Here is a 144,179-nt window from a genome sequence, read left to right on the forward strand (position 1 = left end):
AGTTAGGCAAAACGGTACTTGAATATCACGCTCCACCAGTCATGGAAGGAATCGCAGAAAGAACTCCATTTAGATGTTTTGGTGCCTGTAAAACAGTTTAAATGCACATTACATGAACTTTTTATTATAAACTGTGATTGCTTTTTGTAATGTGTGTTTTTCTTATAGAAGTTTATTTCTTTTAATAGCTTTAATCTCCATCTTGTACTTTTTATATTATTTTGTTTGGTTTTAAATTCTTATTGATTACTGTGTTGTTTTTATAGTTGTATCACAGGGCACAACTGTAAAAGAGACTGTCTCAGCTTGTTCCCCTGTTTAAATAAAGGTTTTTTTTGATTTATTAAGGATTCTAGCTACCCTTGGCATCAATGAATACACGCCCCGGTTGTCATACTGTCTTAGATATGATGGTAGGAGATTTGAATTTAAAATTGAACTTCAATCAATCCCATACTCTGTAATGAGTATGTCAGATTATTAGTGTAGAGTGTACCTACTTGTAGAAAGCACAGTAATAAAGAAAAATATCATCCTGATATTCATCATAATTTCACTGAACCCACACTAACTGTAGTCCACAAGGTTTCTCGCTAAAGTATGATGGACCCCCGTACAGGCATTACATTGCCAACATTACTATTTCTGTAAAACGAAACTCCACCGAGGTCAACTTCCATTGTAGGTGTTTTAGGCTGCCTGCCGCCACATACCAAAACAGCACAACCGTTGATCTCTGTGTTGCAACTTTTCTCTTCTCAGACTTTATAGTTAAGACGAATAGAAAGGTAAGATTATAAATTACATGTATCTGTAAAGCTAGTTGCCAATTGCTAAAAACATATACCATCTTCAACTAACAGCACATTGCGGTTAAAACAGTCTCTTCGGTTGGTTTCAGTCTAGTCAATATTTTATTGTAGACGTTCATTACGATGATGGATCTTGTACTAACATGACTTATTTGGCTATTTGATTTAATCGAATGAGGTGTGTTTATACTTTCCCCACTAATAAGAAACCAGAACTACTCTGAATTAGAGAAACTTGAATGGTTAATTAGAAAATAAGTCTTCATGGTTGCAAATCGTATTTCAAAAGCATGGCAGATTCGACAGGATACGCGATATAATTGAAATAGCAGGTTTTGTTTTGTTTCCAATAGTCTTTCGTTTTCGTGAAAATTGATGTATACCGTATATGTAAACGTCAAAATATAATGATTTCCCTTCGCTATTGCAAATACAGTGTCTTGTAACCCGATGTGGCCTGGGCATCCTGAAGATTCAAGAAACTATAATAATTAAATCAATCAAAAGTAAGGTTCAATTAATATATCTGTCAGAAAGCAATGAGTATTTTGCATAGCCTATCGTTTCGTATAATTTTTTATGTGCATGTGGTGGGTCAGTTATCGTATCTAGCAAGGTGACTGAACGGTATTGACTGTAAAATGTGGTATAATAAGGAAGGGAAGTATGATTTTATGTCATAGAAAAGTTGGTACTGCAGTCACATCAGAAAATCATCCTACAGATAGAGCAATCATGATGATTTTAAAAGTGAATCTTTGATATTATTCAATATTAATCTTCAACATTATTTGATACAGGCACAGGTCAATGTTTGCAGCAACAACAAAACATTTTGGAAATGTTACAACATGTATACTGAATAGAAAAAGTGTTGGTCCCATGTTTCATGAACTGAAATAAAAGATCGCCGAAATGTTTCATATGTACAAAAAGCGTATTTCTCTCAAATGTTGCACAAATTTGTTTACATCCCTGTTAGTGAGTATTTCTCCATTGCCAAGATAATCCATCCACCTGACTGGTGTGGCATATCAAGAAGCTGATTAAACATCACGATCATTACACAGGTGCACCTTGTGCTGGGGACAATTAAAAGCCACTAAAAAAAAGGTGCAGTTTTATCACACAGCACAATGCCACAGTTGTCTTAAGTTTTGAGGGAGCGTACAATTGGCATGCTGACTGCAGGAATGTCCACCAGAGCTGTTGCCAGATAAATGAACATGAAATTCTCTACCATATGCCGTCATTATAGAGAATTTGGCAGTACGTCCAACAAGCCTCACAACCGCAGACCACGTGTAACCATGGCAGCCTAGGACCTCCACATCCGGCTTCTTCACCTGCGGGATTGTCTGAAACCATCCACCCAGACAGCTGATGAAAATGTGGGTTTGCACAACTGAAGAATTCCTGCACAAACGTCTCAGGGAAGCTCATATGCATGCTCTTCGTCCTGACCAGGATCTTGACCTGACTGCAGTTTGGCGTCGTAACCAACTTCAGTATGTAAATGCTCACTGCCATGCTGGTGAAGTCTGCTCTTCACGGATGAACGTCGGTTTCAACTGTATCAGGCAGATGGCAGACCGCCTGCATGGCGACATGTGGGCGAACGGTTTGCTGACGTCAACGTTGTGAACAGAGTGCCCCAGGGTGGGGGTGGAGTTATGGTATGGTCAGGAATAAGACAAGTATCGATGTGTACGACAGCGTGTTCCAGTTCCCGCTAATATCCAGTAACTTCGCACAGCCTCTGAAGAGAAGTGGGGCAACATTCCACAGGCCACAATCAACAGCCTGATCAACTCTATGCGAAGGAGATATGTCTTGTGACACGAGGCAAATAGTGGTCACACCAGATACGGACTGTTTTTTCCCCCCACGCCCTTACCTTTTTCAAATCTGTATTCACAGTCATGTGAAATCCATAGATTAAGGCCTAATTCATTTATTTCAATTAAACTGATTTCCTTATTTGAACTGTAACTCAGTAAAATCTTAGAAATTGTTTCGTGTTGTGTTTATATTTTTGTTCCGTGTAACTACTTCCTTTCATGGATTTAAAACCTCTTATCAGACCGATGCATTTCTCTCCCCACTAAATGTAATTCCTTCTCTTCCTCCCCCCTTTCTTCCTCCCTTTCTCCCTACCTCCTTCTTTCTCCTTGGGTGTGGTGTAGCCATGGCTGTCCACCAGCAGCAGATCACCACTGTAACAACCACCCAGAGGTCGGGGGAATGGAGCACAGGACTGTGTGACTGCTGCTCTGACATGGGCACCTGTAAGTCATCATAGAGTCACTTACCTAATATGCTCATCTCAAAACCCAGAACCAAATATAGATTTATGTTTTTATTTTGTAATGTGTATATATATTTTTTTGTAATTTTTTTCCTCGGCTCTTCTTTCCGAGTATATATTCGTTATATATTTAAATTAAAATCAGTCTGTCGTGACTAGAGACTAGTTTGAAGCATCTTGCACTTCATATACTTGAACTTAAAATCTCTGATTTACTGAGAGAATACTGTACCAAGAACCAGACATTTACCTGATACCCCCTGGACCCAGGGAACCGACCTCCCAGGGAAATCAGCTAACTTCCTGTATTTGAAACACATTTAGCCATGGTGCAGAGAGAAACTGTAGTTTTATAATGCTATTCTACACTTATTGTCCTGAGGCTAAGAGAAAATGTTGCAGTATTAAAGCTACATTTCCTGCAAATCTATACTTGTTGCCGTGTGTGGGGGGGGGGGCAGTTTTATAGCTCATCTCATACTTTGCAAATCTTACATTTACCGGAAATATGTCACACTGAATTTTAGGGGATGGGAGGGTCTAGGAAACGACCTCACTGGATAATGAAAAACAGAAAGCTGGAACCAAATGTGTGACGTCACATTCCAGTAACACAGTGGGGGCTGTTACTGGAATGTCAATAAACTGGTGAAATCAGATCCTTAAACGTTAGAGTTGGTTTTATCAGGACATTTTACGCTAACATCCACAGTGAACAGGAGAGAAAGCTGAATTATTTTGAGGCCATCCCTGCCCATCCATTATCGTATACTTATTAGTCGGTTACCTTAAAAATAAAGAGTTCATCTTTGGTTGTTGAGAGCTCTCTAGAGACAGAAGGAGAGGGGCAGAGGGAGGAAGTTAGGAGAAATTCTCGACGGAGAGAAGGAAGAAAGATCGGAGAGGAGAAATATGTGTTGAAAATGAGTTAATTTACATACATTTGTTTATAGTTTTACCCCTACTTTCACTCTATGATCAAACATTGTTTCATGACATTATAATCTGTTGTATATGAACTATCAAGTGTTACATACTACAGTCGTGGCCAAAAGTTTTGAGAATGACACAAATATTATTTTCACAAAGTCTGCTGCCTCAGTTTGTATGATGGCATTTTGCATATTCTCCAGAATGTTATGGAGAGTGATCAGATGAATTGCAATTGCAAAAAAACATTTCCACTGCATTTTAGCCTGCCACAAAAGGACCAGCTGACATCATGTCAGTGATTCTCTCATTAACACAGGTGTGTTGAGGAGGACAAGGCTGGAGATCACTCTTTCATAATGACTGAGTTCGAATAACAGACTGGAAGCTTCAAAAGGAGGGTGGTGCTTGGAATCATTGTTCTTCCTCTGTCAACCATGGTTACCTGCAAGGAAACACGTGCCGTCATCATTGCTTTGCACAAAAAGGGCTTTACAGGCAAGGATATTGTTGCCAGTAAGATTGCACCTAAATCAACCATTTATCGGATCATCAAGAACTTCAAGGAGAGCGGTTTAATTGTTGTGAAGAAGGCTTCAGGGCACCCAAGAAAGTCCAGCAAGCGTCAGGACCGTCTCCTAAGGTTGATTCAGCTGCGGGATCGGGGCACCACCAGTACAGAGCTTGCTCAGGAATAGCAGCAGGCAGGTGTGAGTGCATCTGCACGCACAGTGAGGCGAAGACTTTTGGAGGATGGCCTGGTGTCAAGAAGGGCAGCAAAGAAGCCACTTCTCTCCAGAAAAACATCAGGGACAGACTGATATTCTGCAAAAGGTACAGGGATTGGACTGCTGAGGACTGGGGTAAAGTCATTTTCTCTGATGAATCCCCTTTCAGATTTTTTGGCCGCCGGAAAAAAGCTTGTCCGGAGAAGACAATGTGAGCGCTACCATCAGTCCTGTGTCATGCCAACAGTAAAGCATCCCGAGACCATTCATGTATGGGGTTGCTTCTCAGCCAAGGGAGTGGGCTCACTCACAATTTTGCCTAAGAACACAGCCATGAATAAAGAATGGTACCAACACATCCTCCGAGAGCAACTTCTTCCAACCATCCAGGAACAGTTTGGTGACGAACAATGCCTTTTCCAGCATGATGGAGCACCTTGCCATAAGGCAAAAGTGATAACTAAGTGGCTCGGGGAACCAAACATCGATATTTTGGGTCCATGGCCAGAAACTCCCCAGACCTTAATCCCATTGAGAATTTGTGGTCAATCCTCAAGAGGCGGGTGGACAAACAAAAACCCACAAATTCTGACAAACTCCAAGCATTGATTATGCAAGAATGGGCTGCCATCAGTCAGGATGTGGCCCAGAAGTTAATTGACAGCATGCCAAGGCGGATTGCAGAGGTCTTGAAAAAGAAGAGTCAACACTGCAAATATTGACTCTTTCATGTAATTGTCAATAAAAGCCTTTTACACTTATAAAATGCTTGTAATTATACTTCAGTATTCCATATTCCATCTGACAAAAATATCTAAAGACACTGAATCAGCAAACTTTTTGGAAATTAATATTTGTGTCATTCTCAAAACGTTTGGCCACGACTACGTTGACCTTCAATTGTGTGTGTGTGTGTGTCTCCCAGGTTGTTGTGCCTTGTGGTGCTTCCCCTGTCTTCAGTGTCAGACCGCCTCCCACTTCGGCTGGTGTCTCTGCATGCCCCTCCTGGACCCATGTGCCTTTATGGCTGTCTCCTGCTGCATGCGCTCCTCCATGAGAGAACGCTACGGCATCCAGGTAGGAGCCCTGCGAGAGGGTGGGGGTGCCGATCGGGGAGAGCAGGGAGGGGCAGGTGAGAGTGGAGACAGGGAGGGGATAGGTGGGTGGTGGTATCCACAGCACCCACATCCGTTGCTATCCACAACGTCTCTTACTTTCCTTTCTGAGGGGATATGGTTTTGGAAACTACCAGATGTTTGACGTGTGAATAAATATCGTTTTTGTTGCATTTACATTCTACACCTGTTTTACATACATGGCCTTATTTTTTTACACACTTACATAGCGAAATACAGTTATTTGATGTACATGACATCTGGATAGATAGCACTTAAACACATCCGGTATACATTATACAGTATAGTGTTTCCAGTTTGTTATAGATCATGGGCTTTTAAACCCACCCCAATGCTGTTGTTCTTAGTGTTGTTATTGCCTTGATTACCCTTTAAAAATAACACTGAATATGGAATTAAACTCAACCTTTTCTCTCTCCTTCCCTGAACTTGTGCTACACCCCTATTCTTCTCTCCACCTCTGTCCTCATCCCCTTTTAACTCTGTCCTGTTGACATGTTCTTGTCCTCTGCTTTCATTTTCTATCCATCTCTCCTTCCTTCTTCCCCTCTCAGGGTTCGACGTGTGGAGATGTCGCATTGGTGTGTTGCTGCTACGTCTGTACCTGGTGCCAGATGGCCCGTGAGGTTAAGACGCAGACCACATCAGGCCCCCAACAGGTTCACGTGGTCACCCAACAAGTTCACATGGCTTAGGACCCCAAAATGAGGGTAGGGACTAGATGGCCAGTCTAGAAGGGTCTTAACTGCTGAGCAAGAACTACTGAGCAAGTGCTTTACTAACTTTTTGTTCCTTATAATGTTTAAAGGTTAAGGATAGGGCTTACAGTTTGGGCTTGTGGTTGAAAAATTGTACCATTTCATAATTTCTAGCATTGCCAAATAGTGATGGCCAAGAAAGAGGGCCATATCGGGATAGAATACCATTCCAGTCTATAGCAAACATATGTTGAATGTACTGCATAATTCAGATGTGTCTGTAGGAGAGACATTTTATATAATTTACTCATCTCATAGTAACCATTGAATGTTAATCTCAGGCTTTAAAGGTCCAGTGCAGTCAAAAACGTGATTTGTCTGTGTTTTATATATATTTCCACACTATGAGGTTGGAATAATACTGTGAAAATTATGATAATGCCCTTTTAGTGTAAGAGCTGTGTAAAAAGACCTCCTGAAATGTGCCCCTGTTTTGGTAGGAGGGAGTTTTGGCCTTCCATGGTGACATCACCAGGCTGTAAATGAGTTAATAGACCAATAAGAAAGACAGTTCCAAACCTCTCTGCCAAGAACAGCATATTGTCAGTTTTCCCCTCCTCACTTAAACACACCCAGACAGTCCTAACAAAATCATTGCCTGAGAAATTGCTCTTTGCTAAGAAGATATTTTGTATATTTTTACAATTTTATTTGAAAACAATCACAGTAAGGTACTTAATTGTTACCCAGAAATTATTTGATGTTGAAATAAAAATGGCTGCATTGGACCTTTAAACATTTCTTTTACAGTTTAACATGTGGACTACTTGCCATTCTTGCACACTTTCACTTGTCTTTTATGACTAGCCCTGACTTTGCTGATAGTTGCTCTACTGAGAAAAAGTTTGGTCTATTATGACTATTTGGTTGTCTTACCTAGCTACCTAAAGATGAGTACTCTAGATAAGTGTTTAAGTGACTAAAATGTACTGTAAATGTACATTTTACTGGACTGGAAATGCTTGAACCATGATTCAAATGGCAACAACATTTCAAATTGAATGTTATATATAAATGATAATATATGCCATTTAGCAGACATGCGTGCATAAATATAACGTACCAGTGGTCCCGGGAATCGAACCCATTATCCTGGTAGCGCCATCCTCTTCCAAATGAGCTACAGCGGGAACACTGTTTTCTCTGTTGCTTTGTCTTTGATTTCACCTGCTTGTTCAATAAGTGTTTTTAAATAAAGCATTTACACGTCTTACCTTTACAAAATTATTTTATATATGTTATTTTACTGCTGCTCTTTAATTACTTGTTACTTTATCTCTTATTCTTATCCGTATTTTTTGGAAACTGCATTGTTGATTTTGTAAGTAAGCATTTCACTGTAAGGTCTACACTGTTGTATTCGGCGCATGCGACTAATACAATTTGATTTAATTTGATTTGATATAGAGGTGCGTACATGTTTGCAGTAACAAGGGAAATTAGAAACAGAAAAAGTTAAATTGATTCCAACATTCTATATCAACATACCTGGATAAGGGCAAATGAGGTTCTCATGTAGGGGAAAGCTGCATCTCCCAGGAAAACGTGAGGATTTGGCGTTGTGGTACCTGGTAGGACAGCTGGCGAGTGTAAATCGAGGATCTTCTACAGCAGTTTTGGACCCAAAATAACTCTTCAAACACTCCACCATCGCTCTTCTGCCGTATGCCCCTACATCCACCACTGTGAACCTGTAGCGGGGATCACACAATGCCATCAAGATAATACAACAGCCACGTTGTATTCCTTTTGCATTCTAAACGCTCACCTCCTCTCACTTTTTCCCTTCGTTTGTGGACTTCAATGCACAATATATCAGCTGTATGTGACCAGGCGGGAAAAAAAGTTTCCAAACCATATCACACACAGCCTACACCATTGTCCCCATATTAGCTAAAGTAACAGCATAGTCAACATAGCTAATAGAACTAACGTGTTAGTAAACCTGCTACAATCATGCAGTAACATTACAGTGTATAGTCAGTTAGCAGTTTAGCAGTTAAACGGGCCCTGGTGGCAATAAATTAGTAAAACCAAATGCTTTCCTTGACTTGGAAGAGTTCCAGTGTTATGTTGGATTGTTATAGCCAGCTAGCTAACATAGCATCCCTCTGTTTGAGCCGGGTGTTTCAGTAGGCTAAACTAGCTAGCTGCATTTTCTAGGTTAATTTGTTAGAAACTATTGTCTTTCTCGCTCTTTAAGTCAACTACTCATCACATTTTATGCACTGCAGTGCAAGCTAGCTGTACCTTATGCTTTCAGTACTAGATTAATTACTTGATCCTTTGATTGGGTGGACAACATTTCAGTTCATGCTGCAAGAGCTCTGATGGGTTGGTCGTCCTCCGAAGTTGTCATAATTACTTTGCAAGTATGGAAGGGGGTGAGAACCACAAGCCTACTAGGTTTTGTATTGAAGTCAATGTACCCAGAGGAGGATGGAAGCTAGCTGTATAACTCAGGCATAGAAACTCAACAAATATATACCATGTACACTAGAGCCACGTCTTTCTTGTGCCTTTTACAGCTTGTTTCTGGCCTAAAGCGTTGCAGAGTTATACATCCTATACAAATATCAATCTGGGTTTGGGGAGTGCATTTATTTTAAGAATGTGAAATTTCAGAATAATAGTAGAGTGATTTATTTCAGCTTTTATTTCTTTCATCACACTCCAGTGGGTCAGAAGTTTACATACACTCAATTAGTATTTGGTAGCATTGCCTTTAAATTGCTTAACTTGGGTCAAACGTTTCAAGTAGCCTTCCACAAGCTTCCCACAATAAGTTGGGTGAATTTTGGTCCATTCCTCCTGACAGAGCTGGTGTAACTGAGTCAGGTTTGTAGGCCTCCTTGCTCGTACACACCTTTTTAGTTCTGCCCCAAATTTTCTATAGGATTGAGGTCAGGGCATTGTGATGGCCACTCCAATACCTTGACTTTGTTGTCCTTAAGCCATTTTGCCACAACATGCTTGGGGTCAATGTCCATTTGGAAGACCCATTTGCGACCAAGCTTTTACTTCCTGCCTGATGGCTTGAGATGTTGCTTCAATATATCCACACAATTTTCTTTCCTCATGATGCCATCTATTTTGTGAAGTGCACCAGCCCCTCCTGCAGCAAAGCACCCCCACAACATGATGCTGCCACCCCCGTGCTTCACGGTTGGGATGGTGTTCTTTGGCTTGCAAGCCTCCCCCTTTTTCCTCCCAAACATAACGATGGTCATTATGGCCAAACAGTTCTATTTCGTTTCATCAGACCAGAGGACATTTCTCCAAAACCCCCAATCCCCCAATCCTTTCCCTTTATGTTTTGTGGAAAACGTAGCACTGGCATTTGGACGTGAGCTAACTTTTGTGTCGAGGTCAGCTGTTGTTGACTGGCTCTAACTAGCTATTGGCTGAAGTCATGTTAACAAACCTTCTGCCATAAACAAATATAACTAGCTACCTTTCTTTGGACTGTTTGTTAGCTAACTAGCTACAATATATACCAGCTTTAATACCACCATATAAACTAGTTATCTAACAGTAGCCTATAGTTTGTTCTCATATATTTCTTATGACTTGCAGCATGTTGCAGCAGCAGCTGAGTTTCTCAAGCCCATTAGAACCGAGTAAAGTCAGTTTCAGGTTGGATATTCGACGGATATTTGCGCTTTCAAATCTCAATAGCTTTCAAACCACTTGAGCCACAGACTCCAAATAAGTGTCATGATGTTGTAAAAATTGCGCACAACATTGCACAGGTCTTATTTTGACAATTTGGACATTAACGAGCTTTCCAAAGCAAAATAAACATGTGGAAATGTGAGCAGCATTTTGTATTCCTAGTTGAATTGAAGCAAAGTACTAACTTTTTTTACATTTGAATTTCAATAGCTCCTTGGTCATGTGACCTACTGACTTCAACCAAGGTTCAGAATGTCCACTGACTACCCTTTTATATTGCACACCCTTTAGTTTGTCCATTTTCATCTCACTTGATTTTACAGTAATTTTTCTAAATTTCAATAACTCCTTGGTCATGTGACCTGCTGGACACAAGGTTCAGAATGTCCACTGACTACCCTTCTATATTGCACACCCTTTAGTTAGTCCATTTTCATCTCATATGCTTTTACATACATTTTTCTACCTTTCTAATTTCAATAGCTCCTTGGTCATATGACCTACTGACTTCAAACAAGGTTCAGATTGTTCACTCAGTGGGCATTTACTTTGCACACCCTTTAGTTTGTCCATTTTCATGGGCTGGGCTCGAACCGCGGCTGGGGAGCAGTCGCTCCGTCGCCCTCTTCTCGGAACCGTTGGAAGTTCGTTGTGTGGCCCATCTCGCGGTCTCTCGTGCATGGCCGAGCAAGGGGCTGCGTCCGGGGGGTCGTCGGGGTTGGTGTCAGTCGGCGGGCCGAAGGCGGATCAGTATGGGGTTGGGTCTGGCGGTTATGTATTATTTCATAGTCTTGATGTCTTCACTCTTTGTTCTACAATGTAGAAAATAGAACAAATGAAGAAAAACCCTTGAATGAGTAGGTGTGTTCAAACTTTTGACTCGTACTGTATGTGTTGTGATAATTGCAGGTTTTTTTCTACAACCTTTCATATGCCTTTCGACCGTGAAATACAGGCCTAAGGCCGAGACAATAGGAGGATAGTAGCAGAATTAATTCAACCACACCTTTGTTTTATCACTAAACTGGAGAGCAATATCTGTCCGGTGAAGTCCACAAAGCATTTTGCATGTAACAAACAGTTACATGACGTACAGCATGGTCAAGTAAGTTAATGTAGAACCACATAGTTACCACAAGTCAGAAAGAAAACAGGAGCTGCCTCCACTATTCCAGCACCATTTCAACTACAAAATGTCAACATCATGTAATCACCTCTGCTTAGTCTAATACAGTGACAACTAAAAGATACGGAAAACAATTTAGTCCAATCAACGTAAGCTAAATATGATGTGGCTGTCCATGGTTTCTGATTTCTGTGTGTGCTCGCGTGTGTTTGTGCAAGTAGAAAAACATGTTTACTCACCCTACTTGTAGAGAAACGCCAATGCCATCCTCCTTTCTTTCATGTTGACAAAACAGTCTATAAGTCTGTCATACAGTGCACGCTTTTATTGTTAGTTGTCCTAGGTTACCTGGCTAAAATGCTTGCCCGCTAGCCTAACTTCCTTTCATGGGCAACGTTAGCATATTGAACTTACATGTCACGGCCGTTTAAAGGAGTGGACCAAGGCGCAGCGTTTTGAGCGTACATACTTATTTATTTACCGATGTCGCCAACAAAAACAATAAATATCAAAACGCCACGTGAAGCCAACGTAGTGCAACCAGGCAACTAACAAGGACAATCACCCACAACCCACAATGACAAAACAGGCTACCTAAATATGGTTCCCAATCAGAGACAACGACTAACACCTGCCTCTGATTGAGAACCATATCAGGCCAAACACAGAAAGAGACAAACTAGACATACAACATAGAATGCCCACTCAGATCACACCCATACCAAAACAAAACATAGAAACATACAAAGCAAACTATGGTCAGGGCGTGACATTACATCCTATCAGGCCAGGGACACAACAATGTATGAATTGATGGTTGGATCAGAATCGCCGTTATAATCCCAGTCACAGGACATGCTAGTGCTAGAGATACCCCGTATTAACTCTGAGTTAGGCAAAACGGTACTTGAATATCACGCTCCACCAGTCATGGAAGGAATCGCAGAAAGAACTCCATTTAGATGTTTTGGTGCCTGTAAAACAGTTTAAATGCACATTACATGAACTTTTTATTATAAACTGTGATTGCTTTTTGTAATGTGTGTTTTTCTTATAGAAGTTTATTTCTTTTAATAGCTTTAATCTCCATCTTGTACTTTTTATATTATTTTGTTTGGTTTTAAATTCTTATTGATTACTGTGTTGTTTTTATAGTTGTATCACAGGGCACAACTGTAAAGAGACTGTCTCAGCTTGTTCCCCTGTTTAAATAAAGGTTGTTTTTTGATTTATTAAGGATTCTAGCTACCTTGGCATCAATGAATACACGCCCCGGTTGTCATACTGTCTTAGATATGATGGTAGGGAGATTTGAATTTAAAATTGAACTTCAATCAATCCCATACTCTGTAATGAGTATGTCAGATTATTAGTGTAGAGTGTACCTACTTGTAGAAAGCACAGTAATAAAGAAAAATATCATCCTGATATTCATCATAATTTCACTGAACCCACACTAACTGTAGTCCACAAGGTTTCTCGCTAAAGTATGATGGACCCCCGTACAGGCATTACATTGCCAACATTACTATTTCTGTAAAACGAAACTCCACCGAGGTCAACTTCCATTGTAGGTGTTTTAGGCTGCCTGCCGCCACATACCAAAACAGCACAACCGTTGATCTCTGTGTTGCAACTTTTCTCTTCTCAGACTTTATAGTTAAGACGAATAGAAAGGTAAGATTATAAATTACATGTATCTGTAAAGCTAGTTGCCAATTGCTAAAAACATATACCATCTTCAACTAACAGCACATTGCGGTTAAAACAGTCTCTTCGGTTGGTTTCAGTCTAGTCAATATTTTATTGTAGACGTTCATTACGATGATGGATCTTGTACTAACATGACTTATTTGGCTATTTGATTTAATCGAATGAGGTGTGTTTATACTTTCCCCACTAATAAGAAACCAGAACTACTCTGAATTAGAGAAACTTGAATGGTTAATTAGAAAATAAGTCTTCATGGTTGCAAATCGTATTTCAAAAGCATGGCAGATTCGACAGGATACGCGATATAATTGAAATAGCAGGTTTTGTTTTGTTTCCAATAGTCTTTCGTTTTCGTGAAAATTGATGTATACCGTATATGTAAACGTCAAAATATAATGATTTCCCTTCGCTATTGCAAATACAGTGTCTTGTAACCCGATGTGGCCTGGGCATCCTGAAGATTCAAGAAACTATAATAATTAAATCAATCAAAAGTAAGGTTCAATTAATATATCTGTCAGAAAGCAATGAGTATTTTGCATAGCCTATCGTTTCGTATAATTTTTTATGTGCATGTGGTGGGTCAGTTATCGTATCTAGCAAGGTGACTGAACGGTATTGACTGTAAAATGTGGTATAATAAGGAAGGGAAGTATGATTTTATGTCATAGAAAAGTTGGTACTGCAGTCACATCAGAAAATCATCCTACAGATAGAGCAATCATGATGATTTTAAAAGTGAATCTTTGATATTATTCAATATTAATCTTCAACATTATTTGATACAGGCACAGGTCAATGTTTGCAGCAACAACAAAACATTTTTGGAAATGTTACAACATGTATACTGAATAGAAAAAGTGTTGGTCCCATGTTTCATGAACTGAAATAAAAGATCGCCGAAATGTTTCATATGTACAAAAAGCGTATTTCTCTCAAATGTTGTGCACAAATTTGTTTACATCCCTGTTAGTGAGTATTTCTCCATTGCCAAGATAATCCATCCACCTGACTGGTGTGGCATATCAAGAAGCTGATTAAACATCACGATCATTACACAGGTGCACCTTGTGCTGGGGACAATTAAAAGCCACTAAAAAAAAGGTGCAGTTTTATCACACAGCACAATGCCACAGTTGTCTTAAGTTTTGAGGGAGCGTACAATTGGCATGCTGACTGCAGGAATGTCCACCAGAGCTGTTGCCAGATAAATGAACATGAAATTCTCTACCATATGCCGTCATTATAGAGAATTTGGCAGTACGTCCAACAAGCCTCACAACCGCAGACCACGTGTAACCATGGCAGCCTAGGACCTCCACATCCGGCTTCTTCACCTGCGGGATTGTCTGAAACCATCCACCCAGACAGCTGATGAAAATGTGGGTTTGCACAACTGAAGAATTCCTGCACAAACGTCTCAGGGAAGCTCATATGCATGCTCTTCGTCCTGACCAGGATCTTGACCTGACTGCAGTTTGGCGTCGTAACCAACTTCAGTATGTAAATGCTCACTGCCATGCTGGTGAAGTCTGCTCTTCACGGATGAACGTCGGTTTCAACTGTATCAGGCAGATGGCAGACCGCCTGCATGGCGACATGTGGGCGAACGGTTTGCTGACGTCAACGTTGTGAACAGAGTGCCCCAGGGTGGGGGTGGAGTTATGGTATGGTCAGGAATAAGACAAGTATCGATGTGTACGACAGCGTGTTCCAGTTCCCGCTAATATCCAGTAACTTCGCACAGCCTCTGAAGAGAAGTGGGGCAACATTCCACAGGCCACAATCAACAGCCTGATCAACTCTATGCGAAGGAGATATGTCTTGTGACACGAGGCAAATAGTGGTCACACCAGATACGGACTGTTTTTTCCCCCCACGCCCTTACCTTTTTCAAATCTGTATTCACAGTCATGTGAAATCCATAGATTAAGGCCTAATTCATTTATTTCAATTAAACTGATTTCCTTATTTGAACTGTAACTCAGTAAAATCTTAGAAATTGTTTCGTGTTGTGTTTATATTTTTGTTCCGTGTAACTACTTCCTTTCATGGATTTAAAACCTCTTATCAGACCGATGCATTTCTCTCCCCACTAAATGTAATTCCTTCTCTTCCTCCCCCCTTTCTTCCTTCCCTTTCTCCCTACCTCCTTCTTTCTCCTTGGGTGTGGTGTAGCCATGGCTGTCCACCAGCAGCAGATCACCACTGTAACAACCACCCAGAGGTCGGGGGAATGGAGCACAGGACTGTGTGACTGCTGCTCTGACATGGGCACCTGTAAGTCATCATAGAGTCACTTACCTAATATGCTCATCTCAAAACCCAGAACCAAATATAGATTTATGTTTTTATTTTGTAATGTGTATATATATTTTTTTGTAATTTTTTTCCTCGGGCTCTTCTTTCCGAGTATATATTCGTTATATATTTAAATTAAAATCAGTCTGTCGTGACTAGAGACTAGTTTGAAGCATCTTGCACTTCATATACTTGAACTTAAAATCTCTGATTTACTGAGAGAATACTGTACCAAGAACCAGACATTTACCTGATACCCCCTGGACCCAGGGAACCGACCTCCCCAGGGAAATCAGCTAACTTCCTGTATTTGAAACACATTTAGCCATGGTGCAGAGAGAAACTGTAGTTTTATAATGCTATTCTACACTTATTGTCCTGAGGCTAAGAGAAAATGTTGCAGTATTAAAGCTACATTTCCTGCAAATCTATACTTGTTGCCATGTGTGTGGGGGGGGGGGCAGTTTTATAGCTCATCTCATACTTTGCAAATCTTACATTTACCGGAAATATGTCACACTGAATTTTAGGGGATGGGAGGGTCTAGGAGAAACGACCTCACTGGATAATGAAAAACAGAAAGCTGGAACCAAATGTGTGACGTCACATTCCAGTAACACAGTGGGGGCTGTTACTGGAATGTCAATAAACTGGTGAAATCAGATCCTTAAACGTTAGAGTTGGTTTTATCAGGACATTTTACGCTAACATCCACAGTGAACAGGAGAGAAAGCTGAATTATTTTGAGGCCATCCCTGCCCATCCATTATCGTATACTTATTAGTCGGTTACCTTAAAAATAAAGAGTTCATCTTTGGTTGTTGAGAGCTCTCTAGAGACAGAAGGAGAGGGGCAGAGGGAGGAAGTTAGGAGAAATTCTCGACGGAGAGAAGGAAGAAAGATCGGGAGAGGAGAAATATGTGTTGAAAATGAGTTAATTTACATACATTTGTTTATAGTTTTACCCCTACTTTCACTCTATGATCAAACATTGTTTCATGACATTATAATCTGTTGTATATGAACTATCAAGTGTTACATACTACAGTCGTGGCCAAAAGTTTTGAGAATGACACAAATATTATTTTTCACAAAGTCTGCTGCCTCAGTTTGTATGATGGCATTTTGCATATTCTCCAGAATGTTATGGAGAGTGATCAGATGAATTGCAATTGCAAAAAAACATTTCCACTGCATTTTAGCCCTGCCACAAAAGGACCAGCTGACATCATGTCAGTGATTCTCTCATTAACACAGGTGTGAGTGTTGAGGAGGACAAGGCTGGAGATCACTCTTTCATAATGACTGAGTTCGAATAACAGACTGGAAGCTTCAAAAGGAGGGTGGTGCTTGGAATCATTGTTCTTCCTCTGTCAACCATGGTTACCTGCAAGGAAACACGTGCCGTCATCATTGCTTTGCACAAAAAGGGCTTTACAGGCAAGGATATTGTTGCCAGTAAGATTGCACCTAAATCAACCATTTATCGGATCATCAAGAACTTCAAGGAGAGCGGTTTAATTGTTGTGAAGAAGGCTTCAGGGCACCCAAGAAAGTCCAGCAAGCGTCAGGACCGTCTCCTAAGGTTGATTCAGCTGCGGGATCGGGGCACCACCAGTACAGAGCTTGCTCAGGAATAGCAGCAGGCAGGTGTGAGTGCATCTGCACGCACAGTGAGGCGAAGACTTTTGGAGGATGGCCTGGTGTCAAGAAGGGCAGCAAAGAAGCCACTTCTCTCCAGAAAAACATCAGGGACAGACTGATATTCTGCAAAAGGTACAGGGATTGGACTGCTGAGGACTGGGGTAAAGTCATTTTCTCTGATGAATCCCCTTTCAGATTTTTTGGCCGCCGGAAAAAAGCTTGTCCGGAGAAGACAATGTGAGCGCTACCATCAGTCCTGTGTCATGCCAACAGTAAAGCATCCCGAGACCATTCATGTATGGGGTTGCTTCTCAGCCAAGGGAGTGGGCTCACTCACAATTTTGCCTAAGAACACAGCCATGAATAAAGAATGGTACCAACACATCCTCCGAGAGCAACTTCTTCCAACCATCCAGGAACAGTTTGGTGACGAACAATGCCTTTTCCAGCATGATGGAGCACCTTGCCATAAGGCAAAAGTGATAACTAAGTGGCTCGGGGAACCAAACATCGATATTTTGGGTCCATGGCCAGGAAACTCCCCAGACCTTAATCCCATTGAGAATTTGTGGTCAATCCTCAAGAGGCGGGTGGACAAACAAAAACCCACAAATTCTGACAAACTCCAAGCATTGATTATGCAAGAATGGGCTGCCATCAGTCAGGATGTGGCCCAGAAGTTAATTGACAGCATGCCAAGGCGGATTGCAGAGGTCTTGAAAAAGAAGAGTCAACACTGCAAATATTGACTCTTTCATGTAATTGTCAATAAAAGCCTTTTACACTTATAAAATGCTTGTAATTATACTTCAGTATTCCATATTCCATCTGACAAAAATATCTAAAGACACTGAATCAGCAAACTTTTTGGAAATTAATATTTGTGTCATTCTCAAAACGTTTGGCCACGACTACGTTGACCTTCAATTGTGTGTGTGTGTGTGTCTCCCAGGTTGTTGTGCCTTGTGGTGCTTCCCCTGTCTTCAGTGTCAGACCGCCTCCCACTTCGGCTGGTGTCTCTGCATGCCCCTCCTGGACCCATGTGCCTTTATGGCTGTCTCCTGCTGCATGCGCTCCTCCATGAGAGAACGCTACGGCATCCAGGTAGGAGCCCTGCGAGAGGGTGGGGGTGCCGATCGGGGAGAGCAGGGAGGGGCAGGTGAGAGTGGAGACAGGGAGGGGATAGGTGGGTGGTGGTATCCACAGCACCCACATCCGTTGCTATCCACAACGTCTCTTACTTTCCTTTCTGAGGGGATATGGTTTTGGAAACTACCAGATGTTTGACGTGTGAATAAATATCGTTTTTGTTGCATTTACATTCTACACCTGTTTTACATACATGGCCTTATTTTTTTTACACACTTACATAGCGAAATACAGTTATTTGATGTACATGACATCTGGATAGATAGCACTTAAACACATCCGGTATACATTATACAGTATAGTGTTTCCAGTTTGTTATAGATCATGGGCTTTTAAACCCACCCCAATGCTGTTGTTCTTAGTGTTGTTATTGCCTTGATTACCCTTTAAAAATAACACTGAATATGGAATTAAACTCAACCTTTTCTCTCTCCTTCCCTGAACTTGTGCTACACCCCCTATTCTTCTCTCCACCTCTGTCCTCATCCCCTTTTAACTCTGTCCTGTTGACATGTTCTTGTCCTCTGCTTTCATTTTCTATCCATCTCTCCTTCCTTCTTCCCCCTCTCAGGGTTCGACGTGTGGAGATGTCGCATTGGTGTGTTGCTGCTACGTCTGTACCTGGTGCCAGATGGCCCGTGAGGTTAAGACGCAGACCACATCAGGCCCCCAACAGGTTCACGTGGTCACCCAACAAGTTCACATGGCTTAGGACCCCAAAATGAGGGTAGGGACTAGATGGCCAGTCTAGAAGGGTCTTAACTGCTGAGCAAGAACTACTGAGCAAGTGCTTTACTAACTTTTTGTTCCTTATAATGTTTAAAGGTTAAGGATAGGGCTTACAGTTTGGGCTTGTGGTTGAAAAATTGTACCATTTCATAATTTCTAGCATTGCCAAATAGTGATGGCCAAGAAAGAGGGCCATATCGGGATAGAATACCATTCCAGTCTATAGCAAACATATGTTGAATGTACTGCATAATTCAGATGTGTCTGTAGGAGAGACATTTTATATAATTTACTCATCTCATAGTAACCATTGAATGTTAATCTCAGGCTTTAAAGGTCCAGTGCAGTCAAAAACGTGATTTGTCTGTGTTTTATATATATTTCCACACTATGAGGTTGGAATAATACTGTGAAAATTATGATAATGCCCTTTTAGTGTAAGAGCTGTGTAAAAAGACCTCCTGAAATGTGCCCCTGTTTTGGTAGGAGGGAGTTTTGGCCTTCCATGGTGACATCACCAGGCTGTAAATGAGTTAATAGACCAATAAGAAAGACAGTTCCAAACCTCTCTGCCAAGAACAGCATATTGTCAGTTTTCCCCTCCTCACTTAAACCACACCCAGACAGTCCTAACAAAATCATTGCCTGAGAAATTGCTCTTTGCTAAGAAGATATTTTTGTATATTTTTACAATTTTATTTGAAAACAATCACAGTAAGGTACTTAATTGTTACCCAGAAATTATTTGATGTTGAAATAAAAATGGCTGCATTGGACCTTTAAACATTTCTTTTACAGTTTAACATGTGGACTACTTGCCATTCTTGCACACTTTCACTTGTCTTTTATGACTAGCCCTGACTTTGCTGATAGTTGCTCTACTGAGAAAAAGTTTGGTCTATTATGACTATTTGGTTGTCTTACCTAGCTACCTAAAGATGAGTACTCTAGATAAGTGTTAAGTGACTAAAATGTACTGTAAATGTACATTTTACTGGACTGGAAATGCTTGAACCATGATTCAAATGGCAACAACATTTCAAATTGAATGTTATATATAAATGATAATATATGCCATTTAGCAGACATGCGTGCATAAATATAACGTACCAGTGGTCCCGGGAATCGAACCCATTATCCTGGTAGCGCCATCCTCTTCCAAATGAGCTACAGCGGAACACTGTTTTCTCTGTTGCTTTGTCTTTGATTTCACCTGCTTGTTCAATAAGTGTTTTTAAATAAAGCATTTACACGTCTTACCTTTACAAAATTATTTTATATATGTTATTTTACTGCTGCTCTTTAATTACTTGTTACTTTTATCTCTTATTCTTATCCGTATTTTTTGGAAACTGCATTGTTGATTTTGTAAGTAAGCATTTCACTGTAAGGTCTACACCTGTTGTATTCGGCGCATGCGACTAATACAATTTGATTTAATTTGATTTGATATAGAGGTGCGTACATGTTTGCAGTAACAAGGGAAATTAGAAACAGAAAAAGTTAAATTGATTCCAACATTCTATTATCAACATACCTGGATAAGGGCAAATGAGGTTCTCATGTAGGGGAAAGCTGCATCTCCCAGGAAAACGTGAGGATTTGGCGTTGTGGTACCTGGTAGGACAGCTGGCGAGTGTAAATCGAGGATCTTCTACAGCAGTTTGGACCCAAAATAACTCTTCAAACACTCCACCATCGCTCTTCTGCCGTATGCCCCTACATCCACCACTGTGAACCTGTAGCGGGGATCACACAATGCCATCAAGATAATACAACAGCCACGTTGTATTCCTTTTTGCATCTAAACGCTCACCTCCTCTCACTTTTTCCCTTCGTTTGTGGACTTCAATGCACAATATATCAGCTGTATGTGACCAGGCGGGAAAAAAAGTTTCCAAACCATATCACACACAGCCTACACCATTGTCCCCATATTAGCTAAAGTAACAGCATAGTCAACATAGCTAATAGAACTAACGTGTTAGTAAACCTGCTACAATCATGCAGTAACATTACAGTGTATAGTCAGTTAGCAGTTTAGCAGTTAAACGGGCCCTGGTGGCAATAAATTAGTAAAACCAAATGCTTTCCTTGACTTGGAAGAGTTCCAGTGTTATGTTGGATTGTTATAGCCAGCTAGCTAACATAGCATCCCTCTGTTTGAGCCGGGTGTTTCAGTAGGCTAAACTAGCTAGCTGCATTTTCTAGGTTAATTTGTTAGAAACTATTGTCTTTCTCGCTCTTTAAGTCAACTACTCATCACATTTTATGCACTGCAGTGCAAGCTAGCTGTACCTTATGCTTTCAGTACTAGATTAATTACTTGATCCTTTGATTGGGTGGACAACATTTCAGTTCATGCTGCAAGAGCTCTGATGGGTTGGTCGTCCTCCGGAAGTTGTCATAATTACTTTGCAAGTATGGAAGGGGGTGAGAACCACAAGCCTACTAGGTTTTGTATTGAAGTCAATGTACCCAGAGGAGGATGGAAGCTAGCTGTATAACTCAGGCATAGAAACTCAACAAATATATACCATGTACACTAGAGCCACGTCTTTCTTGTGCCTTTTACAGCTTGTTTCTGGCCTAAAGCGTTGCAGAGTTATACATCCTATACAAATATCAAATCTGGGTTTGGGGAGTGCATTTATTTTAAGAATGTGAAATTTCAGAATAATAGTAGAGTGATTTATTTCAGCTTTTATTTCTTTCATCACACTCCCAGTGGGTCAGAAGTTTACATACACTCAATTAGTATTTGGTAGCATTGCCTTTAAATTGCTTAACTTGGGTCAAACGTTTCAAGTAGCCTTCCACAAGCTTCCCACAATAAGTTGGGTGAATTTTGGTCCATTCCTCCTGACAGAGCTGGTGTAACTGAGTCAGGTTTGTAGGCCTCCTTGCTCGTACACACCTTTTTAGTTCTGCCCACAAATTTTCTATAGGATTGAGGTCAGGGCATTGTGATGGCCACTCCAATACCTTGACTTTGTTGTCCTTAAGCCATTTTGCCACAACATGCTTGGGGTCAATGTCCATTTGGAAGACCCATTTGCGACCAAGCTTTTACTTCCTGCCTGATGGCTTGAGATGTTGCTTCAATATATCCACACAATTTTCTTTCCTCATGATGCCATCTATTTTGTGAAGTGCACCAGCCCCTCCTGCAGCAAAGCACCCCCACAACATGATGCTGCCACCCCCGTGCTTCACGGTTGGGATGGTGTTCTTTGGCTTGCAAGCCTCCCCCTTTTTCCTCCAAACATAACGATGGTCATTATGGCCAAACAGTTCTATTTTCGTTTCATCAGACCAGAGGACATTTCTCCAAAACCCCCAATCCCCCAATCCTTTCCCTTTATGTTTTGTGGAAAAACGTAGCACTGGCATTTGGACGTGAGCTAACTTTTGTGTCGAGGTCAGCTGTTGTTGACTGGCTCTAACTAGCTATTGGCTGAAGTCATGTGTAACAAACCTTCTGCCATAAACAAATATAACTAGCTACCTTTCTTTGACTGTTTGTTAGCTAACTAGCTACAATATATACCAGCTTTAATACCACCATATAACTAGTTATCTACAGTAGCCTATAGGTTTGTTCTCATATATTTCTTATGACTTGCAGCATGTTGCAGCAGCAGCTGAGTTTCTCAAGCCCATTAGAACCGAGGTAAAGTCAGTTTCAGGTTGGATATTCGACGGATATTTGCGCTTTCAAATCTCAATAGCTTTCAAACCACTTGAGCCACAGACTCCAAATAAGTGTCATGATGTTGTAAAAATTGCGCACAACATTGCACAGGTCTTATTTTGACAATTTGGACATTAACGAGCTTTCCAAAGCAAAATAAACATGTGGAAATGTGAGCAGCATTTTGTATTCCTAGTTGAATTGAAGCAAAGTACTAACTTTTTTTACATTTGAATTTCAATAGCTCCTTGGTCATGTGACCTACTGACTTCAACCAAGGTTCAGAATGTCCACTGACTACCCTTTTATATTGCACACCCTTTAGTTTGTCCATTTTCATCTCACTTGATTTTACAGTAATTTTTCTAAATTTCAATAACTCCTTGGTCATGTGACCTGCTGGACACAAGGTTCAGAATGTCCACTGACTACCCTTCTATATTGCACACCCTTTAGTTAGTCCATTTTCATCTCATATGCTTTTACATACATTTTTCTACCTTTCTAATTTCAATAGCTCCTTGGTCATATGACCTACTGACTTCAAACAAGGTTCAGATTGTTCACTCAGTGGGCATTTACTTTGCACACCCTTTAGTTTGTCCATTTTCATGGGCTGGGCTCGAACCGCGGCTGGGGGAGCAGTCGCTCCGTCGCCCTCTTCTCGGAACCGTTGGAAGTTCGTTGTGTGGCCCATCTCGCGGTCTCTCGTGCATGGCCGAGCAAGGGGCTGCGTCCGGGGGGTCGTCGGGGTGGTGTCAGTCGGCGGGCCGAAGGCGGATCAGTATGGGGTTGGGTCTGGCGGTTATGTATTATTTCATAGTCTTGATGTCTTCACTCTTTGTTCTACAATGTAGAAAATAGAACAAATGAAGAAAAACCCTTGAATGAGTAGGTGTGTTCAAACTTTTGACTCGTACTGTATGTGTTGTGATAATTGCAGGTTTTTTTCTACAACCTTTCATATGCCTTTCGACCGTGAAATACAGGCCTAAGGCCGAGACAATAGGAGGATAGTAGCAGAATTAATTCAACCACACCTTTGTTTTATCACTAAACTGGAGAGCAATATCTGTCCGGTGAAGTCCACAAAGCATTTTGCATGTAACAAACAGTTACATGACGTACAGCATGGTCAAGTAAGTTAATGTAGAACCACATAGTTACCACAAGTCAGAAAGAAAACAGGAGCTGCCTCCACTATTCCAGCACCATTTCAACTACAAAATGTCAACATCATGTAATCACCTCTGCTTAGTCTAATACAGTGACAACTAAAAGATACGGAAAACAATTTAGTCCAATCAACGTAAGCTAAATATGATGTGGCTGTCCATGGTTTCTGATTTCTGTGTGTGCTCGCGTGTGTTTGTGCAAGTAGAAAAACATGTTTACTCACCCTACTTGTAGAGAAACGCCAATGCCATCCTCCTTTCTTTCATGTTGACAAAACAGTCTATAAGTCTGTCATACAGTGCACGCTTTTATTGTTAGTTGTCCTAGGTTACCTGGCTAAAATGCTTGCCCGCTAGCCTAACTTCCTTTCATGGGCAACGTTAGCATATTGAACTTACATGTCACGGCCGTTTAAAGGAGTGGACCAAGGCGCAGCGTTTTGAGCGTACATACTTATTTATTTACCGATGTCGCCAACAAAAACAATAAATATCAAAACGCCACGTGAAGCCAACGTAGTGCAACCAGGCAACTAACAAGGACAATCACCCACAACCCACAATGACAAAACAGGCTACCTAAATATGGTTCCCAATCAGAGACAACGACTAACACCTGCCTCTGATTGAGAACCATATCAGGCCAAACACAGAAAGAGACAAACTAGACATACAACATAGAATGCCCACTCAGATCACACCCATACCAAACAAAACATAGAAACATACAAAGCAAACTATGGTCAGGGCGTGACATTACATCCTATCAGGCCAGGGACACAACAATGTATGAATTGATGGTTGGATCAGAATCGCCGTTATAATCCCAGTCACAGGACATGCTAGTGCTAGAGATACCCCGTATTAACTCTGAGTTAGGCAAAACGGTACTTGAATATCACGCTCCACCAGTCATGGAAGGAATCGCAGAAAGAACTCCATTTAGATGTTTTGGTGCCTGTAAAACAGTTTAAATGCACATTACATGAACTTTTTATTATAAACTGTGATTGCTTTTTGTAATGTGTGTTTTTCTTATAGAAGTTTATTTCTTTTAATAGCTTTAATCTCCATCTTGTACTTTTTATATTATTTTGTTTGGTTTTAAATTCTTATTGATTACTGTGTTGTTTTTATAGTTGTATCACAGGGCACAACTGTAAAAGAGACTGTCTCAGCTTGTTCCCCTGTTTAAATAAAGGTTGTTTTTTGATTTATTAAGGATTCTAGCTACCCTTGGCATCAATGAATACACGCCCCGGTTGTCATACTGTCTTAGATATGATGGTAGGGAGATTTGAATTTAAAATTGAACTTCAATCAATCCCATACTCTGTAATGAGTATGTCAGATTATTAGTGTAGAGTGTACCTACTTGTAGAAAGCACAGTAATAAAGAAAAATATCATCCTGATATTCATCATAATTTCACTGAACCCACACTAACTGTAGTCCACAAGGTTTCTCGCTAAAGTATGATGGACCCCCGTACAGGCATTACATTGCCAACATTACTATTTCTGTAAAACGAAACTCCACCGAGGTCAACTTCCATTGTAGGTGTTTTAGGCTGCCTGCCGCCACATACCAAAACAGCACAACCGTTGATCTCTGTGTTGCAACTTTTCTCTTCTCAGACTTTATAGTTAAGACGAATAGAAAGGTAAGATTATAAATTACATGTATCTGTAAAGCTAGTTGCCAATTGCTAAAAACATATACCATCTTCAACTAACAGCACATTGCGGTTAAAACAGTCTCTTCGGTTGGTTTCAGTCTAGTCAATATTTTATTGTAGACGTTCATTACGATGATGGATCTTGTACTAACATGACTTATTTGGCTATTTGATTTAATCGAATGAGGTGTGTTTATACTTTCCCCACTAATAAGAAACCAGAACTACTCTGAATTAGAGAAACTTGAATGGTTAATTAGAAAATAAGTCTTCATGGTTGCAAATCGTATTTCAAAAGCATGGCAGATTCGACAGGATACGCGATATAATTGAAATAGCAGGTTTTGTTTTGTTTCCAATAGTCTTTCGTTTTCGTGAAAATTGATGTATACCGTATATGTAAACGTCAAAATATAATGATTTCCCTTCGCTATTGCAAATACAGTGTCTTGTAACCCGATGTGGCCTGGGCATCCTGAAGATTCAAGAAACTATAATAATTAAATCAATCAAAAGTAAGGTTCAATTAATATATCTGTCAGAAAGCAATGAGTATTTTGCATAGCCTATCGTTTCGTATAATTTTTTATGTGCATGTGGTGGGTCAGTTATCGTATCTAGCAAGGTGACTGAACGGTATTGACTGTAAAATGTGGTATAATAAGGAAGGGAAGTATGATTTTATGTTATAGAAAAGTTGGTACTGCAGTCACATCAGAAAATCATCCTACAGATAGAGCAATCATGATGATTTTAAAAGTGAATCTTTGATATTATTCAATATTAATCTTCAACATTATTTGATACAGGCACAGGTCAATGTTTGCAGCAACAACAAAACATTTTTGGAAATGTTACAACATGAATACTGAATAGAAAAAGTGTTGGTCCCATGTTTCATGAACTGAAATAAAAGATCGCCGAAATGTTTCATATGTACAAAAAGCGTATTTCTCTCAAATGTTGTGCACAAATTTGTTTACATCCCTGTTAGTGAGTATTTCTCCATTGCCAAGATAATCCATCCACCTGACTGGTGTGGCATATCAAGAAGCTGATTAAACATCACGATCATTACACAGGTGCACCTTGTGCTGGGGACAATTAAAAGCCACTAAAAAAAAGGTGCAGTTTTGTCACACAGCACAATGCCACAGTTGTCTTAAGTTTTGAGGGAGCGTACAATTGGCATGCTGACTGCAGGAATGTCCACCAGAGCTGTTGCCAGATAAATGAACATGAAATTCTCTACCATATGCCGTCATTATAGAGAATTTGGCAGTACGTCCAACAAGCCTCACAACCGCAGACCACGTGTAACCATGGCAGCCTAGGACCTCCACATCCGGCTTCTTCACCTGCGGGATTGTCTGAAACCATCCACCCAGACAGCTGATGAAAATGTGGGTTTGCACAACTGAAGAATTCCTGCACAAACGTCTCAGGGAAGCTCATATGCATGCTCTTCGTCCTGACCAGGATCTTGACCTGACTGCAGTTTGGCGTCGTAACCAACTTCAGTATGTAAATGCTCACTGCCATGCTGGTGAAGTCTGCTCTTCACGGATGAACGTCGGTTTCAACTGTATCAGGCAGATGGCAGACCGCCTGCATGGCGACATGTGGGCGAACGGTTTGCTGACGTCAACGTTGTGAACAGAGTGCCCCAGGGTGGGGGTGGAGTTATGGTATGGTCAGGAATAAGACAAGTATCGATGTGTACGACAGCGTGTTCCAGTTCCCGCTAATATCCAGTAACTTCGCACAGCCTCTGAAGAGAAGTGGGGCAACATTCCACAATCAACAGCCTGATCAACTCTATGCGAAGGAGATATGTCTTGTGACACGAGGCAAATAGTGGTCACACCAGATACGGACTGTTTTTTCCCCCCACGCCCTTACCTTTTTCAAATCTGTATTCACAGTCATGTGAAATCCATAGATTAAGGCCTAATTCATTTATTTCAATTAAACTGATTTCCTTATTTGAACTGTAACTCAGTAAAATCTTAGAAATTGTTTCGTGTTGTGTTTATATTTTTGTTCCGTGTAACTACTTCCTTTCATGGATTTAAAACCTCTTATCAGACCGATGCATTTCTCTCCCCACTAAATGTAATTCCTTCTCTTTCTCCCCCCTTTCTTCCTTCCCTCCCTCCTTCCCTTTCTCCCTACCTCCTTCTTTCTCCTTGGGTGTGGTGTAGCCATGGCTGTCCACCAGCAGCAGATCACCACTGTAACAACCACCCAGAGGTCGGGGGAATGGAGCACAGGACTGTGTGACTGCTGCTCTGACATGGGCACCTGTAAGTCATCATAGAGTCACTTACCTAATATGCTCATCTCAAAACCCAGAACCAAATCTAGATTTATGTTTTTATTTTGTAATGTGTATATATATTTTTTTGTAATTTTTTTCCTCGGGCTCTTCTTTCCGAGTATATATTCGTTATATATTTAAATTAAAATCAGTCTGTCGTGACTAGAGACTAGTTTGAAGCATCTTGCACTTCATATACTTGAACTTAAAATCTCTGATTTACTGAGAGAATACTGTACCAAGAACCAGACATTTACCTGATACCCCCTGGACCCAGGGAACCGACCTCCCCAGGGAAATCAGCTAACTTCCTGCATTTGAAAACACATTTAGCCATGGTGCAAAGAGAAACATGTGTAGTTTTATAATGCTATTCTACACTTATTGTCCTGAGGCTAAGAGAAAATGTTGCAGTTTTAAAGCTACATTTCCTGCAAATCTATACTTGTTGCCATGTGTGTGGGGGGTGTTTTATAGCTCATCTCATACTTTGCAAATCTTACATTTACCGGAAATATGTCACACTGAATTTTAGGGGATGGGAGGGTCTAGGAGAAACGACCTCACTGGATAATGAAAAACAGAAAGCTGGAACCAAATGTGTGACGTCACATTCCAGTAACACAGTGGGGGCTGTTACTGGAATGTCAATAAACTGGTGAAATCAGATCCTTAAACGTTAGAGTTGGTTTTATCAGGACATTTTACGCTAACATCCACAGTGAACAGGAGAGAAAGCTGAATTATTTTGAGGCCATCCCTGCCCATCCATTATCGTATACTTATTAGTCGGTTACCTTAAAAATAAAGAGTTCATCTTTGGTTGTTGAGAGCTCTCTAGAGACAGAAGGAGAGGGGCAGAGGGAGGAAGTTAGGAGAAATTCTCGACGGAGAGAAGGAAGAAAGATCAGGAGAGGAGAAATATGTGTTGAAAATGAGTTAATTTACATACATTTGTTTATAGTTTTACCCCTACTTTCACTCTATGATCAAACATTGTTTCATGACATTCTAATCTGTTGTATATGAACTATCAAGTGTTACATACTACAGTCGTGGCCAAAAGTTTTGAGAATGACACAAATATTATTTTTCACAAAGTCTGCTGCCTCAGTTTGTATGATGGCAATTTGCATATTCTCCAGAATGTTATGGAGAGTGATCAGATGAATTGCAATTGCAAAAAACATTTCCACCCTGCCACAAAAGGACCAGCTGACATCATGTCAGTGATTCTCTCATTAACACAGGTGTGAGTGTTGAGGAGGACAAGGCTGGAGATCACTCTTTCATAATGACTGAGTTCGAATAACAGACTGGAAGCTTCAAAAGGAGGGTGGTGCTTGGAATCATTGTTCTTCCTCTGTCAACCATGGTTACCTGCAAGGAAACATGTGCCGTCATCATTGCTTTGCACAAAAAGGGCTTTACAGGCAAGGATATTGTTGCCAGTAAGATTGCACCTAAATCAACCATTTATCGGATCATCAAGAACTTCAAGGAGAGCGGTTTAATTGTTGTGAAGAAGGCTTCAGGGCACCCAAGAAAGTCCAGCAAGCGTCAGGACCGTCTCCTAAGGTTGATTCAGCTGTGGGATCGGGGCACCACCAGTACAGAGCTTGCTCAGGAATGGCAGCAGGCAGGTGTGAGTGCATCTGCACGCACAGTGAGGCGAAGACTTTTGGAGGATGGCCTGGTGTCAAGAAGGGCAGCAAAGAAGCCACTTCTTTCCAGGAAAAACATCAGGGACAGACTGATATTCTGCAAAAGGTACAGGGATTGGACTGCTGAGGACTGGGGTAAAGTCATTTTCTCTGATGAATCCCCTTTCAGATTTTTGGGGGCCTCCGGAAAAAAGCTTGTCTGGAGAAGACAAGGTGAGCGCTACCATCAGTCCTGTGTCATGCCAACAGTAAAGCATCCTGAGACCATTCATGTATGGGGTTGCTTCTCAGCCAAGGGAGTGGGCTCACTCACAATTTTGCCTAAGAACACAGCCATGAATAAAGAATGGTACCAACACATCCTCCGAGAGCAACTTCTCCCAACCATCCAGGAACAGTTTGGTGACGAACAATGCATTTTCCAGCATGATGGAGCACCTTGCCATAAGGCAAAAGTGATAACTAAGTGGCTCGGGGAACAAAACATCGATATTTTGGGTCCATGGCCAAGAAACTCCCCAGACCTTAATCCCATTGAGAATTTGTGGTCAATCCTCAAATTGGGTGGACAAACAAAAACCCACAAATTCTGACAAACTCCAAGCATTGATTATGCAAGAATGGGCTGCCATCAGTCAGGATGTGGCCCAGAAGTTAATTGACAGCATGCCAAGGCGGATTGTAGAGGTCTTGAAAAAGAAGAGTCAACACTGCAAATATTGACTCTTTCATGTAATTGTCAATAAAAGCCTTTTACACTTGTAAAATGCTTGTAATTATACTTCAGTATTCCATAGTAACATCTGACAAAAATATCTAAAGACACTGAATCAGCAAACTTTTTGGAAATTAATATTTGTGTCATTCTCAAAACGTTTGGCCACGACTACGTTGACCTTCAATTGTGTGTGTGTGTGTGTCTCCCAGGTTGTTGTGCCTTGTGGTGCTTCCCCTGTTTTCAGTGTCAGACAGCCTCCCACTTCGGCTGGTGTCTCTGCATGCCCCTCCTGGACCCATGTGCCTTTATGGCTGTCTCCTGCTGCATGCGCTCCTCCATGAGAGAACGCTACGGCATCCAGGTAGGAGCCCTGCGAGAGGGTGGGGGTGCCGATCGGGGAGAGCAGGGAGGGGGAGGTGAGAGTGGAGAAAGGGAGGGGATAGGTGGGTGGTGGTATCCACAGCACCCACATCCGTTGCTATCCACAACGTCTCTTACTTTCCTTTCTGAGGGGAAATGGTTTTGGAAACTACCAGATGTTTGACGTGTGAATAAATATTATTGGTGCACTTTTTTTGTTTTTACAGCTTTTTCTTTTTTGTTGCATTTACATTCTACACCTATTTAACATACATGGCCTTATTTTTTTTACACACTTACATAGCGAAATACAGTTATTTGATGTACATGACATCTGGATAGATAGCACTTAAACACATCCGGTATACATTATACAGTATAGTGTTTCCAGTCTGTTATAGATCATGGGCTTTTAAACCCACCCCAATGCTGTTGTTCTTAGTGTTGTTATTGCCTTGATTACCCTTTAAAAATAACACTGAATATGGAATTAAACTCAACCTTTTCTCTCTCCTTCCCTGAACTTGTGCTACACCCCCTATTCTTCTCTCCACCTCTGTCCTCATCCCCTTTTAACTCTGTCCTGTTGACATGTTCTTGTCCTCTGCTTTCATTTTCTATCCATCTCTCCTTCCTTCTTCCCCCTCTCAGGGTTCGACGTGTGGAGATGTCGCATTGGTGTGTTGCTGCTACGTCTGTACCTGGTGCCAGATGGCCCGTGAGGTTAAGACGCAGACCACATCAGGCCCCCAACAGGTTCACGTGGTCACCCAACAAGTTCGTATGGCTTAGGACCCCAAAATGAGGGTAGGGACTAGATGGCCAGTCTAAAAGGGTCTTAACTGCTGAGCAAGTGCTTTACTAACTTTTTGTTCCTTATAATGTTTAAAGGTTAAGGATAGGGCTTACAGTTTGGGTTTGTGGTTGAAAAATTACACAATTTCATAATTTCTAGCATTGCCAAATAGTGATGGCCAAGAAAGAGGGCCATATCGGGATAGAATACCATTCCAGTCTATAGCAAACATATGTTGAATGTACTGCATACTTCAGATGTGTCTGTAGGAGAGACATTTTATATAATTTACTCATCTCATAGTAACCATTGAATGTTAATCTCAGGCTTTAAACATTTATTTTACAGTTTAACATGTGGACTACTTGCCTTTCTTGCACACTTTCACTTGTCTTTTATGACTAGCCCTGACTTTGCTGATAGTTGCTCTACTGAGAAAAAGTTTGGTCTATTATGACTATTTGGTTGTCTTACCTAGCTACCTAAAGATGAGTACTCTAGATAAGTGTTAACCTTTCTGAACCACCCATCCCGGATCCGGGATAATTGTCATCAGCAACGCTGAATAGCATAGCGCCACAGTCAAATAATATTACTAGAAAATATTCATATTCATGAAATCACAAGTGCAATATTGCAAAACACAGCTTAGCCTTTTGTTAATCCAACTGTCGTCTCAGATTTTGAAGTTATGCTTTACAGCGAAAGCAATACAAGCGTTTGTGTAAGTTTATCGATCGCTCGACAAAACATTAACCTCTAACACCTCCCAAACCCGGATCCGGGATCCCCCCCATCACAAAAGCTGACTAGCATAGCCTAGCCTAAAGCCACAGGGATATCATATAATAAAATGTTCATGAAATCACAAGTCCAAGACACCAAATGAAAGATACACATCTTGTGAATAAAGCCATCATTTCTGATTTTTAAAATGTTTTACAGGGAAGACAAAATATGTAAATCTATTAGCTAACCACGTTAGCAAAAGACACCACTTTTCTTACTCCACCATTTTCTTACTGCATCAGTAGCTATCACAAATTCGACCAAATAAAGATATAAATAGCCACTAACCAAGAAACAACCTCATCAGATGACAGTCTGATAACATATTTATTGTATAGCATAGGTTTTGTTAGAAAAAATGTGCATATTTCAGGTATAAATCATAGTTTACAATTGCAGCCCCCATCACAACTCTCACTAAAATGACTAGAATAACTACAGAGACCATCGTGTATTAGCTAATTACTCATCATAAAATATGTCTTAAAAATACACAGCGTACAGCAATTGAAAGACACAGATCTTGTGAATCAAGACAATATTTCAGATTTTCTAAGTGTTTTACAGCGAAAACACAATATATCGTTATATTAGCTTACCACAATAGCAAACCAGACAACAGCATTGATTCCAGCCAAACATAGCGATAACGTATTCACCACCAAAATAAATTAATTTTTCACTAACCTTCTCAGAATTCTTCAGATGACAGTCCTGTAACATCATATTACACAATCCATATAGGTTTTGTTCGAAAATGTGCATATTTAGCAGCACAAATCGTGGTTATACAATGTGATCAGTGGCAACAGGTCATGCATTCTGGCCGGCGCCATCTTGGAAAGGCACCTAATCTAATCAATAAATAATCGTAAAACTTGACTAAAAAATACAGGTTGGACATCAAATGAAAGATGCATTAGTTATTAATGCAACCGCTGAGTTAGATTTTTAAAATTAACGTTACTAGACATACAGTGTGCGTTACAGCCAGACTAGTGCCGCAATAATGGCGGACAAATCCGTTTACATTTTTCCACATAAATACGGAATAACATCATAAATAGCTCTTACTTTTGGACGAGCTTCCATCAGAATCTTGGGCAAGTGGTCCTTTGTCCAAAAGAATCGTTGCTTGGTTGTAAAACGTCGTCTTCAACTTCGGAATTAGCAGCTAACAATAGCTATGTGGCCACAACATGCCCAAATCCTCAAAACGCAATACTAAGGAAATTCCGAAAATAGCAATATACTCGCATAAACTGATATAACTCGGTTTAAAATAACTTCGTTATGATGTTTCTAACACCTATATCGAATTAAATTACAGACGGATATATCTAAGGTCGATAACTGAGCGTTTCAAAATGCCATCCTGAGGTCTTGCTTTGCGTAATGACGAACGTCGAAAAGAGAGCTCCCCTCGTTCCTTGGCCTTTTATAAGCTCTGAGAACTACGTAGAAACTCCATTCCACTTCTCATTGGTTACTGACATCCAGGGGAAGGCGGGTGCAGTTCATGTCGACCCATAGGATACATACAGAGCTTTAAACTGATCTGAGAACAGAGCCTCGTTTTCAGACCTTCGCAGTTCCTGTCATGGATTTCGCTGCAGAAAGAGTTCTGTTTCACCCACAGACATAATTCAAACGTTTTTAGAAACTAGAGAGTGTTTCCTATCCAATAGTAATAATAATATGCATATTGTACGAGCAAGAATTGAGTACGAGGCAGTTTAATTTGGATACGAATTTGTGCTATGTCGAAATGGCACCCCCCTAGTGGCAAGAAGTTGGTACACTTAGCATCAGGTAACTTGGTCACGAAAATCAGAAAAGCAATCAAATGAATCGTTTACCTTTGATGATCTTCGGATGTTTTCACTCATGAGACTCCCAGTTAGACAACAAATGTTCCTTTTGTTCCATAAAGATATTTTTATATCCAAATACCTCCATTTGTTTCGCGCGTTATGCTGAGAAATCTACAGGAAAAAGCGTTCATGACAACGCAGACAAAAATTCCAGATAATGTCCATAATGTCCACAGAAACATGTCAAACGTTTTTTATAATCAATCCTCAGGTTGTTTTTCAAATATCTATTCGATAATATATCAACCGGGAGTGTTGGTTTTTCACTAGGACCGGGAGTAACAATGGCCGCCTTTCTCTGTTGCGCACAACTCACTCTGAGAGCCCCCACCTATCCACTTACGCAATGTGATCGTTCTCGCTCATTTTTCAAAATAAAAGCCTGAAACTATGTCTAAAGGCTGTTGACACCTTAGGGAAGCCATAGAAAAAGGAATCTGGTTGATATCCCTTTAAATGGGTAATAGGGATGCATAAGAACAGAGAGGTTTCAAAAACAGAGGCACTTCCTGATTGGATTTTCCTCAGGTTTTAGCCTGCAATATCAGTTCTGTTAAACTCACAGACAAAATTTTGACAGTTTTGGAAACTTTAGTGTTTTCTATCCTAATCTGACAATTATATGCATATTCTAGTTTCGGCGGCTGAGAAATAGGCAGTTTCAAATGGGTACGTTTTTTAGCCAAAAACGAAAATACTGCCCCCTACACTTAATTAAGTGACTAAAATGTACTGTAAATGTAAAATGCTTGAACCATGATTCAAATGGCAACAACATTTCAAATTGAATGTTATATATAAATGATAATATATGCCATTTAGCAGACATGCGTGCATAAATATAACGTACCAGTGGTCCCGGGAATCGAACCCATTATCCTGGTAGCGCCATCCTCTTCCAAATGAGCTACAGCGGAACACTGTTTTCTCTGTTGCTTTGTCTTTGATTTCACCTGCTTGTTCAATAAGTGTTTTTAAATAAAGCATTTACACGTCTTACCTTTACAAAGTTGTTAAAATTAGTATTGGTGATCCTTTTGTGTGTGCTGGTGTGTGCGTGCGTCTGTGTGTGCATGTGTGTGTTACCGTCAACAGTGTCCCACAAGATGTTCAGTACATTTATGACATTTATCTGTGACTGGACTCCAAAGAGGTCTATGTGTACTGTATCATAAAGCAGCATATTAGTGAATGACTTACCTGTTTCCCTTTTTGAAAAAGTTAAAGATTAACATAAGTTAATGTGCAGTTAAGTTGAACTCTTGAGAATGTAAAAAAAAAAAAAAGAAGATTTCCAGATAAACGTTTTATTTCAACGGTTTCAATCAAGACAATACTATATGTTTGCTCTCATTCTTCTTTGCTCTCTCCATCAATTGTCTTGGAAGTGCAGCACTGGCACAGTAGAGAGCTACACACACACACACACACACAAGCATTTAGTATCAGATCACAGAAAATGGTGCATGCAACAGTCGTACCAATAGGTAACACACACAGACACACTCACTCCTTCCTACCTGTTGGGTGTCAGCTTGGTAGAGGCAGAGCGGACCAGAGTTCCTACTGCTCCCAGCCCCTCCAATTGAAGCCCCACTTTACCGAACACAGCAACTGCCTGTCGAGTCCTGACACACAAACACACACACACACACACGTGCTCTTACTAACACACCTCACCCCAGAGCCCACTTCTGCTACTTGCTATTACTCCTACTATTACTTGTTATTGTTGACTTGACTCTTCATTGTTATTATTGATAATTGATTAATGTACTTCTTTGTTGAGGGCGCTAACACCTAAGCATTTCACTGCACCTTTTATCCATGCTATAAACTGTGATTGTGACGAATAAATGTGATTTGATTTTAGCCAAATGTTTCACCAAACAAGCCTTTTGTTTTCAGCATCATATTCAGCGACCACCATTTCATTTGGTTGCATAAAGAAACACTAATACAATAGTGATAAGACTTGAGGAAATGTGGTTGTTTTCTTTTGGCTACCAGTCCTCTGCGATGGTTCAGAGAGGATGATAATAATCGAAAAGGGCAAATAAGAACAGACTCGTCTCAAAATGTCGGCTGACTTCTCTTTCTTCTTCCGAAGCCTCTCCCTGGAGGCCTCAGGTGACCCCTTTTTACCATACCGTTCCCTCGCTTTCCTTCCCTTTGCTCTCATTTGTTGTCTCACTCTCCTCTTTTTACACCCCCCTCCCCCCCCTTCAATCCCCATCTCTAACACATTTCCAACTGTCCAGATCTTCTCTCGCTCCTCCACTCTTTTTCTCACAAGGTATGCCTCCCTTTCTTTCTCTCTGCCCCCCCCCACTCACATCTCAGTGACATTGTTGGATTGCTGTCTGATAGCTTCCAGCTGTGTCCCAACGTCACTCTGCTTCTGTCTGTCGTGTCTGTCTCTCTGCCAGTGGGACACCAGGGTACCCATGTCCTTCTGGAAGGCCCTCAGCAACCCCAGGGTCTCCCGGTGCTCCTGGCGCCCCTCCTCATAGGCCACGCGCAGGTGCTCGACGTCCATCCTATAGGGGGTTAGAGGTTAGGGGGGGAGAAGGCCACATACTGTAAATCAATCTTTTTCATGAAACTGGTGTTTTTTTGGTTTGCTGTATATGGTGAAAGGAAATGTAAATGTGCGTCTGTGTCTGTTTGTCTTTGTGACTTTGAGATTCTGTATGTAATGAAAAGCGCTGTATAAAATACATCTATTATTATTATTATTCTGACTGGCTGCCTGCATCTATACTGCCAATACCTCAGGTCAGTGATGGCATGGAGGGCTGCTGCCCTCTCCTTCCCCCGCTGGGCACAGCTGGTCAGGGTGGCGGTTCCAGGGCTGGTGGTCCTGGGGCAGCAGTGGCCCTGGGTCAGGGTGGCGTTGGCCTCGGTCAGGCAAGTCTCGGATGGGCGGCGCGCCACGGCACGGTGAGCCAGGCAGTGGTGGTGTGTACACTGGGACAGGTTGGAGGGCACCTGGTTCACCTGGGAGGTGGAATGGATCTTGGTGGGGGCGTCTGCCGGCAGGAGAGGGTTGGCGGAGTGGAAGAGGGAGTGAGAGGGGCGGTGGTGTGTAGTGGAGAGGAGGTGGTGAGTGGTCGGTATTGGGGTTGGGTCCAGGGCTTCGTTGCTCTGAGCCTCCACCAGGCGTTTCAGAAGAGTCCGCAGTGTTTCCTGAAAATAACGTACAAACCTGAAAATCTAGTATAGAATGAATTCATTTAGCTACAGCAGAAAAACTTCTGTTAAAGGAGCATTCCATGTACAGTATACTGTATCTATTTGGAATTTGTCTCCAGCATGGCATATTTAGCAACATATTTATTCCTCAGTCATGAGAAAGCTATCAACGCTAAAAACACTTCATCCCTCTTCACATTTGCCATGGTCTCCCTCTCTCACTCCTCCCTTTTCCCACCTCCTTCTTTCACCTGGACTGTGACCACACTGCAATGAATTAGCTCCATCTTCCATTTGACACTGTCGCTCTCTCTCTCCACTCCCCTGCACTCCTCCTATGAGAAAGGGAGGGAAGGATGTTAACTATTATTTGCATCCGGGAAAGACCTGGCAAGATGCCAGCACTACGAGCTGACAGAGGAGTTAGTAGCGAACCCATCCACACACATCTGTTGAGGTTAAAGGTTCACTGCAGCCATATTCATGTCAATATCAAAGATTTTCTGGGTAAGAATTAAGTACCTTACTTTGATTGTTTAATTAAAATGGTAAAAAGGAAACAAAAATAGATTATTATCAAAAAGCTATTTGTCAAGATAGCACTGTCTGGGAGTGGCCTGAGTGAGGGACCTAATTGGAGGAGCCTAATGGGTGGGATATGTAACCTGAAAACGAACTATTATTGTCAGAGAGGAGGGCAAACTCTTTATTGGTCTATTAACTTATATCGTCTGGCGATGTCATCAGCCGGTCCACAAACCCCACCTGTGCAAACAAGCTGAAATTTCAGTCTTTTCAAACAGCTCTAAGACCAAAATGGCATTATCATAATTTTCACATTTTACAATATTATTCCAACTTCATAGTGTGGAAATATATACTGAATGTACAAAACATCAGGACCACATTGTTAATATTGAGTTGCACCCCCTTTTGCCCTCAGAACAGCCTCAATTCTTCGGGGCATGGATTCTACAAGGTGTCGAAAGCGTTCCACAGGGAGGCTGGCCCATGTTGACTCCAATGCTTCCCACAGTTGTGCCAAGTTGGCTGGATGTCCTTTGGGTGGTGGACCATTCTTGATATACATGGGAAACAGAGTTGCAGTTCTTGACATACTTAAACTGGTGTGCCTGGCACCTACTACCATACCCCGTTCAAAAGCACAGAAACACACACCCTATCCATGTCTTAATTGTCTCAAGGCTTAAAAATCCTTCTTTAACCTGTCTCCTTCCCTTCATTGACACTGATTGAAGTGGATAAGGGATCATAGCTTTCACCTGGATTCACCTGGTCAGTCTATGTCATGGAAAGAGCAAGTGTTCTAAATGTTTTGTACACTCAGTGTACAGTATATAAAACACAGGAAAAACATATTTTTGACTGCAATGACCCTTAAAAGATCTGAACATTTTCTGAGAAGGAACTTGACAGATTTTATTGTTCACACCAGACCTGAGTTCAAATAGTATCTGCTATCGTAAAGAAACATTAACTGCAATTGATTGAACTTGCCCGGCACAATAGAACCAACGGAATAGTCCAAAATGCGCAGAACCCGCCCATCTGACACTCCGAACAGGCTCTATCAGATGCTCAAAGTATTTTAAAGAAAACCCAATACTACTTGAACCCAGCCCACAGTTTTAGTTGATTTCTGTCTGTTACTCACCTCTAGTTCATACAGACAGTGGGTGATCTCAGAGGGCACTAGCCTCTTGGGTAAACTGTGGAATTCCTGCAGGGACAAAAGCCATAGAAAATACAGAAACAAACAAGACAAAAGTTTCTTATAATGCTGCAGAATCTAAAGCCAGGGGAACCACAATAGTATTCAAAGCCTTGCCACATATTTTTCACTTCCTGGGTGGTGGATGTAACCATTGCAAATGTAAAAACACAATAGCTTCAGCATCGAAATTGCGCATTCAAACAACCTTAATGATAACAGTGGGTTTTCTTTTAAGTTTTTAAGTACTTTTACAAGGGACTCATTGAATAACATTGAATGGGAATAACTTGTGTAACTCTCACCCCATCCTCCATCAATATGTACCATCCACATGTCTCCCAATATGTTAAAGCAAACAACCCCAAACATCAGTTCTACATTGCCTGACCTGTAGGTACTTTGATGGGCTCTCAGTTGAAGTCCCCTCTACATCATGTCTCTTTTTCCTTTTCTCTTGACTTGCTTTGAGGTTTACCACCATTAACCCTTCCTCCTCCTCTTCCTCATCGATGGACTCAAGGGACCCCGAATCCTCATCATCCTCAGGGTGCAACTCGTTGGTGCTGTCCCTGGCGTCCTGCCAGTTCTCCTCGTGCTCCGTGCCCAAACTCTTTTTTCCGTCGCTGCACTTCCCCTCCCCACCTGCAGGCAGCGCTATGTCCTCCAGGGAGAGCCGGCTGCTGTGGGAGCTCCTGGGGTTCAGGGTGGTGTCACTGGTAGGCTGGAGCTCCACTCTAGAGTCTGATAGAGAAGGGGAAAGGTAGTCTATTATGTTTCATGGGCCAAATCTGGTTTTGAACAAAAGCCTCCACACTGCGGCTCTTCAGGACTGGAGTTGTCCACCTTGATTTAAACTTTCAATAATGTCCAAATCTCAAATGACACCCTATTACTTTAGTAGTGCACTACTTTGAAGACAAGAGGCTCTGGTCAGTAGTGCACTATATAGGGAAAAGGATGTCATGGTTTTAGATGACATGGGTTAAAGTGTAAACCAGGGTGGACAACTTTGACCCTGATGAGTTGTGGTACACAGCATGTGGGGAACTGGAAAATACTAGCAGAAACATGACAAGGCTATAGGCAATTGCATGCATGCACGCACGCACTTAGGCCTGCACACACACACACACACAAATAGACATGCCACCCTGGGTCCTCTCCAAATACTACCACTTCACCATCGAGAGCATCCTGACTGGTTGCATTACGGCCCGGTACCATGATTTAAACCACATGGAACCTTGCACATGACTGACTGACATGAAAAGATGTTTGCTGGCACCTAATTTTTAATTTTATTTTTTTATCACGGATAATTACAAAAAAATACTCTGATCATAAACGTATCCAGAAAATTGCACATATCCGTTATGATACTCGTTTTGTCCGACTACTCGGCACACCCCTAATAAGGTCTGATACCAACAGGCTCGTCTCTGCTTCAAGCCATCTGCTGAACACTTGAACTGGACTGACCACCTGCTCTGATTCTCTACACCTTAGCGCAGATGCATTCGCTCACACACACTCCCACACAGACATCAGGGTTCTCCCCAAAGAATATAAGAGATAGTGGTGAGCGGGTCAACGGTTTGTTCACCCGCTCCCGCACACACAATTGCTAATAACCCATCTTCAACCGCCTGACTATATGTGATAAAGTGAAAATCTGAAGCCCGCACCCGACTCTAACCCGCAAAATATAGAAAATGAGCTGTAGGCTACAGCCAGAGACAGTGGAATGATTTTTTGACCGGGGTTGCAGGATTATTTTGTTGTTGCCTAATTTAGATATGTTTCTGCTTATAATTTCCAATATTTTGGCTAGCTACTTGTTAGTCAAGTTGTCTGTAATTAGATACATGCAGCTTCTCCTCTGTCATTATACAGTATGTTGCACTAGAAGACTAAATAAACCATTGCTCACCAGAAGAATGTCATAAATGGTCGAACGAATGCTTCAATGTAGTTGACATCAGTAAAGTTCTCTATCATCTCTGCTTTTTTGTGTGAAGCAAATACATTTAGGGACCAGGAAGAAAATGCAATAACAGAAAAACAAAGAAATAAGAAAGATTTTCTGTGCAAAATTTCCAAATGAAATCAGTGAGACTGGTTGTAAGGAAATAGAAAGCTGTGAAAACGGCCCAACATGTTTGTGATAAGATTTCAGCTTGGATTCATATTTTATGTGGTTGATATAGGCCTACTATCAGATTGTATGATGCTGATAAAGATATCACCTCTACAGATGGTCCCTAACTGCCATTCACATTCTTTCAAGATGCTGAAAGAAAGAAATAATGTACATTTGGTGTATAATTTTACTGCAAGAAATTCTGCAGGAGTTAATATTAAGACTATGTGAGAGGTTATAGACCTACAGTCAGTGTCCAGATTTCAGTTTCCATTTAACCAATCTGAACAGTAGGCTACAGTTCCCTTGACATAGGCCTATTTGAAGTCCTAATCTTGTGACTGTCAAATGTGTATAGTGCCTCACAATCATCACACACAACATCGCACTGCTATCATCCCCTTTAAAACCACTTCACCAAATCTTTCCCAAACATGACTTTTCTGGTCCTCTCTTCTCTTTATTTTCAACTCTTCATTACACAGCTTTTCTCTTATTGTATTAAACTCCGACATTGGCCTTTTTTCCTCTGTGGATCTACGTTAACTTTTTCTGGATGTTCCCAAAAGCATTTTCGCGATTGGCATGTAGGCTAACACAAATAGCCTATTACGTAGCCTATAATTTTTTTTTTTCAAGTGCATGCAACTGCCACCCAAACTGGCCTAAAATATAGCCCTTTATAATGTCCACTTACAGTGCATTTGGAAAGATTTCAGACCCCTTGACTTTTTCCACATTTTGTGACATTACAGCCTTATTCTAAAATGGATTAAATAAAACAATTTCCTCAGCAATCTACACACAATAACCCATAATGATAAAGTGAAAACAGTTTAGACATTTTTGTTAATGTATTAAAAATTAAAAACAGAAATGCCTTATTTACATAAGAATTCAGACACTTTGCTATGCGACTCGAAATTGAGCTCAGGTGCATCCTGTTTCCATTGATCATCCTTGAGATGTTTCTACAACTTCATTGGAGTCCACTTGTGGTAAATTCAATTGATTGGACATGATTTGAAAAGGCACACACCTGTCTATATAAGGTCCCATAGTTGACTGTGCATGTCAGAGGAAAAACCAAGTCATGAGGTTGAAGGAATTGTCCGTAGAGCTCCGAGACAGGATTGTGTCAAAGCACAGATCTGGGAATGGGTACCAATACATTTCTGCAACATTGAAGGTCCCTAAGAACACAGTGGCCTCCATCATTCTTAAATAGAAGAAGTTTGGAACCACCAAGACTCTTCCTAGAGCTAGCAGCCCGGCAAAACTGAGCAATCGGGGGAGAAGGGCCTTGGTCAGGGCGGTGACCAAGAACCCGATGGTCACTCTGACAGGGCTCTAGAGTTCCTCTGTGGAGATGGGAGAACCTTCCAGAAGGACAACCATCTCTGCAGCACTCCACCAATTAGGCCTTTATGGTAGAGTGGCCAGACGGAAGCCACTTCTCAGTAAAAGGCACATGACAGCCCTCTTGGAGTTTGCCAAAAGGCACCTAAAGACTCTTAGACCATGAGAAAAAAGATTCTCTGGTCTGATGAAACCAAGATTGAACTCTTTGGCCTGAATACCAAGCGTCACATCTGGAGGAAACCTGGCAACATCCCTACATTGAAGCATGGTGGTGGCAGCATCACGCTGTGGGGATGTTTTTACTTGACACATTGGAAAGAATTAACAAAAGAATTGAGCAAACTAGAATGCTATTTGGCCCTAAACAGAGAGTACACAGTGGCCAACAGGACAACGACCTTAAGCACACAGCCAAGACAACGCAGGAGTGTCTTCGGGACAAGTCTCTGAATGTGCTTGAGTGACCCAGCCAGAGCCCGGACTTGAACCTGATCGAACATCTCTGGAGAGACCTGAAAATAGCTGTGCAGCTACGCTCCCCATCCAACCTGAATGGGAGAAACTCCCCAAATACAGGTGTGCCAAGCTTGTAGCATCATAAAAGACTTGAGGCTGTAATCGCTGCCAAAGGTGTTTCAACAAACTATTGAGTAAAGGGTCTGAATACTTATGTAAATGTGATATTTCTGTTATTTAATTTTTTATACAGAAATTAGCAAAAAAATCAAAAAAACGGTTTTTGCTTTGTCATTATGGGGTATTGTGTGTAGATTAATGAGGGGGAAATGATTTCATCAATTTTAGAATAAGGCTGTAACCTAACAAAATGTGGAAAAAGTCGAGGGGTCTGAATACTTTCAGAAGGGACTGTATGTACATAGGATGCTGTATATAGCATTTTAACATATTAAAACAAGAGATAAATCCTATTTGTCCAGCCTTTGCTGCTAGCAGATGTGCATAATATCCTGTGACCATAATCAAAAAGTTTTTAATAACTCCATATGACAAAAACGTAGTTAGGTTGTTGTAACATTTAAACTTAAAACATGTATTTTATTTTTTGCACACACACACATTCATGCTGCACACAGATCACAACTGATGCTATCAGACTCCTATTATGATAGCTAAATATTGAACAATGTAAACACTTGCACCCCAATCCTCCCTCCCCCAAACATTGGACTATAAATTGTGCCTTCCTCTATTATACTTATGCTAAAATATAAACTCTATTCTACTGAGCCATTTACTTTGTGTTTGTATTCTTATCTTTTATTATTTGTTATTGTTGTTGCATTGTCGAGAAGGAACCTGCAAGTAAGCATTTTGTTGGAAGCCTATTCCGTACATATGACTATTGAAACTTGAAACACATAGATGCTCAAGGGCTTTGAACTTGGGTGCACCCTTTCCACGCCTTTTTCCTGTGTAGGTTGTGTAAAATGGGTGTGTTGTGTCTTCCACTTTCCTTTCTCATGAAATTAGTCAATTTGAGGGAGAGGGTGAGAGAGAGACAGAGAGAGGGAGAGAGAAGGGAGTGATTGAGAGAGCGGGAAAGCGGGGGAGGGAGATAGAAGTGTCACGAAAACTCCCTCTCCTGCCTCTAGGTCATCAGGCTGCTGATTATCACGCACAACTGTCACCATCGTTCACCCCCCCCCCTCCTCCCCCCGGCCTCATGACCCTCACCTGGAGTCCATCATCTCCTTGATTATCTTCCCTACATTTGTAGTCAGAAGTTTACATACACTTAGGTTGGAGTCATTAAAACTCGTTTTTCAACCACTCCACAAATTTCTTGTTAACAAACTATAGTTTTGACAAGTCGGTTAGGACATCTACTTTGTGCATGACACAAGTTATTTTTCCCGACTCTCAGCGCACTCGTTACAAGAAGGGAGTGATTGAGAGACAGGGAGGGGAAGGGAGAGAGAGAGAGAGAGAGAGGGCAATATTGAAAAACACAACAAATTCGTGTTTTTACATAAAAAGCCTGCCAGTTGCAGTCATTGCCGTTCAAGATGAGGGAGGATGATTTTTTTTTCTTCATGAGCATGGCCTATTACGGAATATTGGATGACTACGATTCATATTCCATTCACCCACTTCAATGTAATATCAATAGATTTAGGCTACTAAATGATACTCACATTTTCTCTATACCATCATGAGGTTGCTACAACCTAGCATATGAATAAAAAATTACAATGTAAGTACACACAGGTCGAGAGAAAATGTTGGTTACAGACAGTGACACATTCAATACCACCTTGCACACTCTTGCCTACATCTAGCTGATCTAGGGTGTAATCATTAGTCCAACAGTTGAAAACAAGAGTTTCTATTGGACAAATTCCGGTATGTTTATTCCTGTTTTGTTCCTTTTGCTTCCGTTTAAGAAACACATTTTCAACAGAATCGGCGGAATGTATACACCCCCTGGTCACGCGTAAACACAGTTCACATTCATAGCAGCCACGTTGTATTTCTTCTCGCATCTATGCACTCTCCTCCTCACACCTTTTCCCTTTGTTTGTGGACTTAAATGCACAATACATCAGCTGTATGTGATCAGGTGAAAAAAATACTTTCCAACCCTAACCATATCATAACTGCTACAGACAGCCTACATTGTTGTCACCATATTAGCTAAAGTAACGTCATAGTTGACATAGCTAATAGAATGAATTCGTTAGTAAACCCGCTACAATCATGCAGTAACTTTACAGTGTATAGTCAGTTAGCAGTTTAACAGTTAAACGGGCCCTGGTGGCAATAAATTAGTAAAACCAAATGCTTACCTTGACTTGAAAGAGTTCCAGTGTTGTGTTGGATAGTCATAGCTATCTAGCTAACATAGCATCCCTCTATTTGAGCAGAGTGTTTGAGTAGGCTAAACTAGCTAGCTGCATTTGCTAGCTAAGTGTAACTGAAAGTGAAAAAGAGGATGAAATCTCTCTCTTGCTTCTCCTTCATTTTTCAAGAAATTAATTTGTTAAAAACTGTTCAACTATTGTTTTTCTCTTTAAGTCAACTACTCACCACATTTTATGCACTGCAGTGCAAGCTAGCTGTAGCTTATGGTGCTGCTACCCTACAGAGTGCTGTTGAGGCTACTGTAGACCTTCATTGCAAAACAGTGTGTTTTAATAAATTATTTGTTGACGTGAATATATTTAGTTTAATCTAAAAAGGATAACTTTTAAATGTTTTACAATCTTTATTTTTATTAAATTCACCGAGGAGGATGTTCCTCCTCATCCTCCTCTGAGGAGCCTCCACTGAAGCCTGCACATAACTGTGAACCAAACTAGCCATTGTTTTATTAGAAAAAACATGACCCTTTATAATGTCCACTTATGTACATAAGATGCTGTATATAGCATTTTAACATATCAAAACAAGAGATAAATAAAATGTGTTCAGCCTTTGCTGTTAGCAGATGTGCATAATATCCTGAGACCATAATCAAAATAACAAAAACGTAGTTAGGTTGTTGTAACATTTAAACATAAAACATTTTTTTTTTTTGCATTTCATGGATCACCAGTGTGGCTCAATGCAGCATTGCTGTATGGTGCACTCAAAATGTCTTGTAGGCCTAGTTGAGTAGCCAGCCTAGGCCACTGCTCAAATGTTGGTATAGGCCTACACATTTTCCTTTTGCAAGTTTTTGTTGTTATTGCAGGTTTTGTTTTTGGGTTATTCATTGTCAAGCTTTAGAAACCAAAGGTAGACTGCTACATTTTAGTAGCCTAGCTAGTAATGTGGCATGTGTCCTTACACTTTCCCTCCGCTGCACATTACGGGACACAGGAAAGTAGCGCGATTGAAGTTGAATTCACCGATACAAGCGCCTCAGGCTGTAATTTCATAAAGTAGATGACATAGCAGTTGACTCATTTATACTCGCTTGTGTGTCCTATTGTCCTAGCAATTTATAACCGAGATTACATTTTTTGTAGGCTACAGCAATGACCCGTTGGACCCGAAACTTGGCATTGACATTTAGCCTACAACACTTTTAAAACGTTCAGTCTGGTAGAAGATTTGGTCAGTGCCATTAGTGATGATATAATACAGTGCACTGCCTGGCTGGTGTGTGGGTGTGTGGTTGTCTGGGAGGAGCTGTGTGTGTGTTCCCAGTGGCAGATATCGGTATAGGCGACATGGGCAGACACCCAGGGAGGCAACATGCCAGGGGCGGCACAAGGCGCCCGCACCAGCATTTTGGGGAATGGTGACATTTGCGCGATCGGTTTGCTATCTCTCATTTACACGTCACGTCAACGATATCATGTGACCGTGTGGGACTGTGGGTCAATTAACCTTGTCGGAGTGGGGCGGGAGCCATACAAGCTAGAACCACTACTGTGTGTGCCAATGCACTGCCGTTTGGCGTGCAGCACATTGACTTGTAGTCACAGCAAGGTTGTGTCATAGTGTCATTATATTTGGGGTGTGGTGCGGTCACGATATAGTGATTGCAAAACAATTGGGTTCCCAAGAAATTCTGGCAGAAAAAAATGGGGTCCCCTCTGAAAAAGTTTGAATAGCACTGATATAAGGCAAGTTTTTGCTATAGATTGCAGGTAATGGCAGTTACAGCTGTTAAAAAATGCTAAAATCCCACCATACTCAGCAGCACCAACTTGTTAAAAAATCTCCAGACTCTTATTAAGATTGATAAATACTGCACAATTTAAACAATTGCCCCCCAATCCCCCCTCCCCCAAAACACGAGTAAATATTGGACTATAAATTGTGCCTTCCTGTATTATACTTATGCTAAAATATAAACTCTATTCTACTGAGCCATTTACTTTATGTTCCTATTCTTATCTTTTATTATTTCTTGTTGTTGATGCATCGAGAAGCATTATCCCGCACATATGACTTATGAAACTTAAAACACACAAATGCTCAAGGGCTTTGAACTTGAGTGCACTTCTAGAAATTCTTAAACCCGTTCCTCACCTATTTCCTGTATAAATTGGGTGTGTTGTATCTTTCACTTTCTTTTGTCATGAAATTAGTAAGTGTTTGGAGAAGGTGGGGGAGGGGAAGTGGGAGTGACAGAGACAGAGACAGAGACAGAGACAGAGACAGAGACAGACAGAGAGAGAGGACATGACTGAGAAATTACTGAGGAATTTTTCTGTAAGAAATGCAAGACAGAAAGGGAGTGTCCCATAAAGTTACACATGGGGTTTTAAGGTGAAAGGAGAAGTGTGTGTAAGAAACTGGGCATCCATCCACAGCAAGAAGTAAAGAAGAGAAAGAGACCCCAGGACGAGTAGCATCCTAATAAAATAAAAATACTAATACAGAGAGAGCGAGACAGAGAGAGAGAGAATATAAATCAATGGCTGTGGTTGGTCCATACCTGAGTGTAGCGATAGCACCCTCTCCAGGCTGTCCAGGGAAAGTGCACTGTGTGCTGAATGCGGATGCGCATTGGTGAGCAGGTCCGTGGAGGCGAAAGAGCGGCGGATTCCTAAACTCAAATGGTGTGACTGAATTTGACCAATTCTGTTTACACACACAACAGACAGTACAGAGAGAGCGAGAGGGATTGAAACATTTTGACATTCAAGGAATCATTTAAAAAAATGCATCTCGGTTTTGCTATCAGTCATCTTCCTATCAATAAACTACAAGTAGCAGGCCTGGATGCCAAGGTATGCACTTGATGGAAATCACAGATTATCCGAATATTATTGGATCTGGCTATAAAATAAACATTCTTACCGAAGAGATGGTGGTGATTTATGGTCTGGAAAGCGTATCTCTTGAGCACCTGTCGATAGAGCCTTGTCGCTGGCCTGTCTCAACTCCCGAGACATATAGATGGTGGTGCATTTTGATTGGTCCGACATTCTCTTTTCCTAAATTCTCCGAAGATACTCAGAGGATAGAGAGGAACAGGAAACCGGATCTACACATCTATATAATCGGCCTTTGAATGTAACTGTAACCAGCCATTCTAGAAATGTTATCACAAGACAGAGAACTTAACTTCACGATGCTATGTGATCTCATAATGTAACTTCGATGCAAATGTGAGCTCACCAAAGAATTGAACTATGCAACAATACATGACGTAGCCTAAATACATTTTGTCAGATTAAAACAATTACAAAGAAATGACCACTAGATGGCAATGTTGCATTAGTAAAGAACCACAGAAAAATTACAAAAGACACATTTTGTCCCTCTAATAAACTATTCGTTATAAGTGATTGGTTGACTCTAACACATATAAACCATTTCATTATGTATAATATATTCTCAAACATGCACAAAAAACATTCCAGCATGTCAGTGTTGTCCTCCCAATTTATAATTGGAGCGAGTGACTGCAGACATTATCATTTTGCTTGTCATCAGTAGGCCTATCACAAGTGTTTGTGTGTCGCACTTGTGATATCAGAGCTGCATGTGCCATCCGTTTCCTGTGTGCGCTGTCCAAGGTGCTGCAGTCAGGTTTATGTCTAACCATCAGGGTGATCCGAGATGTCAAGCGGAGTTGAGCTCACTGCTCTCATCCTGTGTAAAGGTTAAATCATTTACATCTTAGTCATTTAGCAGACCCTCTTATCCAGAGCGACTTGGGTAAAGTGCCTTGCTCAAGGGCACATCAACAGATTTATCACCTAGTCCGCGATTTGAACCAGCAACCCTTTAGGTTACTGACCCAACTTATGTTAACTGCCATGCTACCTGCCATCCTTATTTGAGAACAGCCTATAGAACCAGAACCCAAGGTAATTTAGTTTTTTAACTAGGCAAATTAGGCTATTGGATGTCGAACAATGCAGATTTTATTTTCAAATGAGTCACTCAGAATGTCCTGATGTACCATTTGCCCCCCCCGTCTTCATCACGGAAACAGGAAGTTTAACGACTGCAGAGCGTGTTCTCATTTTCTCCTCTCTTGAGACAGTCTCACAGTCACTTAGCCCAGACACTCACTGAGAGTGTTGCAGATAGGACATTAGAGCTATGGAGGTCTTCATGGAGGCAGCTGCCTACCTTGAGTCACAGCATATTCCAGGCAAGTACATTTGTGTGTTGTGTGTGTGTGTGTGTGTGTGTGTGTGTGTGCATGCCTCTGTCTGTCTGTCTGTCTGTCTGTCTGTCTGTCTGTCTGTCTGTCTGTCTGTCTGTCTGTCTGTCTGTCTGTCTGTCTGTCTGTCTTTCTGTGTGTGTGTGTGTATGAATGTTATCTTCTATGTAAATTATGTGTGTGTTTGTACTGTATCTTAGTGGAGGCTGTAGGTGAGCCAAGTCCTGATCCACTGCAGGAGGATGTGTTCCCAGAGGAGGATTTGTTCTCCCCCCACCAGACAGACAGCATGGACCTGCCCGACACCCCCGTGAGTCTGTGCACTATGGCGCCTTCGTCTCCTATCTGCCAAACCCAATTCCAAATAGTCTTCTTCTCTTATAAATGCACACACTCACACGCGCACACACTCTTACAGCAGTGTTTTCTCTCTCAGGTCCTGCGTACCCCTGGAGAGATGCTGGATAGGAGGCTCATGGTGCTGAGAACTATCCTGGACAGTGAGAAGCTCTTCCTCAACGAGCTGGAGACACTGCTGATGGTAACACACACACACACAGACACACACTGACATCTCTAAGTCTCTCTCTAACACACACACTGCTCAGGCCTCAGGGGGCTTTGGTGTGTTTACTAGTTTGTAAGTTTGGTGTGTTTGTAGTCTAAGTGTTTGTACGTTTATTTTAAGTGGAAGTGCATGTGGTTATGAATTGTGCCACAGTTTACATTTTGGCACTCTTTTTTATGTTGTCTAGTTTTAGTAATTTTGACTAAAATATAATTAAGTCTTCATCACATTTTGGTCATTTGAGTAATGATTTAGTCTACTTATTGTCAAAATTACGAAAACATTGGACCATTTTAGTAAACTAAATGCCCTTTAATTTTAGTCAAATTTTAGTCACTTCACATTTGTATTGCCTCATTAACCTATCACAGTAGACTGGTGGCACCTTAATTGGGGAGGACGGTCTCATGGTAATGGCTGGAGCAAAATCAGTGGAATGCTATCAAATACATCAAACATATGGCATCCACATTTGTGATGCCATTCCATTAGCTCCGTTCCAGACATTTTATCAGCCGTCCTCCGACCATTTCGAATCCCACCATACCTTCTTCGCTATGCATTCTGGTTTCAGAGCTGGTCATGGGTGCACCTCAGCCACGCTCAAGGTCCTAAACGATATCCTAACCGCCATCGATAAGAAACAATACTGTGCAGCCGTATTTATTGACCTGGCCAAGGCTTTCGACTCTGTCAATCACCACATCCTCATCGGCAGACTTGATAGCGTTGGTTTCTCAAATTATTGCCTCGCCTGGTTCACCAACTACTTCTCTGATAGAGTTCAGTGTGTCAAATCAGAGGGCCTGTTGTCCGGGCCTCTGGCAGTCTCTATGGGGGTGCCACAGGGTTCAATTCTTGGACCGACTCTCTTCTCTGTATACATCAATGATGTCGTTCTTGCTGCTGGTGAGTCTCATATCCACCTCTACGCAGACGACACCATTCTGTATACTTCTGGCCCTTCTTTGGACACTGTGTTAACAACCCTCCAGACGAGCTTCAATGCCATATAACTCTCTTTCCGTGGCCTCCAATTGCTCTTAAATACAAGTAAAACTAAATGCATGCTCTTCAACCGATCGCTGCCTGCACCTGCCCGCCCGTCCAACATCACTACTCTGGACGGTTCTGACTTAGAATATGTGGACAACTACAAATACCTAGGTGTCTGGTTAGACTGTAAACTCTCCTTCCAGGAGACTCTCCTTCCAAACATCTCCAATCCAAAGTTAAATCTAGAATTTACCTCCTATTTCGCAACAAAGCATCCTTCACTCATGCTGCCAAACATACCCTTGTAAAACTGACCATCCTACCGATCCTCGACTTCGGTGATGTCATTTACAAAATAGCCTCCAATACCCTACTCAATAAATTGGATGCAGTCTATCACAGTGCCATCCGTTTTGTCACCAAAGCCCCATATACTACCCACCACTGCGACCTGTACGCTCTCGTTGGCTGGCCCTCACTTCATACTCATCGCCAAACCCACTGGCTCCAGGTCATCTACAAGACCCTGCTAGGTAAAGTCCCCCCTTATCTCAGCTCGCTGGTCACCATAGCAGCACCCACCAGTAGCACGCGCTCCAGCAGGTATATCTCTCTGGTCACCCCCAAAACCAATTCTTCCTTTGGCCGCCTCTCCTTCCAGTTCTCTGCTGCCAATGACTTGAACGAACTACAAAAATCTCTGAAACTGGAAACACTTATCTCCCTCATTAGCTTTAAGCACCAGCTGTCAGAGCAGCTTACCGATCACTGTACCCGTACATAGCCCATCTATAATTTAGCCCAAATAACTACCTCTCCCCTACTGTATTTATTTATTTATTTATTTATTTTGCGCCATTGCACCCCATTATTTCTATCTCTACTTTGCACATTCTTCCACTGCAAATCTACCATTCCAGTGTTTTACTTGCTATATTGTATTTACTTTGCCACTATGGCCTTTTTTTTGCCTTCACCTCCCTTATCTCACCTCATTTGCTCACATTGTATATAGACTTATTTTTCTACTGTATTATTGACTGTATGTTTGTTTTACTCCATGTGTAACTCTGTGTTGTTGTATGTGTCGAACTGCTTTACTTTACCTTGGCCAGGTCGCAATTGTAAATGAGAACTTGTTTTCAACTTGCCTACCTGGTTAAATAAAGGTGAAATAAAAAAAATAAAAAAAATGATCTGCCCAAATTCCTGATTCAGCCTACATACAGTACCAATCAAAAGTTTGGACTTACCTACTCACCTACCCTGGGTTTTTCTTTATTTTTTACTATTTTCTACATTGTAGAATAACTATGAAATGAAACATATGGAATCATGTAGTAACCAAATAAGTGTTAAATAAATCTAAATATACAGTGGGGCAAAAAAGTATTTAGTCAGCCACCAATTGTGCAAGTTCTCCCACTTAAAAAGATGAGAGAGGCCTGTAATTTTCATCATAGGTACACTTCAACTATGACAGACAAAATTAGAAAAAAAATCCAGAAAATCACATTGTAGGATTTTTTATGAATTTATTTACAAATTATGGTGTCACCTACAAACAAGCAAGATTTCTGGCTCTCACAGACCTGTAACTTCTTCTTTAAGAGGCTCCTCTGTCCTCCACTCGTTACCTGTATTAATGGCACCTGTTTGAACTTGTTATCAGTATAAAAGACACCTGTCCACAACCTCAAACAGTCACACTCCAAACTCCACTATGGCTAAGACCAAAGAGCTGTCAAAGGACACCAGAAACAAAATTGTAGACCTGCACCAGGCTGGGAAGACTGAATCTGCAATAGGTAAGCAGCTTGGTTTGAAGAAATCAACTGTGGGAGGAATTATTAGGAAATGGAAGACATACAAGACCACTGATAATCTCCCTCGATCTGGGGCTCCACGCAAGATCTCACCACGTGGGGTCAAAATGATCACAAGAACGGTGAGCAAAAATCCCAGAACCACACGGGGGGACCTAGTGAATGACCTGCTGATGATCAGATCAGGATGATCCAGAAGAAGATAGGGAGAATGTCATATGGTCAGATGAAACCAAAATAGAACTTTTTGGTAAAAACTCAACTCGTCGTGTTTGGAGGAGAAAGAATGCTGAGTTGCATCCAAAGAACACCATACCTACTGTGAAGCATGGGGGTGGAAACATCATGCTTTGGGGCTGTTCTTCTGCAAAGGGACCAGGACGACTGATCCGTGTAAAGGACAGAATGAATGGGGCCATGTATCGTGAGATTTTGAGTGAAAACCACCTTCCATCAGCAAGGGCATTGAAGATGAAACGTGGCTGGGTCTTTCAGCATGACAATGATCCCAAACACACCGCCCGGGCAACGAATGAGTGGCTTCGTAAGAAGCATTTCAAGGTCCTGGAGTGGCCTAGCCAGTCTCCAGATCTCAACCCCATAGAAAATCTTTGGATGGAGTTGAAAGTCCGTGTTGCCCAGCAACAGCCCCAAAACATCACTGCTCTAGAGGAGATCTGCATGGAGGAATGGGCCAAAATACCAGCAACAGTGTGTGAAAACCTTGTGAAGACTTGCAGAAAACGTTTGACCTCTGTCATTGCCAACAAAGGGTATATAACAAAGTATTGAGATAAACTTTTGTTATTGACCAAATACTTATTTTCCACCATAATTTGCAAATTAATTCATAAAAAATCCTACAATGTGATTTTCTGGATTTTTTTTCTCATTTTGTCTGTCATAGTTGAAGTGTACCTATGATGAAAATTACAGGCCTCTCTCATCTTTTTAAGTGGGAGAACTTGCACAATTGGTGGCTGACTAAATACTTTTTTGCCCCACTGTATTTGAGATTTGAGATTCTTCAAAGTAGCAACCCTTTGCCTTGATGACAGCTTTGCACACTCTTGGCATTCTCTCAACCAGCTTCACCTGGAATGCTTTTCCAACGGTCTTGAAGGAGTTCCCACATATGCTGGCTGCTTTTCCTTCACTCTGCGGTCCAACTCATCCCAAACCATCTCATTTGGGTTGAGGTCGGGTAATTGTGGAGGCCAGGTCATCTGATGCAGCACTCCATCACTCTCATTCTTGGTCAAATAGCCCTTACACAGCCTGGAGGTGTGTTGGGTCATTTTCCTGTTGAAAAACAAATGATAGTCACACTAAGATGGGATGGCGAATGCTGTGGTAGCCATGCTGGTTAAATGTGCCTTAAATTCTATATTTGGACTCTACATCAGACCAAAGGACAGATTTCCACCGGTCTAATGTCCATTGTTCATGTTTCTTGGCCCAAGCAAGTTTCTTCTCCTTATTGGTGTCCTTTAGTAGTGGTTTCTTTGCTGCAATTCGACCATGAAGGCCTGATTCATGCAGTCTACTCCGATGTTGAGATGTGTCTGTTACTTTAACTCTGTGAAGCATTTATTTCTGCTGCAATTTCTGAGGCTGATAACTCTAATGAACTTATCCTCTGCAGCAGAGGTAACTCTGGGTCTTCCTTTCCTGTGGCGGTCCTCATGAGAGCCAGTTTCATCATAGCTCTTGATGGTTTTTGCGACTGCACTTGAAGAAACTTTAAAAGTTCTTGAAATTTTCCAGATTGACTGACCTTCATGTATAACGTGAACATCTAGCAACCCAAAGGTTGTGAGTTCAAATCTCATTATGGACAACTTTAGCATTTTAGCTAATTAGCAACATTTCAACTACTTACTAATTTTTAGCTACTTTTCAACTCCTTAGCATGTTAGCTAATACTTCCTCTAACCCTAACCCTAACCATAACCATTTTAGCTAACCCTTCACCTAACACTAACATAAACCCTAACCTTAACTATAACTCCTAACCATGACCCCTATCCTAGCTAACGTTAGCGAGATAGCTAACATTAGCCACCTTGCTAGAATTCGTAAGATATCATACATTTTGCAAATTCATAACATATAACATGTTTTGCAATATCGTAACAAATTGTACACTTTTTCAAATTCGTAATATATAATACGAATTGTATTTCATGACATATTATACGAAATGGGTGACTGACATCCACAAATTACATACCATATGAAACGTAACATATCATATTAAATTGAGTGTCTCGGATTTACATACAGAATAATACGAAATGCTCTGAGACCAGGTTGGTATAATCAGAGCAGGAACAGAGCCTGTCTGCTCACTCTCATAGCTTGCTCCCCCACAGCTCACCAGCTGATGTAGGCTGTGTGTGCCGGGTGTGGTGCGTCCTTCCCACGGCTGAACAGAATTGCGCTGTGTGTCTGTGCTGCAAATATTAATTGTGCTTATCACTGAACAGCTCTCAATCTCTCCAAAACTCTTGTCCAGTCCATTTAGTAGTCCGATTTTTATCACAGAAAATGTTTTGTCTCACCTCGTTTTAATCAACTGAAATTAACTGAAAAAAATATAAAAATTTCTGCAGTCTACTGAAAAATAGGTGTTTGACGAATACTTTTGTCACAATTTTTGTTGACGAAATTGACACTGTTGTGCCATACAGTATTATTTAAAATAACAATTACAACACACTTTTTATATCACCTGGTGTCTGGTGGTATACTGCTTCCTCCTGGAGCCACAACACTTCTGTAATTCTTTGTTGAGAGAAGAATGGCTTCCCTCTTTTGTCCAGGGCTCGATTTCATTATGAAAACTATGCTCCCTTCCCTCTCCACCTGTTCACATCCCTTGCAAACCTGAAAGGGATTAGGTGTACTATATATGGGTGTACTATATATGGGGGTACTATATATGGGTGTACTATATATGGGTGTATATGGGTGTACTATATATGGGTGTACTATATATGGGTGTACTATATATGGGTGTACTATATATGGTAGCGTATGTGGAGTAATATGGCAATAGCTACACCGAAGCTTCTGGAAGGATATTTTGCTCCATCTATTGCTTCGTATATAGTCAACAAGGGCTGAGGGAAGTGGGTGAGTTTTTTGTTGCGGAATTAGACCAAAGAGTCCACTATACAAATAGGCAGCATTATGTGTGAGTGTGCCAGAATGTGATGTTGCAATAACAAGTGACCAAGTCATTTTCAATCTCTTAATTTCTCTTCTCCTTCATCTCCATCTATTATAAACGGTATGCTTCTGCTTTTGTGTCAACAAGCAACACAAATAGATGTGAGAAATAACCCCTGTTTGGATTTGTGTTGTAAGGTTGGACATTTTCACACATCTAATTAGTATACACGCGAACTAAGCATTTTTTACGCCCATTCTCGCAGCACACACACACACACACACACACACACACACACACACACACTACATATTCTCTCTCACACACAGCACCCACACTAACACACAAAGCAAAACTAGGCCAACTACAATGTGGGTAATGTGTGTGAGAGAGAATATGTAGTGTGTGCTTTGAGAGTGAGTGTCAAAAATGCTTTTGACAAATGTGTGAAAATGTACAACAGGCTTGATTAAACGTCTCTACTACTCTTCTCACCTCCCTCTTTCTCACCTTGTTTTCTCTCCCCCACACTCCATCTGTCTGTCTGTCTGTCTGTCTGTCTGTCTGTCTGTCTGTCTGTCTGTCTGTCTGTCTGTCTGTCTGTCTGTCTGTCTGTCTGTCTGTCTGTCTGTCTGTCTGTCTGTCTGTCTGTCTGTCTGTCTGTCTGTCTGGGTCTCTCTCTCTCTCACTCTTCCCCACCCTTCCTTCCCCCTCTCTATCTCTCTCTATGTCTCTCTCTCTCTCTCTATGTCTATGTCTCTCTCTCTCTATGTCTATGTCTCTCTCTCTCTATGTCTATGTCTCTCTCTCTCTCTATGTCTATGTCTCTCTCTCTCTCTATGTCTATGTCTATGTCTATGTCTCTCTCTCTCTCTATGTCTATGTCTATGTCTCTCTCTCTCTATGTCTATGTCTCTCTCTCTCTATGTCTATGTCTCTCTCTCTCTATGTCTATGTCTCTCTCTCTCTCTATGTCTATGTCTCTCTCTCTCTCTATGTCTATGTCTCTCTCTCTCTCTATGTCTATGTCTCTCTCTCTCTCTATGTCTATGTCTCTCTCTCTCTATGTCTCTCTCTCTCTATGTCTATGTCTATGTCTCTCTCTCTATGTCTATGTCTATGTCTCTCTCTTCCCCACCCTTCTCCCTACCCCACCTCCTTTCTCCCACAGCCTATGAAGGCTCTAAAGGCCACAGCAGGGACGTCTCAGCCGGTTCTGTCCAGCCAGCAGGTCCAGATTGTGTTCTACCAGGTTCCTGAGCTCAGAGACCTGCACAGAGACTTCTACACTGGCATGAGGGACCGCCTGGGGCACCTGAAGCCACAAGCACACCCAGAGACAGACCAGGGGCCCGGGCCAGGGTCGGAGCAGGGGGAGGCGAAAGAGCAAGGCCAAAGCGGCTACCAGCTAATGGTTGGAGACCTCTTCCTAAAGATTGTGAGTTACTGCTCCTGCTCTGTCTGTCTGTCTGTCTGTCTGTCTGTCTGTCTGTCTGTCTGTCTGTCTGTCTGTCTGTCTGTCTGTCTGTCTGTCTGTCTGTCTGTCTGTCTGTCTGTCTGTCTGTCTGTCTGTCTGTCTGTCTGTCTGTGTCCGTCCGTCGGTCCGTCCATCCATCCATCCAGTCATTGTCCCACTGTCTTAGCTAAGATAAGTTACATTCTCACATACAGTTGAGCCAGCTAGGTGTGTATCGTGGATTCATTGATAACTATGAGAGTGCTGTTGAGATCGTGAGGAGGTGTACTCAGACTGACCAGCGCTTCAGGATACTGGCCGAGGTAAGACAGATTGATTTGTGTATTTCAACATCTCTCTATTTTCTATCTTGAATAACACATGCATTATTAGTGACCTCCTAGTCGAAGTATTGCGACATTGCAACCTCCTCACACACTCTCTCCTTCTGTTTCCAGAGTATGATGTCTCATAATGGATCAGACGGATCTAAAACGAAATACACCTTTGAGGGTAAGATGAAGGTTTCACCTCTTTTTAAAAAGTCACTGTATGTCACTCCAACCTCCACAGATGAATCACGTGTGTGTTTATGTGTTGGATGTCTGTCTATATCCCTCCAGCTCTCCTGTACAAGCCTCTGGAGAGAATCACCAAGACAACCCTAGTGCTGCATGTAAGAGTGCAACCCCATTCATCCTGCCTTGCATTCATCCATTGAATTCTCCACCTACCCACCTATCCACTGACTCCCAAGTAACCATGCACTCCTGTCGCCCCCCCCGCCCCCCCCCTGTATAGGACCTGTTGAAACACACTCCCCAGCAGCATAGTGACCACCCCGTGCTGCACGAGGTTCTGAGACTGTCCCGGAGCTTCCTGTCTGGGGTCAACGAGGGATCACAGTGCAAACGAGAGGTCACCCTCAGCAGAGGCATGGTGAGAGGGACATATGCACACACACACACGGACACACACACACACACGGACACACACACACCATATCATAACCATTGCTATATGTGTGTGTTGCAGCGGCGCCAGCTGATTCGTGACGGCTTCGTGGTGGATGTGTGTGAGGGGGGGCGTAACCTTCGCCATCTCTTCCTGTACACTGACCTGCTGCTGTGCACCAAACTCAAGGGCGGTGCCCAAGGGTGAGTGACAGGTCCAGAATGGTAGTTCAGTAATTTAAGTTGATGAAGAGTCACCACCTAGATTGTGTTTGCAACTGAGCATGCATGTATCTGTTCATTTGTGTGTGTGTGTGTGTGTGTGTGTGTGTGTGTGTGTGTGTGTGTGTGTGTGTGTGTGTGTGTGTCCTCTCTCCCAGTAAGCAGGCCCAGTACAGGTTCTGTTGGTACCTGCCTCTGGCTGGACTGAAACTCCACTGGGGACCAGAGCTGGAGCGCACTACAGACACACACCACCGCATACACGCCACGAGAGCCAAGATGTACCTGCTTAGACACGAGCTGCGACAGACAATGGTGAGTGTTCGCGTGTGTGTGTGTGCGTGTGCGTGTGTGTGCGTGTGCGTGTGTGTGTGTGTGTGCATGCGACGAGTGAGTGTATTATTCAATAGAACCAACCCTCTTTAAAGTAACCAGATATGAAAAATAAACTTTGCGTGTGTATGTGTCCTACAGAAGCCTGTCCCACAGAAGTGCTTGGCAGCTCGTACTATAGAGCGAAGCAGATGGAAGAAGATGGAGCAGCTTGAACTGATGATTCTGACACACTCTCCTCTCCTCCCGCTGGAACTACACAGCCCCAGCGGAAAGGCACACACACACACACACACACACACACATCCACACACACACACACACACACACACACACACACACACACACACACACACAGACACAGACACAGACACAGACACAGACACAGACACAGACACAGACTCTCACAAGCATGTGGGTGTTCTTTTTCAGAGCCACACTTTGGTGATGTCATCTTTGTATGAACTAGAGGAGTGGAGAGAGGCCATCCACAAACTCACCGGAGATAGTGAGTGAAAGGGGGGGGGTGTATATACGTGTGAGAGAAAGAGAATGAGTGAGTGAGTGTGCCATTCATAGGGTTAATGGGCAAGACGAAAGATTTAAGTGCCTTTGAACGGGGTATGGTAGTAGGTGCCAGGCACACTGGTTTGTGTCAAGAACTGCAACGCTGCAGAGTTTTTCACACTCAACAGTTTCCCATGTGTATCAAGAAAGGTCCACTACCCAAAGGACATCCAGCCAACTTGACACAACTGTGGGAAGCATTGGAGTCAACATGGGCCAGCATCCTTGTGGAACTCTTTCGACACCTGGTAGAGTGGTAGAGTCCATGCCCAGACCAATTGAGGCTATTCTGAGGACGAAAGAGGGGGGTGCAACTAGGGCTGTGGAGGTCATGAGAATTTGTCAGCTGGTGATTGTCAAGCAAATAACTGACGGTCTCACGGTAATTGACCATTAATTAACATAAACACATTTAACATCTGGCTTCCATGCATAGCCAACAAGCCACTGATGCAGACCTTTAGAACATTTACATTTTAAAAAGTCAATTTATACATTTAATATAGCCTACAACATCATAATAGGTCCATTATCTATTTTAGACAGGTCTAAAGAAAAATGATATGAGGAAAATGTAGTCTATTTCAGAAGAACAGAATAGTATACTCTGAGTTGTCCTTATGTTAGGCCCTGATATGGCTATGCCAAAGGCTGTGGGCTACACGAGTTCATTTAGCAGACAAGTTTTGCTTAAAGTTCCGTAGCATTATTTTATAGTATGAAGAATACAATTGAACATAGCTGAATAAAATAGAAAGGATATCTTCTCCAAACCATTTCCAAGGAAGTGGGCACATTCGGCTATTAATGTGATGAGCAGTTAACAGAGAAACAGGTCCTCCAATAATTCAGAGTTATTTATGCAACTTTAGTTGAGAGACAAACGTTGCGCTATATGTTTAGATTTTTAATACCTTCTAAGGCTGCATGATGCGACTCTAATGATGATTTGAAAAAAAGTTGCATGAACGGCATGAGCTCTGATTTGTTTGTTGTGCAGGCTGTACACACTTCATCAGTCTCTCATTCACAATTTGCCAAGCACTTGATAATATTCTCACCAGACCTCAAATTTCCCAGCGGCATCCCCTTTGTGTGGTCGTAATGCCCCCTAAAAGATCCATGCCTTTTGCGGCCAAAGTGGTCGTTGTACCCTTGAGCTGAATATAATAATTATAATTATTTTCTTCCATCTGCCGTGCTCTGAAGCACCTCTCAATCACATGGCTCTCTCAGATATCTCAATTCTTATTAGTCAATGCCCGTCACGTGATCGGTTCCTTCTTACAGGCGTCTCAGCCAAGAAGTAGGTTACAATTGAAGACAAACACATGAGGCAAACTGTGCGCCTCCGTCTTATGGAATTCCGAGGTGGATATTGAAGATTTTAGAAGAACTGTTCACATTTAGCCTACTTTTTGTCAGCTAACAAGATGAGTAGGCCTAACGAAGAGCAAAGCAGAAGTTGACTTATTCTATTGGTCAACTTGTCCTTCTGTACAATAAATCAATATTCAAAACATACACTGGGACTGTTGTGGGATGTGATAGATCCCAAATTAATACAACCATTCGCATAAAAAAACTTTTACAAGAAATGAGTCTGATGCAACAGATCAGAACGTTTAGCTTAAAATGTTGATAAACTATTAGGCTATTTCTTCTAATCAAATCAAATGTATTTATATAGCCCTTCTTACATCAGCTGATATATCAAAGTGCTGTACAGAAACCCAGCCTAAAACCCCAATCAGCAAGCAATGCAGGTGTAGAAGCACGGTGGCTAGGAAAAACTCCCTAGAAAGGCCAAAACCTAGGAAGAAATCTAGAGAGGAACCAGGCTATGAGGGGTGGCCAGTCCTCTTCTGGCTGTGCTGGGTGGAGATTATAACAGAACATGGTCAAGATGTTCAAATGTTCGTAAATGACCAGCATGGTCAAATAATAGTAATCACAGTTAACAGGTCAGGGTTCCATAGCCGCAGGCAGAACAGTTGAAACTGGAGCAGCAGCATGGCCAGGTGGACTGGGGACAACAAGGAGTCATCATGCCAGGTAGTCCTGAGGCATTGTCCTAGGGCTCAGGTCATCCGAGAGAGAGAAAGAAAGAAAGAAAGAGAGAGTTAGAGAGAGCATACTTAAATTCACACAGGACATCGGATAAGACAGGAGAAATACTCCAGATATAACAGACTGACCCTAGCCCCCCGACACATAAACTACTGCAGCATAAATACTGGATGCTGAGACAGGAGGGGTCAGGAGACACTGTGGCCCCATCCGATGATACCCCCGGACAGGGCCAAACAGGCAAGATATAACCCCACCCACTTTGCCAAAGCACAGCCCCCACACCACCAGAGGGATATCTTCAACCACCAACTTACCATCCTGAGACAAGTCCGAGTATAGCCCACAAAGATCTCCGCCACGGCACAACCCAAGGGGGGGCGCCAACCCAGACAGGAAGACCACGTCAGTGACTCAACCCACTCAAGTGACGCACCCCTCCTAGGGACGGCATGGAAGAGCACCAGTAAGCCAGTGACTCAGCCCCTATAATAGGGTTAGAGGCAGAGAATCCCAGTGGAGAGAGGGGAACCGGCCAGGCAGAGACAGCAAGGGCGGTTCGTTGCTCCAGTGCCTTTCCGTTCACCTTCACACTCCTGGGCCAGACTACACTCAATCATAGGACCTACTGAAGAGATGAGTCTTCAATAAAGACATAAAGGTTGAGACCGAGTCTCCGTCTCTCACATAGGTAGGCAGACCATTCCATAAAAATGGAGCTCTATAGGAGAAAGCCCTGCCTCCAGCTGTTTGCTTAGAAATTCTAGGGACAATTAGGAGGCCTGCGTCTTGTGACCGTAGCATACGTGTAGGTATGTACGGCAGGACCAAATCGGAAAGATAGGTAGGAGCAAGCCCATTTAATGCTTTGTAGGTTAGCAGTAAAACCTTGAAATCAGCCCTTGCTTTAACAGGAAGCCAGTGTAGGGAGGCTAGCACTGGAGTAATATGATCAAATTTCTTGGTTCTAGTCAGGATTCTAGCAGCCGTATTTAGCACTAACTGAAGTTTTTTAGTGGTTTATCCGGGTAGCCGGGAGATAGAGCATTGCAGTAGTCTAACCTAGAAGTAACAAAAGCATGGATACATTTCTGCATCATTTTTGGACAGAAAATTTCGGATTTTTGCAATGTTATGTTATGTTCGTCAAAAGAGAGATCAGGGTCTAGAGTAACTCTGAGGTCCTTCACAGTTTTATTTGAGACGATTGTACAACCATCAAGATTAATTGTCAGATTCAACAGAAGATCTCTTTGTTTCTTGGGACCTAGAACAAGCATCTCTGTTTTGTCCGGGTTTAAAAGTAAAAAGTTTGCAGCCATCCACTTCCTTATGTCTGAAACACAGATGTCATTTCGAATGATATCCCCAAGAGGTAAAATATATAGTGAAAACAATAGTGGTCCTAAAACGGAACCTTGAGGAACACCGAAATTTACAGTTGATTTGTCAGAGGACAAACCATTCACAGAGACAAACTGATATCTTTCCGACAGATAAGATCTAAACCAGGCCAGAACTTGTCTGTGTAGACCAATTTGGGTTTCCAATCTCTCCAAAAGAATGTGCTGATCGATGGTATCAAAAGCAGCACTAAGGTCTAGGAGCAAGTGGGACAGATGCAGAGCCTCGGTCTGATGCCATTAAAAGGTAATTTACCACCTTCACAAGTGCAGTCTAATTGCTATGATGGGGTCTAAAACCAGACTGAAGCATTTCGTATACATTGTTTGTCTTCAGGAAGGCAGTGAGTTGCTGCGCAACAGCTTTTTAATTTTTTTGGAGAGGAATGGGAGATTCGATATCAGCCGATAGTTTTTTATAGTTTCTGGGTCAAGGTTTGGCTTTTTCAAGAGAGGCTTTATTACTGCCACTTTTAGGGAGTTTGGTACACATCCGGTGGATAGAGAGCTGTTTATTATGTTCAACATAGGAGGGCCAAGCACAAGAAGCAGCTCTTTCAGTAGTTTAGTTGGAATAGGGTCCAGTATGCAGCTTGAAGGTTTAGAGGCCATGATTATTTTCATCATTGTATCAAGAGATATAATACTCAAACACTTGAGTGTCTCCCTTGATCCTAGGTCCTGACAGAGTTGTGCAGACTCAGGACAACTGAGCTTTGGAGGAATACACCGATTTAAAGAGGAGTCCGTAATTTGCTTTCTAATGATCATGATATTTTCCTCAAAGACGTTTATGAATTTATTACTGCTGAAGTGAAAGCCATCCTCTCTTGGGGAATGCTGCTTTTTAGTTAGCTTTGCGATAGTATCAAAAATACATTTTGGATTGTTCTTATTTTCCTCAATAAAGTTGAAAAATAGGATGATCGAGCAGGAGTGAGGGCTCTTCGATACTGCACGGTACTGTCTTTCCAAGCTAGTCAGAAGACTTCCAGTTTGGTGTGGTGCCATTTCCGTTCCAATTTTCTGGAAGCTTGCTTCAGAGCTCTGGTATTTTCTGTATACCAGGGAGCTAGTTTCTTATGACAAATGTTTTTAGTTTTTAGGGGTGCAACTGCATCTAGGGTTAAATTGATTTCCTCAGTTAGGTGGTTAACTGATTTTTGTCCTCTGACGTCCTTGGGTAGGCAGAGGGAGTCTGGAAGGGCATCAAGGAATCTTTGGGTTGTCTGAGAATTTATAGCAAGACTTTTGATGCTCCTTGGTTGGGGTCTGAGCAGATTATTTGTTGCGATTGCAAACGTAATAAAATGGTGGTCCGATAGTCCAGGATTATGAGGAAAAACATTAAGATCCACAACATTTATTCCGTGGGACAAAACTAGGTCCAGAGTATGACAGTGGCAATGAGTAGGCCCGGAAACATGTTGGACAAAACCCGATGATGTCAATGATGGCTCCGAAAGCCTTTTGGAGTGGGTCTGTGGACTTCTCCATGTGAATTTTAAAGTCACCAAAAATGTGAATATTATCTGCTATGACTACAAGGTCCGATAGGAATTCAGGGAAGTCAGTGAGGAACGCTGTATATGGCCCAGGAGGCCTGTAAACAGTAGCTATAAAAAGTGATTGAGTAGGCTGCATAGATTTCATGACTAGAAGCTCAAAAGACGAAAACTTCGTTTTTTTTGTAAATTGAACTTTGCTATCGTACATTTTAGCAACACCTCCGCCTTTGCGGGATGCGCGGGGGATATGGTCACTAGTGTAACCAGGAGGTGAGGCCTCATTTAACACAGTAAATTCATCAGGCCTAAGCCATGTTTCAGTCAGGCCAATCACATCAAGATTATGATCAGTGATTAGTTCATTGACTATAACTGCCTTGGAAGTGAGGGATCTAACATTAAGTAGCCCTATTTTGAGATGTGAGGTATCACGATCTCTTTCAATAGTGGCAGGAATGGAGGAGGTCTTTATTCTAGTGAGATTGCTAAGGCGAACACCGCCATGTTTAGTTTTGCCCAACCTAGGCCGAGGCACAGATACGGTCTCAATGGGGATAGCTGAGCTGACTACACTGACTGTGCTAGTGACAGACTCCACTAAGCTGGCAGGCTGGCTAACAGCCTGCTGCCTGGCCTGCACCCTATTTCATTGTGGAGCTAGAGGAGTTAGAGCCCTGTCTATGTTCGTAGATAAGATGAGAGTACCCCTCCAGCTGGGATGGAGTCCGTCACTCAACAGGCCAGGCTTGGTCCTGTTTGTGGGTGAGTCTCAGAAAGAGGGCCAATTATCTACAAATTCTATCTTTTGGGAGGGGCAGAAAACAGTTTTCAACCAGCGATTGAGTTGTGAGACTCTGCTGTAGAGCTCATCACTCCCCCTAACTGGGAGGGGGCCAGAGACAATTACTCGATGCCGACACATCTTTCTAGCTGATTTACACGCTGAAGCTATGTTGCACTTGGTGACCTCTAACGGTTTCATCCTAACATCTTTGGTGCCGACGTGGTTAACAATATCGCTATACTCTCTACACTCGCCAGTTTTAGCTTTAGCCAGCCCCATCTTCTGATTAGCCTTAACGTCGGTAGCCCTGCCCCCTGGTAAACAGTGTATGATCGCTGGGTGATTCGTTTTAAGTCTAATACTGCGGGTAATGGAGTCGCCAATGACTAGGATTCGGTGTCTCAGACCCCGTAACGGGAGGAGTAGAGACCACAGAAGGCTCGGTCTCTGACTCCGACTCACTGCTTAATGGGGAGAACCGGTTGAAAGTTTCTGTCGGCTGAATGAGCGACACCGGTTGAGCATTCCTACAGCATTTCCCTCCAGAAGCCATGAGAAAGTTGTCCGGCTGCGGGGACCGTGCGAGGAGATTTATACTACTATCTGTACTTACTAGTGGCACAGATGCTGTTTCATCCTTTCCTATACTGAAATTACCCTTGCCTAATGATTGCGTCTGAAGCTGGGCTTGCAGCACAGCTATCCTCGCCGTAAGGCGATCGTTCTCCTGTATATTATGAGTACAGCGACTGCAATTAGAAGGCATCATGTTAATGTCACGACTTAGCTTCGGCTGTTGGAGGTCCTGATGAACCATGTCCGGATAAAGCGTCCGGAGTGAAAAAGTTGAATGAAAAAAAGTTGAGTGAGGGAAAAACTAAAAATATAAACGGTAATTAAAAAGTAAAAACCGTAAAGTTGTCAGGTGGGCAAGTAAGGTTAGCAACAAAACGCACAGCAGCACGCAAAGAAGTCTGCAAGTTCATCACATTAGAAGCGCAGCAATGTGCACATGGCAGTAGGCTATAAGCGCGAAGTTCCAAAATACAATCAATAAGCGGAAAATACTCTTCTCAAAAGTGACCGCAAATGCGATTATACATGTAATGCTTTATTACAGAGGTGCATTTTTCGCAAACTCATGCTCCTCCTATGTATGCCAGTTACAACCGGCTCTACACAGGTTGTAAATCGGATTAACTTCTACTTCCTCCCAATCCCGGGTCCAGGAGCACCCCCACCAGTAAAAAAGCTGACTAGCATAGCCTAGCATAGCGTCACAAGTAAATAGTAGCATCTAAATATCATTAAATCACAAGTCCAAGACACCAGATGAAAGATACACATCTTGTGAATCCAGCCATCATTTCTGATTTTTAAAATGATTTACAGGGAAGACACAATATGTAAATCTATTAGCTAACCACGATAGCAAAAGACACAACTTTTTTTGTCCACCATTTTTTTCCTGCATAGGTAGCTATCACAATTTCGACCAAATAAAGATATAAATAGCCACTAACCAAGAAACAACTTCCTCAGATGACAGTCTGATAACATATTTATTGTATAGCATATGTTTTGTTAGAAAAATGTGCATATTTCAGGTATAAATCATAGTTTACCATTGCAGCCACCATCACAACTCTCACCAAAGCAACTAGAATAACTACAGAGACCATCGTGTATTACCTAATTACTCATCATAAAACATTTCTTAAAAATACACAGCGTACAGCAAATGAAAGACACAGATCTTGTGAATCCAGCCAATATTTCAGATTTTCTAAGTGTTTTACAGCGAAAACACAATATAGCATTATATTAGCTTACTACAATAGCCAGAGACACAACACCATTTACCAGCAGCAAAGGTTAGCGATCGTAACAAACAGGCAAAAGATATATAATTTTTGACTAACCTTGATATTCTTCATCAGATGACAGTCCTGTAACATCATATTACACAATGCATATAGGGTTTGTTCGAAAATGTGCATATTTAGCGGCACAAATCGTGGTTATACAATGTGATTAGTGGCCAAAACTTCAATCAATCTGTCCGGCGCCATCTTGGAGAGGCACCTATTCTAATCAATAAGTAATCATAAACTTGACTAAAAAAATACAGGGTGGACAGCAAATGAAAGATACATTAGTTCTTAATGCAACCGCTGTGTTAGATTTTTAAAATTAACGTTACTGCGCAATACAGCGTGCGCTAAAGCGAGACCGCACCGAAATTCATGGCGGAATTATTATTTGACATTTGTCAACATAAATACGAATTAACAGCATAAAGACTGCTTACTATTAGCTGAGCTTCCATCAGAATCTTGGGCAAGGTGTCCTTTCTCCAGAACAATCGTCTTTTGGTTGAAAGATGTCCTCTTCTCCTGTAGAAATAGCAGCTAACGATAGCCACCCACTGGAGAGGTGTCCAACTCGTGAAAGCGCGTTACAAAGAAATTCCAGAAAATCGCAATAAACTGATATAAACTGCTATAAGTCGGTTTAAATTAACTACCTTATGATGTCTTTAACACCTATAACGAATAAAAACATGACCGGAGATATCGAACTGCTAAAACGAAAGCTTTTGCAGGACGCCATTGTGATGTCCCTCTTGCGCCAGGCGCCCCGTTGAAAAGAACGGTACTTCCGTTCCATGAGCCTTTATAGTGTCCCAGATTGTGCAATCCACTCCATTCAAATTCTCACCGCTTACTGACATCTAGAGGAAGGCGTATGCAGTGCATGTAGCCCCGTAGCTTACATGGGGACTTATAAACTAACCTCAGAACAGGGACCTCGATTTCAGAAATCTCACTTCCTGACAGGAAATGTGCTGCAGAATGAGTTCTGTTTCACTCAGATAAATAATTCAAACGGTTTTAGAAACTAGAGAGTGTTTTCTATCCAATAGTAATAATAATATGCATATTGTACGAGCAAGAATTGAGTACGAGGCAGTTTAATTTGGGAACTTAATTATTACAAAGTCCCAACAGCACCCCCTATTGAGAAAAAGTTTTAATGTGCTTCATTTTAAGAAGTTATTTGGCCACTTTAGTTGTGATATAAACCTTATCAAAACATATAGGCCTATGGGCTAGGCTACATGAAGTGTGTGACTCTGATTTGAAAAAAAGGCATGCTCTGTTTCTTGCCTTACTTCACACGCTGGGCATCATTCACAAGTGATAATACATCATTCAGAAGTGATAGATAATATTGCCATCCATCAGACTATTCTTAATTTAATGTTGTCTTTACATATACTAAATAATATATGTGTGAAATCAGTTTTTATATAGCATGGACCATTATCATGCAACTGTCTTGGAACATGGGCATAGGAAAAAAATAATGTAATCTATGCACTTAAATAGCGACGCTTTTCCCCAAGGTTCATTTTCATGCCAGCCAGGTGGGCTATACTCCCGTTGTAAAGCGAAGCAATGTGCTTAATATTAGGAAAGTTGATAAATAAATAAATATAGTAGGCCTAGCCTATAGAAAGCTGATAGGTTCCTCCTCTTTTTAATAGAGGCCATCACTCTGTTTTCTCGCGCAGTTGCATATTCTATTGAAATGTTGCGCAACATGAGCTCATGGGCTCTCATGAAGTGTATGATTTGATTTTCAAAAACATTTGCATTGATGTCAGAGTGATTAGAGGGACAATAGAGTGCTGAGTACCAGGCAGTTAGCACGTGTGGTAGACTACTAATCAGCAGCATCAGAGCTTGGAGAAGCCTAGTTACCATGACTAAACTGTCACGTGGAATTTGACTGCGGTTATGACTCGTGACCGCTGGTTTGGTGGTCATTTTATTATTATTATATATTTTTTTTCACCTTTATTTAACTAGGTAGGCTAGTTGAGAACAAGTTCTCATTTACAACTGCGACCTGGCCAAGATAAAGCAAAGCAGTGCGACACAAACAACAACACAGAGTTAATAATAATACGGTCACCATAACAGCCCTATGTGCAACTCAATATTAGGAAGGTGTTCTTAATGTTTTGTACACTCAGTGTATATTAATTAGATAAGGATTCACCCCCCTGAGAGAATACACGTCAGCAACACTTTTGGCAGCGATTACTGCTGTGAGTCTTCAAGCCATTTTCAAGTCTTGCCATAGATTTTCAAGCCGATTTAAGTCAAAACTGCAACTCCAGTGTATGTTTGGCCTTGTATTTTAGGTTATCATCCTGAAAGATGAATTCATCTCCCAGTGTCTATTGGAAAGAAGACTGGACCAAGTTTTCCTCTAGGAATTTGCCTATACTAAGCTGTATTCCGTTTTTTCTATCCTAAAAAACTCTATAGTCCTTGCTGATGACAAGCATACCCATAACATGATGCAGCCACCACCATGCTTGAAAATATGAAGTGTGGTACTCAGTGATGTGTTGTGTTGGATTTGCCCCAAAGATAATGCTTTGTATTCAGGACAAAAAGTTAATTTCTTTGCCACATTTTTTGTAGTATTACTTAAGTGCCTTTGGGATGCATGTTTTGGCATATTTGTATTCTGTATTTGTATTATTTTCACTCTGTCATTTAGGTTAGTATTCTGGAGTAACTACAGCGTTGTTGATCCATCCTCCATTTTCTCATATCACAACCATTAAACTCTGTAACTGGCCTCATGGTGAAATCCCTGAGCAGTTTCCTTCCTCACTGGCAACTGAGTTAGGAAGGACGCCTGTATCTTTGTGGGGACTCGGTGTAGATACACCATCCAAAGCCTAATTAATAACTTCACCATGCTCAAAGGGATATTCAGCATCTGCTTTAGATTTTTTTTACACTATTATTGAACACAGAATGAGTCCTTGCAACTTATTACGTGATTTATTAAGCACATTTTGACTCCTGAACTTAATTTAGCTTTCCATAACAAATGGGTTGAATACTTATTGACTCAAGACATTTCAGCTTTACATTTTTTATTAATTTTTTTAATGTTTTTAAAACAAAATTCCACTTTGATATGATGGGGTATTGTGTGTAAATGTAATCCATTTTAAATTCAGGCTGTAACACAAAAACATTTGGAATCATTTCTGAAGGCACTATACTGTATGCCTTCCTCGGCTCTCACCAAAAAAATCAAAACCACTGCTCAGACCACTGCACCACCGCACTTCACAATGCTCTAGCAAGTTGCGAGAATACTTGAAGATACTTGATGGTGATCAGTGTCGTTTTTTATTATTTTGTTTTAAGCCTTCCAAAAACCATAACCCTAACCTTAACCACTCAGAATGAATGCCTAAACTGTTAACCTTTGAGTCCCTTCTGTTTTAACCTGGTAACCATGTGGAATTCATCCACAATACATTGAATTTTGAAGGGAAACTATGAGATGTTGTTGTGCTGAACAGTATGTCCTTCAAGTGGTGTATGATGTGGCTGTGTTATCTCTCAGACATAGAAATGGTTCCTCCAGACCTGCTCACCCTAACCAGCTCCTGTGTCAAACTGAGAATGACCCAACAGCCTCCCCTTCACAGCATACTGCCTGGTGAGACCTCCTTTCACACACAGTTTCCTCTCACTCACTTCTGTTTACTTTATCTCGCTTTATCATACTTTATTTTACTTTCTTACACTTTTTCTAATCCTCACTCCCCCCACACCTCTCTCTCTCTTTCAGGTGAGGAACAGTCTCTATGTGGGACTCTTAGTGTAGCCGTTCACTCTGCCTGTGGACTACAACAGCCAGCCAGTGAGTGTCTGCACAGTATCTTCAGTATCTATACCGCAGTGTCTATATCTTAACCAGATGCAGTACATACAGAATACTCTACCCTCAGACTCCACTGTAACACAAACCATTGAGCTCTTTAAACAGACGCACACTGTTTTCATTCTCACTTCTCTCCCTCCTAGGTGTGTATGTGTGTGTGGAGGTGGATGGCTTTGAGTTCTATGAGAGCCAGGCCCAGACCCACTCCTCTGTCAGCAGCCTCAGCCCTCACTGGGATCAGGTAAGATGCCGTATCCAGGCTAGCTCTACCGGCAGCCATTTTGAGTGGGGAAATCATCATACATCATTGTTGTTACAGATGTAGGATCTTAATTTGAGCCAGTTTGACACAGCAGTATCAGGATATGTGAATTATTATGTGGATTATAATTAATGGACATTTTTGATACATTTTTTTGTAAGGGAAAATTAGGTCTGACATTTAAAAATGGAAATGACAAACTTCAGTAGCCTTTTTAAACCTTAAATAAACTACATGTTGTAATTGTCCTGACTTGCATGATGCTGATGCTTTTCAGTGGTATTTCAGTGCGGATGCTTTTTACTAGATTTGGTCTTTTAAAATAACTTTTGAACATAGCCATGCTACCCGTACGTCATCAATACTACTCTTCAACGGTGTCTTGTGTTGGTCCTCAGGAGTTCTCCTTCCAAGTGGATGGGGCTCAGAACCTCAAGGTGCTGTGTGTGTTGCAGCCAGAGGAAGGAGAGAGCTGTGAGGACCGAGTCCTTTGCAAGACCTCTATACAGGTGTGTGTCTGCATCTGTGCATCTGTGTCTAGATGTGTGTGTTCTTCAATGTTCAGAAGGTGTGTGTGCCTGTATCTGTTTAAAAATGTATACTGTGTGCGCGTGCGTGCACCTGTGTGGTCACCTGTTCATCTGAATGTGTTCTAGCTGGACCCAGGCCTCCTACAGAAGCGATGGAGGAGACAGACCCTCTCTCTAGGCCAGGTGGAGGTGACTATGTCTCTAAAGTACTGCCCTCACCCTCTAGACCCGCCCTGTCTGGTCCCTGCCCAGCAACAGTCCATCTTCTGCAAGCCCATTGGAGCTGTGGCACAGTGAGTCCTGTCGATCAATACTAGCACACAAATGAGGTTTAAGGACCTGGGATTTTTGCGCATTTCAGTACTCTAAAGTGACTTCCTCTCCTTTTCCCATCTCTTAACTAAGTTATTTGTAGCCTAATCGTAAATTACACTGTGGGATCTCTCTTGTTTGGTTAATAGTTTTAGGAAATTAAAAGAAACCACTCTGACAGACCAGAACACGGGGTGTTTCTCAAAATGCATCCTACCGTGCTCCGAGCACACACATTGGACCACGGGAGGGTCGTAGTATGAGTCCAGATAAAAGTATGCAAAACAGAGCATGGAGGGCACTTCTCGAATGCGTACTACGTTTGTACATATTTTGAAGCATGCATCGATGCAAGCTTCAACGGAAAGTAGGACCAGAAATATGACGCAACTATGGGAAAAATGAAGCAACATATATTGAAATCAATGGCGGACATTTTTTGAGCTGAAGCGAGAAAAAATACACTCCGACTTCGGAATGTAATGTTACCTATTCACATCTCATATGTTGCCTGACTACAATATTTAATATTGATACGTAAATACATGCTGTGTTAATTTTGGCACGTTTACCTTTCTACAATACCCACTGTAGGGTGCATAGATCGCAAGCCCATATTAAGTCAATAGGGCTAACTACATCTACCTTGCATAACATTAGTTTTACGTCATTTTTGCCTTTTAAACTATCTTATTAGCTATGTAAATGTTTACGATTCACATATAGCTAGTTGCTAACGTTAGTTATGAAGTAAAACGTTTCCTTTGTATATATCTTGTTTCCTCTCTATTGCCATTATCCTGGCTGAAATAAGCTTCAGTGAATGGGTAAATTGATAGCGCTAACTAGCTAGAAAATGTTTTGCTTACTCCCAGCGAACAAATGTAAATCTATCTTGCATAACATTAATTCTAGGTTATTTTTGCCTGTTTAACTACAATGGCTAGCTAGATTTTTACGATTTGCATATAGCTAGCTGATAATTATGAAGTAAAACATTTGCTTTGTGTATATCTTGTTTCGTCTCTATTGGCATTGTCCTGGCTGGAATGAAGTTCAGTGAATGGGGAGGTGCAGTGTGAGGTCATACAGTAGGGTTTTATGCGTTCTCCACACTCTCGTCCTCACAAGAACGTACTCAAGAGAACGTCCTAGGAGAATGCACTCAGAGCATGAGAGTGTGGAGCACGGTAGTACGCATATTGAGAAATACCCAGGATTAGGCAATATAGGATCAGCAGATCTGTGGCAAGACTAGAAATACTTGTGAAAGGGAACCACGTACCATATACAGTCTGATCCTGGGGGGAGGGGGAAATGCAGTTTTGATCTCTTTACATAAATTTAAAGTAGTCATTGCCCTCTGTGTGCTGTGAGTGTTTCATGTCTCGAGGATAAATGAAAGTCATTTGAAAACACCATGTGAACATTCAAGACATTTTTTTCTCGGTTGCCAACGACATATAATGTGTGTATATACTACTGTATGTACATACACAAACCGGAGTGTGTGTCTTGTGTGTGTGTGTCCTCTACCAGACAAGAGGGTGTCCTGGTGCCACATGTGGTGCGTTGCTGTGTGGAGGAGGTGGAGCGGAGAGGACTGGAGGAAGTGGGCATCTATAGGCTATCAGCAGCAACCAGTGACATCACCAACCTCAAGACTGCTTTCAACACCAGTGAGTGTTGAAATGATGAGACCTTCAAGACAGCGTGTACTAAACCAGAGCATGCAGTAATTTCCATAGGGACCGGATGCGCTAAACAGTTTGCAGTGGTCTGAAGTGCAGTTATCAGAGTTGAATCATTATGAAATGCATGCTGATCTTGCTCTCTCTCTTACTTTCTCTCCCTTTCATCCTCTTTCTATATCATTTCTCCCTCCCCCTCTCTCTCTCTCTTTCTTTCTCTGTCTATATATATATATATATATATATATATCCACCTCTCTCTATTTCACTATTTCTCTCTCTCTCTCTCTCTCTCCCTCTCTCTTTCTCTGTCTATATCATATCTCTCTCTCTCTCTTTCTCTGTCTATATCATTTCTCTCTCTCTCTCGCTCTCTCTCTCTCTCTCTCTCTCTCTCTCTCTCTCTCTCTCTCTCTCTCTCTCTCTCTCTCTTTCTCTGTCTATATCATATATCTCTCTCTCTCTCTCTCTCTCTCTCTCTCTCTCTCTCTCTCAGGTCTGCGTGAGGCAGTGTCCAGGTTGAGGTGTGTAGATGTGAATGCTGTCTCAGGTATACTGAAGCTCTACTTCAGAGAACTCCCTGAACCTCTCATACCAACAGAACTGTTCCAGAGCTTCACCAAGGCGTTGGGTAGGTCACATACACACACAAACGCATGTACGCACGCACACATACACACACATGCAGACACACACACTCCCTCTTCTCCGTCCATGTCTGTGTTGTGTCTCTCTGTTAGACATTCCAGATCTGAGCTCCAGGAGTGTGACCATGTTGTCTCTGCTCCAGTCCTGTCCCTCCGTCAACCAAAACACCTTTCTGTTCCTCCTCCACCACCTCAAACGGTCTCTCAACACCTCTAATACACTACTTATATGTTACCAATAACATGCTACTATATTAACTTATTTCTATTACTATTTACATTGAGTCATTTAGCAGACACTTTTATAACAAAGTACTTCTCACCCATATACATTTTGTGTTTTTATTTAACCTTTATTTAACTAGGCATATATATATATAAGGCTCATTTCCCATTGCTTCCCATTATATTTTTCATGTGTATTTTTTCCAATGACGTCATTCTCTCATGCGTGTTTTTGCTAATGACATCATACTCTCCTTTGTTCTCCAGAGTGTCAGACAGACAGAATGTGAACAAGATGCCTCTGATGAACCTGGCCACTGTGTTTGGTCCCAGTCTACTGCGCCCCCCTGTGGCTATTCTGGGACAGTGCAGCCCGACAGTGGACATCTCTCAGGAGGTGGAAGTGCAGGTTGGTCATGGTTACTTCATCAGGCTTATGCTATTATTATAGTCGATTGCTTTTACAGTAGCATACAGGAAAGATACAGGCCTTCACATGTTGGTGCAGGACATTTAAATCGTATCGTGTATTTAAGGTTTGAAAAGGGTTCTGAAGTTTGTAATTTCAGACTTGATTTTCTCTTATGAAAAATGTATCAACCGCTACAAAAATGTACACCATTTGTACTTTAAAAAGTCACTGATGTCAAATTAGTGATTACTTCAAGGTAGTAAGGAAGGAGGCTTTTTCCAAGTATTTGACGGACCATGAGTAGTTGTTTTAAACATGTTTCTCTGGTGTAGTAGTGTGGTAATGTGTGTATCAGTCTTTCTCTCGCTCTCTCTCTCTCTCGCTCTCTCTCTCTCTGTGTGTGTGTGTGTGTGTGTGTGTGTGTGTGTGTGTGTGTGTGTGTGTGTGTGTGTGTGTGTGTGTGTGTGTGTGTGTGTGTGTGTGTGTGTGTGTGTGTGTGTGTGTGTGTACAGGTCCAGGTTGTGTATTTCTATCTGCAGTGTGACAACCTGCCTGAAGCCCAGACATGCATATCACATGACACAGAGACCACTGAGGAAGATGAGACCACCAACATATGAACCTTAAACTCCTGGAAACATCACTGTTGGCCAACAGAGACTCAGGAAAAAGAGAGAGAGGGGACATGTAATCTACAGACATTGTAAAGATGAATAAATATATTTATTTGTAAAGCTTTGGGCTGATCAACTTGTCCTTTACTTTCGATGAGGTACTAAGTCCTAGGAGGTAGAGAAACGAACAGCGGGTGCACATGGGAGGGTGTAAGGAGACAGTAGATTTGGGGCGGGGGGCATTGGTGTGTGTGTGTCACACAGCGCAGATGTTGTAAAAAGGTTGGGGGTCACCTCCCTGGCTTGAAATCCCATCAGTTACGGTTCAAACCCAACTAGACGGAGTTCACACACACACACACACACACACTCATACACACACCACCACCACAACCGCAACCACCCCAGCTGGGGGTCTCCTTTCAGACACCAGTGCCGCACCACCTGGGCAGGGTAGGCTAATGTTACCTCTCCCCCCTCCCGCTGCCTTTTGATCCCTAATCCCACCTACCCCGGCCTACCGATCCCTTCTCACTCTCTCCCATTCCCACCACGCATTCCGACAGTCTCAGAATGTTCCGGGAAGCCCACTACATGGCGTGTGTGTGTGCCTGCCATAACAACATCCAGACCGCGCTTAGAAACAAAGAAACGCGGAACCCTTGCCCTCCCCTGAGGCCCCCGGTGTCGTAAATCACCTGTCCCCACTAACCCTGCGACTGCCAAAATAAGGTTCCCATTGCAGACTACAAATACATCAGAGTGGAGCTGTGTGTCTGAATAATAGAGGGGAAACAGACATCCATGACCAAAGGTTTCAGAGAATAAACAGGACTATAGTATCTCTAGGGTGGAGGGGAGGTGAAATGTACCACGACCAGGGCTAAGGATAGGTAGGGGTGGGTTGGACAGGGTGAAGGATAGGTAGGGGTGGGTTGGACAGGGTGAAGGATAGGTAGGGGTGGGTTGGACAGGGTGAAGGATAGGTAGGGGTGGGTTGGACAGGGTGAAGGATAGGTAGGGGTGGGTTGGACAGGGTGAAGGATAGGTAGGGGTGGGTTGGACAGGGTGAAGGATAGGTAGGGGTGGGTTGTACAGGGCTAGGGATAGGTAGGGGTGGGTTGGACAGGGTGAAGGATAGGTAGGGGTGGGTTGGACAGGGTGAAGGATAGGTAGGGGTGGGTTGGACAGGGTGAAGGATAGGTAGGGGTGGGTTTGACAGGGCGAAGGACAGGTAGGAGCGGGTTGGACAAGGGAGGGGGCAGAGAGAGAGGCGCCTGGTGACCAAAAAAGGTGGTAGAGAGGGGGGATGGGTGAGTGAGGGGGCATTGGAGTTGGCCAAAGTCGAAGCACACTTGATTAGTTCTAATCTTAGGGGGGGGGGGGGGGGGGGGGGGGGGGGGGGGGGGGGGGGGGGGGGGGGGGTTGCCGTGGCCACAGCGTGTCCGTCTGGAAGGCATGTGGGCAGCGAATCAAAGGGATTGACCTCGCCCTCTCAGGTTAACAGAAGCTGTGTGTGTGTGTGTATGTGTGTGAGAGAGAGGGAGGGAGAGCGAAAGCCACACCTCGTTGAACTTGGACATGGGTGTTGGAGTTCTGAGAATGTACGTATTTGTGTGTGAAAAGAGAAAGAGGGGGTGAGAAAAGACATTTGGAGAGAGGAGGGAATAAGGAGAAAGAAGAAGAGAGGGAGAGAGGGAGAGAGAGAGCGAGAGAGGGAGAGAGAGAGAGAGTTTCCAGGAGGTCTAGTTAAACTTTGGCTCTGGCTGCGGTGCAGACCTCATGTCTCGTAAAAGTATTTCTCCCAGGCAGGCAGTAAACGTGGCACCACTCGACAACACACAAAGGCAGTTACACACCATGCAGTAGATAATCTCACACACACAGCCTACTAGTGTGTGTGAGTGTGTGTATACATGTGTAGGGGCTAAACTTACAGTACACTTGCTACCATCCCTCATGTAAAGAGCTTGTATGTTTGCTTTGCGTTTATAGTTTAGTCAGGATGGGCGGAATTCCGACCTGAGTTAAGCGCGTGTAACTAGAATGCAATTCCCTTTTCTATGCACTTTTCTCTCGAAGCGTATTCATGACAATAGCATGATATTCACCTGCTATTCGTTTAGGGTGGAGATCAAGGAAATGAAGGTGTGGCGGAGGTATGTTTACAGGTATGCTTGTAGTATTCTGGCCTTGACTTAATTCCACCACCTTTACATGCGAGGAAACCATGAATAAGGTCGAGCGAACCTTCCAGTTCCAGTATATGTGAATCACTAAAAAACAGGATTAGAGAGCCTTTACGTGCTAAATATATCAATGAATCAAAAATACAGTGGTTTGCTTCATCCTGAAAGTTGCCATATTCAAGTTCAAATCCAAGTGTACAATAGGGGTTAAATAATAGTCCTAGAAATCTACTCTAATCCTCACTAATTATGGAACTGTATGACAACGGTCCAGTAATCTTGAACAGTGCGCCAGGCTCCAGGTTTAAGCTGCTATGTGTGGTTCCTGAGTTCCTATAGCTTGTGTCTCCACATTTCATCCATGCAAATTGTGAGGGAACACAATAAAAATTCGGAGTAATGGCACTTTAAAGCCTACTTCACTGTGGAAAAGGGCCGCAATACATTTGCATCTGATTTTCAGTTTGCTTCCATATGACGGGTTTAACGTCTCTACAGATCATAAGGAAAAATCATGTGCAGAAAATAAGTATAAAAATCATGTGCAGAAAATAAGTATAAAAATCATGTGCAGGAAAGTCTGAATCGGGCCCAATTTGCATTGTATACAACGTTTACAAACTGTACTGAAAAGCTTGTCAGAATAAACCGTAAAACAAGATGCTGTAAGCTTACAGTAGCTTGTGTTCTCAGTGCTATTCACTTGTAAATGTATGTGTATTTTGTGTGTGTGTGTAAGCGTTCAAGCACTGTGTGTGTGTGTGTGTGTGTGTGTGTGTGTGTGTGTGTGTGTGTGTGTGTGTGTGTGTGTGTGTGTGTGTGTGTGTGTGTGTGTGTGTGTGTGTGTGTGTGTGTGTGTGTGTGTGTGGTGTGTGTGTGTGTGTGTGTGTGTGTGTGTGTGAGAGAGCTTCAACTGTGAAGACGGCTGCTGACAGGTGTTTCCTGGAAAAACAGAGCATGTGCATCACTATCTCGCCCAAACATCTCTCTCTCGCTCTTTCTCTCTCTCTCGCTCTCTTTCTTTCTCTCTCTCTCTCTCTCTCTCTCTCTTTCTTTCTCTCTATCTCTCTCTCTTTCTCTCTCTCTCTCTCTCTCTCTCTCTCTCTCTCTCTCTCTCTCTCTCTCTCTCTCTCTCGCTCTCTCTCGCTCTCTCTCGCTCTCTCTCTTTCTCTCTCTCTCTCTCTCTCTCTCTCTCTCTTTCTCTCTTTCTCTCTATCTCTCGCTCGCTCGCTCGCTCTTTCTTTCTTTCTTTCTTTCTTTCTTTCTTTCTTTCTTTCTTTCTTTCTTTCTTTCTTTCTTTCTTTCTTTCTTTCTTTCTTTCTTTCTTTCTCTCTCTCTCTCTCTCTCTCTCTCTCTCTCTCTCTCTCAATTCAATCCAATTCAAGGGGCTTTATTGGCCTTGGGAAACATATATTTACATTGCCAAAGCAAGTGAAATTGATAAACAAACGTGAAATAAAAAGTTCCAAAAGAATAAAGCCATTTCAAATGTCCTATTATGTCTATACACAGTGTTGTAGCGATGTGCCAATAGTTAAAGTCAAAAAGGGAAAATAAATAAATATGGGTTGTGTTTGCAATGGTGTTTGTTCTTCGCCTGCTGCCCTTGTCTCTCTCTCTCTCGCTCTCTCTCTCTCTCTCTCTCTCTCTCTCTCTCTCGTCGGAGTGCATGCTGGGAGTGAGTCGTCAAGCAGGAGTGATTGTGAGAGCGACTGGAATTCTTTTCACTCTATTGGGTTTTGGTGTGTATATGTATATATATTGATTAGTTTAGTTGTTTTAAGGGTATCTTGTCTAACTATCACTAAGCACGTATAGGGGTGGTGGGATCGTTGAGGTTGGTTTTCGCGAGGGCACAACCAGCGGGTGGGGCTGGTTGCAATGGCCACTCGCGGAAGTTTAGAGTTTGAAAAACTTAGTCGGCGGCATGGAGTAAAGATTCCTGCTGCGGCCGGGTGTTCAGTGGAAGAATGTAGTTTGGCTGTGGGTGCTATCATTGGGTATGATAGCATCAAATCAGCCTCAAGGATGAATAGCGCTGTAGTGATATTCTTAGATTCCATTGAAAAGGTGAATAAAATAGTTGAGAGGGGTGTTGTGTTACGGGAGACACAGACGCCGGTATTTCCGCTTATGAATCCGGCGAAGAAAGTTATATTTTCTAACGTGCCACCATTTGTTAGAGATGAAGTGTTGGAGCGAGAGTTATCTCGTCATGGTCAAATCGTATCTACAATAAAGAAGGTTCTTTTTGGATGCAAATCTCCATTGCTGAAACATGTCGTGTCTAGGAGGAGACAAGTGCATATGATCTTAAAAAAGGACGTTGATGAACTGAATTTAGCGTTCAGTTTTAAGATTGATGGATTTGATTATGTCTTCTACGCTTCTACTGAATCAATGAAATGCTTTGGCTGTGGAAGAGAGGGGCATTTGGTGCGTAGTTGTCCCGAGAATGAGCGCGCAGAGCCCGGTAGTAGCTATAGTGCTGGTGCAGCTAACGCACCACCGCGAAGGGATGAACATGCTAAGGGTGCAGGGGAAGGGAGAAGGTGGGCAGATGTGGTTGGAAAAGTAGGAGAGGAAGGCATTGTGGATAAGGGGGCAATTGTGGTAGATCAGAACAAAGAGGGAGGGGAAACAGTCGGTGAGATTGCGACTGCCGTCGCTGAGGTGGTGTTGGAAAATGAAATTGGAGGTCAAGAGGAGATTGAAATAACGGAAAAGGAAGCAGATGTTTTCAAAGTACCGAGGAGTAAGAGGAAGAATTTAAGGGGTGGTGAAGGGTCTAATTCTAAGAGGAAGGTAGAGATTGATAAATTAGTTGAAGATGAACAGGTTGTAGAGATGGTGGAGTTTTCTTCTGGGGAGGATAGCGAGAGTGAGTCATCTGACGCGTCACAACAAAATAGCGAGATAAATGGGGTGGAAGGGAAGTATGGGATTAAGAAGGTACGTCAATTTCTGAAGTTGACAAAAGGGAAGAAATATATGCAGGATTATAATATAACTGATTTTTTCCCTGAAAGTGAATTGTTTATTGAATCAGCAAAGTTTCTGATGTCAAAAATTACAGGGGGAGGTTTGACAAGCCCTGAAATTGCTAGACTCAAGAAAGTGGTCACGAGAGTGATAAGTGATGTAAATTCTAAAGAAAATGAAAGAGTTAAGTTGCAGTTTTAACTCTGTAAAGAGATGTGGTGTCTGTATCTTCCTCTGTATATTTTTTTCATCCATGAGCAGTTTTAAGATTTCTTCTTTAAACGTAAATGGGGCAAGAGATGGTAAAAAAAGAGCAATAGTGTATGAGTTAATTAGGGGAAAGGGAAGTGACATAAATTTTCTACAAGAAACGCATAGTAATTTGGAAAATGAAGTTATGTGGCAACAGGAGTGGGGGGGGGCAGTGGTGTGTAGTCATAAAAACTCAAAAAGTGGGGGTGTGGCTATCTTGTTCTCAAAAGGGTTTTTGCCGTTGTCATATGAGGTTGAAGAGGTAGTTGAGGGGAGGTTATTAAAAGTTAGAGCAAGGTATGAAAACATCACTATGTGTCTGATAAATGTATATGCCCCAGTGGTGGCAGTTGAGAGGGTATGTTTTTTAGAGACATTATCAAATACCATTGAGAAATGTAACAATGAAGATTATTTATTTATTGCTGGGGACTTTAACTGCACAGTCAGCGATTTAGATAGAAATCACCAAGAACCTCATATAGCCTCAAGGATTTTTTAAAAACGCCTCATTGTAACACATGAACTGTGTGATATTTGGCGGAGTCAACATGGAAGCACAAGGCAGTACACCTGGGCGCATGTGAGAGAGAACACCATCTCTATGGCCAGGTTAGATAGGTTTTATTGTTTTGAGCATCAATCTCAGGTCTGTAAATCAAGTGTGATAACCCCAGTGGGATTTTCTGATCATTGTTTAATAACAGAGGTGGTGTTCATTAACGATGTAAAACCCAAAAGCGCATACTGGCATTTTAATATAACTTTATTGAGTGATGCTCACTTCAGGAAATGTTTTAGTTTTTTCTGGGAGAGGTGGAGGTCTCAAAAGGCCAGTTTTGTATCCCTTCAACAGTGGTGGGATATATGGAAAATCCAGATTCAACAATTCTGTAATCAATACACGAGGAATGTCACCAAGGATATCACCAGATCAATGAAAGCCCTAGAGTTTGAAATAGTGGAACTCATGACGTTGGGTGAGACCACAGGAGATCGAGGCCATACTCAGGCCTTCAAGAGGAAAAAAGCTGCATTGGCAGACCTGCTGGGTATCAGAGCACAGGGGGCATTGGTGAGAAGTAAGTTTCAGGGAATCTCTGAAATGGATGCCTCATCCAAATTTTTCTTTGGTTTAGAGAAAAAGAATGGACAAAGAAAAATTATTCATTGTCTCAAATCAGCTGTTGGACAAGAGCTCACTAGCCCTAGTGAAATTAGAAAGAGGGCAGTAGAGTTCTATGCTGAGCTCTACAAGTGTGAGTACAAAGAGGATAAAACAGTGACACAGCAGTTCCTTGATGGGCTCCCACAGGTGGCTGCAGAAGCTCAGGTTGAGCTTGAGCAACCATTGTCTTTGCAGGAGTTATACACTGCATTAAAAGGCATGGAAAATGGAAGGGCACCAGGCATTGATGGGCTTCCCGTTGACTTTTTTAAGTCTTTTTGGGCTATGTTGGGAGAGGATTGGCTAGCAGTAGTTAATGATAGTTTAACCGGAGGGTTACTACCAATAAGCTGCAGAAGGGCTGTCCTCACCCTACTGCCCAAAAAGGGTGACCCTAGGGAGGTGAAGAACTGGAGGCCGGTGGCTTTATTGTGCACTGATTATAAGATCCTGTCAAAGGCTTTGTCCAACAGGCTGAGGGAGGTGATGGGGCAAATCATACATACGGACCAGTCCTACTGTGTTCCTGGCAGGCAGATAGGGGATAACATTTCTCTGATTCGTGATTTTTTGGACGTCTCTAGGGCTATTGGGTTGGATGCTGGTCTAATTTCAATTGATCAGGAAAAGGCATTTGACCGAGTTGAACATCAATATTTATGGCACACGTTTGAGGCGTTTGGGTTCAGCTCTGGTTTTATTGCCATGATAAAGGTGATATATGGTGACATTGAAAGTGTATTGAAAGTTAACGGTGGTTTGAGTGCTCCTTTTAAAGTGTGTAGAGGTATTAGGCAGGGATGTTCTTTGTCAGGAATGTTATATGCCATTGCTATAGAGCCACTACTAAATAGCATTAGAAGTCGCATTGAAGGGGTGTACCTTTCAGAGGATATTCCTCCTATTCGTCTCTCAGCCTATGCTGATGATGTAGTTGTTTTAGTGAAAAATCAAGCGGAGGTGGATAGTTTGAATCTAATGGTTGATCGTTTTAGGGGAATATCCTCTGCAAAGGTAAATTGGGAAAAGAGTTGTGCTTTACAGATTGGAGAATGGTCTGGAGGGATCATGGCTTTGCCAGGGGGGCTGGAATGGTGTAAGGGAGGTTTTAAGTATCTTGGAGTGTACCTAGGAGATGAGGGGACTATGGAAAAAAATTGGATTGGGGTGGTTGAAATGGTGGAAGGGAGGATGAGGAGATGGCGTTGGTTGCTATCTCGTATGTCATATAGGGGGCGCACTATTATAGTTAACAATGTGATTGCCTCTGCACTGTGGCATCGGTTGTCAGTTTTAGAACCACCATCTGGCCTTCTGGCTAAGATACAGGCAATTATTGTGGATTTCTTTTGGGATAAATATCACTGGGTTCCACAAAGTGTTTTGTATTTGTCAAAAGAGGAGGGGGGACAAGGTCTTGTACATCTTGCTAGTAGGGCTGCTGCTTTCCGGTTTCAGTTTATTCAAAGGTTGCTTTATGGACCGGAAAATGTGGTGTGGAGAGGGGTGGCAGGTCTTGTATTACAGCGGGTTGGAGGATTAGGTTTAAAGAAGGCTTTATTTCTGGTTGATAGTAGCCAGATTTCTAGGGAGGGAGTACCTCCGTTTTACAGAGGCCTTCTCAGAGTGTGGAGCATAATGAAGGTGTCCAGACGAACTTCAGCGGAGTCAGTGCATTGGCTGTTGGAGGAACCTCTGGTGTATGGGGCAAGACTGGATTGTACAACTGCAGCTGTTCCACATTTCTCCAAGATTCTGGTGAAGGGCAAAATCATCACCTTAAAACAGTTAATGGCCATGGCTGGGCCCGCCTTAATGGATGGAAGACGGGTGGCTGAACATTTGGGGGTGAGGTCGGAAAGGATTGTCGGACAACTGCTGGGAAGCTGCAGGAAGGCTCTGTCAGCGGAAGAGTGGGGTATGCTTAATAGCCAAAAGAAGAAGGGACAAGATGAAGACGTCTCATTTCCAAGACTAGGGATTACACCAAATATCCCAGAGTCAGAAAGAAAGGCGTTATTGCTGGATTTGAGAGGGTTGGAGGAGGTGGGTTTGGATGAGGTGAATGGGAAGGACTTGTATAGGGGGTGTGTCAAGGTGTTGAATAAAGATAAATTGAAAAATAGAAAAGACACTCCATGGAGGGTAAAATTGGGCATTGATGACAAGGTAAAGCCAGCATGGAGAGCACTGTACAAGCCACCGTTACAAAAGGGTACTGGTGATATGCAATGGAGGGTTTTACATGGCATCATTGCAGTTAATGCTTTTGTATCTGTTATTAACTCAGATGTTAGAGATGGATGTCCTTTTTGTAATATAAGAGAAACCATTTTTCACTGTTTTATGGAGTGTGAGAGGATAAAACCTCTATTGGAAATGCTGGAATCTTTGTTTAAAGCTGTAGGGGAGATTTTCAATAACACTGTTTTTATTTTGGGGTTTCAATATAGTAAGCAACAGAAAAGAAAATGTCAACTGTTAAATTTTATTTTGGGACAAGCTAAGATGTCAATTTTTCTGAGTAGGAAACATAAGATAGAAACGGGATATGGGCAGGATGTAAGATGTGTTTTTAAAGGATTAGTGAAAGCAAGAATAAAAGTGGATTTTGAGTTCTTCTCAGCTGTAAAAGATCTCCCATTGTTTGAGGAGAAGTGGGCCTACGAAGGAGCGCTTTGTTTTGTAGAGGAGGGGAAATTATTTTTTGTTGATGAAATAAGTTGAATGTATATGTTTTTTTGTATTTTTATTTTATTTATTTTGTTTAGGAATTACATTTGTTGTTTCATTTCTGAAAAGGCAGTGTGTCATTATTTATGTTAACACTTGAGTATAAAATAAAGGTTTTATAAAAACTCAAAAAAACTCTCTCTCTCTCTCTCTCTCTCTCTCTCTCTCTCTCTCTCTCTCTCTCTCTCTCTCTCTCTCTCTCTCTCTCTCTCTCTCTCTCTCTCTCTCTCAATTCAATTTCAATTCAATTTCAATTTCAATTCAATTTAAGGGCTTTATTTGCAAGGGAAACAAATGTTTACAATGCCTCTATTTCTCTCTCTCTCTCTCTTTCTCTCTCTCTCTATATATATATATATTTCTATCTTTTTCTTTCTCTCTCTGTATACATATATATCTTTCTTTCTCTCTCTCTCTCTCGCACTCTCTCTCACACTCTCTCTTTCTCCCGTCCCCCTCTCTCTCCTCTCTCGCCCAACGCCCTCCCTCCCTCAGTGTGTGTGGGGTCCCCTACAGAGGTCATCAGTCAGCAAGGCTATTTTTTATCCTTTTATTTTCAATCACAGCTAGCATAACAACATGACACTTGACAAATCCCCTCACACCCCTCAACCTTACCCCTTCCCCTCACACCCCTCAACCTTACCCCTTCCCCTCACACCCCTCAACCTTACCCCTTCCCCTCACACCCCTCAACCTTACCCCTTCCCCTCCTCACCCCTCAACCTTACCCCTTCCCCTCACACCCCTCAACCTTACCCCTTCCCCTCCTCACCCCTCAACCTTACCCCTTCCCCTCCTCACCCCTCAACCTTACCCCTTCCCCTCCTCACCCCTCAACCTTACCCCTTCCCCTCCTCACCCCTCTCCCGCCTCCCCCAACCCTCTCTCTCTTTCTTTCTCACTTTCTCTATCTCTCTCTCTCTCTCGCTTCCTCTCTTTTTAAAAATGTTCTTACTTTCTGTCTTGCATTCACTTTCTCTCACCTCCTACACAAAAACACACACACACGCATGCACACAAACTCCCCCTCTCTTCCTCCCTCCCTCCCTCCCTCAGCGTGTGTGGGGTCCCCTCACACCCCTCACCCTCCCCCTCCTCACCCCTCCCACTCATTACCCTTACCCCTCACCCTCCTCACCCCTCCTCACCCCCTCTCCCCTGGGCCATGGTGCTATATTCATGTTCTGGACCAAAACAGAACGCTCCAGACATTACATATGACAAATGTTTTTTAGTTCTATGTTTCTAGTTATAAATATCTGTGGTAGGATTCATCATGCTCTATCTGAGGGTCATATTCTATTTTATAACAACTCAGCTTTTCACTAAATGGCAGTTAGTTGATGCCATTGTCTTTGAATATGGTTGCATGGCTCAACCCATAGAATATGTGGCTCAGTGAACATGAACAAGTGTGTGTCAGTCAACCCAGTGTTTGTGTGCCACTGAAAGGAACTCTGAACTTAAGTGGTATTACAAGCATAAAGGAATAATCAGTTGTATACAGTATTTGTACAGTACTGTATTACATGAAGAAGAAAAAAACATGACCTTTAATTTCAACTCTATGTAGTAATTGTGAGGTAGAGTATATATTTTTGGACACATTTTGTGCATACCGTATTGACATAAATACATACATTTAGATTTATGCCAGTTTACTATACATTTCTTGTGATTATGATCCATCACAAAAAAAATCAAATTAAGCACCCTTGATCTATTTTGCATAATATATATTTAAAAAAAGATTCGAAGCAGAAATACAATTAATATTCTTTTTTAGAAAACCTTTTACTTTATATATTGCAATAAGACTTAAAAAAACAGCATTCTTTTTTTCTAATATTCCGTTTTTAGTTCAAGCACCTGGACCACACAACAAGGTGTACATGTTTGATTTCTGAACTGATTTCCAAACTGCTCCCCCTCTCGTCGTCTCCTCGCTGGCAGACGGAGAGAAAGATGGAGGGTACAACTGACCATCCCACCATTTTTCTGGACAAGGGACACCTAGTGCTTACAATCTGAAAGATAGGGATCATTCCCTCTCTTCTTCTCAGAGAAACTGCAGAGGGGAACAGCCCGTCTTTTTGACACTTTTTATTAAATCCACATGTGGATTTATTTATTTTATAAATGTACTTTATAAAGCCCTTTTTACATCAGCAGTTGTCACAAAGTGCTAATACAGAAACCCAGCCTAAAACACCAAAGAGCAAGCAATGCAGATGTAGAAGCACAGTGGCTAGGAAAAACTCCCTAGAAAGGCAGGAACCAGGCTCTGAGAGGTGGCCAGTCCTCTTCTGGCTGTGCCAGGTGAAGATTAAGGCCATTTTGGCCAGATTTATTCTTCTCTTCACCCCTTGTTCTTTCGCTCTCTTCTTCCTCCTGTGTTTCAGACTGGGGTGGAACACATGAGAATGGGCGTGGAGGGAGACGGAGTCTGTTCCTGTTGCTGTTCCTGTGGGGTCTCAGGTCTGTGATGTGAGGAGGACTGTGTGTGAGTGTGTGTGTCCAGCGCCACAGAGTGCTCTGCCTCCTCTTCCATGTCTTTCATGGATTCTGAGGGTGTGTGTGGATGTGAATGTGTGTGTGGGTTTGTATGTTCAGGGTGCACCTCAACCACTGTCTCTTTCTCAACCACTAGGTGAGGTGGTGTATACTCTGAGTGATGGTGCTTCAAGTGGCCCCTGTGGGGGTCCCCACCCGTGGGGCAGCGGCCCCTCTTGTCCTGCCCCCTGAACCCTCTCAGTTTGGGGTTCCAGTGCTCCCTCCACTGGAGGGCCAGTGTGGATCTATCGGCCACCAGTCGTCTCTCCTCGGGGCCCCGGCCCCCCTCCTCGGCCCCAATCAGCAGGAAGGTGCGGCCCACCTGGAGGGTGGGGCAGCCACAGCCCAGGTCGCGGTCGGGAACCCACAGGGCCTGCGGGCCCCTACGCACACTGGAGGAAGATCCTGTACGAAACACAGTCTGAATCCAGATAGAAAACTGCCACCAGGGGCCCGAACGCTCCATCCCTCTGACCTGCAACTTCAGTACTGAGGGAGTGGGAGAGGGAAGAAGAGAGAGAGGGAGAGAAAGAGAGAGAATATTTTGTTTTATCCGTCTTACTTTGGTAGCATTGTATTCTGCAGTCCCAGCAAAGTCATCGTGCTTTACAGTTCTTACCATAGTCCTTTAGACAGTACGTCTCCAGGTTCATCCTCACTTTAACCTGCGATGGCAGGCAGTACGATAAACACTCTTCAGCTGAGAGGTTGAGAGGGTAACAGAGAGAGAGAGAGAGAGAGAGAGAGAGAGAGAGAGAGAGAGAGAGAGAGAGAGGGAACATGTATTGAAAGAGAGAGAGAGAGAGAGAGAGAGAGAGAGAGAGAGAGAGAGAGAGAGAGAGAGAGAGAGAGAGAGAGAGAGAGAGAGAGAGAGAGAGAGAGAGAGGGAGAGAGAGAGAGAGAGAAAATGTATTGAATGAGAGAGGGAGCATCTCACCGCGACACATGTCTCTTCCTGCTTCTATTTGTCGTCACTGTATCTCATGTCTAACAGATGCCTCTCTGGAGTCCAGCAACATGTGAAATATCCCCCTATCACCACTGGAGGGAGCTAGACAGCCACCAGTCCAGTAGGCTACTATAGCTGAGTCTCAAACAAGGTATGTATCAAATAGTGAAGTGATCAGTCACCAACCGTAGTCCAGAAGAGTTACAGGGTGCACATAGGCTTCTGTTTTGTTCCAGCCCAGCACTTAAAACCTGATCTAATTGCTCATTAGAACTTAAATGAGTTCATTCAGGTGTGTCAGTGCTTGATGCGCTCCAGGACCTCATTTTGGGGTCCGATGTTGCAGTTCAATATATTGTGCCACATCAGTTTGTGAATCCACTCACCTATACTGTACTGGGGCTGGTATACAGGTGTTGTGGGGGCTACCTCCTGGATTCCTATGGATAAAAACAAACACGTTGTTATAGATCATAGGGGTCAAAGTAGAGAATGGACAGGGGGACCTTGCTTACTGAACACCTACAACATGGGGTGCCTTTGTATACTAAGTGACAGATCATTGGTACGTGTGTGCTGTGTGTGTGTGTGTGTGTGTGTGCTGTGTGTGTGTGTGTGTGTGTGTGTGTGTGTGCGTGCGTGCGTGCGCAAGCGTGCATGTGCGTGTGGGTGTCGGTGTGTGTGGAATGGGAGAGAATGTGAATATGTATGATAGGCGGGTTAAATGCCCGTGTGGAAGATGAGTGTCAGGATGAGCTGGTGTGTGCGGTCCTCAAGGGGTCAGAAACACATCACCTGATAAAGACTAGCCCCCCCCCCCCCCACACACACACACACAAACACACACACAAACACACACAAACACACACACACACACACAATCCAGTGTAAGTCCTTTCCAGAGCCTTTGTCTCTGGCCAAATCCTCCAGGATAGTTGTTATTATGCCCAGGTCCGTCAGTCTGTCTATTTGTCTGTCCGTCTAACTTCACCCTCCAAGCACCTATGACCCCCATTAAAGTCACTAAATTCTTATTTATAATGACGGCCTACCCCGGCCCAGCATCGTCCGGGTTTGGCCTGGGTAGGCCGTCATTGTAAATAAGAATTTGTTCTTAACTGACTTGCCTTGTTAAATAAAGGTGTGTGACTGAGTGTGTCCTCGCGTATGGGTGTGTGTGTGTGTGTGTGTGTGTGTGCATGTGTATGTGTATGTGTGGGGCTGTGGGAGCCAACCATATATTACCCCTGCCCTTACTGAGTCCTGTGCCTCTCTCGTCCCCCCTGACACAATTGGGCCAGTCAATGACACCCTACACCCCATCCCAGATGACTGGGGGTAGGAGGGCCCCCCCAAAGCCATGCAGGAGAGTGGAGGGTGTGTGTGTGTGTGTGTGTGTGTGTGTGTGTGTGTGTGTGTGTGTGTGTGTGTGTGTGTGTGTGTGTGTGTGTGTGTGTGTGTGCAGGGATTCAGAGTTAGTTCTGAGAATGCTAATGGGAGTGTGCATATGCATGTGTGATTAATCTCCCTCCAGTGTGTCCATGAGTGCATGTGCATGAGTGCATTTGTGTGTGTGTGTGCATACATCTGTGTGTGTGTGTGTGACCTCAATACATGTCCTAGCCTATCTATCCAGACACCTGGTGTGGCCACCTCAAAGCCCCCATCAGCAGCCTGCTAATTATACAGCCCTGGCTCTCGGCTTGAGCTTTAAAAGCTAGTTAGCTTCCTGTAGGGGGCGAGAGAGAGAGAGAGAGAGAGAGAGAGAGAGAGAGAGAGAGAGAGAGAGAGAGAGAGAGAGAGAGAGAGAGAGAGAGAGAGAGAGAGAGAGAGAGAGAGAGAGAGAGAGAGAGAGAGAGAGAGAGAGAGAGAGAGAGAGAGAGAGAGAGAGAGAGAGAGAGAGAGAGAGAGAGAGAGAGAGAGAGAGAGAGAGAGAGAGAGAGAGAGAGAGAGAGAGAGAGAGAGAGAGAGAGAGAGAGAGACTATAGATAGCTCTAGAATGGGTTCAGTAGTAAAAACAAACAAGGTTTCCTTTCACCGAAAGAGTTATGAGTCCGGAGCTCTTGACGGGGAGAGAGGGGGGAGGGCTTTGAGGGGCTTGCAACAGGTGTGTAGCCCGGACTCGTGTCACCTGATTAGGGCTTAGAAAGTGTCGCCGCCCGGGCCAATCCGTATGTGGTTGTCGGCACTCCCGCAATTAGATGCAGAAACACACGTGGATTAGCGCTCTCGATTTGAAAAAGCAAAGCCACGGCTGCAGGAGTGTAGAGGATAAAGCGTTGAAAATCCCAGTAGAGCTGATCTCGGATCAGTGAGAGATAGGGCCTGCTCATAGAGGCTTTAGCACTGTTGTGGAAACAGTAAAACTAACATTGTTGGAAATTAGAGGAGAGAGTACAGATATTTGATAGGCGAGGGCGGCCCCTTTTGTGCTGAGCTACGATTTGATAAAGGCTTAGATTAATTCAATTAGGTCAAGAACAAACGAGGTTGAGAGAGAGAGAGAGGGGGGGAGGAGGGAGGAGAAGGGGAGATAAAGGGTCATTGAGTTAGTCACATCACAAGTTACAATGAGATTAGTTAGCTATTGGAAACCAAAACCCCACAGGAGTAAGGGTGTGGGACAGGGGGGACATGTCCTCCCAATGTTAGAAGCAGGTAAAATTGCCCCCCCCCCCCCCCCCCAAAACAAATGTAATACATTTTGCAAGACTTTTATTTTGAAAAACGAGTCGTCATATTAGTTTAGGGACTTTTATTCTGAGGTACTTTTATTTCAATTCTGGAATGTGAGTTACTTCCACCTCACTATCAGTTGTTAATAGCAGTGTGGCAGTGTGTGGTGAGAGAATAAAAACTGTGCAGCACTACCATCCCTACTCACCGCACCGGGTAAAGCAATTGTTGTTGGCAACAACAAAGTAAGTTTAAAGTAAAAATTGTATGAAAGTGAATAAACGTTGATATGTTTAGAACGAACATGAGCAACTAGAAGCTTTCTCCTGGTTGTACCTAGTTAGCTTTACATTTACAGTTTAGTAATTTTTAGCTTTGTCAGGTTTTATCTAACTAGCTAATGCTGGGTAGTTCTGGCTGTGTGAAAAACTGATAGTGTATGTTCTGAAGCCAAGAATACTTGCTAGCTACAGAATTACTTGCACAATCACTGTCTTAATCTTCATCATAGGGTCAGCAAGTTAGCAATGGATGCGCCACCAGTCATGAAGATAAAAAAAGTTATTGGCAACTGTCCGTACACCACCCCTGGCAAACTAGCTGGTGAATTTGAGTGATTTCAGATTAGATGTCAGTAGCCCTTTCCTGCAATCAAATGACCAAATCGCCCTCTAGTGGCCTCATGGGTGGAATGTTATTAATGTTTTTCATAATTTCATCGTTAATAAACAATAAGTTCATAGACTTATGATCCATAATAGTGTGAGTCAGAGTAGAAAACGGTTGTTTAATTGAATATATCCACTTAACAGTCACATTGCTATTCAGTACAGAATGAATGGCCATGACCCTAATAAAATACAGAAAAATACCTAAGACTGATTAGACTGTACCAGAGTAAATGCCCCTCTGCAAGGTCCCCTTAGCCTTGTAAATTTGCCCAATTGTAAGCTAAGATTTGTCTGTATCCTTTTCTCAGAAGTCACTAGAAATGAGCATTTAAAACCTGTTTTTAAAAATCGAGGGGACCTAGAGCTGTTGCGGTGACCATATTACCACTACACCAGCGGTCATGAGTCATCAAGGCATTATCGTTTAGTCACGGTAATTAGGCTTCTCCAAGCTCTGATGCTGCTGATGGTCATTAGTAACCTACCAAACTACTTGTTACTCAGCACTCTATTATCCCTCTAATCACTCTGACATCAATGCAAATGAATCTAATAAAACACTTCATGAGAGCCCATGAGCTCATGTTGCGCAACATTTCTATAGGCTATGCAATTGCGAGAGAAAACAGAGTTTTGATGGCCTCTATTAAAAAGAGGAGGATCCTATCAGTTTTCCATAGGCTGGGCCTACTATATTTATTTCTCAACTTTCCTAATATTAAGCACATTGCTCATATTTACAACAGGAGTATAGCCTACCTGGCTGGCATGAAAACAAACCCCAGGGAGAAGCGTCCTCCATGCGCTATTTAAGTGCATAGACGACATGTATTTTTTTGAGCCAGATCATGATAATAGTCCATTTAAAAATCAAAATAAATTTCACACATATATTATTCAGTATATGTAAAGACAAGATTAAATCAAGAATAGTCTGACGGGTGACAATATTAGCCTATCACTTGTGAATGATGCCCAGCATAAGGCAAGGAACAATGCCTTGTTTTTGCTACTTTTTCTAATCAGTCACACACCTCATGTAGCCTAGCCCATAGGCCTATACGTTTTGATAAGGTTTGTATCACAACTAAAGTGGCCAAATAACTTCTTAAAATGAAGCACATTAATTGGCTTTACAAGGGGTGTAGAGCCTAACTGGAATACATACAGTGCGCGTGAGTTTCAAGTTTGGGGAAGATCATTTTCACCATAAAAATACACCTTCACATTCACACTTATAGCCTACTGCCGTGTACCATTGCTACGCTTTTAATGTGAAGAAATAGCCTAATAGTTTATTACATTTTAAGGTAAATGTTCTGATCTGTTGTGTCAGCCTCATTGCGTCAAAACTTTTTTTGATGCTAGTTTTGTATTAATTTGGGATCTATTGCATCCCACAACTGTCCCAGAATATGTTTGGAATATTTATTTCTCGCACAGTATAGAATAGCTCAGCTTTTTTAATATGGGGAATAATAGGTTGACATTGGTAATTGCTTTCGCTGTTTGTTAGGCCTACTCCTCTTGTTGTCTGACGAAAAGTACATGTGGACAGTTCTTCCAATACCTTCAATATGCACCTCGGAATTGGATAAGTACGCCCGCATTTGCATCCCCGAAGTGTCTGTCTTCACTAGTAGCCTGTGAGAAAGACCTAATCACGTGATGGAGAGCCATGTGAGTGAGAGGTGCTTCGGAGCAAGCAGCACTCAGGGAGAAGGGAACAACAGCCACTGGCTGCAAAAGGAATGTATTTATGGTATTTTTTAATACCTATTTATCGTGATTACGATCTTGTCTCATCGCTGCAACTCCCCAATGGGCTCGGGAGAGGCAAAGGTCGAGTCATGCGTCCACCGAAACATGACCCGCCAAACCGCACTTCTTAACACCCGCTTACTTAACCCGTAAGCCACCCACACCAATGTGTCGGAGGAAACACTGTTCAACTGACAACCGAAATCAGCTTGCAGGCGCCCGGCCCATCACAAGGAGTCGCTAAAGCTCCCCCGGCCAGACCCACCCCTAACCTGGACGACACTAGGCCAATTGTGTGCCGCTCTATGGAACTTCCGGTCACGGCCGGTAATGACACAGCCTGGGATCGAACCCAATGCTGTAGTGACTCCGCAACACTGTGATGTAGTGCCTTAGACTGCTGTGCCACTCGGGAAGCCTGACATGGATTTTTTTAAGGTGCATTACTGCCACACAAAGGGAATCCCGCTGGGAAATTCATTCAAATTGTGAATGAGAGACTGATGAAGTGTGTACAGCCTGCACAATAAACAAAGCAGAGCTCATGCTTTTCAAGCAACTTTTTTCAAATCATCATTAGAGTCACATCATGCAGCCTCACAATGTATTAAAAATAAAAAAATATATAGCCCAACATTTGTAGAGTTATTTAAGTTACATTAATAACTCTAAATTAAGCACATCGGAGTACCTATTTCTTTGTTAACCGCTCAACACAGAATAGCCACATGTGCGCACTCCCTCAAATCGTTTGGAGAAAATATCCTTTGTATTTTATTCAACTTTGTTCAATTGTATTTTTCATACTATAAAATAATATTAAATAATGGCACGGAATTTCTAACCAAATCTTGTTTTCTAAATGAACTAATGTAGCCCAGATCAGGACCTAACATAAAGACAACTCAGAGTATGCTATTCTGTTCTTCTGAAATAGACTGCATTTTCTTCCTATCATGTTTCTTTCGAACTGTCTAAAATAAATCATTGATTTATTGTGAAGGTGGATTATGGATTTATTAGACTAAAATGTAGATGTCCCAAAGGTATGCATCAGTGGCTTGTAGGTTATGTGCGGAAGCCAGGAGATGCTAAATGTGTTTATGTTAATTAACGGTCAATTACCGTGAGACCGACAGTTATTTGCTTGACAATCACCGGCTGACGAAATTTTGTGACTGCCACAGCCCCTGCACAGGAATATGCCTCAAGTGACAATGAAACTCTGTAGTTGGGCTTAGTTGGCCAGTCCACATAAACTGAGAACTATGTAATAACACGGGTACCATTTTGGTTCCAAAGCTCCAGGACAATCACATTCTTTCAAAAATCCCCATGAGAATGTTATTGTCATTAGAAGTTTGGCTCCAACATGGAGGACAGTTTCCAGACAGAGTAGTTAGGTAAAGTAGACTTACGGATGCAGGGGCGGAGTGGGGAGTGCCCCTGTTTGTAACCAGGGGCGCAGCGATTGCATCTCAGTCCCATCACGCCATCCCGACACAGACACTGTCCCGATGTCTGGTTACACCAGAGACCCACAGCACCCATAGGGTGACACTGACATGCTGAGAGAGCAGGAGAAGATGGAGGGATGGGAGGAGAGAGAAGGTTAATGTCACATAGTAAAGAGCATTGTATTAATAACATTTGATTGCTCCTAATAAAGCTTCTATGAATGTACAAGAGGGAAAGAGAGAGAGAGAGGAAAATGAGCGAGGGAGAGAGAGACGACAAACACAGAGAGAGGGAACGACGGAGGGAAGACAGATTAGAGACGACAGAGAAAGGAATGGTAGATAGGAGTGAAAATAATGATACATGGACAAAGCAAACATGGAAATGGGATGTAAAAGGATGAATGACAAAGCAGTTTAGAAGGAAGGAGGGAGAAAGGGAGAGTTGGGGTCATCGAAAGGGCACAGATAGAAAGAGGAAGCCATTCTCTAGTAGGTCTGTTTTTCCTCCAGTAATGTAGTTTAAACAAACCCATACAGATACTTCAAACACCTTTAAGTCATTAGCTCTAAGGGCAGGCCACTAAGGCTCGGAAAAAGGTTGACTTGGCCGGAACATTGATCAAATAAACATGGTTCATTTATCTATCATTGATTAAATCATATAATATTATGACACATAAATATCACTAATGTAACTTCCATAAGTTACAAATCTATTTGCCTACAAATACACTGAGTGTACAAAACATTCAGAACACCTTCCCTCAGAACAGCCTCAATTTGTCTGGGCCTGTTGGCCCATGTTGACTCCAATGTTTCCCACAGTTGTGTCAAGTTGGCTTGATGTTCTTTGGCTGGTGAACCATTCTTGATGCATATGGGAAACTGCTGAGCGGGAAAAACCCAGCAGCGTTGCAGTTCTTGATACAAACCGGTGCGCCTGGCACCTACTACCATACCCTGTTCAAAGGCAGTCTTTTGTCTTGTCCATTCACCCTCTGAATGGCAAACATATACAATCCATGTCTCAATTGTCTCAAGGCTTAAAAATCCTTCTTTAACCTGTCTCCTCCCCTTCATCTACACTGATTGAAGTGGATTTAACAAGTGACATCAATAATGAATCATAGCTTTCACCTGTACATATGCTTTACCGTTTAGAAATTAAAGCACTTTATGTATCTAGTCCCCCCCATTTGAAGATGTCATAAGTATTTAGACAAAATTCCCTTAGAGTGTATTAAAGTATGTTTTGCCAAAAAGTAACTGAATGGTGAATAATGATTGGAATAAGATATGATTTTTTGTAACACTTCTAAATGAATCCTGATGATGCCATGGTTAAGAAAAATCGTGAATGAATCATGAATAATGATGAGTGAGAAAGTTACAGAGGCTACAACCAAACACGCTAACTTCTCACCATTACCGGTGGAGATTAGCATTTGATCTTTGTCCCTCTGTAACTTTCAAATGTTTTATCATTCGCAATTCATCAATTCATTCATGATTATCTGTAATGATTATGCATGATCATCTGTGGATGCTACCTACATTAATGTAGACCAGTTCAGAAGTGTCTTCTTTTCTTACTTACAATAAAAGGGACCCCAAAAGAACACAGTACATTATTCACCATTCACTTTCTATTGGGCAAAAGACAATCCGAAACAACCAAAACAAGCAGTGAATGAATCCAACACGTTTGTAAAGTCACAAGCTTGATGTAGTCACTGTGTGTAAAGAATATGGGACTAAATATTACACTTTTGATGCACTATAAGGGAAATTTGTCCAAATACTTTTGACATCTTCAAATGGGGGAACCAGATACATAAAGTTCTTTCATTTCTAAATGGTAAAACTGATATGTATGAAAATACCCTCAAATAAAATGTCGCCAATATAAAACATTTGATCTCAAATCCAAAATGCTGGAGTATAGAGACACATTTGAAATGCTAGCTGCACTGTCCACATACACACGGAGGGGAGTGTATTTATGGCCTGGATGCTAGTCTGTTGCTGCTCTCTTGCCAACTCCTTGTTACTCAAGTCAAATGTGACATGACAATTCCATAAGGAGTTGGCAAGAGCTGAAAGAGACTATATATTTACATAAAGAAATTATACTAAAACAACAAAACAAAATATTTAAAAAATAAAAGCTGAAAGAGACTGGCACCAAGGCTAAAATATCTCATTCTAATCTACCTAGTTACATTTGTCCAATATTGCTATAAGTGCAACCCCCTTGCACTTGCACGACACACACACTCAATCACACACACACGCACCTGCATGTGTCATGTGCATGACCTCACTCCATTAAAAGTGGTTATATTAGGACTTCGGTCAACCGCCCCAAAAGCATGCCAGAGTGTCACAGTCACTTAGAACATGTGACCAGTCAAAGGTCAAATGTCAGGGTGGATTCCAGCCAGTGGTAACAACATGAACACTAAATCCAGTCGACTAGCATACAGAAATAACTGTCCTCTGTCACAATGTAACTACCTCATAAACACTGTGGAGGAGGCTGGAACACAGACACATGTAGGCATACCTTGTAGACTAGCAGATGCAAAAAGAGAAACAGATATCCTAACAGATGCAGATGCACACACACTTGGACACACACTGATCTCTGCATGGATAAGATACACAGCTGGTCGGTGAGACTTAATACAGGCACAACCGCTTTAATGTGCACGCACACGCACACACATAAACACACACACTCTCTCCCTCCCTCTCTCTGACTGACGTTGGCAGGTCTTGCGATGGGTGGGGGGCTTGCTGTGGTCTCGGGTGTATCCGTTCTGGCAGTACTGGCAGTGGCGCCCCGCTGTGTGATGCCGACACTTCAGACATACCCCCCCGCTGCGCCGGCCCGACTGCTGGAACACCTCCATGCTGAACCGACACTTAGAGGAGTGGCCGTTACACTCACACACTGGAGGGAGGGAGCGAAGGAGGGAATGAATGAATTTCAGTAAAGGCAGTAAAGTTTACATCCATGATCCAATTTGCACACACATACATACACACACGCACACACAGACACAGTAGTGGGGGGTGTGACTCACAGACGCACGGTTGTGGCTGACTAGGCGTGGCTCGTTGCCAGGGCCTGTCGTAGTAGTAGTCCTCACAAACATCGCAGTCCGCCCCTGCTGTGTGGTGCTCACACACACACACCGCCCGGCCCACATCATCACGACGACACCGAGAGGCATGTCCGTTACACTTACACCTGCCCCCCACCTGCAGGTCGGAAAGGGCCAGAGCGGGCCGGACAGGGGGGGCGGAGATCAATGGAGAGGGAGGAGCCAGCTCAAGATTCCGATTCGCTCTCACTTTAGAGTTCTGTTGGTTGTTCCTCCTCCTCCGAAGTTCCCGCCCCTCGTTGATTCTCCCCTGCTTGCTGTCGATTGTCCAATCACAGATGCTGCCTTCCTGACACGGACTCCAATGGTGGCCCCCCTCCCTCTCGCGGCCACGCCCTTTTCCTTTTCCGTTTCTTCTTTTGGAGATGTCTATTTCCATAGTGTCTCCTTCTGCCTCCTTCCGGGTCACGTTGTGTCCGTCCTCTCCCCGATCCCCCGACCCTTTGTTGTATCCTCCTCCGTTCCTCCTTCGTTTTTCTGTCTTTCTTCTCTCCTTCTCCACAAACCCCCATTTATTGTTGTCCCCATTCACCTTATCCACCTGTCCCACCACAGCCTCGTTCTTCGACCCTGCCCTCCACCTCAGAACCCCCCCACCCGCTCCCTCCCCCCAACCGACCTCACCACTTTTCCCCTCTGAACTCCCCACCTTGGTCTGCTGGGACTGGGTCACCTCGTGGAACACTAACCGTATGTCCGTGGCCGTCACCCAGTCCTGCAGGGTGGGGCTGTAGTCAAAGTCTGGAGAAGAGGGTCTTCCATCTAGGGTGGAGAAGGCCAGCAACATGCCTCCCCGGTGCCTCTGCAGGGGCCGGGGGTCTGAGCACAGAGGCTCCGTCTCCTGGTGCCTGGTCTGGGCTACCGTCTGGGCCTGGAGCCCAAACTTCCCGGGGCAGTCGCTGGAGTAGTGCTGCATGGGCCTCCAGGTGCGCCCGTGGTCCATGGACTTGAGCACGGATAAGGAGACGGGGTCTGACGGCTCCCCCTGCTGGCAGAACTGCAGGCTGATGTAGGTGACCTCGAAGCGTCGGCCCAGGGGAAGGGTGAGGACCCAGTCCCCGCCGTCGAGGCCTCCCGCCTGGGCCGTCCAGCAGGTCAAGTTGTGGGGGTTGTGGAGGTCTGTGAGGGAGCTGACGTTAACAGCTTTCTGGTCGGGGGGTCTTCGGAGGGAGTGGGCGGTACTGACAGGGACACCGTGGGCGGCATTGATGAATTCCGACAGGCAGTGTCGCGGACGCCCATCCAAGTGGTAGCAGGGGTCATGGGGTGAGGTCCAGCTCAGAGGGGAATGAGAGAGGGAAGGGGAAAGGAGGGAAGGAGGGAGGAAAGTGAGGAGAAGTAGGAGAAAAGGGAGAGCCAAGGAGGGGAGAGGGGAGAAGGGCAGGAACATCATGTCATCGAGCCTGTGGGAGAAAATACTAAAATTAACGATTTTAGGGGATAAAGTGACGGGGTGAAATCATAAAAGGAAAATATATTGATGGATTTATATGACTTGCGGTTGGAGCCAAAGGGAGGGGCCGTCTGAGGTAAGGAGACCACCTGTGCCTTAATTGAAAACACACCAGCTCGCAGCACCACCATGAACATTCTAACATCCCTCGTATCCCTCGTATCCCTCATACAATCCAACCAAATCTACCTCCACCCTTAAACAGGCCTATTTCCCTACCCACGACAGTCTTTAAAAACCTATTATCTTGGCCCATAAAGAGCGGATGAGTGTACGGGTGAAAGCATATACCGAGTGGATGAGTGTATGGATGAGAGTGTGTAGAAACCCAGCCCATAAGTCGTGCTTGAGTGTATGGATAAAAGTGTGTACAAAGTAAAGAGCGTATGCAGAGTGGACGAGTGTATGGATGAGAGCGTATAAAGAGTGGATGAATGTGTGGATGAGATGGATGAAAGCATACAGAAAACCAGCGGGTCTGTACGGGATGACAAAAAACAGCTGGGTCTGAAAACACAAGCTGGGCAGCATCCATCATCTTTATGGTCCTCCTTTTAAATCCTTCTCCCGCCGCTCTGCTCCACTCCACTCTACTCAACGCAACGCACATGGGCAGGAACCCGAGTTTTGGAGAGCCCAAAGTGTGGAGAGAAATGGAAGGAGAGAGAGAGAGAGGGTGTGAGAAAGAAAGACAAAGAGAGGGGAAGGAAGGAGAGATGGAGCTTAGTGTGGAAGATGGAGGGAAAGATTTATAGAAGAGAACGCGAGAAATGTGTGTTCAGCTTAAACCCCTGTACAGTCACTTCCTGTGAGAAGACAAACACAGACTTGTGTATGTCCTTAGTGTGAACAGATTCCCTTCCCTCCTAAAACGGCTGGTGATGTGTTAAATGTATTTGTCTGCCAAGAATTGATAGTGATACCAGAGAAGGTTACTTCATTTGCGCCTGCAGACATGGGCGAACAATGCGTCTACTTTTCCTGCCAACATGATCTACAACAAACTTTGCGGTTTTATAGACAGACGGATAGGCTGGGGGCAAGCAAACAAGACTCATACCCAACACTTCACACCAAGCAATTTACAAAGACACAGATTGTTAGGATCCATCTATTTTCCAGGCCCTCCTCTATTTCTCTGTAAATGTATCTCTGCTATGCAGTGTGTCCGTCTCGCTCTTTCCCTCCTCCCCTTTTACTCATTCCCTCTCTACTGTCATTGCATTCTCTCTCTCTCTCTCTCTCTCTCTCTCTCTCTCTCTCTCTCTCTCTCTCTCTCTCTCTCTCTCTCTCTCTCTCTCTCTCTCTCTCTCTCTCTCTCTCTCTCTCTCTCTCTCTCTCTCTCTCTCTCTCTCTCTCTCTCTATATATATATATATATATATATATATATATATATATATATATATATATGCACCATATTCTGGGAATATCTCTAACAGCGTCTTGATTGACGATGTCCTAACAAGCGTTTGACACTAACAGTGCAGTCAGTGGGGCTGTATAAACCAACCCCATAGGAGAGGATAGAGGATAGAAAAAATGGTTGGGAGCCACCCAGGGCTAGTCATCCCACTCAATTAAACCACAGCCCGAAACTTGAGGCTTCTCTTAGGACTACAGCACTATAAGTGGCTCCGGGGGGGTTACAACGGAAGTTATTATTTAAGTCACCCCCCAAAACGTGTTATGATTCCCTGCGAGCCCCCCAAAAAGCAGACTGTCCCAACCTGGCTCTGTGGGATCGGGTGGATGATGAGGCTTGTCAGGTATATCGGGCGGCTATGTTTTGGGGTGTCGTTATTGGAAACGCCACGACCGGCGGCTGAGGTGACGAGTGGTCCGACTGCAGCCCCTGTCCTGCTCTGACGCATTCCTGGGGTCCGGTGTGCACCCCTTGAGCATTCCACACGTGTTGCAACATGCCCCGTTGGGAACCCGAACAGCCCGCTAAAAACTGAGCCTCATTAATTGATCGACTGATTAATTAGGTCTCGTGTTTCATATTGGCGTCAGGGTGGAGGGTTTCGCTCGAGGGGAGAAGGGGGGAGATGGGGAGAGGGGATGTCTGGTACAGTATAATCAGGTATAAAGGAGGTAAAGATGGTGGTGGGGTGGTGGGTTAGGGGAATTCATGGAATGATTCTTAAAAAGGGTTTTGGTGATTGAGGAATGTCTGAGAAATTCAGACAAGATGCTGTTGGTGGGTAGGGGCGTAAGGGGTTATTAAGGGGGGTTAGGATACAGAGGCGAGGGGGTTGTTTGCTATTCCCCATGACGTTATTTGCACTCGTCTTTCTCGGTAACATTGCCACTAATTAAGCATAGCCCCCATAACAAACTACATGATGGAGGGAAGCTTTTCAGAGAGGAGCACTCAGTACAGGGCTCTTTAAAGTGCGCCTCACCATTCTCTGTGCCCCGAGGCCAAATCCAGACCCTTACCCCCCTCATCCCCCTCCGCTCCGATACCAGATCGCCAGTCTGGCACCTGGAATGTAACCCAGCCACCAGATATTGTTTCAATGTTTTTTCTCAGTCACTTTCCATAAATTCACACACCCAACATGTCGGAAGAACACGGTGGATGAGTGGCATTCCTCTTTAATAGAGCTTTAAAGACGAGAAGAAGACAGGAAAAACATTCATATCCCAAATATTGTACAACATAGAAGTAACTGACAAAATAAAGGAAACACCATCATAAAGTGTCTTAATGGGGCGTTGGGGCACCACGGGCCAGAACAGCTTCAATGTACTTTGGCAGAGATTCTACAAGTGTCTGGAAGTGGAACTCTATTGGAAGGATGAGACACCATTCTTCCACAAAAAAATCCATAATTTGTTGTTTTGTTGATGGAAAACGCTGTCTTAGGCGCAGCTCCAGAATCTCCAATAAGTGTTCAACTGAGTTGAGATTTGGTGACTAAGGCGACCATTGCATATGGTTTATACAGTTGAAGTCGGAAGTTTACATACACCTTAGCCAAATACATTTAAACTCAGTTTTTCACAATTTCTGACATTTAATCCTAGTAAAAATTCCCTGTCTAAGGTTAGTTAGGATCACCACTTTATTTTAAGAATGTGAAATGTCAGAATAATAATAGAGAGAATGATTTATTTCTTTCATCACATTTCCAGTGGGTCAGAAGTTACATACTCTCAATTAGTATTTGGTAGCATTGCCTTTAAATTGTTTAACTTGGGTAAAACGTTTTGGGTAGCCTTCCACAAGCTTCCCACAATAAGTTGGGTGAATTTTGTTCCATTCCTCCTGGCAGAGCTGGTGCAACTGAGTCAGGTTTGTAGGCCTCCTTGCTCACACACACTTTTTCAGTTCTTCACAAAAATGTTCTATAGGATTGAGGTGAGGGCTTTGTGATGGCCACTCCAATACCTTGACTTTGTTGTCCTTAAGCCATTTTGCCACAATTGTGGAAGTTTGCTTGGGGTCATTGTCCATTTGGAAGACCCATTTGCGACCAAGCTTTAACTTCTTGACTGATGTCTTGAGATGTTGCTTCAATATATCCACATAATTTTCCTCCCTCGTGATGCCATTTATTTTGTGAAGTGCACCAGTCCCTCCTGCAGCAAAGCACCCCCACAACATGATGCTGCCACCCCCTGTGCTTCACGGTTGGGATGGTGTTCTTCGGCTTGCAAGCCTCCCCTTTTTTCCTCCAAACATAACAATGGTCATTATGGCCAAACAGTTCTATTTTTGTTTCATCAGACCAGAAGACATTTCTCCAAAAAGTACGATCTTTGTCCCCATGTGCAGTTGCAAACCGTAGTCTGGCTTTTTTATGGTGGTTTTGGAGCAGTGGCTTCTTCCTTGCTGAGCGGCCTTTCAGGTTATGTCGATATAGGACTCGTTTTACTGTGGATATAGATACTTTTGTACCTGTTTCCTCCAGCATCTTCACAAGGTCCTTTGCTGTTGTTCTGGGATTGATTTGCACTTTTCACACCAAAGTACGTTTATCTCTAGGAGACAGAATTCGTCTCCTTCCTGAGCGGTATGACGGCTGCGTGGTCCCATGGTGCTTATACTTGCGTACTATTGTTTGTACAGATGAACGTGGTATCTTCAGGCATTTGGAAATTGCTCCCAAGGATGAACCAGACTTGTGGAGGTCTACAATTTTTTTTCTGAGGTCTTGGCTGATTTCTTTTGATTTCCCCATGATGTCAAGCAAAGAGCACTGAGTGTGAAGGTAGGCCTTGAAATACATCCACAGGTACACCTCCAATTGACTCAAATCATAATTTTCTGGAATTTCCCAAGCTGTTTAAAGGCACAGTCAACTTAGTGTATGTAAACTTCTGACCCACTGGAATTGTGATTCAGTGAATTATAAGTGAAATAATCTGGCTGTAAACAATTGTTGGAAAAATTACTCATGTCGTGCACAAAGTAGATGTCCTAACCGACATGCCAAAACTATAGTTTGTTAACAAGAAATTTGTGGAGTGGTTGAAAAATGAGTTTTAATGACTCCAACCTAAGTGTATGTAAACTTCCGACTTCAACTGTATTGTTTTCATGGTCATGACACCATTCAGTGACCACTAGTGCCCTGTGGATGGGGGCATTTTCATTCTATAGCCATGGTAGTCAAAATAATGGCGTGCCCGGCACTTTTATACATGATCCTAAGCATGATGGGATGTTAATTGCTTAATTAACTCAGGAACCACACCTGTGTTGAAGCCCCTCCTTTCAATATAGTTTGTATCCCTCATTTACTCAAGTGTTGCCATTCTTTGGGCAATTAATAGGCATATCCATTACAATAACTTATCATGGAGAATCACATAAATAACGTTTTTCCAGAGTAAATAGGAACCGATCACGGACATTGAATACTATTTCACGCTTACATCATATACTGTATATACTAAAGTATCAAAACGATTTGTCAGCAAGGCTTTCGATGATGTCACTTTTCAAAAACCTTACATAAGCGAATAGCGTTTAAGTAAGGTCAATTATGTCTCTGGAGGGAGGCAGTATGCATGGTCTTTTAAAGCAGCAGCGGTCAGTATGCTCAGCTGTGCTCGGCTGGCGAAGGCCTGGAAAAATACTTCATGACAACCTGGGCCATGTTTACAGCATAGTCTAACATGGTGGGAGATAGCTAACAGGAGAGCCTTCTGCTCATGTTCTCACAGTAAGCCTTCAGTAGAAATCTGCTCTAAGACACTTTGTATAATCGTTCGTTCCTTTATACTTATGAGTTCAATGAGTTGTCATAGGGTCAAAGGTGTGAGGAGTTTCAAAGTAGCGCTTTGGGTTCAAACAGTCTGCTCTGTAAAATCCCGCCACTTCCACCAGTTGTTTTAAATGCTTTGCTACTGTATGTTCCGTCAACGTGTGGGGAGGTTGTGCTTTGGGGTTCGGATAATAAGAAGATATACTAGGGGTACTAAGGGAGAGATGAGATTGGATACCAGGCTGTAAGAGAGGCGTATGAGCGTGGCAATAGAGGTTAAAGAAGTGGGGTAAGACACAGAGAGCATAAGGGCACTGAGAGAGGGATATGATTATAGAGGGTGGTAATATGGGTGTAAGAAGGTGGTTAGAAACGTGTAAGGTGATAAAAGTAGGGAATAAGTGGAGGATACGAGAGTAAGACGTTGACATATTAAAGAGAATACGAGGCCAGAGGGATAGGAGGGGGATTTGGAGAGGGCTAAGTGGTATACTGTGGGTGAAGGAATAAAGGCTAATAAATTGAGAATAGGATGTCATTAAGAGGTGACATGGGCAGAAGTGGGCAAGGAAGATGATGCCTTCTGCTATCTGTCAGCTCCCCTTGCCTCCGTTCCACTCTGTGGTCTAAATCTGTGTCTTTTGGGGCTGTATCTGGAGCAAATGAGCTGGATTTGGCCTGTCTCACACACTTTAACATTCCTTGTCATGGGCAGCAGTGTAGAGCACTACCCAGCTATTCCGCAGCCCAGCCACAGCCTCAGCACGACCATAGAATACAACATGCAAGATGGAGGCAGAGGAGACAGTGTGCTTTGTAAACAGTAGGCTTTGTTAATTCGTTATTGTGCAATATTTGATATGGTTGTCTAATGCACTTATATTAAACTGGCTAAATAGCTAATTCAAACGGGTAAAGGATGTGGCTTATTAAAATACCACGAGGAGTAAGAAGTGTAGGCCTGATAGAAATCATGTTCAAACAACTCTGGTCCACAGTGGATGACTTCTTTCAAGAACGTATAACAATATAACAATTTGTTAATTTCCAATTGTCCTTAGCACGTCTGAAACATAACGCAGCATAGAGACAAGGAGAAGAGAAAAGCTATGTATTCTCCCTGTATTCCCAAACAGCATTCCTGTCCGCTCCAACACAGGGTGTTATTCCACACGGAGCAGATTCCAGCAGCACTGTTTTAGGTGTAATAATCTAATTTTAGTGGGGCGGTGAGGAGGCGCAACTGACAGCACGCACAAAATGGATTATCGCCGCTCCTGCACGTATCTTTAGCAGGCCCTGTCCCTCAGGTTCGCACCTCCAACGCGCAGCCAAACGGCCGCCTGCTATGGGCGCCCCTCGGCCTGAAGTCAAGAAGGGAAATGGAACGACACGAAGATGATTTATAAAGGGAAAAGCTTTTTAAAACAGGCCAGACGACTCAGCTTGGACATATTTCAGGGATCGAATAAGAGAAGGTATGCCCTAAAGCACATGTCAAACTCATTCCACGGAGGGCCGAGTGTCTGTGGGTTTTCTCTCATCCCTTGTACTTGATTGATTAAGTAAGGTCACTAATTAGGAACTCCCCTCATCTGGTTTTCAAGGTCTTAATTGGAACTAAAAAAAACAAAACAGCAGACACTAAGTCCTCCATGGAATGAGCTTGACATCCCTGCCCTAAATCAGAGGTGTCAAACTCATTCCACAGAGGGTCGAGGGTCTGCGGGTTTTTTGGTTTTTAATTTAAATTAAGACCTAGACAACCAGGTGAGGGGAGTTCCTTACTAGTTAGTGACCTTAATTCATCAATCAAGTACACGGGTGGAGCGAAAACCCACAGACACTCGGCCCTCTGTGGAATGAGTTTGACATATGTGCCCTAAAGGAAGCGAGGCTATTTCGCTCAATTTCGCTCTGGTTCTCGTCCCACGCTAGTTTATAACCTATCACACAAGTCGACAATGCGCTAAGCAAACCCATGGAGGTTTCGCCTCAATGTCGATATTGAAAAACAGATGGACATCTTCAAGTAATGCCAAAAACAACCTCGGGCGAAATGAAAATGAAAGTGAAGCCCATTTTACTAAGTGGAAGACATGTCATTGTGGAATTCACAATTAATTGCAGGCCACAGTAAGAATCGGAGAAAAGTATATTTTGACCATCCATTGACTTAGATTTAGAACATGCCTATTAAATCCTATTTAAAGCATGCAGAAGAAGAATTAGGCCTACAAAATCCCGTTTGATATAAATTCAATTGACCGAAGATTGTGACAAGTAAATAGATGAACATATTGTAGACTATTTGTGTTATGTTAATTAAATCCCCCTCGAAACATTTTTCATGGCGACAGAGGCGAAGGTGAAATCTCTACAGATACATGCAGCGTATGGGCCTGTGTTGACCTTGGAACTCGTTAAACGTAACATGTTGGAGACAATTCGATAGAAAATAATATGCGTTTGGAATTTGAATTACCAGGCAAAAAGCTACATTACCGTTTTTCTCATTAGAAAATAGAACTTAATAGCCTTTTTTGACCAATAAATCACGAATTGTTAAGCCTCTTATTATTAGTATAATTATTGTTATTATTAAATCAATAAATTGAATGATAATTGAATAACCAACCTAGGCAATAGAGATTATTTAAATAAGATTATTTAAGGAAAAAGAGCAATAGCCTACTGTTGGCTAAATAAATGTTCCCCAATATTAATTCAATAAATTGAAACCCAAGTTATACTCTGGGGTGCATCCGGTTTAGACAAATGGGTGTAATAAATGAAACACCCTTCGAAGAAAAATAGTTGGATTGGTTCATTTAACACAAATGTCTATCAAATTTAGTACGATTGTTCTTGTCCAGGGTCACTTGCTGCGCGCCGCCAAATTGTCTATAATTGCACATTCCAGTAATTATGCTCAATTTGCTTCATCTTGCAGAGACAGAACATGATGTAAGCCTATATTGTATTCTACGCATTTAAGTGTTATTATCTTTCTGATCTCACACTTAATCGCAATTTTCGTTATTTTCTCGAAATAAGTATAAGCTATTTATCATGGCTGTTGTTCCTGTAGAAACACACATGCCCAATGGCATATCGCTGCTTTCAAGAGGGAAATGCGATAGGCCCTAGTCATATAATAATAATAATGATTCGTCTATTATTATTATTGTTATTATTATTATTATATTTCAATTCAATTTATTTTAAACCTAAATAAAGGGGAGCCGAAACAGAATAACAGTTCTGACAATAACCTTACTTTTTTGTGATGATGAACGTATTAATACAATTGTAAACATCCACTTCATGACTTATACTGTATATCAGCTAGTCCTAAAAATATTGAGGCACCTCTTGAAATGACTCAATCCAATACTTCCAAAATCTTAGTTTTGACAATGAAACTCTCCCAACTAACTCAACAGGCTTTTTAGATTTCAAATATTTAATTAACATAATCACGCAAGAATAATTATTACCTTACGTTAGGATATTAAGATATGAAATAAACCATAGGCTACCATCATAAAACAATATTCCAATGAAAATGGTCTCAGGCTGAATTATTCCATTTATTTATCAATAATACTATATTATGCTCAGATATGCCTATATTCCCATGAAGACGACAGGTTTATATCAAATCAATCTTCAATAAAATAAAGTGTAAATCATCATTTGGATACATAAAGCCTGCAATGGGTTATAGCCTACCCATGGAGAGTAAGTGCCTGAGTATACAGTACTTATAGCGCGAACTTTGGCCCTCTCACCGGGTCCAAATGATCAACTTGTCAATGCCTAGTCCTTCCATTTTAAATTTAAAACAGGTCTACGAACCTCCGTGAGAAAGAAGCCACAGCGAATAAAGAAATATAGGCTACACATAAAAATGTAAAATATGAGAACGCTCACCATGTGCGTCTCAATGTTTGATCTCCCTTCGCTCGTGGCGGCTCATGCGGTCTTAATCAATATAGGGGCGCAACAAGTGGACAGTTATCCGGTCGCCCTGTGCTGTGCGCATGGAGTGGGGATCCAACTCGCTGCAGCCCGCCTCAGCAAGGGGGCGTCCCGTCCTGACGTCAAGACGCCGCTGCTTCTCTCAACTCCAACTCACATCTGCACAGTGCCCTACTACAGTGCAGGGCGAGTCAGTCTGGCGGACAATTTGCAGATAAATAATTAAGACAAAGTGGGCCCAATTACCTAGAAGTTCATCATTGCTTTAATCTCTATCTCTTGTCGCAATATTTGTTCTCGTTTTCCAAACGTGAAATGGAAAAAAAATCGTTGAACCACGTAGGCTAGAAGGGGATAGCTCTTACATGCGGTATAGTGAGTAAGCACTAACGTAGCAGATGAACTAAAGCAGACACAGATGGAAAGCAGGAAATAAAAGAAAGAGAATGGATGGATGATGGGGGATGGAGGGAGAAGCGAGTGACTGAGGGAGGAGGAGGAAACTTTCCCAGAGAAACCCCATAAAACTGATTGATGACTTCTTTTGAGGAATGTTTCCCCAGGTGTGTGTGTGTATGTATGTGTGTGTTCAAGTAATTACTCGGAGTCATTTGGAAATGCTATCCTTGGAAGGGTGACAAGAGCAATCAAATACATTAAGTGGAGAAATGCTACAATTGTGCATCACCATTACATTTTGGCAGAGTTTTGTAACCTACTAAAGACACACTATACAGTTTTGAGCTCCCAGTTAGGTTGAGGAGGAACATTGCTTATATTTGACGGCTGGGTTAATAAAGCAACGCAAGTCCATGGGACATAAGCTGTGAAGACAAAGAAGCTATAAAGCAATAAATCATTTTTTAAAAGTAAATCTGTATTAGGTGTGTGTGTCATACTGTCAGAGGGTAGAATAGCAGGTGTCCTGCCAAAATCTGCACCCTGCAGCAAGACGTAGATTGATGTAACTAATAAAAAGGGAGCCTAAACAAGACGAGGCAGTGATATTTGCCAGACTTTCCCCTCATCATAAGAGTAAACATGATGATCGTTCTTGACAGAATCAGAACAGATTTCACAATAAATTCAATTTCCAGGGGTTTGCTGCCTGTGAAAACGTCACATTTAAAGTGTTTTGACATCATACAACAAACACCGATAATAATCATACACAAGCTTCAAGAGCCCAACTGTGGACAGAGTCATTTTTATTCAAGGTCTTTGTCTGCAGGTGATTCTCCTTTATTGGTTTCCTGAACCTTCATGTTGTGGCCAGCTTGCCAGTAGATGACACCAGTATACCTGCAGATGCTGCCAGTCCCATGATGCCACAGCAGAGAGAACCAGGAACTGGGGAGGAAGAGCACAACCCTGGCAGCCTCCTCATGTCACCTTCCTCCCCGGGTTGCTCCCATATGGACACAGGACCCAATGACCCTACTGGCCAGGCCACCAGAGCTCGTACTGTCTGGGGGCAGCGAGGATCACCTACCCACTGGAGACTGTATCCCCAGAGGAGAACTCTGGTGCTGCATAGACATTACGTCCTGGAATAGACAAAAACACATGAGGGAAAGTAATAAAACTCAGGTGATTTGGTGACATTTTCTTGCAAGCAGCTTCACCACAGTACAAAAAAGCAATGTGCACCAACCCTAGTATTGGAGAGTTACAGTACAGTGTACGCAGGCTTTTGTTACAGCCCAGCAGTATTTGAATCATGTATTTAAATTCTAGAACAAAAACGTGCATGAACTGTAGCTCTCTAAGACCAGGGATAAGAGACTGCTGCTCGGCCCCTTATGTTATTTTCTATTGAAGATCTAGAGAGCAATGTAATGCTAGAAGCCACCCACTCGGTCTGTGACAGTTCCCTTCACGTGTTGGAAGCAGACGGGGAGTAGATTGATGTGCCGCAATGGATAAAGACCTGCAGAAAAAAAAGTAAAACATTACCAAAGACTTATTCAGCAGAGTGTAACGTTAAAACAAAGTGTAGATATAGATGAAGGCCGTACTGTCTGTAAAACATGGAAACGTGTCAGCTCTGTACGTTCAATTTTCATCTTCAGCATTCTAAATATTGTTAGGCACCGAACTGAAGCTTGGGGACACTCAGGATCAAAGGTCAAGGTGGAGATCAAAGCTTTAAAAGGTCAAAGGTCATAGTAAATATTATGTGTTACCTTGTCTTTCATATGGAGCAGGGAGGCTTTGTCCACAAAGGTGAAAATATACACTGACCAAAAATATAAACGCAATGTGCAACAATTTCAAAAATGTTACTGAGTTACAGTTCATATTAGGAATTCAGTCAATTGAAATAAATTCACAAGGCCCTAATCTATCGATTGCACATTACTGGGAATACAGATATGCCTCTGTTGGTCACCGATACCTTAAATAAAGGTAGGGGCGTCGATCAGAAATCCAGTCAGTATCTGGTGTGACCACCATTTACCTCATGCAGCACGACACACTGTATCTCCTTCATATAGTGTTGATTGTGGCCTGTGGAATGTTGTACCACTCCTCTTCAATGGCTGTGCGAAGTTATTGGATATTGTTTGGAACTGAAACACACTTTTGTACACGTCAATCCAGAGCATCCCAAACATGCTCAATAGATGACATGTCTGGTGAGTATGTGGGCCATGGAAGAACTGGGACATTTTCAGCTTCCAGGAACTGTGTACAGATCCTTGTGACATGGAGCCGTGCATATCATGCTGAAACATGAGGTGATGGCGGCGGATGAATGGCACAATGGGCCTCAGGATCTCGTCATGGTATCTCTGTGCATTCAAATTGCCATTGATAAAATGCAATTTTGTTCGTTGCCCGTAGCTTATGGCTGCCCATACCATGATCCCACCACCACCATGGGGCACTCTGTTCACAACGTTGACATCAGTAAATTGCTCACCAACACGACTCCATACACGCTGTCTGCCATCTGCCCGGTACAGTTGAAACTGGGATTCATCCGTGCCAGTGGCCATCGAAGGTGAGCATTTGCCCATTGAAGTCGTTTACGACGCCAAACTGCAGTCAGGCCAAGACCCTGGTGAGGACTACGAGCATGCAGATGAGCTTTCCTGAGATGGTTTGCGTAGACAGTTTGCGTAGACATTTTTCAGTTGTGCAAACGCACAGTTTCATCAGCTGTCCAGGTGGCTTGTCTCAGTTGATCCCACAGATGAAGAAGCCGGATGTGGAGGTCCTGGGCTGGCGTAGTTAAACGTGGTCTGCGGGAGGCCGGTTGGATGTACTGCCAAATTCTCTAAAACAACGTTGGAGGCAGCTTATGGTAGAGAAATTTACTTCCCTCAAAACTGGAGACATCAGTGGCCTTTTATTGTCCCCAGCACAAGGTGCACCTGTGTAATGATCATGCTATTTAATTAGCTTCTTGATATGCCACACCTGTCAGATGGATGGATTATCTTGGCAAAGGAGAAATGCTCACTAACATGGATGCCCTCCCAGAGTGCAAAGAACCTTGGTGTGACCCTGGACAACACCCTGTCGTTCTCTGCAAACATCAAAGCAGTGACCCGCTCCTGCAGGTTCATGCTCTACAACATCCATAGAGTACGACCCTACCTCCAACAGGAAGCGGCGCAGGTCCTAATCCAGGCACTTGTCCTCTCCAATCTGGACTACTGCAACTCGCTGTTGGCTGGGCTCCCCGCTTGTGGCATTAAACTCCTGAAACTTATCCAGGACGCAGCAGCCCGCCTGGTTTTCAACCTTCCCAAATTCTCTTATGTCACCCCACTCCTCCGCACACTCCAATAGCTTCGAATTCACTAAAATACCATGGTGCTTACCTATGGAACAGCAAGAGGAACTGCCCCTCCCTACCTTCAGGCAATTCTCAAACCCTACACCCCAACCCGAGCACTCTGTTCTGCCACCTCAGGTCCCTTGGCCCTGCCACCCCTACGGGAGCGAAGCTCCCGCTCAGCCCAGTCCAAGCTCTTCTCTGTCCTGGCACCCCAATGGTGGAACCAGCTTCCCCCTGAAGCTAGGGCAGCAGAGTCCCTGCCCATCTTCCAAAAACATCTGAAACCCTACCTCTTCAAACAGTATCTTAAATAATCCTCCTCCTCATCTCGACCCCCCCCCCCCCCCCTTCTAGCTCTGACTCTACTGACAGCTATGTTATTGACGAAAAATGTACTTTATGTGCCTGTGATATGTGGTTGTCTTACCTAGCTATCTTAAGATGAATGCACTAACTGTAAGCCGCTCTGGATAAGAGCATCTGCTTAAATGACTAAAATGTAAATGTAAAATGTAGTTGATTATTTGAATCAGCTGTGTAGTGCTAGGGCAAAAACCAAAACATGCATCCCTTGGTGTCCCGAGGACCGAGTTTGGGAAACCCTGAACTAAAGACATGTAATCAACAATGCTAGGAGGCACAATTGTATTCATCTAAAAGTACTGAATTAATGAATTAATGAAAATTATTGATACACAGAGAGAAAATTTGGTTTGTCATCAGCATCAGACGGGAACAATAGAGACAAATAAAAAAAACTGAAAGTTTTGACGTATTTTTTTATTTACCCCTGGACCAGGAAGCTCCAGCGGGGCAGGCTGACAGAGCTGGAGGTGGCCCAGCACTCCTGCAGAGTGAGGACCAGTTTGGGCTCGCTTTTCTCCAGCACCCGCCACTCCACGTACACAGGTTTCCCCAGGACCTTGGTGACAGGGTAGTCCTCCTCTGGCCAGATGGAAGATGGATGGGGGTTTAAAACCAGGGGTGTCTCTCTTCTAATGTGGCTTCCTCTCCTTGCCTACTTTCCTTCAATCTTTCGGCAGGTGAAAGGAAGGGTGCCAAACCAACTGTACTCAACAAAAATATAAACGCAACATGAACAATTTCAAAGATTTTACTGAGTTACAGTTGATATAAGGAAATCAATCAATTGAAATAAATTCATTATGCTCTAATCTATGGATTTCACATGAGTGGGCATGGGCGCAGCCATGGGTGGGCCTGGCTCCCAAGTAGGTGGGCCTTTCCCCTTCCCGGGACCACCCATGGCTGCCAATCAGAATGAGTTTTCCCCCACAAAAGGACTTTATTACAGACAGAAATACTCCTCAGTTTCATTAGCTGCCCGGGTGGCTGGTCTCAGACAATCCCGCAGGTGAGGAAACCGGATGTGGAGGCCCTCGGCCGGCGGGGTTACACGTGGTTTGATGTTGTGAGGCCGGTTGGACATACTGCAAACTCTCTAAAACGATGGAGGTGGCTTATGGTAGAGAAATTAACATTAATTTCTCTGGCAGCAGCTCTGGTGGACATTCCTGCAGTTAGCATGTCAATTGCACACTCCCTCAAAACTTGAGACATTTGTGGCATTGTGTTGTGTGACAAAACTGCACATTTTAGAGTGGCCTTTTATTGTCCCCAGCACAAGGTGTGCCTATGTAATGATCATGCTGTTTAATCAGCTTCTTGATATGCCACACCTGTCTGCTGGATGGATTATCTTGGCAAAGGAGAAAAGCTCACTAACAGGGATGTAAACAAATTTGTGCACAAAATTTGAGAGAAATAAGCTTTTTGTTTAGGATCTTTTATATCAGCTCATGATACATGAGATCAACACTTTACATGTTGCATTTATATTTTTGTTCGGTATACATTTGCAGAATCGCAATTGCATTTCCGTGACTCCTCGCGTCCTTCTCAGAATCCATTGGGAAAAAAGGTCAGCGGGTAGGGACCTCTGACTTTGTCATCCAATGGGTTTTGAGAGGAGGCGAGGAGTCAAGGAAATGCAATTGCGATTCTGCAAATGTTTGAGCAATTCAGTTATGTTAGTGCCTATTTCAAGGAAGGGATCGTTTGAACGTGTTTATGTCAATCACTCACTACCTCTAGTCAATTAAAGCTCCACGCGCAGGAGTCCTTGGACCTTGGCAGGAAGGGGCGGAGGAATCGCTAAGACCTAATCTTCCAAAGGAACAAAGTCAGTTCTGGAGTATCTACACTATATTGTAAGCCTGCGAGAGGAATGTACACATTATTCATTTGGAGAAACCATCAATGCAACTGTATAGTGATATTGGCCTCAGATAATTGTGGTTTACACTCACTGGTAGACTCTGTCCCATTGTAACTCTGGCAGAGCGTCCTTCCATCGCCTCGTATAAAGATGACAGAACATTATCATACAAACATTATCATACGACACAGAACATTATCATACAACACAGAGTCCTCTTCAACATCAGATGAAAAGGTATTGCAATAGTGGTTTGATTAAAACATCAGGAGTAACACATATTTCTCTGGCAGTCAATGCCTGTGTGATTTATTTGTTCTATTCTGTTCTATTTCATACATACCTGTACCCTAGTGCCACAGGCTTTGACTGATGTCAACAGGGATGCAGGTGGATTCATCATCACCTCCCTCTCCACCCTTTCCTCCCTGTAGACTGACAGTGTACAAGTCCAGATGAGGTTCGATTATGTATCTAGCCACCATACCACAAACGGACCATCCTTGTTGCAGTGGAGAGTCACTGAGAGAACATGGCAATTGTATGTGATGTGTGGGTCTAGTCCAGATCTCTCGGACAAATATAATGAAATTCAATTGGATATACAAACAGCCAACACAAATCCATATAGCCCTACACACGCACATAAACAAGATGTCAAGTCCTACCATCAGATCACAATTCAATGTAAAAAAGCATAATGGGCCTACACACATTTTCATAATAACACTGATGGCCGTCAAAACAACAGCTCAAAGAATCACAATCAGCCTGATTTATATTTGAACAAACACACCACAATGGTTCACTCTGGTTTACCAAACAACAATTTGGCTATAAAGTCAGAGACCATCAGAACTAAGAGACAAAAGCTGCACCAACAGGGTGCACAATGCTTCCCTTCACACAGTTTTTATGCGAGTAAAGTCATACTGTACAAAATAATTCTGACAGCTGTGATGGAAACAGGAAGTTTAGGTACAATTTTATAAATGCAGACAGATAATTCATTTGTTCAACAGCGTGGGATTTTTTATGTGTCAGTAAAATGTCATATGCGAGAAATGGTGGTGGAAAAGCCTTTATGCGCAAATATTGCTATAATAACCAAAAATGTTTAAGTAAACTTGGAGTAACAGCAGTATGTTGTATGGTCCTCCCATTACAACTAGGGAAACCATGCAGTTTTTTAGGATACAGACATAGCCACATGAAGTAGTTTGGGGGTGGGGGTGCTGCAATCTTTTTGCCGATGTTTGCAGAAAAACCCCCCATCTATAATGGTCTGCTAATATAGGGCTAGTAAAGGCCCAGTGCATTACTTTTGTGATAGAAAAATGTAATGTATTTGAGTGTTTACCAGCATTTGCGACTTTGGTCTGATAGCCTAATTATCTGTACAAAATAGTTAATCTGATAATAGTTTCTTGATATACAGTACCAGTCAAAAGTTTGGACATTCAAGGGTTTTTCTTTACTTTGACTATTTTCTACATTGTAGGATAATAGTGAAGACATCAAAACTATGAAACAACACATATGGAATCATGTAGTAACCAAAATAGTGTGAAACAAGTTAAAATATATTTTATATTTATATTCTTCAAAGTAGCCACCCTTTGCCTTGATGACATCTTTGCACAATCTTGGCATTCTCTCAAATAGCTTTACCTGGAATGCTTTTCCAACAGACTTGAAAGTGTTCCCACATATGCTGAGCACCTGCGGTCCAATTTATCAAATTCATCCCATGGGGTTGAGGTCAGGTGCTTTTTGAGGCCAGATCATCCGATGCAGAACTCCATCACTCTCCTTGATCAAATAGCCCTTACACAGCCTGGAGGTGTTGGGTCACTGTCCTGTTGAAAAACAAATGATAGTCCCACTAAGTGCAAACCAGATGGGATGGCATATAGCTGCAGAATGCTGTGGTAGCCATGCTGATTAAGTGTGCCTTGAATTCAAAATAAATCACTGACAGTGTCACCAGCAAAGCAAAGCACCCCCAAACCATCACACCTCCTCCTCCATGGATTCACGGTGGGAACCACACATGCAGAGATCATCCGTTCACCTACTCTGCATCTCACAAAGACATGGCTGTGAAATGTGTATAGGTGCGGAGCTATTGTGAAATAGCACAGTTACAAGTGGAAATCAAACTGGATGGACAACAGAAATAGAGGAAGGACTAAGAACAAACAAGAGAGAACTATTATAAAGTAGACTGTGTCTGTAAAATGTGTATAAGATGTATAAATTGAAGGTAAAAACAGAAATGTTTATCAGTTTACTCCAATTGGGGGATCGGTGGTAGGGTTTGCGGGGAATAATAATAAAGGTATACTCTTTAAAAAAAGTATGTATGTCTATGTAGGTATGTGTATGTATATATGTGTATATGTATGCATACGTGAATGGATATACATATTTACCCAAAAAAATATGGGGGATTGGAAATGATGCAGACAATTACATTGGAAGCAACATTCTTTCCGCAATATTAAGCTGATCCACCCCCCCAGAAAAAAAATAAAATAAATAAATAAATAAATAAATAAAAAAAATAAAAAATAAAAAAAACGAGAAAAAATAAATAAAAATAACAACAAAAAAAAAAAAAAAAAAATGACATGGCTGTTGGAACCAAACATCTCAAATTTGGACTCATCAGACACCGGTCTAAAGTCCATTGCTCGTGTTTCTTGACCCAAGCAAGTCTCTTCTTCTTATTGGTGTCCTTTAGTAGTGGTTTCTTTGCAGCAATTCACACAGTCTCTTCAGAACAATTGATGTTGAGATGTGTCTGTTACTTGAACTCTGTGAAGCATTTATTTGGGCTGCAATCTGAGGTGCAGTTAACTCTAATGAATGTATCCTCTACAGCAGAGGTAACTCTGGGTCTTCCTTTCCTGTGTCAGTCCTCATGAGAGCCAGTTTCATCATAGCGCTTGATGGTTTTTGCGACAGTACTTGAAGAAACTTTCAAAGTTCTTGACATTTTCTGGATTGACTTAACTTCATGTCTTTAAGTAATGATGGACTGTCATTTCTCTTTCCTTATTTGAGCTGTTCTTGCAATAATATGGACTTGGTCTTTTACCAAATATGGCTATTTTCTGTATACCACCCCCACCTTGTCACAACACAACTGATTGGCTCAAACGCATTAAGAAGGAAAGAAATTCCACAAATTAACTTTTAACAAGGCACACCTGTTAATTGAAATGTATTCCAAGTGACTACCTCATGAAGCTGGTTGAGAGAATGCCAAGAGTGTGCAAAGCTGTCATCAAGGCAAAGGGTGGCTACTTTGAAGAATCTCAAAGATAAAATACATTTTGATTGGTTTAACACTTTTTTGGTTACTACATGATTCCATATGTGATATTTCATAGTTTTGATGTCTTCACTATTATTCTACAATGTAGAAAATAGTCAAAATATAGAAAATCCCTGGAATGAGTAGGTGTGTCCAAACTTTTGACTGGTACTGTATGCTTTCCTGTTTTTTTGAAATACTTAGCAAATGGTCTATTCATCCTCCATTTTAGGAGACACTCCTATCACACTGAGCTATATCATCACATCATCAGAAACCACTTGATTTCTCGATGTGCTTAATTACTATATTGTGCATTGTTTTTCTTCATGGTGATGGAAAGTCTACAGGTACAAACCTAGATGACCAGCCTCTGTACAATACAGTGGTTTGTAGGGATGGTAAATTAATTAATACTGCACAAAATGTGGTTGTTTCCATGTTATTTGATCAATAACAACATTACATTTGATGTGGATGTTTTGTGTCTTTGCCCATAGCTTTGCACCTTTTGATGTTAATGTTTGAGGACAGGGTTTTGTTCTTTCTGGATTCCATTAGAATTACAACTTCAGGAAAGGGGACAGGGCAAGAACTCTTACAATTCCAACAATTGAATCCTGCAAGATACTGTTCTTAATTATACAACTACCTTTTTTGCCAAAGCAAAGATGCTGCATTTTTTGTTGTTGCCCGCCCTACAGACGTCCGGTCCGCTAACACTAGTAAACTTCCCGTGGCTATGGCTACAGATGAAATAACATATGATGAACTTTACAGGGTGGTGAAAGTGCATGTGATCTTGATGCTCCTTTCCAATAAACATTGAGGGTCTGATTCTGGTGTGAGGATGATCAATTCTTGACTGCCATTTGACAAATGAAAATGTTCTTTCTCTCATCCATAATAATCTCATGCTGTAGACTACCTGTATCTGCCAGCTGTTGACTAGAGCGCTCTTGCCAAGACCAGAGTAGGCACATTTCCTATTTAAGGCAACCGTTTTAGTCACAAAACTATCGGTAGAGTTGAAAATGCAATGGAAATACATTGAACGTCACCGCGCACTTTTTTTAAATCTGCAACAAGTCCGTTTGGTGGAACGCACCACTGGTGGGAAAATGCGGATTTCTTTATGCATATTTTAGAATATTAAAATAAAAATCTGTAGCCAACTGGATGGAAACCTAGCTATAGAAAGTTGTGCTGATTGTTAGTTCGCCAATCAGAGTTTTTGGAGATAATGAGGTGACCAATCAAGTGTAGTCTACTGGCAGGTGCACATGGACCCCATTACGGAGGATTTCACTTTCACAATATAAAACGTTTTACCACCTTATCAATGCAATTCTATACCACAAGATGTCAGCACAGTACAGTACAAATCTCCAGGGCTGTCAAAGCAGCAACATGCAACTTTTTGGGTGATGACCCAATTCACATAGAAATGTGAGTTACACAGCTGTCATTCTCATTGATTGCAAGTCTAAGAAGTAGTGCGTTATTTCTATACTTCCCGTTCTTAAGTTTCATTTTTTTTGTCTTTTACTTGCGGTTTCGTACACCAAATCAAATCAAAAATCAAATAAAATTTTATTTGTCACATGCACCGAATACAACAGGTGTAGGTAGACCTTACCGTGAAATGCTTACTTACAAGCCCTTAACCAGCAATGCAGTTCAAGAAATAGAGTTAATGACATATTTTTTATTCAATGTAAATAGTCCAGGTGGTCATTTGATTAGTTGAGTTGTTCATGTTCAGCAGTCTCATGGCTTGGAGGTAGAAGCTGTTAAGGAGCCTTTTGGTCCTAGACTTGGCGCTCCGGGTACCGCTTGCAGTGCTGTAGCAGAGAGAAACCAGCTTCAAACAGCTGAAAATACAATATTTTTGGTTATGGGAAAATATATTTGACAGCGGTTTAGATAGTACAATGATTCTCTACGCTATACTTACTTTGTCACAGAAACTGAAATTAGGCAAACTATTACAATTTTAGCATCCAGGAAATGGCGGAGCGATTTAAGTGCATCTTTAACCTTTCTAGGACACACGTTCCGCTAGGGAACCCCTGACAACATTCCGCTGAAAAGGCAGCGCGGGAAATTCAAAAATATTTTTTAGAAATATGTAACTTTCACACATTAACAAGTTCAATACAGCAAATTAAAGATAAACCTCTTTGTAATCTACCCATCATGTCCGATTTAAAAAAAATGTTTTACAGCGAAAACACAACATATGATTATGTTAGATCACTGCCAAGTCCAAAAAACACACAGCCATTTTCCCAGCCAAAGACAGGAGTCACAAAAAGCAGAAATAGAGATCAAATTAATCACTAACCTTTGATGATCTTCATCAGATGACACTCATAGGGCATCATGTTACACAACACATGTATGTTTTGTTCGATAATGTGCATATTTATATAAAAAAATCATTGGCGCCGTGTTCAGAAATGCCTCCAAAATATCCGGAGAAATTGCAGAGAGCCACATCAAATAACAGAAATACTCATCATAAACTTTGATGAAAGATACATGTTTTACATAGAATTAAAGATACACTTGTTCTTCATGCAACCGCTGTGTCAGATTTTTTTTAAACTTTACGGAAAAAGCACACCATGCAATAATCTGAGACGGCGCTCAGATAGAAATACAATTTCTCCGCCATGTTGGAGTCAACAGAAATACGAAATTACATCATAAATATTCCCTTACCTTTGATGATCTTCATCAGAATGCACTCCCAGGAATTCTAGTTCCACAATAAATTGTTGTTTTGTTCGATAATGTCCATTATTTATGTCCAAGTAGCTACTTTCGTTAGCACGTTTAGTACACATATCCAAACGCTCACGCAGATCCAGGCGAACGTTGGACGAAAACTTCAAAAAATTATATTACAGGTCGAATAAACTTGTCAAACTAAGTAGAGAATCAATCTTTAGGATGTTGTTATCATAAATATTCAATAACGTTCTAACCGGAGAATTCCTTTGTGTCATGTGGAATGCACGTGACCAGGACCTGGCACTCTGCCAGACCACTGACTCAAACAGCTCCCATCCGGCTCAACATCACAGTAGAAGCTTCATTCAACGTTCTACAGACTGTTGAAATCTAGTGGAAGGCGTAGGAAGTGCAAACAGATCCATATCCCACTGGGATTTCAATAGGCGATGAGTTGAAAATCGACCAGCCTCAGAATTCTCACTTCCTGTTTGGATTTTTTCTCAGGTTTTTGCCTGCCATATGAGTTCTGTTATACTCACAGACATCATTCAAACAGTTTTAGAAACTTCAGTGTTTTATATCCAATAGTGTGTTATAGAGTATAGAGTGTTTTATATCCAATAGTAATAATAATATGCATATATTAGCATCTGGGACAGAGTAGGAGGCAGTTCACTCTGGGCACGCTATTCATCCAAAGTGAAAATGCTGCCCCCTATCCCTAAAAAGTTTTAATGGACGTTCAATTAAACAGAAAATATGCTGTTCTGAGCAACCAGTATTCATTACGGAAACCGTTTACCATTTAAGAACCAAATGGAAGCAAACAGAACGAAAAGGGGAGGGACCTACCTGAATTTGTCCAATAGAAACTCTAGTTTGAATGAATACACCCCAGTTGAAAAACGGGGAGGGGTTGGGTTGTGGCTTGGGGAACCCAGTCAGCATGGCTCCTACACTTTATTATGTCACTCATTGAGGGAGTAAAATTAAGATAATCCGAAGTACACTGGTCTATGGTCTGTGACATGAATGAGCGAAAGAAGTGAGGGAGAAGCGCCCTTCTCAAATAGAACAGTAATCTGTGCCGCTCTGTCATGTTGTCAACAAGCCAGCATGGTGCATCGTTCAGAAACATACATCTCTTTTCCATAAATATTTTTCAAATTAGTGTTCATTGGGAAGGCAGATAAAGTGTTTTTACTCTACGTGCTTAACCTACGTCACTTTTGTTTTGAGCCGACTTCGCCGGAGGCCAAAACGGTGCACCTGGCTCACGCCCAGGAGGCAGCCCAGTTCCAAAACGAATGCAATCACTTTTCACCTGGTGTTAACTCCTCTCGCCCGGGAAACCCGGGAGAGGTAATCAAATCTCCTCATTGTTTCAAGTACACCCAGCCACACCCACCAAATGCAGCAAACATACCTCAAAGTCTGTTCAAGAAAATGTTTGGGAAACGTGTCTTTCAGTGCAAACCGTTACACAATGTAGCAAATGTTCAGTCGAACTGAACGTACCAAGCCATGTAGCTGCTACGTTCTTTTTAAATGGATAATAAGCATTTGTACCACAACTTTTTTATCCAGTATTAACTTTTTCTTCCCCCCTTTACAGTAGGAGGCCCGTGAGAAGCTCAACTAGACTCAGATACATTTCAAGATTCACACGTACACAATGTGATAAAAACATAGTTTATTAAAATGTAAAAACTATACATGGATAAGGAAACATGAACATTTTACATATAGTTATACAAGGATACAAAACATGGGCACACAATAACAAGGTAAAAAGGTTTTCCAATTTCCTATACTTCCCCAACTTAGATCAATCAAATCAAATCAAATGTTATTTGTCACATGCGCCGAATACAACAGGTCCTTACAGTGAAATGCGTACTTACGAGCCCCTAACCGACAGTGCAGTTTCAAAAAATACAGATAAGAATAAGAGATAAAAGTAACAAGTAATTCAAGAGGAGCAGTAAAAAAAATAACAATATATACAGGGGGGTGCGGGACAGAGTCAATGTGCGGGGGCACCGGTTAGATGAGGTAGTATGTACATGTAGGTAAAGTTAATTAAAGTGACTATGTATAGATGACAACAGAGAGTGGCAGTGGTGTGGAGAGGGGAGGCGGGGCAATGTGAATAGTCTGGGTAGCCATTTGACTAGATGTTCAGGAGTCTTATAGCTTGGGGGTAGAAGCTGTTTAGAAGACTCTTAGACCTAGACTTGGCGCTCCGGTACCACTTGCCGTGTGGTAGCAGAGAGAACAGTCTATGACTAGGGTGGCTGGAGTCTTTGACAATTTTCAGGGCCTTCCTCTGACATCGCCTGGTATAGAGGTCCTGGATGGCAGGAAGCTTGGCCCCAGTGATTTACTGGGCCATTCGCACTACCCTCTGTAGTGCCTTGCGGTCGGAGGCCGAGCAGTTGCCATACCAGGCAGTGATGCAACCAGTCAGGATGCTCTCGATGGTGCAGCTGTAGAACCTTTTGAGGATCTGAGGACCCATGCCAAATCTTTTCAGTCTCCTGAGGGGGAGTAGGTTTTGTCGTGCCTGCTTCACGACTGTCATGGTGTGCTTGGACCATGTTAGTTTGTTGGTGATGTGGGGACCAAGGAACAAATGCTGTTGGTGTTATAAATGGATTTCATTATAGTGTAGCATTCTGAGTGTCAACTCACCTATTGAAAAGGCACATTCATGGTGGCTTCAGGATTGTGTAAATTGATGATATTGATTCGATGCAAATTGTAAGCCATGATGACACATCTGTGAAAGCATTTGGAACGACACCACTAGATGGCCTCTAGCTCCACAGATGATTTTAGAGTGGTGAAGTACTGAAAGGCTGGTGGGAGGAGCTATAGGAGGACGGGCTCATTGTAATGGCTGGAATGGAATTAATGGAACGGAGTCAAACACATCAAACATATGGAAACCACGTTTGACTCTGTTCCTTTTATTCCATTCCAGCCCCTACAATGAGCCCGCCCTCCTATAGCTCCTCCCACCAGCCTCCACTGGTACACACACAGGTATGTACCTGTTTCTTCATGTTGGACACCTCCACCTAGGGTTCGTCCCAGACTTCATAGGGCAGGCCCAGCTCCACCTTCACCCCCTTATGCACCATGTTCTTCAGAGGTACCCTGAAACATACATAGACGATTAGTTAACTCAGGTGTGTTACATAATGAGTGGTCAAATCACATCAAAATGTCCTCCAGCGATTTAGATTTTTACTGAAGGAGGACTTCAGTAAAAATTGTTGTCTTAGGCTACCTGGCTGAAAAGCTTGCTCGCTAGCCTAACTTTCTTTCATGGCTAACGTTAGCTAGTTAACATTAGCCTTCTACATCTAGCTACATATTGAACTTCCATCCTCTCAGGCCAGGGGCACAATGTATACATTATTGTTGGATCAGAATTGCCATTATAATCATTGGCCAGTACAGAGAATTAAGTAAACCACAAGTCCTAATCCCTATCTCCATCCATGGCTAATTTAGGAAAGGGATAATTTTAACTAGCTAGCTAGCCACTGGAGGACAACAACACAATGAGATGCACAGCGAGTTTATGTCAGTGATATATGCTCTCCATGCCAAATCCAAACTGGCTTCCCTTGACACTTTTTTTTGGTGCCCCAGGACCATTCACAGTTAAACTCACAAAATTTAGCTCAACTCTAATTGGCTATTATTCTATCCCAAATATTATCAAGGGAGGCCACATGCTCGCTGGCTTCACTTGCATTCAATGCTACGGGTGGCAACAATTTCATACTCTTTTGGACCAGACGGCATCAGATAGATGGCCTACACAAACAGAGACAAAGGGGCACTGTTTCGCTCGCTCAGATAATTTGATATCTTTTTTCTTTTTTTCGTGGCCAATTTTAGGAAGTCTGGCTTCCCTTGGTAATCATGAATACATGCCACTGCAGAGGAGTAGCAGATATGTTGCTATAATGCATGTTAATATAGGTTTATTCACACATCCCATATAAGACAATACACTCACAGACAGACTTAGCGAAGTAACGTTAAATAGCTGACTAAGCTGCACAAGGCATCATCGTCACATTGAGTTTGTACCTTCGCATCTATTGAACAGTCTTTTGTCCTTGGCTGCTATAGCGAAGATGCACACCCAAAGGAAGCACAAGAGAAAAAGTTCAATTGCAACTTTATTCTCACTTTTCGCCAGCTTGTTTCCCTAACTCTGTTTATAGAATCCACATTGATCATTTTTGGGAGACTCAGGGTGTTTTCACATATTGTCCTCTTTAAAACAACTGATCTCAGTCCTCTTTAAAGTGAACTCTTGGGGGGTAAAAAAGCTAAATAACTCAGTTGTCTTTGTATTCACACTGCCCTTGCCTTTGAATGAGGACTCACTCTTTTGCCATTTCACTTCACCTATTTTGTGGTCTGAGTCCTCTTTGCATTCACATTGCTATGTTTAGAAAGGAACCACAATGTTTTTCCAAAATTCACTCAATGCACACTCAGAATGTGTTGTCGGACAGCTATATATACCTACTTACATTTTGGAAGCTAATAGATTGCATTTAGTTAAAATATGTGAAATGATAATTGTAATCAGAAGATACTATTAACATGTACGTAAATATTATTGGTAACAGAATAAATAGCAGAAGAATAACTGCAAATGAATAATGCTGTAATTGAAAATTGTACACCCAATGTAGGCTAGAATAAATTCTGCAGCCAATGTTTTTTTTATATATTTTGTATTTATTTATTTAACTAGGCAAGTCAGTTAAGAACAAATTTTTATTTACAATGACAGCCTACCCCGGCCAACGCTGGGCTAATTGTGTGCCGCCCTATGGGACTCCCAATCACGGCCGGATGTGATACAGCCTGGATTCGGACTGTAGTGCTGACTCTTGCAATGAGAAGCAGGGCCTTAGACCACTGCGCCACTGTGATTCTCACCAAATATGTTATTGTCTTACACTATTCAAACCCCTCAATCAAATAAACAGCTTATGAAGCTCTCTTAACCTATAGATCACATATTATATATATTTTTTTACCTTTATTTAACACATATTGTAAACAAAGAATCTGAACTAAAAACTCATCCTTGGCTATCACTAATCAATATCAAAAATAGGACACGTTTTTTCCGCAAACCTGCACATCATCATCTTCTCTATTTTGTGGCATCAATGTGAGGGTTTATGGCAGGGGCAACGGTATTGCAGTAGTCTAGTGTTTGGTGCGTGTAATAATGACAAGCACAACTTGGGAGCTTTGTGTTCATATTGCCCTAAACAAAGGGAACCGGACCGAGGAATTCAAGCAAACCGGACTCAGACGACCTGGGTTCGCATCGGGGGCTCTTTTGAAGTGTCTGAGTTCCTTTTGAGTGTTCAAACTTCTCACAAAAATTGTCTGAAAGGGACAAAGCATGAAAACACTCTCAGACTCACAGTAAGTAAATGTCAGTGCACTGGCACAGTCTGGTAGTTGACACTACTCAAAATAGGAAAAGGGGGATCGTGCCCATTCGAATTTAGGAAATCTAGTCGAGGTAGGGAACGGTATTCAGAACACACTTGTAAAATGTAAACACAACAATACAAAAGAAATATGCTAAGATACCAATGCATTTATTTGATCTCATGAGGATTTGATCAAGTTCATTTGGTTGGTGAGTTTGGGGCTTTGGAGTCCCAAGACCCCCACTGCATGTCAGTGCTAGAATTCAGAACTAGGGCCTACTATTTATTTATAAACAGTATTTATAAATAGGCAGTGTATATATGATTAATTATGACACAGCAGGGCTTGTAGGGTTCATGTCATTGTGGTCGTATTCTTGTTGACAGTTGGGTGAGGAAGATACTTCAGATAGGAAGAAGTTCAGGTATGAAGGAGTGAGTAGATTGATAAGCAAAGGTGGGGTTTATAAATAGATGACTTATTTAATGTGATTGTGACTAGCAGATACGGTAATATTTCATCCAATGCTTCATTGCAATCCAACTCGGAATATCTCCTAAAATGCCTTTGTCAGAAAATGGCCTGGACGTTTGAGAAACATCATCAGTCCTGCATCTAAAATATTTGATAGACAAATGGTAGACATAATCTATGTTTAATAGCATCACATCTATAATCCTACCTGCGCATGTGCTCTTATGAGTATAAGTTTCCAGTCTGCAGTAGTATCTAGTCGATAAAATTGTCCTGTCCCACTGTTTCCTGTGTGCACACCGCAATCCAGCTGTTAGCTGCAAATGTGAACAACATGACATAGATACATAGCTATTTAAATTTAAATGAGATCATCAGATTTGAGACTGGCAATGAAGGGTTTAAATGAGGGGGATGGGGAAGAGAAGAGGAGGAGGTGGGTGCCCCTGCGGATGGGACATGCGCTTAATGACAACATGAGAGAAAGAAAGAGAGAGAGAGAGAGAGAGGCAGGAAGGAAGGACCAAAAATAGAGAGAATGAGGGGTAAAGTGTGAATGAACAAAGATTTATGTGAATGTGTAAATGACAAGTATAAAGTGAGGGAGAGAGAGAGAGACAGAGAGAGAAAAAGAGAGGGGGAGGAGAAAGAGAGAAGGAGGGAGAGTGAGAGGGACGAGAGGGGTCTTGCACATATAAAGTTGCTGGGGGAGTATGGGGTTCAGGGAGAGGACAGAACACTATACAGAGGATCTGAAGAGAGGAGCAGACCCAGCAGTAAGAGATACTTCCACTGATACCTTTACATACACACACACACACACACACACACACACACACACACACACACACACACACACACACACACACACACACACACACACACACACACACACACACACACACACACACACACACACCACACACACACACACACACACAGGAGAAAGCGAGAGCAAGATCAATAAGTGGCTCAATGAAGAAACAACCAACCTGCACCTTAACGTGTATGTGCTGTGTGGCTTTGCATGGAATAGCCTACACACTAACAAGTATAGCCTTGCATGGTCTCAAGTTCTCTTGATTGGATAGTTTGTCTGCTCTCTCTGTCCTATGCTCCTGGGACAGTCCCATATGTGCACTCTTAGAAAAAAGGGGTCCAAAAATGTTCTGTGGCTGTCCACATAGGGGAACCCTTTTTGGTTCTGACACAGAATCGCACCTGGGTTCAATGTAGAACCCTCTGTGGAAAGGGTTCTACATGGAACCCAAAAGGGTTCTACCTGGAACGAAAAGGGGTTCTTCAAAGTGTTTTCCTATGGGGACAGCCAAAGAACCCTTTTTGGTTCTAGATAACACCTCTTTTTTCCTAAGAGTATGGGTTAGAAAATGAAGAGTGTTTTTACTGTAATGGGTGAAACATTAGCATGTCTGAATGTAACCCTGTGGTGTTTCCCCAGTGTGAGAGGCTACAGTGGCTAGCTTTTGCTAATTGTGTGTTACAGTATATCACAGAGCAATGGAAGGAGTGAATATCCATTGTCTTTCTGGAGGGTAGGGTTACAGCAGCACACAGCTACACAGGTCTACTGATGTTACTGATGCCCTGTCACGGTTAAAGCCACACACACTTCCACCAGACCTGGGTTCAATACTATTTAAAATAGTTGCAAATACTTTAGCTGGTCTTGATTGAGCATCCAGGCACAATGGACTATTGAATAGTAGCAATCCCCGCCTATCTGGCAATCCAAGCAGGCTAAAGACAAAGGTAAAAGGATTTGAAAGATTTAAAATTGTATTTGAACCCAGGTCTGACCGACACACACACCTACACATCATATGAAGTCACATAGGAATGGCACATGGCTGCACAGGTTGTGACAGGTTGAACATGGACATCACACATACAGCGTGTCACTCAACTGTTACGTATTCACAAACACACTTAGACGCTTTAAAAAGTCACAAGCAACGTCGCTCATGTCAGAACTACACACACAGAGAAGTCAGACAGAGAGGCACACACACACACACACACACACAGACTGAAGATAAAATAAATGACGATAGCCTCAAACATTAAGAATTGCTATTCATGCTGTAATAACAGTCATGTCATATTTTTTTATTCAACTTTTATTTGAACCAGGAAATCCATTGAACATAAAGAACATGTTTTCCAAGGGAGAGCTGGTCAAGATGCCACTATAAACACTGGAAAACTACCACAAGACCTACAGCTGGTCTGCGAGCCTGTATGGGTTGCCTTAGAGACGGAGAAGACAGACAGGAACAACAGAAGCTGACCCTATAGCTCCATACAACCTCTCTCTCTCTCTCTCTAACATCCTCTATTGGATATATGGGTGTCCAGAAGAGGCTTTCCTGACATTTAGCTTCCCTAGATAACATTATACTGTATTGGACCAATCAGATGGAACTGCATTTATGACTAAGAGGGAGTGTTTCACGGGACGTACCTGAGCTCCAGGAATTTGCTCATACCGGGAACCAAAGTGGATACAGTGACAATCCATCTAGAACAGGTATTCACTGTACTTAGTTAGAATGTTTGATTTGATGTATTTACTTGTTTGAATATGTACAGGTTAACAACTGGGCATCAAGACATATTAACAGATTGAGACGTTATATTGCAGAGAAACACTGTAGCAAGGCTTCTGTCATTCTTACCTTTGTCATGCACAGAGGATAGGTTCTTTTCAGTTCTGCCATACTCTCATAGACAGAACCAATATCAGTTCATTTTAGAATTGCTAATGTGAAGAAGTGCTTCTCGTCTTTAACTTCCCTTAACATGGCGCCCGGGGAGGAAAAGTCAGAGTGTAATTTACTCATGTTGGCCTGTGTGTGTGTGTGTGTGTGTGTGTGTGTGTCGGTACTTAGCACCACTAGATCCCCAGCCACCTACACCACACACACACACACACACACCGTCTCCTGGCATAAACACTGACACAGAATCGCACCTGGCTCACACACACTAATGCACACACACACACTCTGATGCACACACTCAATCACACAGATACACACACACACTGACGCACACACACACACACACACAGTGATGCACACTCATACACACTTTGCTGGCTGGTGTCTGCCCTCTTGGCAGTAGCTAGGTCTAATGACTGTGTCCTCACCTCATGTCCCTTCCCCCTGACCCCGATGACCTTAAAGTTAACCATTCTAGCTCCACACTTTTCATTAATGTGATGTACTATCTGTGAATAGCTTAGTTACTTTCTATTTCTCGTTTGTTTTTGTTCTACTTGACTTTCTAATAAATGTTTTATAGTAAGGGAAATGAAAGGAACAGGGGGATACTGGTCATTTGTACAACTGAATGCCTTCAACTGAAATGTGTCTTCCTACTACTGATATTGATTACTGCATTGTTGTGAAAGAGCAAGCAAGAAAGTCATTTCACTGTACTAGTGCATGTGACAATAACAATAACAACATGAAACTATCTTACCCTAGACACCAATAGAATGAGAGGATATGTAATATCATGTTCTAAATAATGAAATGAGCAGACATGTTCCTTGCTGTTCCCCCATATCCTCTCTCATGCCCCATCTCTTTCTCTCTCAATCCCTGTCTCCACTTTTTCTCTCTCATCCTCAGTATGCCAGAGAGGGTGTATGGGTTCCAGGGGCAGAGTTTCCACAAGCTGAAGAGGGCGTGTCTGCGGCGGGGCAAGCTCTTCCAGGACCCCCTCTTCCCCCCCTCTGCACTGTCACTCTTCTATAAACGAGACCCACCCCCTGGACTCACATGGAAGAGACCATGGGTGAGAGATTGGGAGAGAGAATTGGAAAGAGTGAGTGGATGAGTGCTAAGGAGGTGCAAGTGTCAAATGCAATTTCATAAATTTCTGGAATTTTCCAGCCCTAAAGCCAGGTTTGGCAATTTACCTGTCTAACATCAGCCCTTGTGCTGAGGTGGGAGAGGAGGCAATATTTGAGGTGTGTCCCCAGCTAGCACATAACGTTCTAAGAACCATGTTTGTTAGAGCTTGGTGAGAGCGTGGTTGTCCTATGGTTATTTTGCATACAACCTTCCCACAATGTTCTGAGAATGGTGCAGGATACCCAGCTAGCACATAAGGTTCTGAGAACCATGTTTCTTAGGTGGTAATTTCAGTACTCCAGCATAACGTATTCTACAGGTTTACTCATGGTTCTGTTTAAAGTCATGTTCTCGGAATGTTCAGAGAACGTTACAACGTTCTTCTGTGGGAATTTCAGTACTTCAGCATGACCTTTGCTGTAGGTTTCCTCATGGATTGTGGATGTGAGCCATTAAGAGGGCGAATGGTCAAGACAAAATATTTAATGTGGTACAGTAGTAGTTGCCAGGCGCCCCAGTTTGAGTCTGTTAAGAACTGCAGCATTGATGAGTTTTTCACGCTCAACAGTTTCCCGTGTGCATCAACAATGGTCCACCACCCAACGGACATTCAGCCAACTTGACAACTGTAGAAAGCATTGGAGTCAACATCCCTGGTCCATGCCCCGACAAATTGTGTCACGTTCCTGACCTGTTTTCTCTTGTTTTGTATTTATTTAGTATGGTCAGGGCATGAGTTGGGTGGGTTGTCTATGTGTTGTTTTCTATGTTGGGGTTTTGTGCGTTCGGCCTGGTATGATTCTCAATCAGAGGCAGCTGTCAATCGTTGTCCCTGATTGAGAATCATACTTAGGCAGCCGGGGTTCACGTGTGTGTTTGTGGGTGTTTGTATTTCGTGTCAGTGTTCGTGCCACACGGGACTGTTTCGGTTAGACTCTCTTTGTTATTTTGTTTCGTTAGTGTTCAGGTTATTTTGTTAATAAATCATGGACACTTTCCACTCTGCGTCTTGGTCCGATCCCTACACCTCCTCTTCAGACGAAGAGGAGGAAATCTGCCGTTACAAATTGAGGCTTTTCTGAGAGCAAAAGAGGGTGAATCTCAATATTAGGAAGGTGTTCCTAATGTTTTGTAAACTCAGTGTATATAAAACAAAGGGAAATAACATTGTTGACTGCACTGGGCCTGTGAAGATTTCATGCAGCGCTAATGAGAAGTTTTAAGACCCACAAAAAGCAGGTTTTACTAACGCAGGTGATAATGAATTTAGCCATGATGCACAGTGCCCATGGAAGGAGAGATGTGCCTTTTATGCCGGTGAATCTCATATTTAGAATTTTAAAAAAATAATAGTTTCCCTGCATTTCGTTGAATTTGATAAAAAATCAAGCATAGCCTTTCCTTCCACTTAATCATGTCTGGTTTAGCAGCATCGCACAGATGCATCTTTTTATCCTGGCCATTAGCCAACAGACTATGAATAAAGTTTTTTTTAATGGTCTACTGAGAGTGCTGTGACATATTTCGGAGGTTTTTGCCCTCAAGCTTTTTCAATATTCACAATTCACATACCTGCATACTTCATTTTGCTTGTTCAAATAGGCTACCCATCCCAATTTTCAAAGAGCACTCCTTGCCCAATTATCAAAGACACGCACTTCCAAACTATTCAGTCCTCCTATATTAACTATGGATTTTTTGGAGAATCTGCCTAGCACATAGACAACGATACAATAGCGTAGTAAATTTTTGCTTATTGACTAGGTTTGGCATGTCCATGTCCAGACTGCAATTTACAGGAGGCCTAGCCCCTATATAGGTGTGAACGCTATAGCCTATGTTTAACAATATATTTCCATATTGAAGCAAAGCAAGTTGAACAATGTGCACCACAAACATGTTCAACATATTTAGCAAATATGGGGCAGGATATTTAACGACCTAGGCTAACATTCAAATTGGAGTTGATGACAACGCAATACATAAAAGACCGTAAATCCTGATAACACATTATTCCATCGAAATCAATCAGTCAATGTATTTTTCTGTCTAAAACCACACACTCGTGCTGGACCCCCCTACATGCCCTCTCCCCGTGGCAGGGGGCACCAGTCTAAGTCCCCAGTCTAATTCTAGTCATCCACTCAGCAGGTTTTATTCCAGATCTAGTTAATTAAAGCCTTTCTAAAGGACCAGAGACGTCAGGACAGAGTAACCCGACCCGGTCCAGAGTGTGTGTGGCGCGTGTTGCGGATTAGGATCTGAAAATGACCAGGGTATCAGTGTGTGTTTATAAAAGAAACACTTGATTTAAATAGCATATGTCTGTGATGACGAGTGGGGAAGTGTAGCGGTGTGTCTTCAAGGTTGGCTATTTATTGGATATGAGGTTGTGGTTGTATGTAGTCTTAACATGTAAGACATACAATGCATTCAGAAAGCATCCAGACCCCTTGACTTTTTTCACATTGTCACGCCCTGACCATAGAGCCTTTTTATTCTCTATTTTGGTTAGGTCGGGGTGTGACTAGGGTGGGTAATCTAGGTTGTTTTTTTCTATGTTGTCCTGGTATGGTTCCCAATCAGAAGCAGCTGTTTATCGTTGTCTCTGATTGGGGATCATATTTAGGCAGCCATTTCCCCACTGTGTTTTGTGGGATCTTGTTTATGTGTAGTTGCCTGTGAGCACTCCATAGCTTCACGTATTGTTTGCTTTTTTCTTGTTTTGTGCATTTCACGAATAAAACGATGTGGAACCCATATCACGCTGCGCCTTGGTCCGAATGTTATTTCGACGATCGTGACACACATTTTGTTACGTTACAGCCTCAGTCTAAAATTGATTAAATTACAATTTTGCCTCATCAACACATTACCCCATAATGACAAAGCAAAAACAGGTTTTTAGAATTTTTAGCAAATGTATAACAAATTAAAAACAGTAATACCTTATTTACATAAGTATTCAGACCCTTTGCTATGAGACTCGGAATTGAGCTCAGGTGCATCCTGTTTCCATTGATCATCCTTGAGATGTTTCTACAACTTGATTGGAGTCTACCTGTGGTAAATTCAATTGATTGGAAATGTTTTGGAAAGAAACACACCTGTCTATATAAGGTCCCACAGTTGATAGTGCATGTCAGTTCAAAAACCAAGCCATGAGGTCGAAGGAATTGTCCATAGAGCTTCGCGACAGGATTATGTTGAGGCACAGATCTGGGGAAGGGTACCAAAAAATGTCTGCAGCATTGAAGATCCCCAAGAACACAGTGGACTCCATCATTATTTAATGGAAGAAATTTTCCATCCACCAAGACTATTCCTTGAGCTGTCTGCCCGGCCAAACTGAGCAATCAAGGGAGAAGGGCCTTGGCCAGGGAGGTGACCAAGAATTCGATGGGCACTCTGACAGAGCTCCAGAGTTCCTTTCAGAAGGACAACCATCTCTGCAGCACTCCACCAATCAGGTCTTTTTATGGTAGAGTGGCCAGACGGAACCCACTCCTCAGTAAAAGGCACATCACAGCCCGCTTGGAGTTTGCCAAAAGGCACCTAAATGACTCTCAGACCATGAGAAACAAGATTCTCTAGTCTGATGAAACCAAGATTGAACTCTTTGGCCTGAATGACAAGCGTCACGTCTGGAGGAAACCTGGCACCATCCCTATGGTGAAGCATGGTGGTGGTAGCATCATGCTGTTGGGATGTTTTTCAGCGGCAGGGAGACTAGTCAGGATCGAGGGAAAGATTAACAAAGCAAAGTACAGAGAGATCCTTGATGAACACCTGCTCCAGAGCACTCAGGACCTCAGCCTGGGGCGAAGGTTCACCTTCCAACAGGACAACGACCCTAAGCACACAGCCAAGACAATGCAGGAGTGGCTTCAGGACAAGTCCTTGAATGTCCATGAGTGACCCAGCCAGAGCCCGGACTTGAACCCGATCGAACATCTCTGGAGAGACCTGAAAATAGCTGTGCAGCGACGTTCCCCATCCAACCTGACAGTGCTTGAGAGGATCTGCAGAAAAGAATGGGAGAAACTCCCCAAATACACGTGTGCCAAGCTTGTAGGATCATACCTAAGAAGACTCGATGCTGTAATCACTGCCAATGGTGCTTCAACAAAGTATTGAGAAAAGTTTTTTTTAAATATTTTTTTTGCTAGCATTTCTGAAACCCTGTTTTCGCTTTGTCATTATGGGGTATTGTGTGTAGATTGATGAGGGGGAAAAATCTATTTCATCCATTTTAGAATAAGGTTGTAACGTAACAAAATTTGGAAAAAGTCAAGGGGTCTGAGTACTTTCCGAATGCACTGTACATACAAGATACACAAATTATAGAAGGTCTGGTGTTGATTGTATTGCTAAATATATAATACTGTACTTACAGGTAGTGTCTTAACAACTGTCTCTGTAGCCAACATTTCAGCATTTAACGTAAAGTCGTACATCGCCTTGGTCCGTACAATTGCCCTTATTTTAGCGCCCCAAAAACGTAATACTTCCAGATCAACTGTAATGTCAATACCATTGTAAAGCACAATTTCTCCCCTTTCCAACATGATCAATTACATGACCTAAACGCTGCCCGTTTCTGCATAATTCAAGCAGGCAATGAGCCCCGTCGGGTCTTTTTAAAAATGGCGGGTGGGGAAGCGAAACTAATGCGTGATAGTGAGAAGGAGAGGTTGTGTGGGAAAATTGCTTTTTTTCACTCGATCTGTCCAACTTATCACCTTATCGCCTCTAAAATGTATATAAAACACTATAAAGAGTTTATATAATGTGTCATTACATACCTATTTGAAGGTTTGTGTCGAATTTGAATCGGGTTTTTAGGGCGGTGCTAAAGTGATCTTAGAAGTAAACAGCAGCTTTGAGAATGATGATCGAATGCAATGATGATGCAAAAAATGACTAGGTATCCCCCCTTTACCCCTGTCACTGTCCATTTCTTGTTTTTAAACGATGAGAGAAGTGCTACACCTGGTGGAGAGATTGTAAGACAGAAATAGTTGCTTTATGCGTGCTGTACGTTACGACATGACACGTCACGATGTAACGGAGGGTCCGTTTTTTCAACTTTTCTCCAATACTATAGAGCCATTACCATGTCGATCAACGCTTGAATAGAAACCTAGTTCACACCCCCGATTTTGAAGTCGACACAGTCGCTACAGTCCCATTAGTTTTCTCTGTAGCCTCGTTTGAATGTTGCGGTTGCGCACATTTGTACGGAATGGGGTGAGTTTAGTTATATGCCTATTTATTTTCCGCAACAACAGTCACTCATCATCACAGATTGTAAGCCAGCTAGTGCCATTGACTACTAGGCCTAGAGATGGTGACAGATGATTGACATTGGTAAAATAATGACTATCAGCTAATGATGGGAGAATGTTAATATGTTGTTAATATGTTGTTATGTTAATATTAGATGTTAATATGCTAGCTGGCTAGCTGTGATGTCGAAACAAACACATTTTTACTTGATTTGAATTTGTTCTGCTGCTTACATCTGCCTCTTACTAACATGCAGTTGAATTGTCCCCTTCTCTGTCCCTAAAGCCTGTTGCACAATTCCCAGTCTTAACAGTTTGCGCATATTTTCGGACAACATTTTGTGGTGTTTTGGTGTTCAGCAGGTCGAAGTTCGGTAGCCGAAGTCTATGCCCCTTTGTCGGTGATTGGTCAACAGTACAGACAGGATGGATGGGATTCTTCAAAGAAGTGTCATTCAACTAGTTTTCGTGTACATTTTTTCACTTGATAAATAATGCACCAAAAATCTTTGTTAGATGTAAAATTGCGCAACTAATACTTCCTCTGCAAAAACATCCAAATGAATGACATATTTCTTGATTTATCTTAGATTACTTCTGACTATTTTGCTACAGCGCCTCAAGAGGGACAAACATTAATATTGATGCTTTTTCTAGTTTTTCTAGTTTTTCAAGCAAAGGTCTTATGCGAGGGAGTATGCGTGGCACAGACGTCCAATTTGCCAAGCCGAGTTCGGCAAACCGAACATAGTATGGGGGCGCCTTAACAGTGAGAGACACACATGACACATCCAACTCAAAAGTAGCCTCCTATACATAGACAAAACTGCCACGGGGGATGCGGGGACTTGTTTTTGGATGTAAGCTGTAGAGATCGGTAAGAACTGTCACTTCTATAGCCATTCATATTTTTTTTTTAATGTATTAAATAAGTAATGTCAAACTGTGTAGAATTGCAAGGAAATGCCTTTTAAAATGTCCAAAAAACTTCTGTCTACTGTTTCGCGCTTGCTCCTACCAGTATGCAAGTCTCCCCGTCCGGCGCCCGCAGTCAGTGTAAACTGCATGCAGATGAGTGCGCTCTTGTGGCAGAAGGGCGGAAGGGGAATTTTCTGATATTCAGAGCTTATGAAATTAGCTAGTTTGATGTGCAATTCATTTCACTTCAAATGAGAAGCAAAATGAAAAGAGACTCAAAATAAAATGTAAAAAGTAATTCATAAAATAAAATAAAAATCCAGAGCAGACCGGGAACTTTACTGTAGGAGGGCAGAAGGGTCGGTGCTGGAGGACTGGTTGAGCCCTATCTGTGCATGTGCCTGATATTATAGGTGGTAGCTAACCTCACTCTTTTCTGTAGTGTGTTCCTCATGCTCTGTGCAGGTATTTTAAGCGTGCATCCACCGGGGGTCAAATGATAGGATGACATCTGTCACCTCACTCTGCAGTGAGACACACACTCACTCATAATCGCGCACGTGCACACACACACACAGGATGCTTGGACACTGTGAACTTCCCTTCCTCAGCTATCATCCAGTCAGCTTCATACTTCATCCGGTAGGTTGAACATGATATCATCTAAGGGAAAATGAAGTTCATAACTTTTCTAAAGTTACATTTGGACAAGTTATGTCCTGTGTGGGTGGGTGTGTGTGTGTGTTAGTGTATGAGTGTGTGTATCCTTATAACTCTGCTGTGACCTGATACTGTCAAAACATAAGATCAACAGCTCCAATTGGACAGGATCTCTCTCTTCTACACTGCTCTGACATCAAAGTCAAATAAGCGTAAACTGGATCAACACACTAGTCCTGACAAATACAATGGCACCATGACAAGATAAACTAGATCCAATAGGCTTACACCCAGTTTACTTTTGGGCCTATAATACATTAGAATTCTCTCTCTCTCTCTCTCTCTCTCTCTCTCTCTCTCTCTCTCTCTCTCTCTCTCTCTCTCTCTCTCTCTCTCTCTCTCTCTCTCTCTCTCTCTCTCCTCTCTCTCTCTCTCTCTCTTCCTCTCTCTCTCTCTCTCTCTTCCTCTCTCTCTCTCTCTCTCTTCCTCTCTCTCTCTCTCTCCTCTCTCTCTCCTCTCTCTCCTCTCTCTCTCCTCTCTCTCTCTCTCTCTCTCTCTCTCTCTCTCAGGAGCTGTGTAAGGACCCTCGTCTCTTTGTGGATGGCATCAGCACGCGGGATCTGCACCAAGGCAGTCTGGGTAACTGCTGGATGGTGGCGGCCACTTCCTGTCTGGCCTCAGAACCTTCACTTTGGAAGAAGGTGAGAGGTCAAAGGGCAGAAGCCAAATCTCTGTAGGTCACCTCACTGGTTTACTTCCTGGTCACTGATTTAATTTAAATTTCACTGAGAGGTCTTGATGATCAGTTGCTTATAGCTTAATCTGACATGTTAGCGCTGTCCTGAACCAAAAACCTGCACACCCTGTAACCACTGTAATAACACATTCAGTAACCACCCCTGAAAACTTAAAAAAAAATCATTTATTTGATTGGTTTAAACTACCAGGTGATTCCTGACCACGCGGAGCAGGAGTGGAACCCCAAGCGTCCCGACCTGTACGCCGGAATCTTCCACTTCCGCTTCTGGCGGCTGGGGCGCTGGACAGACGTGGTGGTGGACGACCGCCTGCCAGTCAGTGAGGACCGAACGCTGCTCTTCTGCCGCTCAGCCACGCCACGGGAGTTCTGGAGCGCCCTGCTGGAGAAGGCCTACGCCAAGTGAGACTTTAAACTATGCTAAAGCCAAGAACCAGCTGAGAAATTAGATTTCAGGTTGGCTAAGAGAAAGGTTGTTAATCAGTCAATTAATATCTTATTGTCCCAGTTGCACCTAGTAAATTGTTATCTAATGAATACATTATAAACTGGGTGGTTCGAGCCTTAAATGCTGATTGGCTGACAGCCGTGGTATATCAGACCGTATACCACGGGTATGACAAAACATGTATTTTTACTGCTCTAATTACATTGGTAATCAGTTCAAAATAGCAATAAGGCACCTCGGGGGTTTGTGATATATGGCCAATATACCACGGCTAAGGGCTGTGTCCAGTCACTCCGCGTTGCGCCGTGCATAAGAACAGCCCTTATTGGCCATATACCACACCTCCTTGGGCCTTATTGCTTAAGTATACACCACACAGCAAATACACACTTGACAAAATAAACCCCATTCCACCCCTTCAATGTCTCTCCTCATCCTCAACGATTCCCCTCTTTCCCTGTCTTCCAACCTTCGTATTCTCCCCTCTTGTTCCCCACCCACTAATCTCCCCCTCTCTTCTCTCACCAAGGTTGAACGGCTGCTATGAGGCGTTGGAAGGCGGTAACACGGCAGAGGCCTTGATCGACTTCACAGGGGGTGTGTCAGAGCCCCTAAGCCTGGACAGGGAGGCCCTCACCCTGCACCTCAATCAGAGGAGGGCACTGTTCCAGACCCTGGCCAAGGCTCATGGACGCAGAGCCCTCATCACCTGCTCTATACGGGTCAGTGAACAATAGACGTTTCTCTGTTTAACTGCAGATCTAGGATCAGCTTACCGTCCCCAAAACGTAACAGCAACCATGTGTGGGGAAAATGTTTAATTGACCTTAGATCAGTGAATTAGTACTAAAAGATCAGCTTGACTGTGGAACTTTAATCCATCACAATACCAGAGACCATTACTGGAGGCCTCAATCTAAACTGGTGCCCACATGCCCTAGATATTACATGTGCATGAAGGGTGGTAATGAATGGTTTGGGATTGGGCCAGAGAGATTCTATGAATGTCATTCTAGCAGAGAGGTCACCTCTGAATACTGTACTGTACTGGGTCATAGAGAGACAGTTGGCTATATAGTGGCTATGTTAAGCATAGTCCAGCATTAACAATGTTAACACCAACCTTTACTGTACTATGACAGGAGTGACACTGCATGCTCTCTATCCTGGCACTTTCTCTTGTCTTTGACTTGTTCGCTCTCTGCCCTTCCTCTTTCCTGTCCTCATAAACACTCCAGATACATGCCTTAATTGATTAATGATCTGTATTGTTTATTGTGTAGTTATAGTATCGTGCATGATTCTTACTAAACAAATCAGGGGACCTTCATAGAGTGCCTGTATTGTGTATTGATATTAGTGTATTTCTATTGTGTATTGTATTGCATATCTGTATTCTCTCTCTCTCTCTGTCTCTCTCTTTGTCTGTGTCTCTCTGTCTGTCCCAGCCAGCGGAGGGGGAGACAGTAGAGTCAGTACTAGACTGTGGTCTGGTGCGGGGCCATGCCTACGGTATCACCGCGGTGAGGAAAGTGCGTCTGGGGGAGTGGTCGCTGCTGGGTGGCTGTGGTGGTCGCCTCTGCATGGTGCGCATGAGGAACCCATGGGGTACAGCCGACTGGACCGGGCCCTGGAGTCAGGGGTGAGGGGGCTAATTCTGTACTGTTCATAGGTCAAGGTCAAGGTAGCCTCACTTGGGTCATAACAAATGTCAGGATCTGGCTAGAAACATGTTTTTGTCTATTTTGGTTGGCCGCAAAATTGGAGGGTCTCATAGCAAAGCACACATGAAGGGAACCACTGACACAGAGCCCTTTTGCGCCACCTTCAGGTCTCAACATTGGCAGCAGGTTGGTCGTGGTGAAAGGGAGAAGATGGGCCTCATAGTCAGAGATGTGGGGGAGTTCTGGTAAAAACAGTAAAATAAATGTTACTCTTTTAACAGAAAACAACTTAAATGCTCAATGCATAGCATACGTTAACAAATACCCTTCAATTCATCCTGAAAAGCTAAATAAATAGGGGTTTTCACCTCTCCTCTCAGGATGGAGTTTGAGGACTTCTGCCGCTACTTCACAGACGTGGTGGTGTGTCGTCTGGTAGAACGATCCCTGCTGTGGCCCAGAACTCACTGGAGAGAAGTACGCTGCCCTGGGGAGTGGGCTCCAGCCCCCAACATCCCCGGCACCCTCCACTCCAGGCGCCAGGCACCCAACCTGGGGAAGAATTCTGCCAAGCCTGAGGGGTTGAACCAGACTCAGAGAGGGGACCGGAAAGAGGCAAGACTGGGGGAGAGACAGAGGGGTGGAGGGGGAGGTCGAGCTGTTCGTGGTGGAGGGAGGGAAAAAATGGTTGTTGCGAAAGAAGGGGAGAAGAAGACGAAGAGGAAGGAGGAGGGGGTGAAGAAGGAGGGAGAGGTGGATGGAGGATGGGATGAACAGACTGATAAGAAGAGTAGGTGTGGAGGGTGCATCAACCACAAAGACACTTTTCTACACAACCCCCAGGTGAGCCTACACTTCAGCTAGGTTTATGCTCATAACAACTGGTTAAATGGTTCCATGTAGAGGTCCAGTTTATCCTACACTCAGAATATGTTTGGTTATGACTGGGTGGGGGAGAACTGTTTCGTCCTAATTTAGTTGTTACATTCGGACTGTAGTGAAAAACACATTCTTGATATTCTGAGAAGGACACTCAGGATGCTAGAATAGTATCTCAAATATAGTATGCATATACCACAAGCATGCAAATAGCTTGTGTTGCTGAAATTGTAAGGAATTAATATGAACTATTTGGGCAACTGCTACAATCTTAATGGCATGGAAATAGAGCTGTGAAAGCCTATTCAGAGTGGTGCTGTTGGAAACAACATTGCTAAGCTAAAAACAATATGGCTGACACTAAGCTATATTAGTGGTACTCTAAAACTGCTACTGTAGGACTCTCTCTCCCCCTTCTCTCTCCCTTTAATTTTTTTTTTTATCCCAGCCCCCATCCCCGCAGGAGGCCTTTTGCCTTTTGGTAGGCCGTCATTGTAAATAAGAATTTGTTCTTAACTGACTTGCCTAGTTAAAAAAAAGGTTGCATAAAAATATAAATAAATTCTCTCTCTCTCTTTCTCCCCTTCTCAGTTCATGTTTGAGGTGCAGGGAAAGGAGGATGAGGTGTTGATCTGTCTGCAGCAGGAGGACAGGAGGATAAAGAGGAAGGATGGAGGAGGAGAGAATCTGCCCATCGGCTTCGAGGTGCTGAGGGTGAGTCACAGGGCTTCAAAAGGGCCACTGTAGAACGCTATAGTACACCCAAGGTGTGTGTGTGTGCATATGACCGTGAGTGTGTGAATACTCCATATTTCCTGTGTGTGTTTAACCCTCTATTCATTCACCCTCCACCCCTGTCATCAGGTGGAGGTGAACCGGCTAAGCCGTGTGCAGTGTGTGGTGGAGCAGGCAGCGAGCTCTGTGTACATGGACTCCCGTAGTGTGGCCCTGCGAGTGTCCCTGGGCCCCGGCCGCTACGCCCTCCTGCCCACCACCTTCCAGCCCGGGGCCACCGGGCGCTTCCTGATACGCCTCTTCTCACATTCCCACCTCAGACTCAGGTTAGGGGTGGGAAGGGGGAATGGTGTGAATGTTAGGAATGAAGGAATGGTGTGATTGTTAGGAATGAAGGAATGGTGTGATTGTTAGGAATGAAGGAATGGTGTGATTGTTAGGAATGAAGGAATGGTAATGGTGTGATTGTTAGGAATGAAGGAATGGTGTGATTGTTAGGAATGAAGGAATGGTGTGATTGTTAGGAATGAAGGAATGGTGTGATTGTTAGGAATGAAGGAATGGTGTGATTGTTAGGAATGAAGGAATGGTGTGAATGTTAGGAATGGTGTGAATGTTAGGAATGATGTGATTGTTAGGAATGGTGTGAATGTTAGGAATGAAGGAATGGTGTGAATGTTAGGAATCGAGGAATAGAATGTACTGTATCTTAGGAATGAAGGAATGAAATGTGTTAGGAATGAAGGCGTTAAGAATGTCAAGTGTTTGTCTGAGTTTCCCTCTGCATTTAGCATGTCAGCACCAGATAATGATTGATTGTATCGATTCTCCCTCTTTTCCACTTCACTACTATTATTTATCTCCCTCTCTTTCTCTCTCTCTCTACCTTCTGTTAGTGAGTTGAGAGAGGAGTTGCCTGCTCCCTCACTGTGGCAGTGTTGTCTTCCCCAGCCCAGTATAGTAACCACCATCCACCTACGTCGAGCATCTGGACTCAGCCAGCCTAAACAGACAGGTATATATTACATCACTGTGACATTACGCCATAACATTATCATAACATACATTATCAATATCAGAACATACATTTTATACATACAGGATCAATATCAGAACATACATTATCAATATCATAAAATCCATTTTACATATACAAGATCAATATCATAACATTCATTATCAATATCATATCATACGTGATAAACATACATGATCAATAGCATGCATTATAAACATACATTATCAATATCATAGCATACATTATAAACATACATGATCAATATCATAACATACCTTATCAGAAAATACATTACCATCATACGGAACGGGGGCTTTTACCAACAACTGGCCACATGTAATCTCATTGTATACAAACCTCGATGTCCATCTTTTACAAGATTACAAAGACTACAAACATGAGACTAATTGTCTATGTATTGTGTCTGTATCTGTGTTGTGTAGCACCAGATGTGTATGCGGTGATCTGGTGTGAGGACGACACCATAAGAACACGTGTGTTCAAGGAGGATGGAAACCCAGAGTTCAACATCAGGGCCATTTTCTACAGGAGAAACCCAGACGCACATATTAGCATTGAGGTTAGAAATATACACATCTCAGTGAGACAAACACAGACACACACACACACACACACACTGGGGTAGATACAGTAATTGAAGTATTATGATTCTAGTTATATTCAGGGATGTAATATTTGCTTTTCTTTGTGTGTATGTATGTGTGTATGCTTGCACGTGTGTGTG

The 144,179-nt window shown here is 42.5% G+C and overlaps 6 protein-coding genes across 6 annotated transcripts in view; 5 read left to right on the top strand and 1 right to left on the bottom strand.

Annotated features, from left to right (window-relative positions):
• The first annotated feature begins 654 nt into the window (after positions 1-654).
• On the top strand, positions 655-7,258 carry LOC120030434 (placenta-specific gene 8 protein-like). Its single transcript, XM_038975837.1, has 4 exons — positions 655-788; positions 2,999-3,100; positions 5,704-5,855; positions 6,469-7,258. Exons 2-4 carry the CDS (start codon positions 3,001-3,003, stop codon positions 6,607-6,609), a joined length of 393 nt encoding a protein of 130 aa, XP_038831765.1. The 5' UTR covers positions 655-788; positions 2,999-3,000; the 3' UTR covers positions 6,610-7,258.
• Positions 7,259-13,016: 5,758 nt separating this feature from the next.
• Positions 13,017-20,268, top strand: LOC120030433 (placenta-specific gene 8 protein-like). Its single transcript, XM_038975836.1, has 4 exons — positions 13,017-13,150; positions 15,365-15,466; positions 18,084-18,235; positions 18,852-20,268. Exons 2-4 carry the CDS (start codon positions 15,367-15,369, stop codon positions 18,990-18,992), a joined length of 393 nt encoding a protein of 130 aa, XP_038831764.1. The 5' UTR covers positions 13,017-13,150; positions 15,365-15,366; the 3' UTR covers positions 18,993-20,268.
• Positions 20,269-25,407: 5,139 nt separating this feature from the next.
• LOC120030437 (placenta-specific gene 8 protein-like) lies at positions 25,408-31,767 on the top strand. The gene is made up of 4 exons (XM_038975840.1): positions 25,408-25,541; positions 27,761-27,862; positions 30,468-30,619; positions 31,270-31,767. The coding sequence occupies exons 2-4, from the start codon at positions 27,763-27,765 to the stop codon at positions 31,408-31,410; spliced, it is 393 nt and encodes a 130-aa protein (XP_038831768.1). The 5' UTR covers positions 25,408-25,541; positions 27,761-27,762; the 3' UTR covers positions 31,411-31,767.
• A 17,705-nt stretch (positions 31,768-49,472) lies between these two features.
• On the top strand, positions 49,473-76,024 carry LOC120030428 (active breakpoint cluster region-related protein-like). The gene is made up of 21 exons (XM_038975828.1): positions 49,473-49,572; positions 49,785-49,894; positions 50,021-50,125; positions 57,321-57,587; positions 57,821-57,928; positions 58,064-58,118; positions 58,229-58,281; positions 58,407-58,544; positions 58,641-58,762; positions 58,939-59,095; positions 59,255-59,621; positions 70,891-70,986; positions 71,119-71,190; positions 71,355-71,452; positions 71,872-71,982; positions 72,130-72,296; positions 73,855-73,994; positions 74,503-74,637; positions 74,747-74,852; positions 75,146-75,287; positions 75,803-76,024. The coding sequence occupies exons 1-21, from the start codon at positions 49,521-49,523 to the stop codon at positions 75,908-75,910; spliced, it is 2,709 nt and encodes a 902-aa protein (XP_038831756.1). The 5' UTR covers positions 49,473-49,520; the 3' UTR covers positions 75,911-76,024.
• Positions 76,025-87,458: 11,434 nt separating this feature from the next.
• LOC120030408 (netrin-1-like) lies at positions 87,459-109,177 on the bottom strand. The gene is made up of 9 exons (XM_038975801.1): positions 109,082-109,177; positions 99,137-99,874; positions 98,753-98,787; positions 98,391-98,594; positions 98,069-98,257; positions 95,260-95,409; positions 89,120-89,173; positions 88,404-88,484; positions 87,459-88,273 (listed from the first exon to the last, which is right to left on the bottom strand). The coding sequence occupies exons 2-9, from the start codon at positions 99,862-99,864 to the stop codon at positions 87,630-87,632; spliced, it is 2,085 nt and encodes a 694-aa protein (XP_038831729.1). The 5' UTR covers positions 99,865-99,874; positions 109,082-109,177; the 3' UTR covers positions 87,459-87,629.
• Positions 109,178-136,602: 27,425 nt separating this feature from the next.
• Positions 136,603-144,179, top strand: part of LOC120030583 (calpain-5-like) — a 7,995-nt gene continuing 418 nt past the window's right edge. Inside the window, exons 1-11 of the mRNA XM_038976006.1 lie at positions 136,603-137,915; positions 138,503-138,634; positions 138,881-139,092; positions 139,668-139,860; positions 140,587-140,780; positions 140,970-141,047; positions 141,183-141,645; positions 142,273-142,395; positions 142,546-142,742; positions 143,313-143,431; positions 143,878-144,014. Of these exons, the coding sequence (XP_038831934.1) occupies positions 137,853-137,915; positions 138,503-138,634; positions 138,881-139,092; positions 139,668-139,860; positions 140,587-140,780; positions 140,970-141,047; positions 141,183-141,645; positions 142,273-142,395; positions 142,546-142,742; positions 143,313-143,431; positions 143,878-144,014 (1,911 nt within the window). The 5' untranslated portion in view covers positions 136,603-137,852. The remainder of the gene's footprint in view (positions 137,916-138,502; positions 138,635-138,880; positions 139,093-139,667; positions 139,861-140,586; positions 140,781-140,969; positions 141,048-141,182; positions 141,646-142,272; positions 142,396-142,545; positions 142,743-143,312; positions 143,432-143,877; positions 144,015-144,179) is intronic.

This window comes from Salvelinus namaycush, chromosome 36 (genome assembly GCF_016432855.1).
Source record: "Salvelinus namaycush isolate Seneca chromosome 36, SaNama_1.0, whole genome shotgun sequence".
In the NCBI taxonomy this organism is placed as follows: Eukaryota; Metazoa; Chordata; class Actinopteri; order Salmoniformes; family Salmonidae; genus Salvelinus; species Salvelinus namaycush.

Bases quoted from the DNA above. Each gene is read 5' to 3' on its own strand.
- LOC120030437 (XM_038975840.1), top strand. From the start codon at position 27,763: ATGGCTGTCCACCAGCAGCAGATCACCACTGTAACAACCACCCAGAGG. The intron at 27,863-30,467 runs GTAAGTCATCAT...TGTGTCTCCCAG, and splicing joins CTGCTCTGACATGGGCACCT to GTTGTTGTGCCTTGTGGTGC. The intron at 30,620-31,269 runs GTAGGAGCCCTG...TCCCCCTCTCAG, and splicing joins GAGAACGCTACGGCATCCAG to GGTTCGACGTGTGGAGATGT.
- LOC120030434 (XM_038975837.1), top strand. From the start codon at position 3,001: ATGGCTGTCCACCAGCAGCAGATCACCACTGTAACAACCACCCAGAGG. The intron at 3,101-5,703 runs GTAAGTCATCAT...TGTGTCTCCCAG, and splicing joins CTGCTCTGACATGGGCACCT to GTTGTTGTGCCTTGTGGTGC. The intron at 5,856-6,468 runs GTAGGAGCCCTG...TTCCCCTCTCAG, and splicing joins GAGAACGCTACGGCATCCAG to GGTTCGACGTGTGGAGATGT.
- LOC120030433 (XM_038975836.1), top strand. From the start codon at position 15,367: ATGGCTGTCCACCAGCAGCAGATCACCACTGTAACAACCACCCAGAGG. The intron at 15,467-18,083 runs GTAAGTCATCAT...TGTGTCTCCCAG, and splicing joins CTGCTCTGACATGGGCACCT to GTTGTTGTGCCTTGTGGTGC. The intron at 18,236-18,851 runs GTAGGAGCCCTG...TCCCCCTCTCAG, and splicing joins GAGAACGCTACGGCATCCAG to GGTTCGACGTGTGGAGATGT.
- LOC120030408 (XM_038975801.1), bottom strand. From the start codon at position 99,864: ATGATGTTCCTGCCCTTCTCCCCTCTCCCCTCCTTGGCTCTCCCTTTT. The intron at 98,258-98,390 runs GTGAGTCACACC...CCCTCCCTCCAG, and splicing joins TCAGCCACAACCGTGCGTCT to TGTGTGAGTGTAACGGCCAC. The intron at 95,410-98,068 runs GTCAGTCAGAGA...CTGCTCTCTCAG, and splicing joins CCATCGCAAGACCTGCCAAC to CATGTCAGTGTCACCCTATG.
- LOC120030428 (XM_038975828.1), top strand. From the start codon at position 49,521: ATGGAGGTCTTCATGGAGGCAGCTGCCTACCTTGAGTCACAGCATATT. The intron at 49,573-49,784 runs GCAAGTACATTT...ACTGTATCTTAG, and splicing joins TGAGTCACAGCATATTCCAG to TGGAGGCTGTAGGTGAGCCA. The intron at 58,763-58,938 runs GTGAGTGACAGG...CCTCTCTCCCAG, and splicing joins CTCAAGGGCGGTGCCCAAGG to TAAGCAGGCCCAGTACAGGT.